The 144,179-nt window shown below is 38.3% G+C and overlaps 2 protein-coding genes and 1 long non-coding RNA gene across 3 annotated transcripts; all 3 read left to right on the top strand.

The window, feature by feature from the left end:
• Nucleotides 1–31,000: 31,000 nt before the first annotated feature.
• Nucleotides 31,001–35,921, top strand: LOC149817435 (patatin-like protein 7). The gene is made up of 3 exons (XM_089984736.1): nucleotides 31,001–32,760; nucleotides 33,585–33,871; nucleotides 35,570–35,921. The coding sequence occupies exons 1-3, from the start codon at nucleotides 31,594–31,596 to the stop codon at nucleotides 35,571–35,573; spliced, it is 1,458 nt and encodes a 485-aa protein (XP_089840862.1). The 5' UTR covers nucleotides 31,001–31,593; the 3' UTR covers nucleotides 35,574–35,921.
• A 43,840-nt stretch (nucleotides 35,922–79,761) lies between these two features.
• LOC149817433 (transcription factor Pur-alpha 1-like) lies at nucleotides 79,762–137,069 on the top strand. The gene is made up of 5 exons (XM_089984927.1): nucleotides 79,762–80,180; nucleotides 80,357–80,404; nucleotides 135,915–136,055; nucleotides 136,145–136,387; nucleotides 136,650–137,069. Exons 1-5 carry the CDS (start codon nucleotides 79,929–79,931, stop codon nucleotides 136,800–136,802), a joined length of 837 nt encoding a protein of 278 aa, XP_089841053.1. The 5' UTR covers nucleotides 79,762–79,928; the 3' UTR covers nucleotides 136,803–137,069.
• Nucleotides 80,411–87,326, top strand: LOC149817434 (uncharacterized). Its single transcript, XR_016427232.1, has 2 exons — nucleotides 80,411–81,759; nucleotides 87,261–87,326. It is a non-coding gene; the product is annotated as an uncharacterized LOC149817434 (long non-coding RNA).
• Nucleotides 137,070–144,179: the final 7,110 nt, after the last annotated feature.

The raw sequence follows: 144,179 nt of genomic DNA, 5'->3' as shown, positions 1-144,179 counted from the left end.
TCTTCTTGTTGTAAGTCTAGGAATTTATGCATCTTTTTGCTTCTCTCGTGCTTAGGGAAGTATGCCATATATAACACTTCCACAAACTATGCCTAGATTATAGGCACATTATGAAACTTGACTTCATACATAGTCTCCCACCATTTCTCTGCATGCTCCTTTAGTCAATATGTCCCAAAATTGACCTTGCGGTCATCTGGGACCTAGAGCACACAAAAGATATGCTCGATCTCTCATATCTAGTTCCCAGCAGCCACTGGATTCATCTTTCCCATGAATGTAGGTGGATTCATATCTATAAATTTCTTGTAGGTGACCCCTCCACCTACAAATTTCTTGCCCTGAGCCACTTGCTGCAGGTTATTCCCCATAGTCTACATCGCGGCCGCCTGTTATATCACAACTCCAGCTACGTCGTTCAGTGTGTCCATAATGTTGTTGCACCTAGCAGCCTACATCTATCCGAACAAATTTATTATAAGTACCTAGGTTTTATAGCCTATCAAGTGATGTTCCTATCAATTTTTTTCTAGGTTTTCAATTGCACACGAATTTTTAATCAAACAAGATCACAATATATATCTTAAACAATTATGCTAGAAGTTTGGAACATACTTACTTAGTGATGCTAGATTGCTAGATGGGCAATAAACCAAAATTTATCAAAACAAAGTTATAATGCCCTAAAATATTACCCTAAAATTACACTAAAAATCTCATATTTTTTCTTTTAAAAACTCATTATAAATCAATAATTAAATTTTTTGTAACACTAACTGTTTTCTAATCATAGAACAATCTTGTCCAATTCTATCTCTCTAATAAAAACTCAATTATAAATCATCCTGGAAGAATTAGATGCTGAGATTTTTAATAAGGGTGACATAATATGTCATCTTTTAGTTTAAAAAAATCTAAAATTTAATTTGATTCTAGTCGAGAGCTAAAAATCTTAAAACACATACTTTTTTGTTATTTGACAGAACGTGTTACATAAAATTAAAGATTCCAGACTGTTTTCTATGAAATTTTATTTTTAAGCCTTGATAAATCGACCTCTAAGATTTTAACTGTGTGTTCTTTTATATCTATACTAACACACCTTAATATCTCAATCACAAATGATAAGTATTCTAAGAGATAATTTTTACAAAATATTATGTCTCCAGAGACTCTCTGTCAGAACAAAATTTTTGTGTGGACTTACAGAAGGCATATCTCTCAATCTACAACTCATCTGAGTCTAAAATTTAATTGGTGATTACTTCCATATATATGAAACATCCTTACAAATTTTCAGAATTTATGAGTCTACGGTTTGAGAGAAACAAATTAATCATTTTGACTGGTCGAATCAAAATACAGAGAACAAAATAACAAGAATCAACTAAAAAATCAATGATATAAAAAATAAACATCAAGAAATCATCCAATGGTTTCTAAATCACTCAAGAACATATTAAATATATTTATACACATACATATTATATCGTTTAAATTGAAATCCAACACATAACATGAACATAACATCCAAAATCAAATATTTTTCAAGAGAAAACTGGTTTTCTCCATACTATGAATAAAAATTCTTTACAAAAGAAATCTTGGTTTTAAAATCTCCATACACAATATAATATCAGTTCTTACATGAATCTAGGTTGATATATGTATTGATATGCATCCAAGGATCATCCCACGACATGCTCATATATCCTAACATTATACACATGTACAAAGTTACGGTGTACCTACCTCAAAATTGTTGGACCTTATAAAAGACTCTTTTAATAATTTGTCTTCACTGTTCATGCATATATTTTGTATTTTATTCATACTATTCTATGCATGATCCATCAAAAAATTATATTAAAAACTCATTCTTATTAGTGTTTTGGAGAAACTACTTTAAATTTGAAAATAAAGGTAAAATCATATATTTCAAGCTCTTCCCTACATTTTTCACTGTTTTGATTAGTTTATGACTTTTTAATTGGTAGTTTAATTAGTTTAGAAATTGTTATTTAATATTCGAGTTGGTTTAGAAGTTTTTTTTATGAAACACATTTTTAGAAGAGAAGTTTTTAGAATTTTTGAAATCTAGTTGGACTTTTTAGAAATTTTAGTTTTGACCTAATATTTTCAATATAAATAGTATTTTTCCAGGCATAGGGAGTGCTTTTCTCTTGGATTCATGGAGCTCTATCTCCTTCCCTCTCTTCTCTTCTTCCCCCATTTTACTCTTGGTCGGTTCCTCCCTTGGTTCTTCTTCCCCTTCTTGTTTCATCTTGCTTCTAATCCTTGATTTCATCATCTTCTTCTTGTTTCCATCGTCAGAGCTATGTCCAGCCATAGGGAGTGTTTTTCTCTTGGATTTCATGGAGCTCTATCTCCTTCCCTCTCTTCTCTTCTTCCCCCATTTTACTCTTGGTCGGTTCCTCCCTTGGTTCTTCTTCCCCTTCTTGTTTCATCTTGCTTCTAATCCTTGATTTCATCGGCTTCTTCTTGTTTCCATCGTCGGAGCTATGTGCAGTCTGGAAGAAGACCACATTTTTCTTCTCAACCCCTCCATCGAAGGTAAATCGTGAGGTTTGCTTCTTCTCCCCAGTCTCTCAACAGATTACTATTTAGATTAGCCTTTATTTATTTCGTAGAATACATGCATTATATTGCATCATGGTATATAACATAGTTTAATCTCCATTCATGTGTTACATTTAGTTTCAATTATTTATTTTTATTCATTGCAAGAAAAAAATAATAAAATAAATAGCTTAATTTAGTTTAGCCGATTTTCTTAATTGTAGTATAGATTAATATTATTTTATTCAAATCGGTAGATGTAACATAGAGTATTTATGATATTCTAGTGATTGTTAATTTAGTTTATGTTAGATTTAGGTTAAGTTTAGATCATATTCTTTTGATTTTGGTATTCTTTTATTTAATTTTTTTTAGTCGGCTAGAGTTTTATAATCTTTTAAAATCGTTTTTAATTTTTGATAGTTAATGTCATTATTTCTTGATCAATTTACTGTTAAAGGGTTAGTTTAGGTTTAGATTAAATCACATTTTTTCTGTTTTTATTAGATTAAGTTAGCATAACTCTCAATTTTAATTAGTTGTATTTAGCCAAATTTTCTTTTTAGTGATAGTCAATCTTTCTTTTAGAATCATTCACATTAAATTATTTTTTTATTCATTCACATTTTGCTGTAGCTTAGAGTAGTTGTTGCTTAATTTAGTTAGTTTAGATCAAATTTAATTCATGTCATTTACTTTAGACTTGTTTGTCATGCATATTTAGTCAAAATAATAGCTGATTTTTGCTTTTAATTATTCTATTTGATTCTTGACTAAGTTAGATAGATTGCTTAGGTTAATTTTTATTTTTGTTTTATTAATTAATTCTGAAAATCCATACAGTATATGGTTATTGTTAGATTAGTTTAGTTTGTATTAGTTTTGTCATTTAGTTTTAGTCAAGTCTTAATTTTCGGCTAGTATAGTTTTCTTGTGTTCTTAGTTAATTTGTTATAAGTCAGTTCCTTTATTGTTAGTTAGTTAATTAGTTTGTTACATGCTAGTTTCAAATTAGTTACATGATTAGTTAGTTTGTTATAAATTCTTGTTTTTATGATTTTTGAGTAAACTAACATTGAATTTTTGTCTAGTTTTTCATTGTTTTGTTCTTGTTTAGTGTTTTTGTTTTGCAGAGAAGCGGTTGGATGCACAATAGGCCCTCAAAAATACATCCGAAGAGGCCTATGAGGTCTCCAAAAGGTTCTTTCAAAAGGCCCTTCGAGCTTCCAATCAATAAAGTCCAAGAACAATAAGCAAAAGAAGGAAACAATGAAGATCAAAGAGACTACAAGCTCAAACAACTGAAGACCCTTTTCTTTTAGATTATGTTGATTTAATTCATTAATTTGGAGTTTGTAATAAAACCATTTATTATTCTTTTTGAGCTCTCTGTAAGAGGATACACATTGTAATAATAGTTGTTTTTATTCATTTTTATTTTAAAGGCAATAAAGTTTATTCTTGAGTGGAATATAAAGTTTTTTCTCGTTCTCCCTGGATCTCACCCTAGTGTGAGCCGATTTTTATTATTTGGTGTCTGACTTTCACAAAATATTTTTATCAAAAATATCTCTTTAAAAATCTATTTCATAAAACTAACACCATTCACCAAACGACTTCCTTCAACACAATTGCACACTCAATGGAGATGCAGCCACCCTAGGCGTTCTTAGGGTTCTTCTCTTTCAAAGAGAGGCGTGAGAGAGAGAGAGAGAGAGAGAGAGAGAGAGAGAGAGAGAGAGAGAGAGAGAGAGAGAGAGAGAGAGAGACTATAACCATCAACAATGCAAAAAATAGGTTCAACCAACATTGAACCTGCTAGAAATACAAAAAAGGCCCAAGGCAAGCCTAGAAGCCCAGAAAAGAAAGCAAGATATAAATACAGATGATCGACGAGCGTCACCCTGGTTCAGGAGGTGTCGATGGGTGCTGATTGCACTGAAGCTCTGGAAGGCTGATGCGCAGAATGGCGTACACGTTTGCCAATATCAGTTTCACTAGTTTATTGAAAACCGTTGAAATATGCCAAAAAATGACGTTATTGCGGGTCATCCAAACGGCCCTCCAAGATGAGAGAAGCCAAGTTCGCCAAATAATCCGCCATTTGTTGCACTGATGTACTGGTTGAGGACCCCACAACAAGTCGTTGGCGAACGATTCCTGGCGTACACTAACCACGGGCTTATTCCAAGTGACCTTAAAAATGTTTTGAAATACAGTGCACTCTCAAAAAAGGTGAAACACAGTTTCTTCAGCCTCCTCGCACAACACACATTCACTCGAAAGCTGGAATTTGATGGTTTTGAGAAAGCTGTTAGTCTACACCCGATCATGAAGGGTGAGCCATGCCAGGAAACAAGATCTAGGAGTCGGTCCCTTGCCCAAATAAGGCTTGTCGAGAACTGATCCACCCCCGTAGGAAGGACAGAGAGGTAACATTCTTTTGAGCAAAAAGAGCCGTTAGGAGCAAAGGCACGTCCTAAGAACTAGGACTGCGAGTCAACAATGCCATTATTTGAAAAAACCGCAGACCAAACTTGGATCCATGAGCGACAAAGCTTTGACATTGCTTGTTGTTTCACGCGAGTGGCCCCAACCAATGATTCCACACCCCCGTATTTAGTAAAAAGAACGTTTGTGCATGGGGACTCATGTTGGTGTGCAAGCCGGCTCTACTTCACGATGAGAATCATACTCCTCAATCTGGGGTCCTTGATTCCCAACCCCCCCCATAAAGAGGAAGCCATAGGGTTTCCCACCCTATCAGGTGACACTTGTTGTTGGGACCACTTTCAGACCACATGAAGTTCGCCAAGACCCAAGATAACTTTTTACTAACCCCCATAGGCATCAGAAACATTGACATAACAAATTCTGGCATGGCGTTTAGGACGTACTTGATGAGAGTCGGTCTACTCGCGATGGAAAGGTAGGAAGCTTGCTAGGCCAAAATTTTATTCTGAACCCTTTGAAGAGTCGTGCGCCAGGCTGCTTCTGTGACCCTGCTTAGTTGAAGCGGCAGACCCAGATAAGAAAATGAGTTGTCTGTTACCGTGCATCCAAAAATCCGTTGGCCCATGGCTAACATCGACTGAGGAGCATTTACCAAGGACAAATAACACTTATCATAATTCATAGATAAACCTGACATCGACAAGAAAAAAAGGGATAAGCTTGAATCTTAACATTTGTTGGATTGAAGCCCTTCCAAAGATAATCATATCGTCGACGTAGGTCAGGATATGACACAGGAACTCTGGTATACCGAGTGGCTTAATTAGACCACACTCCACTGCCCTCTTAACCAAAGCTACAAGCCCCTCAGAAACTACGTTAAAGAGTAAAGGAGATAGGGGACAACCTTGCCAAAGACTACGATCAAGTTTGAACTGCTTGCCCCTTACCCCATTGATCTGAATTTGTGACTAGGTATTGGTAACCAACTTTTGCACCTAGCTAGAGAAACGTCTGCCGAAGACCAAATTCACTAACGTGTTGAAAAAGAACGACCAATGAATTAAGTCATAAGCTTTATGGAAGTCAAGCTTAAGAGTGAAGAAAGCCTCACCCGCTGATCTTGAGTGAATGCAACACTTCTTTAATGCGTGCACACATGAGAGAGAGAGAGAGAGAGAGAGAGAGAGAGAGAGAGAGAAGAAATGAGAAGATCCAAAAACATGTGAGAGGGTGAAAGAGTTCTCCCCTTAAATAACCTTCCTCTTCAGTTTCCCAAATTCAATAAGGAAACTCCTTTAGAAGTCTTAGCTAATTGGGACTTCTAATAATTTATCAATCCTAGCTAATTAGGACTTATAATGAAATAATAAAATAATTAAGAAAATCTTAGAAAAAAAAAGTAGGTGGAAACGTCCCACCTTGGAATTGACTGGCTCAGCTTGAGTCCTTGTTTTGGACTCCCATTCCAAGAAGGCCCATATCATATCAAATGGGTGTCCCACCCTATGGATCTTATTTTCAATATGAAAGGTCCAGATACAAAAAATTGAAATTATTCAAATCCAAATTGAAATTAAAAAAAAATTATAGCATGAATTTCATCTTTATTTTTTAAAAAATTATCGAAAATAATCAAGTGTTTCAGACATTGAGTATTTAACTCTAATCCTTCATATAAAACTTCTAGATGACCACTTCACTTTTTGTTGTGCTTAGAAAACATGCTTCGACTCTCTTCTCTCAAAGCTTTACCAAAATCATGCCTCTTTTTATGCATTCCCACGCTGATGGAGCCCACTCGTATGCTTGCCCTTCCAACATAATTGTAGGTGCCTGCAACCCAAGGCAAAGCCTGTGTGACAACATTTACCATTCACTTAATTCTCTGCTTTTCATAGGGAATGTACTTCAGTATCTGGTGTTCCAGCTTAATCCTCTGCCTCTGCTATGCACCGTGTAACCCAAGAGATAAACATGTAGCATACATCATCTCTGTTCTTACCATCCAATTGATTGATCCTATTATCCATTGCAAATTACAAGATAAAGGTACTACAATCTCCACCCAGAGAGGACGTTGAACTATTTCATTTACAACCGCATCAAAATCCATTCAAACAAGTTCCTGGCATAACTTCCCATTAATGATCTCCATAGGCCTATATAGGAAGCCATGCTTATTTTCAACAGTAAGACCAACCTTATCAACATATTCATTGTGCACACTTGCCATCTAAATCCTTATTTCTTCAACAAGAAAACCCTCAACGCATTCCAAGAAAACCAAAGCAAATCAGTTTCGACAAGCAGCAGCAGAATGTCCATACTATGCACACCAAATCCAGTTTCTACAATTTCATCTTATGCGTGCAATGACACTAAAAAGAAAAGAGGCCAAGGATCTCCCTCTACAATATCAATTCAAGGAACAAACTCTCTCACCATTCCCATGTTTGCTTCCCAACTAATAGAACAAACGGGAAAAGAGAACCCAAAAGAGCACATATAACAATCTCGTTATCTCTACCTAGCACAATCATACCCTAAAAAATAAGATCGATCAATAAATCAACCAAACCTTTCATTGAAAATAAGCAAGAAACAGAATAAAAACAAATCCCCTCCTTCGTCCTCTCCTGTCGTCGTCTTCGTCTCCAAAGACGAACACTCACAAAAACAGAATCAAAAGGAACCACACCATAAATCACTAAGAAAGCCCATTTTTGACATCCCAAATATGCTATATTGGCTAGCCACCCTTGAACATGCATCATTGTGAAAATATTTTTCATTTTTCTGCTTACATTTTAATGTCACAAGAGGGATGCAGAGAGATCGATTGAGAGAGAGGGACGGAGAGCTAGGGTTGCAGAGTGAGAGACAAAGGGAGAGAGATCGATTGAGAGAGTTAGATTCCCACAAAGCAACATCACCCCAATAGGTAAACAGGCTGACGCTGATCATGCTTCACAGGGCAGGCCAGAATATGGCTAATCGATGGACGTGGATCAGGCGACTCATCAGCCTCCTGGATGTGCGCCGAATTCTAAGGATATGTCCTTGGGGGCTCCTCTAGATAAAGCTAAATGTACCATGGTGTCTAAGGAAACCTCTAAGGACATACACATGAGGCAACTGATATTTTGTTGCCTATTTCCAAGGATCCGTGTGAACTAGATTGTGGTAACTTGTCCTCAGTTACCCAAGTCAAAACTGATTTGAAAGGTAAAAAAGCTTTTGGTGTCATTTTCTAAGGAAGTCCTCGAGGAAGGTATATAGAATTTACCTCCCTACAAGTCAGGTCATGAGAGTAAGGCCCTGTCCATCACTAATGTCTCAGGATGCACACGAGTCGGGTTCGAACAAGCTCAGCTCGTGTCGAGTATGAAGCCAAGTTTGACTCGATTCAATTTGTTAGGCTCGTTGTGAGCGCAGCGGACCAAACTATAATGCCCCAAACTTATATCATTTTTTTTTCTAAAAAGCCAACTAAAGTGATATCCAAACCATACACTAACCTGATTAAACTTGGGCAGGTTACAATTAAACCATAAACTCACCCATGATTAAAATAGAGATTTAATTAAATCCATTTACTTAAATAAAAAACATTCAATCATTTATCAAATAAGAATTTTAATCATAATAAAAATGCTTCAAATGTCCAAGAGCTGAAACAAGAGTTGATATTCAGGAATAAAGCTATGACGTCCATTTTGTCACCATCTCAAGTAGGGATGGCAGTGGATAGGGGGAAAGCGGGCCCCCGCCCCGTTTGGATCGGGGATGAAGGGTATGAAACGGGGATGGACTTACACTTTCCCCCGCCCCGCCCCATCCCGATTAAAAAAATTACTAACTTACTAACCCTAAATCGTGTGCAGCACCACCACCACGTTCGTCAGCCCTCAACCCTCTCTCTCTGTCCACCATCGACGACCATCATCGTCGGAGTTCGTCGAGGGATGGAGGAAGTGATGTCGGATGGTAGCAAGAAGGTGTTGCTTATGAGGATAGAGGACGATCGCGGTTGCGAGGAGTTGCCGACTTCCACCCTGTTCGTCGACGGTGGCAATGGTCACCAATCACCATGTTCTGAAACGGGCGCCACCATTCTAGAGACTCATTCTTGGGTGTTTCGATCGTGGCCCGACGATGCGAGCTCCAATGAAAATCACCCTGCCCTGACGACACCTCTCGGCAAATCCTACCCACCGGCACCCGGTAAAAGGGAAACTAAAAAAGGCTAATCTCTATTTTTTTAATATTAGAAACAAAAATACAGACGGGATGGGACGGGACGGGGATGGGGACGAGGCAGGGGCGGGGACGGGGCGGGGACGAAGATAATTTGTTTGAGACGGGGCGGGGTGGAGGTCCAAAGTCCCTCTGCCACGGGGATGGACCGGGGATGGAGGTTAGCTTTTTGAGATGGGGCGGGGGTGGAGACCTTGTCCCCCGCCCCGGTCCACTGCCATCCCTAATCTCAAGCATACCGCGTCACAACTCACTCATTACCTGAAAATGGTAAAGGTAAGGGATCAAACCGTGTCCTAATAGGTAACACTTTACTATATAAACAAAAAAAAAAGGAATTCTATGAATACAAAGCATGCAATTGACATATAAAACCAGCATATATCACTAATTCATATTACATTCGCATACACATAGGCATACCGATAAATATACAAACACTAACTTACTATTTAACATTATACTTTCATCCAAACTCGTCAATAATCAAGATCATACACAATTACATATAATTTTTTGGTTGTACACTGATTTACACATTCATAACTTTTATGTAAGCATGATATATATACATAGCATATGTTCACAATCAATGCATAAAAATATGCATTTAACAAAAAATACACTTTTGTTCCAAGATCTGCCATGCTGCACAAAGAGCATCACAAGCTTGTCAAAAATTTCAGGTGATACCTACATGTGTCTCCTAACATCTCTAAGTGACGGATTTGAAAAAATATATTATATTTTTATTGCAATAATTCTCGGATCAAAACTGGTTTTTTGTCAACATATACACACAGTGATTCAACACCCTTTCTGAAGGCTTCTCATTTGTTTAAATTTTTTTGTGATAGCCTTATCTTTTATCTTTCAATAGAATCTACTTTTGCTGCAGAACTCCATGGCCATGATTTTAAAAATATTCTGGACCGGACCCTGTCAGGGGACTGCACAAGTCTTATTTCTCTATAGTCAACAAAATTTCACCAACTTGAATGAAATTCTGGCACTCATAGGAAAGAGTTCAAAATTTTTAAATTTTTTTTTGGATTTTATTAGATTAGCTGAAAAATCCATATAACCAAATTACTAAAATTTTTATAGCAATGTCTACCAGATCTTGCTTTGCACACAAGTCACAATACCTGACACTTGTTGCAGTAGCCATATACATCATATTCGTGCCACCCCTGAGCCCTCCTTTATTTTTCTAGAGTCCTCTTAAGTGTCTAGAATCCTCATAATAAAGGATGTAGTTAGACTTTTCATGGGTTAGGCATTATAATTTTTTTATCGACTGTAGTTAGGTAGGAAATTTTCAAACATGTAGACAAATTTTCAAATTTCATACTCTACATGAAAACATATGCACAAACACATCTATCATGAATTTCTAAGCATGATGCATACCTAATCAATCAAATATGATGCTTAAATTTGGAAAAAAATCATTGCATGCATTTAGATCATAATTTAATGCATGATTTTGCCAAGATCTCAAACTACATTTTTCAATCACAAACATGGGATTTAATAAAACCAAGTTTTCATATCTATTAAACCCTCATGCACATCATGATTAGCATCATTCATATATCTAAATATGCACACAAAACAATAAATATAAATTTCCAAATCTGATTTGCATCTAACCATATAAAACTACATGATTTTCCAAAACCATTTTTGGTTAAAACCCAAAGCGAACATGATTTTCAAAGAAATCGTGTTTTTGAAAACTCATATGCATGACGTATATCAAATCTAGATGTTTAAAGCCACCCTCATGTTGGTTCTATGGTTGACCCAATCAAGGATAGCCATAGTATCCATGAATACATACTCTATGCACCCAAAATCCCTTTTTGAGTGGCAAGCTCAATTGAGTTGACTTGTATAGGTAATTTTACATATTATATATTTATATATACTTATATATATTATATACATAAAATGCTTATTATATATATTGTATATGGATTAAGCACATATTTATATGTTTTATACATATATTTTATATATTATCAAGCTTTAAAAATACTTAACACAATTTTTTTAGAAGATGAGCCATCTTGTGATTGACTCACAAAGAATAGAGGTGTAATCTTAACAAGCCAAGCCAAGCTTGACTCGTTTACCAGCCCTAGCAAACCACTCTATTGGGGGATTTTTTGGGTAGAGAACCTACCTCGTAACGATTTCTGGTTAATTTACAAGCTTCTTCTTCCAATTGTAGCAAGCTCTAATGGATGCTGGGAGGTTTGAACGAGATATGAAAGAAGAGAGAGGGAGAGAGGAGAAAGAGATTTGAGAAAGAGAGAGAATAGGGTGGGACACCCCCTTAGGCTCCTTCTCTTTTATGGGTCTTGGGTCCAAGTAAGGCAAGACTTTGTGCTTGCCTTAGCAGCCCAATTACCAAAGAAAAGAGGGTGGGTCGACCTCCCTTCTTGGCCCTTTCTTCTTTTCAAAAATCTCACTCAAAATCATTTTTTCAAACTTACTTATTAGTTTTTCAAAAGTGTTTTTTGTTTTCTTCTTTTTTTGTTTTCTGTTTTTTTCTCTTTTTCTTTCTTTCTTTAACTTTAAGGTAGGTAGGGATGTCCCATGTGGGTCCCCCTCTTTGTCTTAGTTACCAATTGAACCCAAATTTGACTCAAGGCTTCCATACCAAAGCGGATCGAATTTGGTAAGTTTTGATTTAGTTTTAGGAAACCAAATTTCAGCCAAAAGGTGTGGGCCCACCTAGAGGTATGTCCTACCATCTTGAGTTGACTTACCACATTAAATAAGTTATTTGATTTATTAAATTTTTATTATTTTCATAATTCCTAATTTGGATCTTAGATACATTTTAGGTTTTGGATTTCATACCTAATGCAAATCCAATTATTTCTAAAACTAATTTGGACCCAAACCCACATACCAAATCCAAATTTGAATGAAATTAAATCCAAACCCAAATTCATGCCAAATTCTATTTAAATTTTAATTTGTATGAAATTAACTCTGAGTTAAATTCAAAATTTAATTTAAATTTAGTTAAAATTCTAATTCACTTGGGATTTAATTTCAAATTAATATACACAATTAATTATAACTCACATAAAATCAATCTTTATTTATTTAAATAATTGCCAAAAAATTTAAGGGTATTACATAGCTGGCTCAAGCTCAATACGTCAAAAATCTCACTCTGTTAGCACAAACTATAAAATAGTTTATTCATAATGAGCACAAACTTATTAAAAATATCAAAATGAGAACATTTTTAGAATTAGAAAAAAAATTTACCCAAATTTTCACAAAACATACTATGAGCACAAACTGTAAAATAGTTCAACTACCAGAGTTCTACACAAATTTATATACTAGAACAAAATGGAGCAAAAGAAAAAGACTAGAACACACATTTATATACAACATTGATCACAATTATTACTAATAATTTTTTGATATACAACAAAACTAATTAAAAGTTCATATGGAGGGACACGAGAGAAAGAGATATGAACTTATATAAAAATCTGAGACAAAAAATGCAAACTCAACTTAATCTGACACTCAACCCCCCTAGAACAAATTCTAGGGTTTGATTCTACTAAAGTAACACAAAAAAAAGAGAGGAAACATAAAAATCAGTACAAAATCCCCCAAAATCAAACAAAACAAGAAAAAAATATTATCGATCATGCAACTATACATCTCATGGTGAATTTCTAAAAACAAAAACTGAAGTAAAAAAAAGAGAAAAAAAAATCAGTACAAAATCCCTTAAAAATAAAACAAAAAGAAGAAAATAAAGGTGAGAAAATCCATCACAATTAAATAAAAAATGAAAAAAAAAGAAGAAGAGAGGAGGAGGAAGAAGAGGAGAAGCAAGAAGAAGAAGAAGCAGACGATCGAGCTACTAATGGGGGCACAAGTGGTGGTGGTGGGACTGCCGCTAGGCACAGGCCGATGGCATTGGGAGTGCGGTGTTGGCCTATTGGGCAATAATGTGAGAAGATCAGAGCCGACGTAGGGGCATCGACCTCGGGGCAGGGTGAGGGGGAGTTGGAAACAAGAAAGCCAAACCTTAGTTCGAAAAGGGAGGGTAAAGGGGCGAGGCTGGTCCAAAATGACCCGATTTGAGTGGCCGAACCTTATCAAGCCTACCCAAGCTTATCAAACTAAGATATGCAAGTGTGAGGGAGGTGATGGTCTGGATCACCTAAGATGGCGTCAGTTAGACAAGCTGGATTCCAGCAGTGCATGTGAAAATGTGAGAAAAATATGAGAGAAAAAGCATGTCTATAACCTTGTTTGGACTAAGGGTTATGTTCCCAGAGCAGGCATCATGCTCGTGATGGCCATTGATGACAAATTATTATCTCAAAGTTGATTTTCGCATGGCAAGTCATTGTGTATTGTGTATGAACTAGGGAGAAACAAGTAGTCATTTTTTCCTGAACTGCAGGGTAGACCGTAAAGTGTGGAAATGGACCTTCTATTTAGTTGGTAGGCGGGTGAAAGACTGAAAGTGTCCCCGTCCGTGGGACATTCCCTATCTCATTGGTGCTCGATCAAATTCCATGACAAAGTCATCAATAGAGGGTGGCGAGTGGCTTTCCAATTTGTGATCAGGAAGATTTGGGAGGTAAGGAACCAAGTGATCTTAAATGAAGAGGTTATGGCAGATAAGTTTGTGGAGGAGGTTCTTAATGGCGTTCGTGAGCACCTGTTGCAAGTTTTTCAAGACTGACCACCCAACAAAAGGCAACTGGATCTATGTGAACCGTTGGAGGCCTCCTGATGGATACATTAAATTTTCAAATTTCAGCGTTATTAAAAGGAAATAGAGGATAGAGTTCACAGTGAGGGATCATAATGGGTTTTTTCTCCCGCTAGGATGGATAACAAGGTGATTTTGTATAGGGGAAAGAGAGTAGAAATGGTGGAGAACGCTACTTGGGGAGATGGACTGTCAAAAGCTGATAATTGAATCTTCCAGTAACGTAGGAGTCCCAGATTGTGATATGGTCTGAAAGGATAAACCTCGAACTGGTTTTCTTACTCTGATGATTTGTAATTCAGCTGATATTTTGTAATCGGTATGGGTCTGCCTAACCCTGGCATGATAATCCAAAAGAGAAAAAGGTGTCTGAATTAACTCTTTACGTTGAGAGGGTGTTGCGTCTTCTCCCCCGAACAGGCACTATAGCTACAGTACGTGTTGGGGTTGAGGGGCATATAACCTACATTGGGCAGACTCAGCTGGGTTGGCAGGAGGCCGGGTTTGAATAGGTTTTTTAGCCCCACACATGGCCCAAGTCTGAGTATGACCAAGCTATTGGTAACCCTGCCTGTCTGGGTGAAACAATGCACACCAGAAAAGGTCACGTTATAATAATGATTCAAGATGCTATACATGACATAAAGCCTGGCAAAAAGGAGGGCCCAGCAATCCGTGTTGTTTATTTGTCAATTTGCCATTCATGGGCTGATTAGGTCAGTCCCCCTGCAGGCTGCAGCTCATAAACATAATAATACAATATAACTTGGTAAGGCCAAAGGCCGCAGAATTTGTGCAATATGATGATGAAGACGACGACGGTTACAACTGGTGCTGGCGTTCATCAAGGGCATTGCCATTTGCCACTGGGTTAATTGCAACAAGTGATGAGGGCGAAGGGAACAGAATACACGGGAATAACGCAGGGTTGAGTTGCAGCGGATTGGGTTGGGTTTAGGTTTACAGTTTTGAAAAGAGCTAATCGTTGCCCTGTTTTGTTATCCTGACTTTGATCGTTGGCTGTCCAGCTGTCCCTATTCTGTTTAGGGGTTTATGATATTAATTACTTTATATTTGTTTTTTTAGGACCTACTTTGTATAGTTGTGTTTAGAGTTTGTTTTACTTTAAGTGTTGAGTCACTTGCAACTTTCTTCGGGTTACCCTTGTACTTCGGTTCAGGTTGATCAATACCCTTAATGGTTAGCCCATAGATTTGAACTATAAGATGTTCTTAAGCAAAATAGTGAATGAATGCAAATGCATTGAGTTTTCTTTGTACATTCTCGTTGTGATTACCTTCAAGTGATTGCAATTTCACACTCTCTCTTCTCTTTCGCTCTTTTGCACTCTCTATACTAAAAGTTTCTGCAGCTATAAGCGAGCGACCCGATAAGCTTGCGGCGGTAAAAAAAAGACGGTTGCGCTGCACTGGTGTGTTGAAGAAATAGGCCCATGACAAGTGGTATCAGAGCTCATTCTTGAGCTGAGAAAAGAACTCCGAAGTCGGTGTCGAGAGATGCGCTAATAGGCCGCGATTTGTGAGCAAGACATCGTGACGCCTCAATACAACTTGCGCAGCACCAAAGGTAATGCAATTGTCGAGACCGAGGAGATGGGTTCACCTCGGAGCTATGAGCAAATGGCCGAGATTGTCAATAGACTAGTGGCTGATGTGACTTCATATGATAAAGCGATTTCACGCGCATTTGAGTCATTCAGAAGACTGAACAACGATGTAATAAGCCTGCGAGAGCAGGTGAACTTGTTGATGAGGTAGGTTACGTTGCTAACTACGATAATAACCGCCCTACAAATTGAAGTAGGGGAGTTTCTGTTCAAGAACTGCACGTTGCAGCGAACAGTTACCCTAAATGGTGGAAGTGACGATAGGCCATCAAAGATAGATGTGCCGAAGCCAGCAAAGTTCAATGGTTCCAGAGATAGCAAGACCATTGAGAATTTTCTGTTTCAGATAAAAGACTATCTAGATATTCAAAATATACTCGTTGAGGACCTCAGGGTCAAGGATGCAATAACTCTACTCGATGGGAATGCTATAGCCTGGTGGAGAAGGAAACATAATGACATGGAAAGAGGGCATTGCATCATTAATACTTTTGAAGCCTTCAAAACTGAGCTACGAAACTACTTTATGTACAACGTCAAGCATATCGAATGGTGTCAGAATTGAAACACACTGGAGCCTTGATAGATTACATCAGAACGTTCTACAAGCTCATGTTGGAGGTGCCCAATATGCCAGATAAAGACAGACTCAACTGGTTTATTGTGGGACTACAACCATGGGCACAGTCCAAAGTAGAAAGGAGCAATTCGAGACTTTGGAAGATGCATATGTGACAGTCGAGCGCTTAGTGGATAGTCGGCGCAAGACCTTCACTCCATCGACCAAGGCCGAAAAGAAGCCAGACCATGGAGGTAAGAAAGATGATCGACACAACAACAAGGGTGAGGCATCGACCCAATACCATTTCGACAAGAAGCAGAATTTTAAGAAATACAACAATGACAACAAATGTCAGGTTATGATTTATTGGTTCTGTGGTGATAGGTATATCGCAAGGCAATGTCCAAAGCGACTCATGAAGGACGACAAACATGCCAATGTGGTGCAAGTAGAGAGTAGTGATACTGAGGTCGTGCAGCCCAGGATGGGGGCCATGCAGACTATAAATGCAGTAAGAAGCCATGCAGTAGAAAATATATCAGTCAACAAAGAACTCATGTACTTAAAAGTCATTACGAATGAGAAGTCTACTATGACAATGGTAGACTCCGAGGCCACACATAACTCACGGGAAGAGGCAGAGCAGTTGAGCTTAAAACTCGGGCCAAAGCAGATGACCATCAAAACAATGAACTCTGTGGCCAAGCTCATCCTTGGTGAAGCAAGGGATGTGGCTATCCAAATTAGGAGTTGGGCCGACAAAGCCAACTTCTCAATGGTGTGCCTGGATGATTTTAGGCATGGAGTTTCTTTGTAGCCAGAATGTAATGATACTGCCGAAGGTGAACTCATTGACAATTATGGGGTCAGACTCATTGCATACGATGCAATGCCTCACTCTTGGAGACAAGACTTCAATGTTATCTGCAATGCAACTGAAGAAGGGTGTCAAGTGGGGAGAGCAGACATTCTTAGTTGTTGTGCACACTGAAGAAGGGAAGGTTAAAGCAACAATGCCGTCGACCCTTGTCCCACTATCGGTAGAGTTTCAAGAAGTGATACCCCGGAACTGCCTAAGCGTCTGTCGCCAAGACGCGAGGTTGACCACAGGATTGAGTTGACCCCGGGAGAAAAGCCTCCAAGTATGGTTCCTTATCGCATGGGACCACCTGAATTGAAAAAGCTGCGTAGACAGCTGAACGAGATGTTAGAAGCACGCATTGTTTGTCCCTCAAAAGCACCCTTTGGCGCTCTTGTGCTCTTTCAGGTGAAACATGATGGCTCCAAATAGCTATGTGTTGATTACCGTGGGTTGAACAAAGTCATGGTGAAGAACAAATATTTGTTGCCACTGATAGCAGACTTTTTCAATCAGTTAGGCAGTGCCCGTATCTGAGCAGTGGTTAAAGTATGGTTCAAGACTCTACGTGCATCGACCATCGCACTGTAAATATGTTAAATTAGTAATTTTTCTTTTGATTATTGCTTTATTTACTTTCCATGTTGCACAAATATGTTTGTGGCCAGATGTCGTCTGATGGGAGACCTGACATCATATATGAGGCTTTGTATAACTTAGCTCGAGTGATTGCGAATCTAACACCTCATTGTACGAGATGTAAGATGGAACACATGGGGCGAATTCGTCCCCGTGAATTGAGTGTATGCACCTATTATGACCTGAGAGGAGACTTAGTAGTTGGGTGCCAGTTCAAATCCTTAATCTAAACCCATGAGGCTAGTTGCGTATTTCACTGATTTCTCCTCAGTATACACCAGCTTCACCTCCTCGTTCTATAGTACCTAAGCTGAGATGATTGATGAATCATAACGACTATCAAAACTATTATGCCAATCATATTTAAAATGATATTATGATAAGAGTCATCTGATGAGATTCTAAGTTAGTGATTCGTTTTGTTTTCCAACTATATGTTTGTAACCCTATCCTTGCTGAAGGGTATTTTTGGGATGTGACATTTCAGACAAAATGTTAGAGCCTTGTATGTGCCCGTTAAACCTTGGAATTTCCTGTTGAAAGATATTGTAGATCCCCAGTTATTCTTGGTGATGAGAACATGCATAAAAGTTTATGCGCTTAGCAAATTACTTATGAGTTGCCCCTGGTGGTAGTCGACACCTAGGAGGGTAGTGAACGAGGACAACATAATACCAAAACTTTATGGTATTATTTTTGAGAAAGCACTGTGAGAGTTCTTGTTCCCAGCCACAGACGGAGGAGATCGTGGTGTGCTAAGAAGGGTTGGCTCGGGTGGTGATTCTCGATGATGCTAATAATGTCGTTAGAGTGGTGATTCTCGGTGATGCCAACAATGCCATTAGAGTAGTGATTCTCTAACGATGCCATTAGGGTGGTGATTCTCTAATGAAGTTGTTGAAGTGGTGACTCTTCACCAATGTTGTTAGAGTGGTGATTCTCTGCCGATGTCATTAGGGTGATGATTCTCTAATGAAGCTGTTGAAGTAATGATTCTTCAACAATGCCGTCAGGGTGGTGATTCTCTAATGATGTTATTAGGGTGGTGATTCTCTAATGAAGAGACTGGAGTGGTGATTCTTCAGCAATGCCGTTAGAATGATAATTCTCTAACGATGTCATTAGGGTGGTGATTCTCTAATGAAGAGGCTGGAGTGATGATTCTTCAGCAATGCCATTAGAGTTCTGATTCTTTGACGATGCTATTAGGTTGATAATTCTCTAATAAAGTTGTTGAAGTGATGATTCTTCAACAATGCCATTAGGGTAGTGATTCTCTAATGAAGAGGCTGGAGTGGTGATTCTTCAGTAGTGTTGTTAGAGTGGTGATTCTCTGACGATGCCATTAGGGTGGTGATTCTCTAATGAAGTTGTTGAAGTTGTAAATCTTCAGCAATGCCGTTAGGGTGGTGATTCTCTAACGATATCATTAGAGTGATGATTCTCTAATGAAGTGGCTGAAGTGGTGATTCTTCAGCAATGTCGTTAGAATGATGATCTTCTAACGATGTCATTCGAGTGGTGGCTCTTTATTTATGATATCAGAGTGGTGATTCTCTGGACAGTGTATTAGAGTGTCAATTCTCTAACGATGGTCATCTAGAATGGTGATTTTCTGACGATAGCGACCTTGAGTAATGTCGCTTAGGGTCATTCGAAGAATATATTGAGATATTGCACCAATAAATTTTATGGTGGCACTGTTTGAATTGTGCATCGTGCATTCAAGAATTTTGAAAGATTGTCAGGGCATATCGCTAAGTTTTGTCCGAAGAAGTCTATTGGAGACTTAGTTTATGCTGATTAGACTCCATCAAAAGAGAAAGTGTGATAATAAACGAGAAACCTTTCAAGATCGTTGATCATTGAGATCAAGTTTTGCATATCGAGACCCTTCTGTTGGTCAACGTGTGTTGGCAACACCATGGCATCAAAGAATGCACATGGGAGCCTGAAGCGAGTATGAGGGAAAACTATCATGACATTAGTGTTGTTTGATGCTTGTGATTTCGTCGATGAAATCCTTTTTTTAGGAGAGTAGGATGTAAGACCCATGATTTTTCTGAGAAAAATCTAATACATGATGGGGATTTTTAGAAAAAAAAAATTGTATACCTATATATATATACATATATATATATATATATATCGAAAACCCTAGCTAGGGCTCACTGTGCGCAACCTGCATGGTTGGGACCTAGTTGGGCATGTTGGGGCCAGTTGGGTGGTAGCCTAGTGGCAAATTCATGAGCTTTTCAAAGAAAAATGAGCATTTTAGCGATAAAGGGTGGTAGCCCTATGGCATTTTTGAAAACATTCTCAAAAAAATTGAATCAAATGACATGAGTGGGCCTTGGGGGCGGTTGTGATGCATAATTTTGGATATGCCACCACCTAGAAGGGGCCTTCTAGCCGTTGATCTTTGCCATTTAATCCTAGCCGTTTATTGAAAAACCCTATCTATTGAAAAACCCTAGCATTTAAATATTTTTGAGGAGGAGAGAGAGGAAAAGGGCATTTTTTTGGGCTCTCTCTCTCTCTCATTCCCTCTCTTCCTCTCAATCAACCAATGGCCTCCATTAGAAACTGAGTTTCTGTCTTCCGTGGGCTCTGGTGTAGTGGAGGGTACCGAGGTTTTTGTGGGACTCTCCTCTACACCGTGAGCTTAGGAAGAGCTCCCTTCATCATTTTCCAACAAGAAGGTGAGAAAAATCCCTTCACAGTTCCATTCCTTCATGAAAAATTCGTGTGGTAGTATGAAGCCACATTTTCCCTTCTTGCATTTCTTTTTTTTTTTGAAATGGAAAGGGAAATGGCTAATCTTAGCCATTCTTCCTTTTGTGAATGAGTGTTTTTTAAATTGTTACAAAAAAAGAGATAAATGAGATGCTATGCATGCTAAAGGTTCACATATGAGCACACACAATTTCCTTTGGTTCAAACTCGTTGCAACGCAATAGCCATAGCCGGACTTCTCAAAAAGAAAGAAAGAAAGAATATGTGTGTGTATGCACCGTTTGAGGTTCACCGGGCAAGGGGTTTGGGTACCGAACCAACAGAAGTTTGGCCACCCCATGGACGTCGACCGTCGGCCTGCCCTCTTGTAGTGGCACCATTCTTGAAGGGAACGGTCTGCAACCTGGTGGTTGCACCCTCCCCTTTTTGTTTTGCTTCTTTTTCCTTTCCTCTCCCCATCTGCGTCTAATTCTCTTGAGTTGCAGATAGCAGGTGCTCCAAAAATCCTAGATGAACCAAGCTTCCTAAGTGGGCTAGACCCTGGTCTGCCTTGCCATGGTAGCCCACCAGGTCATCCATATTCATGCTCCTAGCGTGGGTCTGCCATAATGCCATGGTGGGTTGCACCCAGCAGTTGAGACTCCTCTTCGAGGGTCGGCTTCGGCCAAATTGCTGCTGGGATAGGACAGCCCAGACTGAACCCTTCCCACGCCGGCACCTCTCCTCTGTTTCCCCTTTGGTGCTCTGCAGCCGGACTTCCCACTTGGAACACCCTGCGATTGAGTGCTCTGCTGCTAGCCTAGAGTAGCCGGCTGCTACCCGTGAGTCGGACCAGGTCCAGTGCCCTCACTCGCCATCCTAAGTTTTTTCGTGATGGGCCAAAACCGGGGCAGCCTGTGCACGAATCGTGGCATCTGTTCGCACCTTTTCAGACAAGTCTGGCTCTAGCAGGTTCAAGCCCGATCAGGTTCAGACCAGACCCATCCCCGTCGCGTCTCTTTCTCATTTTTGATATTTTTTAGATTGGGTTTGCTATAGTAGACCGTGTGGTTCCTCGTCAGGCTTGCCCGTTCTTTTCAGACCCTGACAGTATGCGAGTTTCAGTGATTGCAACCACCCCCAGGGCAACTCATGTGTCACGGGAGTTAGGTGCGACCTGCATTTGATTGCCCTTCATGTTGCCAAAGGCAGTTGCCTTTCAGACAACATGTGGGTTGCTGCGAGACCTCGTAGCAACCACACTCGACAACCTTCTTTGCACCCCTTTGAAGTGCATTCTCTTGGCAGCGAGGGCTGTCGAGTTCGGTTCTTATTGCAGCAGGGCTGCAACCCCCATAACCCATGAAAATAGGTCCCCGTTGGGCTTGTTGTGCGAAATCCAGTTAAAGGCTCCCAAGTATGGGGTTGCTTGTCCTTGGCGGCCGCTTGCGTTTTGTGATATCGCTGCAAGCGTGGGCTCCTTGGCAGCAGGTTTGGCTGCAAAAAGCTCACGACAATGGACTTCCTTGGCAGCACCTTCTTGCTGCAGTTTTGCCGAGTCCTGTGATGCTTTTGGCAGCAACTCGCTTGCTGCCCAGTTTTTGCAGGAAGGCTGGGATGGCAGCACCTCGCCCACTGCCCTTTTATGTAGAAATGGCGCTCTATGGCAACGCAATGGTCGTTGCACTTGCCTGCACTTGCGATACTTGGTAGTACCCTGTTTAGAACTGGTACCCTTCAGTCCTTAGTTTTAGACACCTTTTCGTTGGTTGTTTGTGGCGAGGCTCTCATGTTGCCTTGTCGATTGTGCGCAGCTTACGGTTTTGGGCATGCTTGGTGGCAATGCATTGGTTGCAATGTCGATACTTCTTACATTACATGTTTGCACGTTTGGCAACTCGTATGCGTTGAGGAATATGCACATATTCACACTCTAGAAAATATATTGAAGCATGTTAAGTGAATTGCCACGTCTCACATGCACCCTCACACATCTTAACACTTGTACAAATTGTTTTATAAGAAACATATGTAAGGAAATATTTGTGCTAAATAACTTATGTAGCGAGATGTGTGATCATGTTGAATATTCTGAATGCTTGTAAGCAATCCTGGTTGGGTCCTTGCTCACCTTTGCATAATTTGTCACCAATACGACGTGTGATGCTTGCTACATGTTTGAGTTACGCAAATTATCCTTATAGCATGTGTGCAAAATTAATCGAAGCTTTGTTGATTGAATTAGAACTTCACATGCACCTCTAGCACACCTTGTCACGGGCACATAATGCATACGTAGAAAAGTACGTGACTTGCTCAATTAAGGTGGTCTGCATTTTTGGCATTTTGAGATTTTTGGGTGGTAGCGTAAGAGTTGCTATAATGAAACCGTGGTAGTGGACCCTTTTGGCAGCCCCTTGTTGGCTACATTTGCCCTATAGTTTGGCAGCATCCGGTGGGATATTGCTCTTGTTGCCTCTTGCTCAGCATATTTGCACTTAAAACAACTAGTTGCATATTTTCGCACTCTAAAAAAAATATATTGCAGCATGCTGAATATAATGCTACATGACACATGCACTTCTCGCACATCTTGACACGATTGTGAATGCCTTTTTGTGAGCGTGTATTGACATGCAAGTTTCGAAGTTGTAGGATGAATGAAAACAAGTCACTTGCACTGTGGCACACCATGAGTTTTGATTGAAGCATGCTTATAGTCAAGTGTCTTACTCTTATAATGAAATCATGAATGTGCGATATCATTGCTAGAATAAATATTCTAATGGAATCATGGATATTTTCACATCACAGAAATGTATGTTTGCACATTTGACACTTGATGCATCTCGAAATGAAGAGACATGGAGCACTACAGTAGGGTTAGGACATATGTTTGGAAACCTTGTTGGAACTCCATGGCGAGTTGTGTTGGGCAATAGACCCATTTTGTGAGTTGAGCTCACTTGTGCATAAATGTCATAAACTCCTAAATAATTAATGTTGATGTCGCCTTCACCGGCGAAGTGCTCCTTTTAGCTTGTTCGTGCTAGAGCACATGAATGAGTGGGCTAGACCTTTGTATGTGGTTCATGTTGCCTTGCGAGAAACACTAGGCCAGATGGGCCTAAGCACCTCAAAATGACAGAATGTATACTAACTGAAGCTTTAAAAAGATAAATTGCCCGATCTCCCATTCACAAAACGGTTTACCTTTGAGAGGGTGGATGGTACAACCCTGAGTGACCGATCAATTTTATGACACGTTTTAAGGAGCAAAGGCGTCCTTTGACCTCCAGTCACTCAGAGTTAGGGAGGTTGAGGTGCCTCAGCTACTGCAGTAGTGTAGATTACAATCTGTACCTATGCATGGTTTTCTCTCAGCCACGGGCTGCCCGTATGAAGTTTACTCAGTCTGTAAGTACCATCGGTTATCACATGAAAATGAAATAACAGACGTCGATGATATTTTTCACAAAATGCAAGGTTCCTTCGCATACTCGAAGGAGTAATCAAGACATAACAATTAAACTAACTTGTTGACTGCTGACCTACTACTTGTGTACTTGACTTAGATGGTCGTGTATGCCTGATTGTTCCTTACTTTTCTGTTGTTCGTACTCGTTTGTATTGTAGATCTTATCTACAGGCATCAGATTGATATTGTATTGTTATTGCCTTAGTTTTCTTTGAGTTGATTATGTTGCATATGATTCTTTGGTTGCACATGCTTATCATGCAATTAAACATTTCTAACTATTTTATCATGATTGGATGTACTACGTTGTCGTAGAAAGTAGACTACGTTGATATCTGCAACCATGTTGGCACAATGCTTGTGTTTCTTAGTTATATATTCTGCTCAGTTGCTCAATTACATGGGATGTATTTATAATGCACGATTGCTATATGTTGTTTAGTATTGCTTATGGTTATACTTGCTTCCATGTGATATTACTGAAATAGATAGATGTGCCTAATTATTCATCATACTAAACTGCATATATTTTTCATATGATAGTAGCTATGTGATTTCTCACCAACTCGCAAGAGTACTCACCCCATTTTATGGAGATACAGGTTATATTTGCTAGAGCTACGATGTTGACGGTTGCACTGCGGAGCCTTGGAACCTACACTTTGGACATATGCGTTCTTGGTAGTTTATTTTGAGGAAAACCTCCAGTATCACGAGAGACTCTTTGTAGAATGACCAGATGTATATCTTTTGTCTCATACTTGTAAATCATTAATGATTCCATGATTCTATATGATGATCTCCCTGTAACTCATCCAAGGTTCCAACTGTTTTTCTCTTTCTCCTTCCGTTTGCATAAAAGTTTTCAAAAAAAAAATTTTAAGTCTAAAATCTAAGGATTTTCTAAGTTGGGGTTTTGGGACGTTACCGCCCGAGTCTTTTCGAAGTTGGATTTGCGATCAGGTTACTGACAGGTGATGATTGCAGATGGTGATGAGCCAAAGACAACTTTTATCACTCGTTGTGATACCTATGAATTTCTAGTGATGTCATTCGGGTTGACGAATGCTTCAGCAACGTTCATGACATTGATGAATAAGATTTTCTACCCTTAGACAAGTTTGTGCTAGTCTATCTTGATGACATTGTGATCTACAACAACAGCATGAAGGATTATGTTGGGCACTTGCAAACCGTGATTCAGGTGCTGAAGGAGAATGACCTCTGTGTCAAGCGAGAGAAGTATCTCTTCGAAAATGAGGAAATCAACTTCATTGGCCACGTTGTGGGGCATGGTTTGCTACGCATGAACAAACATAAGATAAGAGTCATCTAGGAATGGTGTCCGCCAACCAAAGTAATAGAGTTGCGATCATTCCTTGGCTTGGAAAATTATTATCGGTGGTTCATCGAAAGCTACTACCTCATTACTGCGCCCCTCACGTATTTGCTTAAGAAGAATCGGGTATGACTCTTGACAGGAGCGTGCCAAGATGCCTTCGATGACTTGAAGAAAGCCTTGGTGAGGGAACATGTGTTGCGATTGTCGGACCACACAAGACCCTTTGAAGTCCATACAGATGCTTCAGACTTCACCATTGGCGCATGAAGGACATTTGATTGCTTACGAGAGTCAAAAGTTAAAGGATGCTGAGAGGTGCTACACTGTGCACAAACGTGAGATGACGGTCATTGTGTACTGCCTCAGGACCTGGCGGCACTACCTTCTAGGTGCTGAGTTCATTGTCAAGACAGACAATATCGCCACAAGCTATTTTCAGATATAGAAGAAACTGATGCCCAAGCAAGCTCGATGGCAAATATTTCTAGCCGAGTTCGACTTCACTTTAGAGTATAAGGTAGGGAAGACCAATGTTATTGCTGACACCTTGAGTCGCAAGGTGGAACTGGCAGTTGCATGTGTGGAGCCTTTCGAAGTTCACTTGGAGGGTGCGTTGCTGGACCGCATCCACGAAAGTATGCAACAAGACACAATGATGCAACACCTTGTCTCTTTTGCACAAGCAGAAAAGACTCGACAATTTTGGCTATGAGATGACCTCCTCGTGACAAAGGGAGGACACGTCTTCATGCTGCGGTGGGGAAGCCTCCATCGTGAACTGCGTAAGGAGTGCCATGATACATTATGGGCCGGTCATTCAGGCCAGGAGCAGACCTTAGCACTTCTTGAGCGTGACTACTATTGACCAGAGGGATGATGTGGAGGGGTATGTGCGAACATGCCTCATCTGCCAGCAAGACAAGGGGACCAATCAGAAGACTGTCGGCCTCCTTGAACCTCTACCTATTTCAGAACGTCCTTGGAAAAGCATTTTCATGGACTTCATTGTTAGTCTACAGAAGGTGAATGGTTTTAGCTCCATCTTGGTGGTGGTGGATCGTTTATCTAAATATGCCACCTTCATCTCAGCTTCGAAGGAGTACCCTGCAGAGCTATTCATCAGATGCTCGCTTTACGGGCAAATTCTGGTGTGAAGTGTTTTAGCTACTTGGATCTGATATACTATTTTCAACAAGTTTTCACCCACAGACAGAGCGCATCGATGAACTATTGGAGTAGTATCTCAAGCACTTTTTTAGTGCCAATCATAAAGATTGGGTGAAGCTCCTAGATGTGACCCAATTCTACTACAATATTCAGAAGAGTGAGTCTTCTGGCCATAGCCCGTTCGAGATAGCCACGGGGCAGCAACCGCTGACTCTATATACTCTAGCCGCACATGAGAAGTGAAGGTCATCCTTTGCCTATCAGTTTATTTGAGACTGACACGAGCAGACCGAGCTGACGAAGGTGCTTCTGCACAAGGCGACTAAGAGAATGAAGAAGTGGGCGGACAAACATCGTCGGCCTTCTGAGTTCTATGTTGGGGACCAAGTGTTGGTGAAACTTTATCCTGATCGCATAGGCATCTTCTGTGGACGACACTGGGGACTGATCAGGAAGTATGATGGACCATTCACCATCACTAAAAGAGTGGGTAAGCTGGACCTACCCCCGGACTTCAAGGTGCACCCGGTATTTTACGTGTGCAACCTAAAATTGTTTTATACAGACAAGGGGGATTCGAAATGTAGCGTGCCACCACATGCACCTATCTTGCAAGAACCTTCGTCATAAGGTCAACTACTTGGGCAAAGCGAAGAAATATTTTCTGCAGTGGGATGAGGCAACAAAACCAACGTGAGAGCCAACATTTTGGATGAAGAGCCACTACCCAGATGAAGTCATAACTTACCATGAAGCAGATGATGCCGAGGGCAGTGCATGATTTGAAGGGAGCATGTTCTCTTGTGACCTACTTTGTACAGTTGTGTCTAGAGTCTATTTTGCTTTAGTTGAGTCATGATGTAAGTGTTAAGTCACTTGTAACTTTTTTGGGGCCACCCTTGTACCTCAGTTTAGGTTGATCAATACCCTAAAGGGTTAGCTCGTAGAACTGAACTGTAAGATGCCCTCAGGCAAAACAGTGAATGAATGCAAATGCGTTGAGCTTTCTTTGTTTACCCTCGTTGTGATTACCTTCAAGTGATTGCAATTTCTCTCTCTTTTCTTTCGCTCTTTTGCACTCTCTATACTTAAAGCTTTCGCAACGATAAAAGAGCGACCAGATAAGCTTACAACGGTAAAAAAAGGATCGTCGCACTGCATTGGCTGAAGAAATAGGCTCGGGCGACACGATCAACTAAGTGTCGGACTCGATCAACGCACTGGGGCTGAGTCTGTCCACATTTTAGACTCAGTCAACTTTGACCGAGTCTATTTTTGTTCATTTATTAAAATTATTTTTTGATTCGATCAACTTTGATCGAGTCTATTTTTGTCCATTTATGATAAGTTTTGTTGTTATCACACTCAATAGAATTACTTTTTATGTTTGTATTGTTATCCATTTATGATAAGCTTCTGTATGTGTTATATTTTGCTAAGTTTGTATTGTTACTTCAATAGAATTATTTTTTTATTTTTGCTTTAAAATTTACAATCTTATTATTATATATATATATATATATATAGCCGTGTCCCTGTGTCCAAAATTTTTGAAATTGCTCCACACCTGTGTCGCACCCGTACCTGTACCCGTACCCGTACTTGTACCCGCACCCGCACCCATGTGACATAGCTTGGGACATGGCACAGAAGCCCATTAGATGTTTGGGAACACTAAAATAATGCAAATACTAACCACACAGCAAGGATGATGTTTGTGGTAGTAGATCCAATATATGTAGGAAATATGAGCTATTGTGAACTGTGATGGAAATAACAAAGAGGGTACAGACTAAACATCTAAGTTTTATGCAAATTTCCTCGATACTAATTAAATGGAATGCACTAACCCAATAACAAGCTATTAGATAAAAGAACCAAGTTTTGAGTATATAGACTTTCAACATATGTGAGGCCACCTGAAGCATCCTATTGAACATACCAGCCTCTGAAAGACGGCGAGCTTCTGCATTTGCCTGTTGCACGAACTCATCCTTCCTACCTTCAACATATGGTTGAAGCCGATCCTTCAATATTTGGGTAAGTTTTTCTTCTCTTTTTCTTTGTACCTCCTGCACAAGAGAGACTCAAGACCAATTTTGAATCCCAATAGGTCAGCTTCCAATTTCTCAAACCAAACATAAGATGCATATTCAATATGAGTATCAACGTTTTCCATGTAATAGCTAAATTTCTTCAATTGTAGATGTAGAAGCTTCCTTTTATTCTGATAAACCAAGTTCTCTAGTCTAGAAAGAAGTTAAGAGGAGCAGCCAGGTAAGAAGTGATAGGAGAAGCAACAGGCTCTACGGCAGCACACAATAGCTTCCATATGCGTTGCTATGATACTAGAGGTGCCGCCTATTAAGACTTTCTGAATGAATAATATCTGACTGACTAATAAACATACACCATGTAAGTTTGAGTCATGATTAGATGCAAAAAAGAGAAAAGGATAGAAAAGCCGCTAGCCTGGTGATGCTCTTTTCCTGGAGTATCAGAATTTGTCAATTTGATTGGAATATACAGTGTAAAAGTAGAGCATGTGGAGAACTCTGAATCTCTTCAAAATTAAGAAATCGACTTAAAGCTACAATGTAGAATGAAGAATTAGTTCAAAGAAACTGATATCCATCATGCATGTGTCCAGTCATGTCAACGTGGAACACAAGGACAAACAAGAGTATTCGTGTGATTTTTATCATCATGATTATTTTTCCCACATTCATGGTGTTTAGAAAAAGTCTGCAGTATGTTCCACAGAACTTGTAGCTAAGTTGATTATAACCTATGTCATACAGATGCTTCACTTAGCATGTGTGTCCTATGTCGACATGATATAACACTGGCGTAGACACTAAATATGCTATACACTTCCTGAATACAATCAAACTGTGTTAAACACAGTCAACACCATATCCCTAACATCACCTGTTTGTTTGTTTTTTGGTTCCTTTATTTTATAGTTACTTTGCTTATTTTTGTTCTGTATTTTCCTATTTGGATTTATTGTTCAATGTTTGTTAATCACAATGGCTCAGGATTGTCTTTCATGAATTTGCATTTATAAGATGATATTAATGCTTTGTTACTTTGTATAGTGCATTTTAAATATAAACAATGTATATATGCATGCACATATGTATGTTTTCATATATATATATATATATATATATATATATATATATATATATATATATATATATACTTGCATCCTAGTTCTACAAAACTAGCTTCTTGTAACAAGTTACAATTATATCTGCATCATGTCCTGTATACGTGTCTTTGTCTATGTGAAATAAATAATGGTATTTGATCTCAACATGGGGGTTAAATTTACACAACTATGTTAAGGTTGCAATGGATATTATGGATTTTTCCTAAGACGAAATGATTATCATAAATAACAAATAGGACCCACGCTAACGGAAGCAGATCAGGTCATGCTGAAAATGAGCGTTTTTGCTCATGCGAACATCGTGGCCGTCTGTTTGCATTTTGGATGAATGGTTTTGTTGACTTTTGAGCTTTTTAAAATGCAAATCGGATGGCCACGATGTCAGCATGAGAAAAAAACCATGATTTTCAGCATGACCTGATCTGCTTCCCACGCTAACACACCAATGACCCCAGGGGAAAAAAGGACCTACCCCTTTACTTTGAGAATGCGATACAGTAATTAAGAAGAGAAGAACGACCGAATCGGGGAATAATCACCATAATTAATGCACTCTTAATCTTCATTTTTTTCGTTTAACCGACCGTACAAGAGGGCAAGGAGATAGGGGACACGCGGTGGGAATTTATTTTTCCCTTTGGTGGTTTTCTTAACCGTTTCATCTGCTAATCCCAAATAATAAGAGAATTACCAAGATAAGATAGCAAGAGAGGGAAGGAGAAGAGATCCCTCCAAGTTTTTTGCGTGGGAATCGCAGGCGGGGATATACGGATGGAGCCCACGGACCCACGCACGCAGAGAGGACAGGGCAAAAGAAGGCGACAAAATTTTGCTCCCCCCGGCCCCACCGCACCAGACTTTACCCACTGCGCTCATCTAGGCGACACATTCGCTGTGGACCCAAAGAGGTTTGGGATGCGCACCGTCCGATGGCGTACCGGATTTTCACGATAAAAAACCGTCGGTGTCCATGGGGCTTGGGCCAATTAAACCATGGTCAGCAGTCCGTCCCCCAGTTACCAATAATGTCAAAAATTATATAACGTAAAATTAAAAGAAAAATCAAAGAACCGAGGGAGAGAGGGAAGGCGGGTTGAGGGTGAGATTGTTGTTTTGCCTCCCCCCCCCCCCCCCCCCTCCCAATCCCATCTTTTAATGCAAGTCAAGTCTGACTCTGAGCATGCATGCGCCAAGTTTACGAAGTCGCTGCCGTGAAAAGCAAAAAGAGAGAAAAAGAAGAAGAATGTTACAAAGAAAAAGAGGGGTTCCATCCTGAGATGCAGCTGAAGTTTGGTTGGTAAAAAACTAATATGAGTGAAAGAGGTGAATTTTCAAGCATTTGGGAGATCTAAATCGGAAGAAAGAGAGAGTGAGACGTTGAAGTGGAAGGAAGGGATAGATAGGGAACCGTTGAAGTCGCAGCACGACGCTCAGAGAGGTTAGCTGAACCGGTATTTGCAGAAGTTGGGCAGCGGGGGAGTTGGGCAGAGAGGCAGAACAACAACTACTTTTAAGTGTTGGGCGGGGTCTTCGGGTGCAGTCAGACGAGAGAGATCGTGGGGAGAGGCAAAAAACAATGCATGAAGATGTACGCGGTAAGGAAGGAGAAGAAGATCCGGCCTGAATTCGTGAAAGAAGGCGTGCCCCAATCCAAGAAGAATACGTAATAAAAAGACAATCGCGAGAGAGGGCCGGATATACGTATATCCCCGACACGGGACACTTTCCAAAATAACGGAGAAAAGAGCTCGCGCTCCGCTTCGAGAAATCTTTGGAGAACAATTTTTTCTCTCGAAAGGAAGGGGCCAGGGCCGGCGTTTGACGTTTGGAGAAAATTTGAGGAGGGATAGGGAAGGAAAGGAGGAAGTGCCCTAATATAATAGTTTGAAGGCAGTAAAATCTGTTGGAAAAAGCTCTCGTTGAGCCAAGAAGATCGAGGAGAGAGTGGTGGGCAAGAGATGAATTCCCTAATGGCGCCCAACATGGAGTTGCAGGAGCCGAGCATTGACGCGGACAAACTGAGCTACGAGATATTCTCGATCCTGGAGAGCAAGTTCCTCTTCGGCTACGACGACCAGAGGCTATGGATCCCTAACGAGGTGGCCGTCGGGACGACGAGCCCTGTGAAGGCTCCTGCGCCGGCCACTTGTGAAACCGGAAGCGGAACCATCAAGAACCAGAGGGGAAAGGTATGCATCCTCTCCATCGACGGGGGCGGGATGAGGGGGATAATCTCCGGCAAGGCACTAGCCTACCTGGAGCAGGCTCTCAAGAACAAGACGGGAGATCCCGATGCCAGGATCGCCGATTACTTCGATGTCGCGGCCGGTACAAGCATCGGGGGCTTATTCACGGCGATGCTCTTCACCAGGGGAGAGAACGATCGGCCACTCTTCCGGGCTGAGGATACATGGAAGTACCTGGCGGAGCAGGGGAAGAGGCTCTTTGGGGGAGGAGCTGGTCCGCCTCGAGGCTCCACTAGCGGCGGAGGGACTGGTTTGCTCAGGCGGTTATTGTTGCCAAGCGGGATGAGTGGATGCTGCTCCGCCTCCTCCTCCGCCCGCCAGACGGCCAAGGTGGATCGCTCCATGAAGGAGATGTTCACGCTGAACGGGAGGGCTCTGACGCTGAAGGACACGTTGAAGCCCGTCCTCATACCCTGCTACGACCTCTCTAGTTCCGCGCCCTTCCTCTTCTCCCGGGCCGACGCCTTGGAGACGGATAGCTTCGACTTCGAGATGTGGGAGGTGTGTAGGGCGACATCGGCGAACCCGGCGAGGCACTTGGAGCCCGTCCTGATGAGGTCGGTGGACGGGCAGACGAGGTGCGTGGCCGTCGACGGTGGGCTGGCCATGAACAACCCGACGGCCGCTGCCATCACCCACGTCCTCCACAACAAGCAGGAATTCCCCTTCGTCCGTGGGGTGGAAGACCTGCTGGTGCTGTCGCTTGGCAGCGGCCAGCTCGACGGCGCCTACGACTACGAGCACGTCAGGAAATGGACCTTGTTGGAATGGGTCAAGCCTCTGTCCAGGATCGTCGGCGATGGCACCGCCGATGTGGTCGACCATTCCATCTCCATGGCTTTCGGCCAGAGCACAAGCACCAACTACGTCCGCGTCCAGGTAGGTGGTACTGTTACCCCCCAATGGCTCCATTTTATATACCCCGCCCCAAATCCGTCTCCTCTTATACAAAAGACCCCTCATGCCCCCTGCTGCTGCTGCTGCTGCTGCTCTCTCTCTCTCTCTATCTGCTTTTTCGGTCCACAAGTTTTCATGAAGGGAGCTCCTGCTGCTGCTCCACCTCCTCATCTTTCATACGTTTGGGATGTATCTTCCCATCATGCTCTGTGATGAACTTTTTTGTAGAACAGGCTTGTCTGTCCGTGCTGTTTCCGATTCAATTTTGCTAGTTGTTGTCTGGCGACTCACCTCTTCATTGCTTATACAGGGCTGGATATTCTCTTGTTCTTTTTTTTTTTAATCCTTTGGTTTTCACTGGGATAGAATGGTTTGTGCTACCTGATTCTTCAGTTCATGAATCAGACCATGTTGTTTATTGTTGATTAGGGATTTTGGGAGCAGTTTCTCCCAATATTGTTGTCACATGGTCGTTTTATGCAAATGATTTTTTTTAAGAAACGCGGCCCGATGAACAAAATCTGTAAGATTGTGATTCATTTTGTAAATCTCTCTCTCTCTCTCTCTCTCTCTCTCTCTCTCTCTCTCTCTCCATTGAGGCCAGAGGGCTGGGAGATTGAGGAGGATTTGCATGTTTTAGTGATTCTCCTGGGAAAAACATGTTAAGAGAGTCGTGTGGGGGCTCTTGAGGAAGACTCTAGATTTGTTAGCTTTCACCATTTTTTTACGCCTTTCTTTCTGTATATTGATTACCGACGACGACGCTAGTTAAAAATTCTGAGGGATGCATGCTACTGGTGTCGCAGGCAAACGGTTTGGATATGGGTACATGTGCGGCCAACATGGACGACAATCCCAGGCCTAGCAACGTCAAGAAACTGATTGGAGTTGCGGAGGAGATGTTGAAGCAGAAGAACGTGGAGTCGATTCTTTTCGGTGGAAAGAGGATTGGAGAGCAGACTAACTACGAGAAGCTTGATTGGATTGCTGGGGAGCTCATCTTGGAGCATCAGCGGAGAAGATCCAGGATTGCCCCCACTGTTGCCTTCAAGCAAGCAGCACCGAGGGACTCCCCTTCCTTCCTCGTAGACAAGTAATGATTTTTGTTTTCCTCTTTTTTGTGTTCGTTTATTGCCTCCGCTGCGCATGTGGATCAGTTTAATGCTGTGCTGCTGTTTGCTCACCCCGCTGCCTTGTTTCGACCACCTGATCCATCATGGACCATCCCTCCCCCCTCTCTCTCTCTCTCTCCATGAACATGGTCCCTCCACTCCAATGGTCCCATTCCGAAATTACTGCGTGATTAAAATTATCGAAATACCCACGTCGGCCAGTTTTTTGACAACGCCTGCAATCAATAGCGTCTGACGGACCTCACATCCAGTGGTATCTTTTCTTTGATGCTGCTTATTCATTTTGCCATTGTTCTTTCGTATTTACCAAAATGCCAGGGAAAGGGTTTTACTTTTTAAAAATCATTTCCTTCCCTGATTTGGCTTGTGGTTGTAGGATGTTCCCTTCTGCTTTCAGAAACAGGAGATGCGATGAACTGTTAAAGGGCACGTTTGGAAGAGAGAAAAACTCATAGGAAAAGAAAGTTTTGCCTATGAGAGTTTTTTATACTAGAAGTTTTCCAAAAAAAAGTTTTTCTCTTGTTTGTGCAGCATGAGAAAACAGAGTGAGAAAATGTTGGTGGTGAGATGGGTTGTGGGGAGTTTAAGAGCCTACGATTTCAGGAAATGCCATTGCCAGCTATCAAAATCATCTCATAAAATTTGATCAGGGACAACCATTTTGTGAAAAAAAGATTACTAGAAGAAGATAAGATTTGTGGGTTGAGCTCGTCTAGCTGTCAAAATGGCCCTGGGCGTAGGTCTCTTGTAGAGGTTAGCCTTAGGGACAAGGTTCACCGACGTACTGAGACGGGGGACCCTATTCAGGGTATTCTGGTCAGTGGGAATGTTGTTTAGCATCTCGCCAATGCTGGCGATCGTTGCTTAATTAAAGTGGTCCGTGGTCCGGAAGAGAGATTTCTCCCAACTCCCAAGTCCCAACCCTATTGCGCGGTTGCCAAAGTAGGATGTGGTCAAGCCCCATCCAGCACTGAACCTTTTCTTCCTTCCGCATCTGTTGTTGCAACTGCCTGCTCTTTCCCCTTCTTTTTGATGCCCCTGATGCTAAGTTTAACAAAGTCTTGATGATCCCTTCCGCTTTTCTTCTTTGGAATTGGCTTCCTCATCCTCAGCACGTGGCACGATCTAGTGCTATCATTGTTTGATTATCCTTCCGGGTTATTTATTTTTTTGTGCACCATGGATTAAGAATTAGGACGACCTCCGAATAGGAAAGGTAAATTATACAACAAACCTCAACATTTCATTAATGAAACAGGAAGTCATTCGAGGTCCTTTGGTTTCTTCCTTTGAACTAGGAACGAGTACACCTTGGTCCTTTCGATGCACAGAAACAACAAACCTTCCTTTTCTTTTTTGGTGAGAAGCGGATAAGATAAAACCCGTTTTATATATGTAAAAACTACTAACAGGATGTGAGCACCCCAACAGCAGTTGTTTGGATATCTGGTAGGTGTGCTGGAGATTGATGGTAGGAGAGTCAAGGGAAAATCAACTGTTAAAGAGCGCGAGTTTGCGTGTGTTTTTGATGAACCAATGCCTCCCTCATGTTTCTTTGGTCAAAAAGTTATCCAGACACATGAAAGACAAGTCTCTGTTTCCCTTCTTTTTAACCGAGGGCCGCCTCTTATTCTTTGCGTCTGTATGTGACTGCGCAGGTAAAAGGGAAGGACGGGGAGGTGGAGACTTTAAGAGTGCAACTGCTGCTCTGATTTTGGGGCGGGTAGGATTGATCACCTTTTGTTTTGGTTTGGAGTTAAAGGGTGGGCGTGGTCGATATGAAAGCCACCCTCCAGATCTCTCAGGATTCTCAGCAGTCTCCGACCTCTTTCTTTTTTTCTTTTTTTTGAAAGGGGCAGACCCCACCAGTTATTATTCAATACCACTGGGGTTTGAACCTGCAACGTCCCACCACAAGTAGACGTGCACTGACAGCTCCTACCAACCACGGTGAGCCCCCGTTGGTCTCAGACCTCTTTCTTTGATCCTCTAGTGGAAGCGTGGTTTCAGTTCTACAAATGTCCAACAATCTAAGCTAAGCATATAGTGATGTGCGTGCGTGTGTCTCCCATTTTCCATCTCCCATCTGTAGTACAAAACCTGCGCGATGGCATGTGGACACTCTACGTGGGAGGTTCACCCCTACAGAAAAAAACAAGGCTATGTCCAGCACATCATGTCATTTTCTTCATGACACCATATATATATATATATATATATAGAGAGAGAGAGAGAGAGAGAGATTGAGAGAGGCGAGGGGAGTTGGTGAAGTTTGGAATTTAGTCAGTGGAACGCTTAGAAAGGAAGGGAGGCCCACTTTCTATTATTTTGGGAGAAGACCTTATTTTTTCCGGCGTGCCAGACATGATGACCTCCATCCTGTGTTTGTTTGACGGTGGTTTGGTGCATGCGTAGGTTGCCTTCCCGTGTTGTGAAACTAAAGAGATCGTGTTGTAATCTTGGTAGGGGAAGTTGCTCTCTCTATCCTGTTGTTACCCATTTGAATGTTATCCTGTTGTTACCCATTTGAATGTGTTGTCGTTAGATGAAAGAAAGCATGCACGGTTTCCTGGTGATGCTCGTGTTTGTTTGCTCTAAACGCCAACACTAAATCTTTTACAAAACTTTTGAGTATCCTAACGCTACACGTCAGCAATTTTTTGTTATCTATCCCAGCCTAATTTTGCATCTCCAGTCAGCCAGGTAGAGAATCGGGTAGTGGATCACCAAAGCAATAGTCCATGCGAAGACCGTAGGTATGGCAGGTCTTTGTGCTGGGTGCGGTTTCTTCGGGTTATGAATAAAAAAAAACAAAGATCATGACATTCCTCAAATAGTTGAATCAAAGTTCGAGTTGTATGTCTTGCTTATAATTATCTATCACTTGAGAATTGATTGAAGCAAAAATGGTTTAAACCATCCTTTTATGGCTGAGTTTGGTCATCTTCTATAGTTTGAGCCGAACAATCTAGTCCATTACTTTTGGTGCTTCTGTACATACTATCCATGCTCCCAAGTAGGTGTAACCAGGTCTGGTATATGTGACCTAAACCAATGCACCAACTCGATGGACTTGACCAGGAAAGGACCTCACGCTTCTGAATTTCCTCAAATGAGTCTGCTTTTCGGGAAACTCTGAAAGAGACATTTGCATTTTGGATTCAGATTCAGATGTGGCATGACCTGTTCCGAATCTTATGGTTTCAAGGATAGGAGAAGAGAGGTTTATGCTACTCTTCCCCACCAACCTTTTTTGTTGTTGCCTATAACTTCACCGCCCACCTTAACCCAAACCACCTAAATCCACTGTTACTTTGGGCCAAAATGTCTCCAATTGACAATATCTTTTCAAGTTTTTGAGATTGCAGAGGAAAAGAAATAAAAATTGATCGTACTGTGTGAGTAATTTCACCCAATTCTCTAAAAACCTTATAACTTTTGATATTCTCTTGATATCCAAAGTCACAAATATCTTATATTGTTAAGACCCTTTTACCCTTAGCAGTTGCAAATTTATGTATTTTTGCAATAAAATTGTATCGCATGTTGGTTATGTCCAACACCCACTTAAATATAGAATCATAGGTTTTTTGTATGTGAATTTAAACCTCACAAACTTGCATAAATTTATTTATGAAATTTTGATAAAACTGAAACCACCAAAATCACAAATATCCTACTCTTTCGCTTATAATAAAATATTTCATATAAATATATTTGCGAAACACCTCTCCCAAATATCTTACTATTTCGCATATACTTTCTAAAATCACATAAATTTATGTGTGAAACACTTACCGCTAATTTCGCAAATAGATTACTTTTTCATATATATTGCATTCTCTCATGTGAAGTTATTTGTGGATCTCTAAATATCACAAATATTGTACTTAAATATCTGTAAAACTATGACAAATATGTGATATTTCATATTTTTTGAATCATATATAAATTTATGGTCCCCAACCTATGACAAATATGTGGTCCTCAACATGCTTTTTTCGCATAATCTAGGGTTTCTTTTATCTTTTCTCCCCAACCAGTGGTCCCAAACCTGCTTCCCTTTCGACAACTAATTTCAACTCATTTGCATATATCATACTTGTTCGCATATATATTCTAAAATCTCGTGAAATATATTTGAGAAAAACTTATTGATCGACAAAAATCAGACAGTTTTGCAAAATTGTTTCTCCATGTATAGACAAGTCAATATAATTAACATATAACTAAATAGAGTTAGTTTTCACGAAATCATATAACTTGAAGTTTAACAATTACAAAGTTACATTCAATGCATGAGCTTCATTACAAAGTTTAACTTGATCCATTCAATTATAAAGTTTAACATGATTCATCCAATTACTAATGTAGGTTTAACTTTATCTATTACAAAGGTACATAATTGTCCACAACTCAGCTAGCTTGAGAGACTCTTCAAACACCTCTCTAATGGATGTCTCCGCCTTTTCATTGTCTTTTGCACTCTTGAAAGCCCTTTTCTTTGTGTGATTGTATGATTCCTTATATATGTGACATCTTACTGAAAATAACTTTTTATTAGCAAACAACTAACTATAGCGAACATCTCAAATTAGTGAACAACTAACATATAAATACATACTTGCATGAAGTTCAATCTCTAGTTTCTGTCCAAGTACTACATATACTGTATGACAAATATACCACAATTATACATGTAAAACTAGAAAATATGTATATGTATGAAATGAGTTAACAAACAAATGAAAAGTAATTACTTGTTCTCTTGTTGAGGAATATCATCCATCCTCTGCGTCGTCCAATCTTTGTAACAATCGAACCCAAATTACGCTAAAAAAAACCCTGCAATACATGTGCTCGAAAAGGAGAAAACAAATATACACAAAAATGGAGATAACAAACATACACAAAAAAATGAGTACATTATTGAGTAAGTTATATTATCATACTATTTTTTGAGATATTTATCTGTTAAATATGTGTTCAATATAAAATTGTACAGCCTAAAATCCTTTTCCTTTATGTTCATTTTTCAAAGAGCCTAGTGCTTGTTGCCCCAGTTGAAAGAAATTAAAAGTTGTAGTATAAATCTTGCGTAACATTGTTGTGCACGTGAAAATGTATTTGCAAGTATGCAAAGTTATGTAAAAATATACCTTGTTAGCATCAAAGAAATGATACGACAAATTGTTACTCTCTAAGCAGTTAGTCATTGCCCTTTAGTTGTGACTATTTGTTGTGAACAAACAAGGTTTATCAATTAGTTTTTATTAATCGATAGTAAAACAATATAAACATCACTTTTATAACTAAAAGAAATACAAGGTAAGGTAAATGATCTTTGGTAAGTTGTCTCTTTCCTTGTTGTGAGCCACTTGGAGTTTTTTTACGAATCTTGCTAGATGCTATATAGTAAATCCAGTGTGGTAACAAAAGAATAAAAAAAATTACGTGCAAATATAACAAAACAACAAATAAATTAATGTGCAAAACTAACACTTGTGTCATTTGTCAATAGAGTTTCTTTGCGAAACTCGTACTATTTTTGCTCTATGGTGTTCTTTTCTATAGCTTTTTCTTTCTCATTAACTTGTTCTTAACAACAAAATAAATTGTATATGATTAATATCAAATATACACACATGATTCGGGATATTGCTTATACCTCATGTATGACCGGTTGTTTCTTGCTATTCAAAACATGAGACCATTTGAATCCCTTTCATTTGTAATAACTTATACAATCATACATTTCAAACTACTTAGATATACACATAAAAAAATAATCAATTAAAAAATACTGGATATACACATAAAGAAGCAATTAATTAAAAAAATATTAGATATACACACAAAGAAGCAATTCATAAAACAACATTGGATATATATATATATATATTGTTATTTGTGCTGCTACTTGTTGTGGCCAACCTCACCACATAGACTGCACTTGTATAACACATCCCTATGTTATCCGTCTATTAATGGTTGGTATTTTTGCAGTGGTATTTTTAAAAGATATTTTTTAATAAAATATTTGGAAAATCGTCAACCAAAGATATAAAAACCGACTTTTCACAAATGTGGCGAGTACGGGTCGAATCCTTAGGGAACGGGAGAATATTCAAATTAGATCTAAAACTTTTAATTTATTAATATCATAAATATGTATAACTAAGTCAAACACTACAATTCTAATTAAGTTACAAATTACAAATAAAAATTAACTCCTACACAGGTTGCTAAAGGCTTCTACAGATTGCCAGGGGCATTTTTGTCTTTTCACCATAGTTGCATTTGCGCTCTCAATATGAATACACCTTTTGACTTCTAGTGAACTTATCAACCTAAACAAACAGAAAATAAAAAGTCAGTAAACAATTACGATAATTAATTCTAGAAATTACACACACTAATTCTAAAATTAATTACTAAATCTAAATTGTAATTAAGCTAAAAATAAAATAAAATGCAATATCTAATTAAACTAACTAATTAATTTAAATCTAACTAAGTTAACTACTGTAAATACACTAACTAATATGCAGAAAAATAAGAAAAACTATCGAAAACTAACTAATTAACAAAATAACTGTTTTACCCTCAATGTAGTGCAAAATTGAATTCTGATAGGTTTTTGAAAATAGACTGTTCGGAGAGACAAAAGAAGTTCGAATTTGCTGATTTTTCTTATGTTCTATTTCTGACAGATTCAAGAATATGTTAGATTTTACAGAGTTGAAAAACTCATCCAGAAGCTCTGGATATAAGCGTTTCAAATCTGATAAAATCTTGGAAATCACCTGTCCCGAAATTTGAAAACCCCAAAAACCTGTTTTTGGAAAATGCTTAAAAATCAGACCAAATCAACTCCAATTGAGCTGATTTTTGGCCTGCTAACAGTTAACACACTAATGAAGAGAATAGAATAAATTTTTTAGAAAAACTCAAAAAAATGCACATAAAATGATGAGTGCAAAATGTGGCAAAATCGAGTTTTAAAATTCAGTGCACTATTCACTTGTAATAATTCAATGCATGCATTGTTAGCTTTAAGCACATGCAAAAACAGTCATTATCAATCCTAAGAATAACTAAACAACAATAAATAAAATTAATTATGCTAAGAAAATGAAATCTAACATAACTACCTATGTTAATTGAAAGAACTACAAGTCAAAGCAACAAATAACTAAGACCCTAAATGAACTACAATAGTAACTTAATTTTAAGTACCTAACTTACAATAAGATACTAATCTTATCTCTGATTTAAACTAGTTTAACTTAAAGTTAAAACTAAATTAAACCTAACTAATGTAATTGCTTAATTAGGACACCAAGGGGAGCAATTTTGAAAATGAATCAAGTGTGAAGGCTCATGCCACCCTTAATGGACCCCACTAAGCATTACTTACTAAACACTAAAAATATAAAAAGACAAACAATTTGAACTAATAATTAATAAATTAATTACATTACTAAAAGTAAACTAAGAATTAAAGAAGGTAAACCACTACACCACATGATTTTTAACCTCTAAGGTAAGTCAATACAAACTAAATAAGTGCAATGCAAAGAGTGCAATGTGAACCATATTCAAAGTCAAGACTTGCTAAAATGATAATGCAATGAAAATGAAAATGCTAGAATAAATAAAAATGGCTAAATCTGCTTACCTAAATTAATGACATAGTAATTCAAAAATCCAAATTGTGTAAGACCCACTGTATTTTTGAAAAAAATTTATATGTAATGTGTTTCAGTGTTGGACAATTCTTGTTTTATCGCGAGAATTTCTCATAACTTGTGCTTATATCGCTATATGAGGTTCTGAATCGCGTAATTTTGCTTTACAAGGCGATTCAGAGCAAACTGTGACGAATCGAACCTCAATATTTCTAGATTAGATTCATTATATATTCGTTTAGACATCCTCTGAATTTAGAATCTAAACGATGAAAATATCTCGTTATCTTATGTCAATTGGCGAAAAGGGTATATCGATAAAGTATGAGTCGTAACGAGGTCCAAAATTGTCAGAATTGGAGATCTAAATACATAATATTAAAATTTAGGTCTTAATTCATGAAAAATAAGTTGGAAATAAAACATTTGGATTATTTAATACCTATCTATTTAAATAAGAAGCAAATAGGGTTTTAAATTAAGTAAATTGTAATTTGCACAAAACCTAAAAGAGGTTTTTCAAAAAGTCTTAAAAAGGGAGTTTGTTTTGGGCATATTGAGAAGTGGTTAGCATGGGACCCACCTTAGCCCATGCTAATTTTAATTAAAATAAATTGAAATTTCAAAAAAATGCATCTTATAATGTGTTTTTGAAAAGTTTGGAAAAAACCCAACTTGGGGGTTTAATTTGGCATTTCAAAAGGTGGTTGGCCTAGCTTGGACACCCCTTAGGGGGTAGCCCAAGCTGCCATTAATGCTATTTCAAACAAAAAAAAACAAGTGTTTAAATTTCAAAAAAATCGGATTTCCTTGTGAGGACTTGTCCTTGACAAGTCAAGACCAACTCCCCCTAAATCAAGGAGTGATTTAGGGAGAGTTGGTGGGGGTGGTTGGGGCCAGCCCTTGACCACCCTTGACCCCATAGGCCCTAGAGAAGGAGTAGGGAGGGGCGTGGAGATGGAGAACCCTCCATCCCCTCTCCATTGCTCAACACCCTCCATCATGTTTTTTCACTATAAAGTGGAAGAAAGAGAGGAGAGAGAAAGGAAAAAACGGTTTTTCCTTCTCTCATTCCTCCACTCTCTCCTTCTTCTTTCTTTCCCCCAACTCTTGTGTGTGTGTGACAAGGGTGCAGCCCCTCCTCCATCTGAGTAAGAAGGACTCCATCCTCCCTTTCTCAAAGTGAGTTAACCCCTCTCCCCCTTACAACTCATTTTTTTTTGAATGAGCATGGGAGGCATGCTAAGAGCTTGGAATCGGTTTGCACTTGTATTGTGCAAACCAATTCATAGTAGCCTCAAGCCACAGATGTGCTGAATGGAAACACTTAGTTTCTAATTCTTTCTCCTTTCGTTTGATCCATATATCATAATTCATGATTTTTTTGGTTTTTGCTCTTTTAAGTGGATGTTCTAATTAGAAATGACTCTTGTGAACTCTATTGTTTCGCTTCTCGTTTTACCGAGTTGTTAGAGACACTTTTGATTAAACAACCGTATCTCCCTGGATACATGTCGAATCAGAGTGTTCTTGGACTTTCTGGAAAGCTCAGACAGAGCTATACAACTTTGTAGTTGGAAATTTTGTTTGATTCGGCTTATAGAGCCATGAAAAATCACCATCATTTGCAGATAGCAAGTTTCGTGAGCAGTCCAAAAATGTCCCGGATAACGTCTTGTGTTTCCGCTGTATCTCCTGGACCCTTTGACAAAATTCTGACTTCTTGGATTCTGTGGAAAGCTAACAAGTAGCTCCACACATCTTATGTTTGGCATTTTTGCCGAAACAATGTGTAAACTACCAGAAAATGGCAGCCTTTCGGCTGCAGTCCAGAATATATATATATATATATAGTTGTTCAGCTCTTTTTGTCCCTAATGTCCTTTTTGTTTTTGTAGGACCGTGCTACCTGTCTCTTTTGCACCCATATGGGATAGACCCAACTAGGTGCTGTGATCATCGCAAAATTTTTCCTCTTGTATATTTCTCTCTTTTCCTTCTCTTTTCCTTTTCAACCTCTATTTCCTCCTTTTTGAAGGAAGGAAAATAAAAGGGCAGAAAGAAAGAAAGAAGAGAAAAGAAGAGAAAATGGGAGAAGATGAACTCTTTTGCGGGTCTCACTTGACCTTAATTTTGAAAATATTTTGAAATAACTCGCCTCCGTTTTTGAAATATTTGCGGGGAAACTGGGAGACGGGATTCGCTCGTCGGTACGAGGTTCGACCGTTCCTGGCGCCTTTACCAGAGGCAATCGAACCAAGGGTCGAATTCATGCCTTTTGCTTTGCTAAGAAATTATCTAAAAATCTATTCTAAGTTTAAATGCACAAAGAATCATGCTTTTGCAATGCAAAGATGTGTGCTCTCTTTTGAAAATGATTTTGAAATTTTCCAAGTGTTTCTGAGATGAAAATAGAGTGAAGAAATGGTTTTTAACTCAGAACTTAAGATTTAAAGTTCTAAGTTGTTGGAATAATCAGAGTTTTGGGAAAATAATCTAGACTTGGAAAGGGATGATTTTGAAGTTTGAGATAAAAGAAGAAGAAAGGAAACTTCAAAGTTATAAACGGACTTTGAATCAGAATAGAGATAAAATGGAATTGAATTCTATCTTTCGAAGTTTGAAATCAGAATGAAATGTGGGAAATCTAAATAGAATAGAATTGATTTGAAAGTTGGAATTCAAGATGGAATTTGAATCCAAAGTCTGGATTTTTAAATACAGTTCAAAATTGAATTTTGGATTTAGAACCCGAAAATAGGAAATGGATTTGAAATCTGAGATGAAAAAAATGGAATTGGATTTCAGAATTGGAATCAAGATGGAATTTGGATCTGAAATTTTGAATGAAATTGGATCCAAGATTCGGAATCCAAGATGGAATTTGGATCTGAAGTCTGAGATCCAAAATAAAGTTGGGTTCTAGATCCTAAATAGAATTCGGATCTGCAATTTGAGATCCAAGATGAAGTTGGATTTATGGACCATAGAATGGAATTGGATCTGAAGTCTGAGATCCAAAGTGAAACTGGGTTCTGGATCCTAGAATTGGAATTTGGATCTGTAATCTGAGATCCGATATAGAATGGGGATCTGGATCCTAGAATGGAATTAGATCTGAAGTCTGAGATCCAAAGGGGAATTGGATTCTGGATCCTAGAATTGGAATTTGGATCTGTAATCTGAGATCCAATATAGAATGGGGATCTGGATCCTAGAATGGATTTTGGATCTGAGGTCTGAGATCCATGGTGAAGTTGGATTCATACTTGGAAATCTGGATCCAAGTTGAGATTAACTTTGGATTTTGGACTTTTCAAAATTGATTTGAGGATGAATTTCAAAGTCAAATTGGACTTTGAACTTGATTTTGGAATTTATAAAATGAATCAAGTTGAATTTTTAAACTTTGAATTTGATTTCAAAGTTTGGATTTTAAGAAATGAGATAGAATTGATAAATTGAAATAGGAATTTGAGGAAGAGTTATTCACAATCACTTGGATTGTGAAAAAAAGAAATTTGAAAAGATGATGCAATTTTATCCTAAATGATGAATGAATTTAAGGAATTTGAAATTGGATTTTGAAAAGCTATTTCATTCTTTAAATGAATTAAGAATGAGGTTGAAGACATAATACATCCCTGACTATGGTCATTGAATGTATTATGTAATAACTACATTTAAATTCAAGTGAAGAGTGAAATACATTTTTGGTACTTTTATAGAATTTAAAATGAAATTAATTCTCAATATACCCTGACTATGGCCATTGGTATATATGTTGAATTAATTTTAAATTAAATTCTGATAAAAGAGGAAAATATTTACAGAAAATATGATTTTTGAAAAGGATCCAGTGTGGATACAGTGTTATTTTATAAAAGACAAAAATACTAAGTCTTGTTTACATCCCGACTATGGCCGTTGATGTAAATCATCAACTTAGGATTAACTTACCTCTTACGAAATGGTGCACGTGCCATTCATATTTCACCATTGTGAGAATTTGAGAAATAATAAAAAAAAATGTATGAAAACAAACAATTCATGATATTTACAATGCTCATTCATTCTATTCTAGTGCAGGAATGTAAATTCTCATCATAATCTGGCTATTACATCATCTAATTGGAATATACGTTAATCTCAAAAAAAAGAGGAAATAACACTCTTTATATACTTCCTGCAAAAATCAGAGTTAGTGCAAAACAAGGTTGCCGATATGAGGCGAAATCTAGATATTATGCTCGTGTCGAATAGGAAATGCATAAAGACATCCATCTACATATATACAGGGACACATTAACTGAGGATGAGGATGAACCGAGTAGTAAAGATGAGGATGTAGAGGCTATGAGAGTCACTACTCAACAATAAGCAAAGACGTAGTAAAATTCAGATGTAAGAAACAATTAAACTTAATTACGAGACTTAGATATAAAACTCAAATGTAGAACAGTAATTGTAACACACTACCTAACACACTCAGTTATTGCTAATCATACCCTAACTGTTAACATACTAACATAGTGTACTAATATATACTAACTGCTAATGTGTATACACTGCTAACAGATACAATACTAACACCCTTTGTTAACTTCCAGCAATATAGACTGTTAACTGCTAATGCTAACACCTATTCGCTGCTAATCATGATTTCCACTGATTGCCTTAACTACGCACCTACTGATAGCCTAACTGCAGACACTATAACACACTCTCTTGACACAGATAAAACTAGCACTCTATGTTACCACAAAACATTTTAACAAATGCTAACACACACACTATAACACAGACTTACTATTTAACATACTGCTAATACACCCACTTTTACTGTCGATGCTCACTATGCTTGCACTGTACACATTATGCCCTATCAGCATCATGCTGGAAATATAATTATTAATCGCATACATTTATAAAGATCGACACACAATACTAACAATATACACACTACGCAGATTGATGACCTTGTATAATGCTAACACACTCTGCTGATGCAGACTCATTAATACTAACACAGATTAACTGCTAATGTGCCTACTGACTGCCAAAGACTAAACACATTCTGTACTGATGTTCAATACTTAGCACTAAACCACTTAATACTCAGTTATGGCAATCAAATTCTTCTAACAAACTCAAAGGTAGCACAATAAAGCTCATGTGTAAGAAAACAATTCAAATGTAAAACACAAATATAACACATATTAAAATCTATTGCAAAACTTAGATGTAACAATATCAAATGACAATTGGTTATGAATGCGAAACGGGCCCTGCTGAAGAATCGATCATCAGACTTATTTCTGGAGGGCTATGAGAATTCAATGAAGACAGGATATTGAAATCGGGATGCTGACCAGAGATGTCCCTTGTAAATCTTGAAACCCTTGTAGAGACTTCTTTGTAATATAACCATCCAGTGGCCATTCTGAAATTTTGAACTACCTCATCGAGCAGTAGCATGTGGAGAACAAGTTGCTTGATTTGAAGCAACCATTGTCTCCAAAACCAAAAAAAAGGAATCTGTTTGCTTAGTCTTAAGGGAAACAAAACAAATCTAATATGTTATGACGAAGGGTAAACCATATATTACAGTGGCATATCATATACAAATAGGAAGGTTCATTCGATGATATCATATAAAAAAAACTACAATTGCCACTCCACCAGCAACAATTCAACAATGTTTACTGATCATTACTTACTGTCATTCCTCACCTAGTACCCTAGCTAAATGATTCATAGAAAGTCAATATGCTACAGTGGTTAAATCAAAAGAGAATGTAAGTAGAAAGGTAAGATTAAAGCAATGACAAATGGGATGGAGCAGATTTCCAAAAATGCAAAGAATAGACGAAATAAAGAAAATAACAATAATTAGAGCAAATACAGATAATGTGAGTTGAAATATGAAGAAGGATCAGGCATACCTTTTTGATTCAGGATGTTATCCCGAATCTTTAGCAGTAAGAATATCCAACCTGGTTATGACCTCTTCACCATCTTTGCTTGAAGCCCCTTTTCAGCATCTCAGACAAATCGCTAACAAATCTTTTCTTGGCTTTCATACAGATAACTCTATATGAGAAATGCTATCATGGATTCTTCAATCCTTCAGTTATTTTCTGGGGTGCAAATTCTGATGTGATTCTGTTATGTGCTAGTAGAGGTTTCTAAATATGACTTCCGAGCACTCTAAAACATGACCATTCGATTCATAGTGCGAACATCAAGGTCTCCCACAAAAAGCTCCAGTGACACCTTGCGTGGGCTATGAGGTCATCCATCAAAATCCTTGCATCCTGAACCCAAATTACTGATTTACCTCCTCTATTTCAGGAAAACTTATATTGCAATGACGAATCTTAATCTTTCTAACAGCAAGGAGGCTCTGGTAAAAGCTCTCTTCATTTTCAGGATTCCTTCCGAGCACTTGTATGGTTTTGATGAGTAAAGACAATGACTCTCAATATATCCAACTAATAGCAGAAACAAAATTCAGTGATCCAAGACTTACAAGATGCCCAAAAAAAAAATGAGAGTTAGTAACGCAAGTAATTCAGATGAACAGAAATGGTAGATTAAAATTTTGCTGAAATAAAACTGTATAACATTATAGGACGAACTACAAAGGCTTCTGAATATCGAAATTTGATATAAGGGGTCTACGCACATCGCAGAGTATGAACCTAAAATATAATAAAAGAAAGATGAATCCAAACCGAAGCATTACATTAGTGGAGGATGAGAGTGTGATAAAACAGATGCTAACATGATAACATCAAATTCATGATCTAATCAGATACACAAAAAAAAAAAAGAATGATGACATTGAGGGTTAACCTGTAAACACTGATACACTGAAACAAAATGACCTAGGTACTAAAGGAATTCGATCTGAGAATAATAAAATAAAAAATTAAAAAAAAATGTACAAGAGGAAACCATGTTCGTAAAAGTAGATCTGATGAAGCACCATTACATAGATAAAATCATGATATTAAGTCAAAGGTTCGGCCCCAAATAAAGGGACACATTGCAAATGTTACAACTTATGGTGAATGAAAGTAAAGTTAATATGTAAAACATGGCAATGATCTAAATGTGAAAACGAATAATATTGTGGTTTGCATAATCAGACATAAATAAAGTGCCAAGACGGTGCAACTGAACAGGGACAGGATATGTGAGGTTTTGACACACGAAAATAGGAATGATCAGATGCTGGAAGAATGAGACCCTGTATGGGGAAGATATAGATGAAAGCGAAGTTCCAAAACCAGAAGAATGTTACTAATGAAAAGATTATTAGAAATAGACTAAAGAAAATGTAACTCAGATTAGATACAAAAAATGGGTTAGCATCTTGCTCTTAGAGGAATGAATCAAGGTTTGGTTTGCTTTCAGCAAATCAAATCTGACTCTACTTTCAATTCGGAGCAATCAGCAGGTACACAGAAATTTGAAAATCAAGAGGACGGGGAATACAGGCTCATCATCAACAGGAAAACGTGAAATCAACATAAAATCTGAAATTAAAATTAGTGAAAGAGATCAAAACAAAATAAACTGTGGCCTACCGAGTAATATCAAACAAAATGATGAAATATGGAAGAAGATGAAGAGAGAATAAAATGTGTTGGAATGGTGTCTTTCCTGTTAATCTTGCACAGGATGGATTGACCCTGCATACATTGCAGGTCGATTCCCTCCTTTTGCTTTGTAATAAAAGAGAAGAAATAAAGAATAAAAATCAGAACAAGACAGATGCTGAAAACGAAGGGGAAGAAATGCTTTTCTGAAAAAGAAGAGAACAACTAGAGGGATGAGATCACTTACCTGTAGAGGAGGCGCCGTGGAGAGGGGTCGATGGCAGTCGTTTGCAGAAGAGGATACTAGAGAGAATGATTGGGAGGAAAATCGGGAAGAATATGATGGAATGGTGAAAACGAATCAGTTGGTGAACGCTTGTGAAGGCGATGAGTGGTGCTGGAGGTGATCAGCACTTCTGCAAATGCCTCTTGCTTACAGGGATTTTGAAGAAAGGGGAGCTTGGCTGGGGAATGTAGTCGGATATTTCAATTGCAGTGGACCCTTCTTCTTGATGAACTCCTGCAATGAGGTTGGTTTCCCTCTGTCGATGGGGAAGATCCAGAGAAGAGGTGAAAGAATGAAAAAAAAAGGGAAATCAGAATCAAGAGGGTGATCGTCAAGTGGAAGCATGCGGGGGTGAAGACGGATGGGAAGAAGGAGCCCTGCGTGCCTCCTTTTAAGGAAGGAGAGGAAGGTCCGTGAAGGTGGTCGGTTGGAGATGAGCGAAGGAGGAGGGTTGCGAAGATGGGTGGTTTTGAGGAGGAGGAATGGAAGAGTGCGATGGGTAATGGAGGCCGAAAGAGGTGAGAGTGAGGGGGGCGGCTTCTCTTCGCCCCTCCTTCACTTACGAAGGGTTTTAAAACCCTAAAAGGAGTTTTTGCGGAGGAGCCCCTCTAATTTTTGATATTTTGTAAAGAGGGGGCTCCTGAGGCTTTTAGCAAAATTAATTTTCAAAAAGACTCAAAATCATTTGCTTTTTATCGTAGTTTTTCCAATTTTTTGGGTTTCTTATGTTATTTTTCATTTTTTTTGTATTTTTAGAATAAAATCCTAAAGTTTTACGAGAAATCAAAGGTTAAAACTAATTTTTTTGTGTTTTTATAAAATATTTACAAAAGGGAATTTTTCTGAGAATTTAAAAGCTATTTTGAGAAAATTTCTTTAGAAATGGGTTTGGATCCGAATTTTGAAGAAATATGGGTTTAAAACACTGGATTCGGATCCAGAATTGAATTGGAATATATCAATATGGAATTTAATTCAGAAAATCTGAAGAATGGCTGAAATTTAGTTTTGAAATTGCTTTGATTTCCTCAGAAAACGGTGTCAGGGGCAAAAGGGTCATTTTGCAAATCTTTGAAAAATTTGGGGTGTTCACAGGTGCACACTGGTCCGAGCATGAGCTCGACCCAGTTCACCTAGCTGAAACCTTTGGCGCAGCCATTGGTCGCCGGGCGCTAGGCGCCCCACCTCTCTTGGGCGCACCCACCTAGTGGGGCGCAGGCTGAGGGTTGGACCTGGTCTGAGCCCTTCTCGGGTCATACCAAGGGTGTAGGCCCCTCCAACTAGTCCCCCACCTTTGTTTAACCCAGCAGGGTCTGGACCCATAGGGTCCAGTCCTTGACTCTTGTCGGGTGCCACCCAATTCGGGTGTTGGGCGCCCCATTTCCTTGGGCACACCCTTGTGCGAGTGCAGGCTTGATCTTGGCCCCTCCATGGGTCTGACCAGGGGCAGGGGTCTAGCACACACCTCGGTGTGCTACCCTGCCCAGTTTGGTCTAGCAAGGTCTGGACCCACAGGGTCCAGACCATGCTGGTTGGCTGGACCCATGCAACTGGGTCCTTGGGCTATCACAACCTCTTTTGGGAGCAGGCTAGGCCTGCTAACCTTGGTTCAAACCCATTGGGTTCAGACCCGGGGCTTTCCCGTGACCCAGATGGGTCTGGTCACTATGGGGCCAGACCCTGCTAAGTGGTCTTGGCCCAACCCATTTGGGCCTAACCCTGTCGAGCTCACCATGGGGCTCCCCTTTTGCTTAGCCGGGTGCTAGTGCACCCGGGTGAGCTGGGTTTTTGGCCACCGGGCCAGTGTTGTAGCCCAGCAACACTTGATCTGCACGTGAGGTGCAGACCAAGGTTGACTTGGGCCCAGTGGCTCAGTCAAGCACCAGCCCCCCTACGGGCCTTGACTTCCCTTCCGGCACCGGGTGCTAAGGCGCTCGGTAACTTTGCTGCCACTGCTGCGGGTCTGAATGGACTGCACTCATTCCATGGCCCATGGTTGGTTTCAAGTTGGTGGCCATGACCCCGTTGAGCTTCTCGTGGAAGCTCACCGGTGGCGACAACTGTTCCTTCGTTGCCGCCAATCTACAAAACAGAGAAATTAGTTAGTAAAGCAAGGAATTTCGCTTGGGAGCAACGAGACAGTTGCAACCTTGGGCATCAGATGCTTGTGCCCCACTGTCCCATCGTGGTAGCGAGGTGGTTAGGCTTGTGACATGTGTTAAGCTACACGCTTGCATGTATTTTTCCCGCTTTCGTCGGACACTTCTGGCAAATAGCATCGTTTGTGCCTCGTCTGTAGGGGCAAAGTGCGGCCACACACTTGGATATGCAAATGTAATTCCCATACGAATGGGATTAAGTTAGGTCTCGCTCTCAACATTCGTGAGTGTCAATTTTGTGAAGGTCCTTTGCAGAAGGCTTCGCTATGCGAGATTTGTCGTGATACGATGGTTGGGATACACATATTTGAGAAAATATGTATTCAAGGCTCTGGACACTCCTCATATGTACAATAGCTATCGTATATGCATTTTGAGCCTCGGGATGCTCAAAAATAGTGAATTGAGCCGTCTTAAATATATATTATCGTAATATCGCTCATTGCTCGATACTTGTGCAAATTTGAGATTTTGTAGCTTTTTTTGTTTCACACCTACACTCTGGCACATCTTGACACGTATGTCACTAGTTTTGGTTTGTCGAGTACTTCTTGTTTGGGCTCACATTCGTATATTGATGGATATACGACGCACCGAAGGCGTGCTTCACACTCGACGTAACATACACTTGAAAAAATAAAAACATCATGAGGGCATAGCATAGTTCGACTTGTTGAGGTTTGAGACTCGGTTGGAGTCTTTGGGCAATGGCCCCATGTTCGTGAGAGAGTGCTCATGTGTTGTGATATCCTAGGTATAAAATAAAAATGGTGTGTTATCGTCTTCACAGGCGATGTGCTCTTTGTGGCCGTGAGAGGCTGAGCACGTGGATGGGCAGGTTAAGTCATCGTTTGCGTACCCCACGGGGACCACGAGGCAAAACTATATCAAGAGGAGGTATGACTTGATGAATGAGCCTAAATAAGATAAACCTGTCGCACCCCATTCACAAAGATGGTTACCGAGGGAGAGGGTGAATGGTACAATCCTGAGTGACATGTCGTTACTATGACCCATTCTTTGAGGACCTGTAGCGTTTTTTGACCTCCAATCACTCGGAGTTAGTGAGGTCGAGGTTACCCTTTTCAGAGACCTCTGCTACTGCAGTAGTACGGATTGCAATTCTTTGCCCCTGGGAAAGGTTTCTCCTAGTTGCGCGCTGCCTGCAGGTGGTTTGACTCGGTCTGTAGCATCCCTGGTTATCACACTAGAATTTGAATAACAGACGCCGGGTGCATGTATCACAGAATGCGAGGTTCCTTCGCGTACTCAAAGGAGTAATCAGAAGAACATAAGCACTAACCAAAAGACTGACATACTGTAGTGAAAGTGCAGTAGGATCGAGGCAACGAGCACTAGAGGGGGGGGGTGAATAGTGCTTTTAAAAATGTCTGCGGAATATAAACGTATTTTGCAATTTGAAAAGCAATCACACAAAAGAACACAAGATTTTATCCTGGTTCGGTCTTTCCTGACCTACATCCAGTCCCTAAGCAAAACCCGCTTGAGATTTCCACTATCAACCTTGTGTAACTACAAGATCATACAGACCAAATCCGGTCCCACTTTCAGTAACACTCCTACTGAAAGCAAACAACTCCTTTAAACCAAGGAGTCCTTCCTTTTACAGAAAATAAGTAACAACTTACAATACAACCTATGAGCCTTTCTTTTGAATGCAAATAAGATGCAATTGGCTTTTGAGATTGTTGAAATACTCTACTCATGAATTTACTATCTCTCAAAGGAATTTGAGTGAAAAACTGAAGTGAAAATATCACATGAGTGAGAAAATGAATATGAGTGAAAAGCAAAGAGTAATTGATTCAAATTGATTGAATTGAAGTTGCTTTTGAGTGTAAAATGCACTCATATTTATAGTTGAAAGTTTTCATACATTGAGGGTATGAAAGGGTGTCAAAACAGTCCATTTTGAACGATCAAAATGTTTGAAAAACGAAAAGACACGCCTTTTTGAAGTTTCAGGAAAAACGACAAAATTAGTCGACTGGAACAATAGTTAGTCGACTAATAGTTAGTTATTAGTAGACTGACAGTTACCGTCGGTCGACTGATCTGTTAATCGAGCCGTTTGAAAATTTGAACTTTTGAAACTTAGTCGACTGATAATATCATCAGTAGACTGAAAAACCTTTTAGTCGACTGCTGCTAAAATCTTCTGAAAAACAAACTTTCTGTTCGGTCGACTCATAAAAGCATTAGTCAACTGCTGCTAATTTTTCAGAAAACACATGTTCTGTTCAGTCGACTGATAAAATCATTAGTCGACTGCTGCTAATTTTCCAGAAAACAGATATTTTGTCCAGTCGACTGATAAAAACTTCGGTCGACTAACTTGACAAAAATGACTTTTTAGAAAATATGGCGCGAAAGGATTAGTCGACTGGTGAGTCTATTGGTCGACTAATAAACACGAAAATTTAAGAAAAGAGTTTTCTAAAAAGATTTTCATGAGGGGTTCTTTTAGAAAAGTTTTTCTAAAGACTTTTTAGGTAAAATGCAACCTAAATATGCACTCTAAGTAAGGCTCTTACAAGAATCTAAGACTTTTAATGAATTTAACATTTGCACACTAGTCTTCAAAGATTCTTCATCGAATTCTTCAATGTCCTCATTGCCTTAGCTGAAATGTAGTTGATTTCACTTGCTTATCATCAAAACCTTGTACTTGAAGTATCATGTATGGCTTCATTGTCGTAACAATCTCTCCCTTTTTGATGATGACAAACTTAATCAAAGATGGAGCATTTTAGATGCATAGATGGAGATTTTACTCTCCCTATCAATATGCTGCAAAACATTAAAAGTTAGCACATTTAAAGCACATATATCACATATTGATTGGTTTGCATTTCCATTCATCATTACTTCATGCATTTAAAAACTTTTTCATAAATGCAATTTCAATGCTTTCTTTTTCTCTTAATTTCGCAATTCTAATGCAAGAATAAGGGCAGAAATGCTATCTTTTATCTTTTTTTCCCCCTTTGTCATAATAAAAAAGAATAAGGGCAGAAATAGCATAAGAAAAATGGAGATACAAGTTTAAAATATTACAACCCATAAAGTATCAAAGTTTAGTAAAGACAGATCATAAAAAACAGAAAAGTGAGTTGAGCAAGTCCTTAATTGCAGTCACATCTTTCTGAATCGAAGAAAGTTGTTGAGTCACATCTTCATGAAAAGTGTGTTGATGCAGCTCCAATGCTTCCAGTTGTTGCAAAACTTCATCATTGTCTTGACTTGTAGAAAATTTCTTTCTTTTTGCATGAGATGAAGGTGTCGCAGAAGGTGAAGGTTCAAAAATTGATGGTTCAGTTGGATCAGATGGTTCAGTTTGATCAACATTTAAAGGAGGCAGATATTTAATTTTTATTCTTTTAAAAATCGTTTGATCAAAGAACTCTTTTTGCTCAATATATTTTTCATTTGTTAAAGGAACTTTGAAATGTCTGAAAATACGAGTTAGAAGACAACCATAAGGAAGAAATGGTTTTTGTTTCCACAAATTTGTAAAATACACATTGGCCAAATTTACAGAAATATTTCCAAATAAAACATAAAGAGTCGTAGAAAGATCTGTGGAATAGTAATCAAAAGAACCAGTTTTAGGTAGAACATTGTGGGCAAGGATTCGTCCAGCAATGCGTTCCCGAGTTTGAAGATTAGTATTTTTGAAAGGAGGGCAGTGAGGTGCACCTGGAAGTAGAATTTGTTCAAAAATTCTCTCATCATTCAGTTCAACAGTGTTGAAAAGAGTGTTTGAAGATGAAATTTCTATGATTTCTCCAAGTAGTTTTGAATCAAACTCGATTTCAACATCACGAACAAGAGAGAACAGAACTCCAGTTTCATGATCAATATGTAAATTCATATAAAATAAGTGAATCAAAAAAGGATAAAGAAGGGTATCTGCACAGGCATCAAAAAGATGTGAAATTCTTGGAAATAATTCTCTAATTTTGTAACGAGAAAATAAGTGAAATAGGACATTTCGGCCTGGTAAAATAGGTAGTACAAAAATTGATCCAAAAGTATCATATAAAAGAGGATTTTGGAGTAATCTGAGTGAAAATCCATGTCTTGAAGAAGGTGTAGGAGGAGGAGAACCTAAACCTTTTGCAGATGCAGACTTTGAACAAGGCATGGTTAAAAAAACAAAACAGATTTACCAAAAAAAAATGTCGGTTTCCAAACGATGTCCGGCAGAAGGAAAATGTTGTCCAGTGTTGTAAAATAGAAACAAAGGAAGATACGGTGGCTGACAACGAGTGTGAAGGCTGCCACAAGGGGATTCCGGTAATGGCTGAAGATATATCGTCACGGCAAGAGGGTTTCAGCGTGTTTTGAAGATGCACCAATTACTGCAAGAGGATTCCGATGTTTCCCGGTCACGGCCAGAAGATTCCGGCGTCTCCCTGTCATGGCAAGAAAATCCCGGCGAGGATAGGATCGAACGGTACTCCGAGGGTTTTTCGGAAGAGAGAGAGGAAGGAGAAAGAGGGTTTTCATTTTAAGGGTTTCGTTTTTAAGAAAAACAAAAATATATGAAAATAAAATGAAACGATGCCTTTTTAAAAAAAAATGGGTGTTAAAAAAAATCCAAGGGGTATCGGGTCCCTTCAGTTAAAATTTAAAAAAAAAAATTAGTCAACTAAAACTTTATCGGTCGACTAAGAATGTGCGACTCATTCTAAACATCAGTCGACTAGAAATATATCGGTCGACTAATATGGTGCGATTCATTCTAAAATTTTAAAGCATCAGTCGACTAAAATTTTATCGGTCGACTAATATAGTGCTATTTTGAGATTTTGTTCAAAAATCAACATTTTTATAAATCCAAAAACAAGCAAATACCTAGTTCTCTCCTAATTCTCATAAAATCTTCATTGTTAAGAGGTTTAGTGAAGATATCGGCATGTTGTTCTTTAGTGGAAATAAAATTTAACGAAATTTCTCCTTTTAACACATAATCTCTTAAGAAATGATGTCTAACTTCAATATGCTTAGTTCTTGAGTGCTGAACAGGATTTTTAAAAAGATTTATAGCACTAGTGTTATCACAATAAATAGTTGTTGTGGAGTAATTTAAACCAAAATCTTTTAAGGTTTGTTTCATCCATAGTACTTGTGAACACGCTAAACTAGCTGCTATATATTCTGCTTCAGTTGTTGAGAGTGACACTGAATTTTGCTTTTTACTAAACCAAGAGACTAAGGAATTTTCTAAGAAATAACAAGTTCCACTAGTACTCTTGCGATGAGATTTACTTCCTGTAAAATCTGCATCACTATATGAAACTAAATCAAATGAAGTATCTTTTAAATAACGAAGAATTTGTTTTATTGCAGTTAAATGAGATTCCTTTGGATTAGCTTGAAATCTTGCACACATACAAACACTAAACATAATATCAGGTCGACTAGCAATTAAGTATAATAGAGATCCGATCATACCTCTGTAGAGCTTAGTATCTACACTTTTACCATTTTCATCTTTATCAAGAGAAGTAGTTGTACTCATAGGATTCCTTCTTGATTTCGATGAGTCCATCGAGAAGTTCTTTTGTATACTTAGCCTGATTCATGAGGATTTCTTCTTCAGTTTGCTTTATTTGAAGTCCAAGAAAGTAATTTAATTCGCCCATCAAACTCATTTCAAACTCTTCCTGCATAGCTTTAGCAAATTCTTTACAAAGAGAATCATCAGTAGAACCAAATATTATGTCATCAACATAAATTTGCACAATAAGAATATCTGAATTAAGATTTTTAATAAATAAAGTGGAGTCTACCCGACCAATGGAAAAACCAGATTGTTCTAAAAAATTTCATAGTCTTTCATACCACGCTCTTGGTGCTTGTTTAAGTCCGTACAAAGCTCTTTTTAATTTGTAGACTTTTTCTGGATATTTCTCATTTTCAAAGCCTGGAGGTTGCTCTACATAAACTTCTTCATTGATGTGTCCATTTAAGAATGCACACTTAACATCAATTTGATATAACTTGAAGTTCATGTAACTAGCAAAAGCAAACATCATTCGAATTGACTCCAATCGAGCCACTGGTGCATAGGTTTCATCAAAATCTATGTTTTCTTCTTGATTATAGCCTTGTGCTACTAGCCTTGCTTTGTTACGAATGACTTCACCATTTTCGTCCAACTTATTTCGGAAGACCCATCTTGTTCCAATTATCGGATGATCCTTTGGTCTATCAACTAGATCCCAAACATCATTCCTAGTAAATTGGTTAAGTTCTTCAGACATGGCCAAAAGCCAAAATTTATCACCACAAGGCTCATTGATATTCTTTGGTTCTCTTTTAGATATGAAAGCAACATTTGCAATATATTTTTCTAATTGCCTTCTAGTTTGAACACCACTTTTTATTTCTCCAATAACTTGTTCATGTGGATGATTAGGAACTTCTTTCCAAACAGGTTGAAGAGGAATATTTTCTTGAGAAGTATTCTCTATCAAGGGTTCTTCTTGAAGTATTACTTCTTCTCCTTCGCTTAGAGGTATAACCTGCTCACAATTCTCATCAAATGCAATATGTAAATATTTTTCGATGCAGGATGTTCTTATATTGAAAATACGATAAGCTTTACTTATAGAAGAGTATCCAAGAAATATTGATTCATCTCATTTTTAATCAAACTTATCAAGATTATCTTTGGTATTTAACAAGAAACATTTACTACCAAAAATTTTAAAATATGAGATCTTTGGTATACGATCATAATACAATTCAAAACATGTTTTATGTAAGATTGGTCGAATAAGAACACGGTTTAAAACATAACATGCTGTATTTATTGCTTCAGCCCAAAAGTATTTTGGTAAATTTTATCTTGAAGCATGGTTCTAGCACATTCTTGCAAAGTTCTATTCTTTCTTTCAACAACTCCATTTTGTGGAGCCGCTCTAGGAAAAGCAAAGTTGTGAGATATACCATGTAAATCACAAAACTTTATAAAAGATTCATTTTCAAATTCACCACCATGATCACTACGATTTTAATTATAGATGTAGATTTTTCATTTGTAATTCTTCTACAAAGTTTAGAAAATTCTGAAAAAGCATCATTTTTGCTTTTTAGAAAAATCACCCATGTAAATCGAGAATAATCATCTACTATAACAAAAGCATACTTGCTACCATTCAAACTTTGAATTCTAGATGGTCAAAATAGATCTAAATGTAAAAGTTCAAGAGGACGTTTTGTTGAAACTATATCTTTTGCTTTAAAAGAACTCTTGATTTGTTTACCCCTTTGGCAAGCATCACATAAGTGATCTTTCTTATATGGTATTCTAGGTAGGCCTCTTACAAGATCATTCTTGGATAACTTTGAAATAATTTTAAAGTTAACATGTTCAAGTCTCTTGTGCCATAACCATTGAATTTCATTTGAAACAATAAGACAATTTTCATTAAAAATGGGTAACTCATCTAGATATAGTTCATACACATTGTTCCTTCTTTTACCTTTAAAAATGATCTTTTTAGATTGAAAATCAGAAATTAAGCATAAATCATTTTAAAAAAAAACATGAAAGCCTTTATCACATAATTGACTAATAGATAATAAATTATGCATTAAACCATCTACTAAAAGAACATTTTCTATCAAGAAAAATTTTGGATTATCAATATTACCAATACCGATTACTTTTTCCTTGCTATTGTCACCAAAGGTGACGGTTCCTCCATCCTTACTTTAGAGGGTGGAAAATAACTCCGGCCTTTTAGTCATATGTTTGGAACAACCGCTGTCCAATATCCATTTGCTCCTTATTTTGTGTACCTACAACAAAATTAGAAGACAAAGCATTTGACCCCTTTCTATTTTCGGATCCATGAGAGTTAGTCTTAGGAACCCATATCCATTTGGATTTTGGTTTCCTTTGATAATAAATATTCTTTCTATAAAAAGATTTAGCATTTCTAGAATAATCATGTCTAGGCTTCTAAGCATTATAAGTTTCATGATTAGATGCATTTCTAGAAAATTTAGCTCTTTGAACAAATGGTTGAGAATATTATCTTTGATTTTTCACCACATAGTTTGGTCTATTTTGAGTATCAAAGAAGCTATATCTCAATCCGGTTTTATTAACCGTGCATCTTTGAGAACCAAGAAGTCTTTCTAGATTCTCTTTTTCATTTGTGAATTTGTTTATAATAGAAAGAAGATCATTTGATTTTTCTTTTAGACTAATTATTTCTTTTTGTAAGAGATTGGTTCTAATTCCAATTTCTTTTATCTCAAATGCTTGGCAAGAGTTTTCCTTCTTGAGATCTTCTATCTCTTGAAGTAACACTTTGTTTTGAGAGTCAAGAGTTAAATTTTTCAGTTTTAAACTTCTTGTTTTTAGAACTTAGACTTTTAAATTTAGCATATAAATCATTGAATGCTTCTAACAAATCATCATAGTCAAATTGACTTACCGAATCTTCTTGTGCTACAAAACACATGTTGCCGAATTCTTCAATTGATTCTTCATCGGAAGAGGAGTCACTATCATCCCAACATGCTTGAAATGCCTTTTTCTTCTTGAATTGGTCCTTGGGCTTGATTTTGAGAAGAGGACAATCTTTCTTGATATGTCCTGCCTTTTTGCAGTTAAAGCACTTGACTTCATTTGGATTGGAAGAATCCGCTTTCTTTGCCTTTCTTTGAAATCTTCCCTTTTTTATGAATCTTCTGAATTGCCTTGTAATGAGGGCAATATCTTCATCTTCATCTTCTTCTGAATTTTCTGAGTCAGAAGTAGCCTTAAAAGCAAGAGATTTCTTCTTAGGCTCTTCTTCTTGTCTGTCTTGAAGTTGGACCTCATATGCCATAAGGTTACCAACCAAATCTTCAAGAGTGAGAGTGTTAAGATCATTTGCTTCTTCAATAGTAGTGGTTTTTCTCTCCCATTCAGGAGTTAAACACCTTAGGATCTTTCTGACTAAATCCACTCATGAATATTCTTTCCCAAGGGATTTCAGAGTGTTAGTTATATCGGTCATTCTTGTTATCATGTCCGATATAGATTCATTTTGCTTCATTTTAAACAATTCAAATTTATGAACTAAAGAAGCAATTTTGGATTCCTTTACCTTTGACGTACCTTCGTGAGTCACGAGAAGAGTATGTCAGATTTCATTTGTTGTAGAGCATTGAAAAATGCAATTGAACTCTACCTTGTCAACGCCACAATATAATGCATTCATTGCCTTGGCATTAAGGGAAGCAATCTTCTTTTCTTCATCGGTCCATTGGCTGAAATCAGTTGATGGAGTTTGGTATTTTTCTTAAACAACTCTCCAAATATCGAGATCCATGGATTGCAAGAATATTATCATTCTCACTTTCCAGTATCCATAGTTTGTTTCGTCAAAGAGAGGAGGACGAACAGAGGAGCTTCCTTCTTTGTGCTGAGATGTTGTAGTTGTCATGCTAGATGATGATCAAATAAAAAAAAAATAGCAAACCTGCTCTGATACTAAATGAAAGTGCAGTAGGATCGAGGCAACGAGCACTAGAGGGGGGGTGAATAGTGCTTTTAAAAATGTCTGCGGAATATAAACGTATTTTACAATTTGAAAAACAATCACACAAAGAAACACAAGATTTTATCATGGTTCGGTCTTTTTCGACCTACATCCAATCCCCAAGCAAAACCCGCTTGAGATTTCCACTATCAACCTTGTGTAACTACAAGATCATACAGACCAAATCCGGTCCCACTTCCAGTAACACTCCTACTGAAAGCAAACAACTCCTTTAAACCAAGGAGTCCTTCCTTTTACAGAAAATAAGTAACAACTTACAATACAACCTATGAGACTTTCTTTTGAATGCAAATAAGATGCAATTGGCTTTTGAGGTTATTGAAATACTCTACTCACGAATTCACTATCTCTCAAAGGAATTTGAGTGAAAAACTAAAGTGAAAATATCACGTGAGTGAGAAAATGAATATGAGTGAAAAGCAAAGAGTAAATGATTCAAATTGATTGAATTGAAGTTGCTTTTGAGTGTAAAATGCACTCATATTTATAGTTGAAAGTTTTCATACGTTGAGGGTATGAAAGGGTGTCAAAACAGTCCATTTTGAACGATCAAAATGTTTGAAAAAGGAAAAGACACGCCTTTTTGAAGTTTCAAGAAAAACAGCAAAATTAGTCGACTGGAACAGTAGTTAGTCGACTAATAGTTAGTTATTAGTAGACTGATAGTTATCGTCGGTCGACTGATCTGTTAATCGAGCCGTTTGAAAATCTAAACTTTTGAAACTTAGTCGACTAGAGATAAAATTAGTCGACTGATAATATCATCAGTAGACTGAAAAACCTTTCAGTCGACTGCTGCTAAAATCTTCTGAAAAACAAACTTTCTGTCTGGTCGACTGATAAAAGCATTAGTCGACTGCTGCTAATTTTTCAGAAAACACATATTCTGTTCAGTCGACTGATAAAACCATTAGTCGACTACTGCTAATTTTCCAGAAAACAGACATTCTGTCCAGTCGACTGATAAAAACTTCGGTCAACTAACTTGACAAAAATGACTTTTTAAAAAATATGGCGCGAAAGGATTAGTCGATTGGTGAGTCTATTGGTCGACTAATAAACACGAAAATTTAAGAAAAGAGTTTTCTAAAAAGATTTTCATGAGGGGTTCTTTTAGAAAAGTTTTTCTAAAGACTTTTTAGGTAAAATGCAACCTAAATATGCACTCTAAGTAAAGCTCTTACAAGAATCTAAGACTTTTAATTAATTTAACATTTGCACACTAGTCTTCAAAGATTCTTCATCGAATTCTTCAATGTCTTCATTGCCTTAGTTGAAATGCAGTTGATTTCACTTGCTCATCATCAAAACCTTGTACTTGAAGTATCATGTATGGCTTCATTGTCGTAACATGTAGTTGTTCACTTGTTTTAGCACTGTTCGTACTTTTGTTTAGTTGTTGTACCTTGCTGCTTAGTTCTCGTTTTGTTGTTCTAGTTGTTGCACTTGTTACTTACTTCATTGTTGTATAGTCTTGTAGCACGTGCACCTACCTGACACACACTTATACTTTTATTTCAATGTTTCTAATTGTTCCATTATGCTAGTTATAGTCTGTTACTTCGCATAGTTGTATCATGTTGCTTACTGTATGCTTTTTCATAAAAATGATAATATATGAATGGTTTATCTCACCAACTTGCAAGAGTTCTGACCCCGTTTTATGGGGATACATGTGACGAGTAGACATAGCATGATGCGACGACGCACAACAGGAGACTTGAGACCCACACTCAGCAACAGATCTTGGCTTCTGGTTTTGGGGTTTGAGGGGTTTTTCCTCTCCTTTTTAAGAGACTGGTTCATTTTGTTGTACCCAGTCTCATTTTGTAATTTTATAAACATTATGGTAATGGTATGTACCTTGTTTTGACTCATAGTTTGCTTTACTTACTGTGGCTCGCTCAGACTTGTGGCTTTTGCTTTACCCATGTTTCCCTTCTGTACTTTCGCTGGATGTTCTCAAACTGTATATCTTTCAAAAAAAAATTTGCTAAAAAACTAAAGGTTTTACAAGGTCGGGGTTTCGGGCGTCACAAAGATTGGTATCAGAGCAGAGCTGTTGTGTTAAGTATGGTCCAAGACTTCTATGTGCCTCGTCCATCGCACTTTAAGTATAATTAAGTAGTTAATTTTGTTGCTTATGGTTGATTAGTTCTGCTTGTGCTATTATATACATAACTTGTTAGATGCATGTTGATCCAAGAAATAAGCGAATGCTTGGAGCTCTAATCGACTTGATCCGAGGCGTAGAGACCCTCGACCAAGTTGTTCAACAGATTATGTGGAGTGCACAGATACTTGCACATACGACACCTTCATGTGAGAGATGTGAGCAGTATCATGCCGGACAGATTTGTCCTCGTGCTTTGAGCGTTTGCCCCTACTGTGGTCTCAGGGGGCATATCGAGATCGAATGTCAGCATAAGTTGGGCGATGAACTCGCGATGGGTAATGTTGAGACAGTAGAGAATGAGGCTTCTGAGATCGGTCAGGCACAATCAGCAGTTGACCTAGTGGGAGATGCACATGCTACACCAGGTTCTCCCGAGTACACGTCAGCTTCCTACTCACGTTCGAGTTCTCCTGACTACATACCAGCTTCACCTCTGTTGTCTCAGGTTGTGAGTCCTCCTGAGTACACACCTTCTTCTCCTCCTCATCTAATGCAGAGACGATGCAGAAATTGGAACACCTACCGCAACTACTACACTCGTAGGCAGCGATGATCATGTGTGTTCGAATGTGAACATTTTGTGGTTGAAACACTGAGTCGGTGTCCATTTTGTTAGACCTGCTTTTGTTCTGTGTTACAAAGGAATATGTGTTGTAACCGTGTTATAGAAGGGTAATTTTTGGCTTGTACGGAATATATGTATGCTTCTTTTATTTCATGCAATGGAATCTTGTTTTGGGGACTCATTCTTTTGCTTATACGAGTTTTTCTTCTGTCTAAGACAGCCTGGTGAGAGCATTGCAACGATATCATGGACACCCTCAACAACCTGGCAGAGGTTGTTGGTAGGTAGGTTGAGGCCATGCGTGCTATGGGTGAGAATCTGCAAGCCTCTCAAGGACGAGAGACCCCTATTCCTACTCCTTCTCCAGTTCAAGCGATGACAGCAGTGTCCTATAAGCAGTTCATGAGTATGAACCCTCTGTCCTTCGACAAGAAGTCTATACTGGAGGCAGCCGAAGACTGGATACGAGAGATTGAGCGGATCTTTCGAGTGTTGCAGGTCAGTGACGACAAAAAGGTAGATTTTGGCACATATCGACTTCAGAATGATACCAAGAGGTGGTGGGCGACCACCTTAGACATCAAGTTTAAGGGCAGTGCAGTTACATGGGATCAGTTTATGAAAGTTTTCTATGCAACCTACTTTCCGACACACGAGCGCAGTCGAAAGATGTAGGAGTTCCTCAACCTTCAACAGGGGAACTCTACCTTGGCTGACTACGTTATGAAGTTTAGAAGCCTGGAGGGCTTTTGTCTCCATGTTTATGTGACAGAGAAGGAACAAGCAATGAAGTTTGCTCATGGTCTGAAACATGCGTTGCGTACAAGGATGTTTACTCGTGCCCCTTTAACTCTTGAAGAAGCCTTGGAGACGGCTACACTTTTAGAACAGGATTGGACAGAGTCACAAAAAATCCAATATTCTAGAGGAAACCAGCAACAAGGCCAAAAGAGTTGGCCTAAGAAGCGATCGTTTCAGCAGAATTCTAGTGGGAAGAAATCCACTCCACCAGCTAAGAAGAACCGTCATTAGAATAATAATTGTCAGCAGCAACACCGTCAGCCCCAACAGTATCAGCAGCAGAGACAGACAGCGGCAACGCCAGGTTGCCCAAAGTGTCATACTGAGCACCCTGACAAACCGTGTCCTCGTGATATCGGGAGATGTATTTATTGTGGCAAGATAGGCCATTATATCAGAGATTGTCAGAAGGAGCAATCTGGCGATTTGAAGAGGAACACGCTTGGAACATCACAACAGACCTACCAGCGACCTCCTCAGCAGCAGCAATCGTACCCACATCAGCAATCCTCTCAGCAGAAGATGGGTAACCAGAAGACAGTGGCAGGACGAGCCTATGCAGCCACTGTGGAGCAAGTGATCAAAGGAGAGTTGGTCCAATGTACTATTCCAGTCGCTGGACATGCAACTTTTACTTTGTTTGACTGTGGTGCTTCACATTCATTTATTGCTACTAGATCTACTAGATTTGCTAGATCTTTGCATATGTCTGCTATATTGTTGAATTACCTGTTAGAGGTTCGTACTCTGGTGATCAGTCTCTATGTACTTCGTACATTCTAAGCATTGAGGTGTCAATGGCAAGTAAAAACTTGCTAGCTGATGTGATCCTTCTAGATATGAAAGAGTTTGATGTCATTCTAGGTATGAATTGGTTATTCGAGTATCACACTCAAGTCTTGTGCAGAGAAGAAACAGTAGTTTTGTACACTCCTGGTCGTTCGATTTGGAGATCACCCTTGCTCGACCCATTCGAGACAGTCACTTGATTTCGTCTTTTAAAGTTTAGAAGTACTTGCAGAATGGGGGTACTGCATTCTTGGTCAGTATCGCCCCAGTTGAACCAGTGTTAACCCCTATCGAGGATCTTGACGTAGTCCAGGAGTTCCCCAATGTATTTTCTGAGGAGCTGCTTGGATTACCCCCGAAGCGTGAGATCGATTTTTGTATTGAGTTGTCACCTGGAACGACTCCGATCTCGAAGGCACCTTATCGTATGGCTCCAGCAGAACTCGAAGAACAAAAGCGTAAGATGGAAGAGTTGATGGAGTAAGGATTTATCAGAACCAGTGCATTGTCGTGGGGTGCACTTGTTTTGTTCGTGAAGAAGAAAGACGGAACCATGGGGTTGTGCATTGACTATAGAATGCTCAACCAAACGACGATTAAGAACAAGTATCAGTTGCCTAGAATCGAAGATCTCTTTGACTAGTTGCAGAGAGCAAAGATATTCTCGAAGATCGACCTCAGATCGGGTTATCATCAACTTCGAATCAAAGAGGAAGATGTCTCGAAGACAGCTTTTCGAACTAGATACGGGTTGTATGAGTTCGTGGTGATGTCTTTTGGGCTCACGAATGCACTGACAACATTCATGGATTTGATGAATCGTATCTTTCGTCCATTCATGGATACATTCGTGATTGTATTCATTGATGACATCTTGATCTACTCAGAGACTCCTGAGCAGCACCGAGAGCATCTGCATATCGTCTTAGGAGTACTTCGGGAGCACAGATTGTTCGCCAAGTTCTCTAAATATGAGTTTTGGCTTCAGTGAGTCATGTTTTTGGGTCACGTGATATCCAGTGATGGAGTGTCAGTTGATCCTACGAAAGTCAAAGCAGTGTTGGATTGAAAGCAACCTCAGTCTGTAATCGACATCCGTAGCCTTCTCGGGTTAGCTGGTTATTACCGGTGTTACATTCAGGATTTCTCCAGAATTGCACTTCTATTGATTAAGTTTTTGCGTAAAAGAGTCAAGTTTGAGTGAACTGACTCTTGCGAAGAGAGTTTTCAGATCCTAAAAATGAAGCTGACTACCTCTTCGATGTTAGCTCTACCTTCTGGCAGAGGTGGTTTTGTGGTATACACTGACACTTTAGGTACAAGATTGGGATACGTGCTAATGCAGCCCGGTCGAGTTATTGTGTATGCTTCGCGACAGCTGAAGATTCATGAAAGAAATTATCCAACTCATGACTTGGAGTTAGCAGCTGTAGTGTTCGCCTTGAAGTCATGAAGATATTATCTGTACAGAGATACATTCGAGGTCTTTTCTGACCATAAGAGTCTCAAGTATTTATTTTCTTAAAAGGAATTGAATATGAGACAATGTTGTTGGCTCAAGTTTATCAAAGATTATGAGTTTATGTTGTCTTACCACCCTAGTAAGGTGAACGTCATGGCAGATGCGCTTAGTCGCAAATCGAGCGGTGTTCTAGCTAGTCTTATGTGGAGCCAGAAGTTGATCGAAGATTTCGTGGCCTGAAAGTCATTCTCTATTGGAGATGGATCGATCAGATTGTCTGGTTTGACCATTTGATCAGAATTTTTGTCTAAGGTTATTGAGGCACAGAAGCAAAACACTCATTATAAGAAGTTTGTAGATCGAGATCGTGAAGATGACTCAGTCTTTTGTATTAATGACAAAGGTTGTATCTGTATGAAGGATCGACTTTGGGTGTCAGATGACCCTGAGTTGAGGAAAAAGATTTTTGATGAGGCACATCTGTCAAAGTACACCGTTCATCCTGGTGGTACTAAGATGTTCAAGGATCTTCAACGAAAGTATTGGTGGAACGGGATAAAGCATAAAGTTGTAGCGTATGTATTGAGGTGTTTGACTTGTCAGCAAATCAAGATCGAGCACCAACGACCTGGAGGTTCCATGTAGAGGATTGAGATTCCTCAGTGGAAATGGGAAGATATGACGATGAATTTCGTGGTAGGTCTACCGCGAACCAGAAGAAAGCACAATGTGATATGGGTAATTGTGGACAGACTCACCAAGTCTGCTCATTTCTTACCTATCCGGATTAGTCAGCCACTTGAGAGCTTAGCCGACTTATACATCTGAGAGATCGTAAGGTTACATGGTGTACCTACGTCTATCATTTCGGATTGTGATCCCAGATTCATGTCATGACTATGGGGATAGTTGCAGTCATCTTTGGGAACAAAGTTGAAGTTCAGTACAACTTTTCACCCTCAGACTGATGGTCAGTCAGAAAGAACGATTCAGACGTTAGAAGATATGTTGCGAACCTGTATGCTCGATTGGAAGGGTGAATGGGATTCGCACTTGTGTTTGATCGAGTTTGTCTACAACAACAGTTATCACGCTAGTATCGAGATGGCTCCGTACGAAGCCTCGTATGGGAGACCTTGCCGATCACCGTCATATTGGGACGATATCAGCAATAGATCCAGTGAATCACCGATTGTTCTTCAGCACTACACTCAGCAAGTGCAGAAGATTCAAGAGCGTCTGAAGGCAACTCAAGATAGACAAAAGAGTTACGCCGATAAGAGGCGGCGAGAACTTCATTTCGATGTGAACGACATGGCTTTTGTGAAAGTGTCACCGATGAAGGGCATCTTTCATTTCGGAAAGAAAGGAAAGTTGAGTCCTAGATACGTTGGGTCGTTCAAGATTCTTGAGAGAATCGGTGGAGCAGCCTATCGGATTGAGCTACCGCAGGAGTATGCTCAAATTTATAATGTTTTTCACGTGTCGATGTTGAGGAAGTACATTCCTGACCCATCACACGTCATCTGATACGAAGATGTAGAAGTGCGAAAAGACTTGACTGTAGCCAAGAAGCCTGTCGAGATAGTTGATCGTCGAGATCAAGTTCTGCGTACTAAGACCATTCCGTTGGTTAAGGTACGGTGGCAACACCATGGCATCAAAGAATGCACATGGGAGCCAGAGGCCAGTATGAGAGAGAAATACCATGATCTTTTTGCGGCTTAGTGTTCGTGATTTCGTATACGAAATCCCTTTTTAGGAGGGAAGGATGTAAGACCCACTGTATTTCTGAGAAAATTTTATATGTAATATATTTCAATATTGGACAATTCTTGTTTTATCGCGAGAATTTCTCGTAACTTGTGCTTATATAGTTATATGAGGTTCTGAATCGCGTAAATTTGCTTTACAAGGTGATTCAAGACAAACTGTGATGAATCAAACCTCGATATTTCTAGATTAGATTCATTATATATTCGCTTAGACACCCTTCGAATTTGGAACCTAAACGAGGGAAATATTTCATTATCTTATGTCAAGTGGCGAAAAAGGGTATATCGATAAAGTACGAGTCGTAACGAGGTCCAAATTTGTCAGAATTGGAGATCTAAATACATAATATTAAAATTTAGGTCTTAATTCATGAAAAATAAGTTGGAAATAAAACATTTGGATTATTTAAAACCTATCTATTTAAATAAGAAGCAAACAGGGTTTTAAATTAAGTAAATTGTAATTTGCACAAAACCTAAAAGTAGTTTTTCAAAAAGTCTTAAAAAGGTAGTTTGTTTTGGGCATATTGAGAAGTGGTTAGCATGGGAACAACCTCAACCCATGCTAATTTTAATTAAAATAAATTAAAATTTCAAAAAAATGCATCTTATAATGTATTTTTGAAAAGTTTGGAAAAAACCCAACTTGGGGGTTTGATTTGGCATTTCAAAAGGTGGTTGGCCTAGCTTGGGCGCCCCTTAGGGGGTAGCCCAAGCTGCCATTAATGCTATTTCAAAAAGGAAAAAAACAAGTGTTTAAATTTCAAAAAAATCGGGTTTCCTTGGGAGGACCTGTCCTTGATAAGTCAAGACCAACTCCCCCTAAATCAAGGAGTGATTTAGGGAGAGTTGGTGGGGGTGGTTGGGGCCAACCCTTGCCACCCTTGGCCCCATAGGCCCTAGAGAGTGAGAACCCACCATCTCCTCTCCATTGCTCCCCACCCTCCATCATGTTTTTCCACTATAAAGTGGAAGAAAGAGAGGAGAGAGAAAGAAAAAAACAGTTTTCCTTCTCTCATTCTTCTCTCTTTCCCCCAACTCTTGTGTGTGTGTGACAAGAGTGCAGCCCCTCCTTCAGCTGAGTAAGAAGGACTCCATCCTCCCCTTCTCAAAGTGAGTTAACCCTTGTTATCATCGCAAAATATTACTTTTGTAAGTTAAACTGACCTTTAAAAAAGATTTTGAAAATAACTCATCTCCATTTTTAAAATGTGGGAAAATTCTATAGAATAGGACTCGCCTGTCGATACGAGGTTCAACCGTTTCTGACGCCTTTACCAGGGGTAATTGAACCAAGGATTAATCTAGTGTTTTGCTTTGCTCAACTTGTCTAAACCGATGTTCTACTTCCTAAATGCTCAAAGAATCGGGCATGTGCTATGAATTTATTGAAAATGCAGTTTGAGAACATGATGTTTGCTTTGAATATTTGAAATACTTGGAAAATTTCTTGAAAAATATAACACTTTGAAAATCGTGAATCATGATTGGGAGAGAGTTTCTGAAGAAAATGAAAATCGATTTCTGAAGGAATACAAGTGTTTTGTGAAAATTGATTTCTGAGGAATTTCAAATAACTTTGGGAAAAACTTGATTTCTCTGAATTCAGACTTTGAAATTGAAGATATTATGACTTGAAAAATCATGATTTGAAGTTGAAAAATACTTGAAATACCATTTGAAAGCTCAAAGTTTTGAGAAAATCAATTTCTAAATGAGGCTTAGAAAATTTTGAGAAAATCAATTTCTCTGAATTGGAATTGGAATTTGCAAATTGAATGAAATGAATGAATATGGATTTGAAAGACATTGTTTTCAAGAACTAAGAAAATCTTTTTGTATTTTTGAGAAATGCAGTGCATTTTGAAGTTAGCCTAAGAGTGTAGGCTGAATGTGGCTAATACGAAGATCACAAATCTGGGTTTCATTCATATTCTGACTATGGCCATGAATACGAATTCCATCGAGTTTGTCAACTCTCTAAGAGCTTGTGCACGTGCCATTCGTGTCAATCATAGTGGATTTGAAATAAATATACATGAATGATACATCAGATATTGAAATTTGCAGAATTAAACTATATGCAATGCAGTCCTATCCTAAGCAGAAAATGTAAATTCTTATTCCAAATATTACATTTGATATTACATTTGAATTGAATAAAAGAAAAATAAAATGAAAAGCTAAGTCCTCCACTTGAATAATCCTGCAAAACTAGAAAATATGTTAGCTCAGAAATGTAGGTTTATCTGGATTTATACAAAAATATTGGGAAATTATCTAATATTATCCAAATATAAACTCAATTCATACTTCCCTGATATAAACATAAATGATGAAATTGGATTAGCAATATGAAAATGAGTTTTGAAAATTTGAAATTGGGGTTCAAATGACCAAAATGCCCTGATAGCAAGACTATGGCCTTGAAATCAGGGTCTTTTCAGAAAGATATTTTGTAAAATGTAATTTTTAAAATTTAAATGAAAATAAATCAAACATAAGATAATATGATATGATTAAAAATAAGAAAATCTAAGTTAGGGATTTTGAAATTGAGATTAAATAACCAAATTGCCCCTGATAGCAAGACTATGGTCTTGAAATAAGGATTTTCAGAAAATATTTTGGCAAAAACTTGGGATTTAGGGTTTAGATAACATCAAATAGCAGCTAAATCGAACATGAGGTGTCCTAGCATGATTCTAAACATGAACAAACCTAAAAAACATGGACTCATGCACAAAAATCCAGAAATATCATGAAAATCATGATTTTGGCAGTGTTTCGGGATCCTACGGGCACCCTGTTTTGCAATTTAACTCATTCAAGCATCAAATGAGATCCAAAATTAAAACAATTTGGTACTTGCACTTATTATCACCCTAAAATTATATTGAAATCAGAAAAAGATATTTTTGACACTATTCCAATTTGAAAATTGCATTAAAACTCTAAAATATGCTATTTTCACTCGCGGGCACGTGCCTGTCATGGTGTCTGCCTCGAATAAGGAGTCAATTCATCATGGAAATTCTTAAAATTTTTCAAAGACATAATAGACAAAAATTAAGATTTTCCTTTTTACAGATCTGAGAAATCATCTTCGGTGAGGGAGATATCGTTCCGGCTATCTGGACTTAAATTTAACAAACATGAAATATATCAAAACAGATACTTTCAGTTGGAAATACATGAAAAAATAACAAAACATATCAGAAAATATGATATTTTAGCAGTGAATAGCAGACAAATAAATAGACAGTTTCTTTTTTTACAGATCCTTGATTGGATCTACGGTTAAGGATCTATGATCACCACGATTTGAATTAGGGTTTTAATAAATCATAACGAGTAAAACATGAGTCTGACTATCTGTCAAAAGAAAAATATTAAGTAGTGACAAAAAATTACAGTAAATACTAGTCATTAACACGAAACTATTGCACTTTACGGATCGCAAATCGGACTTCAGATGAGAGAAATAACGCAATTGCAAGTTATCTATAAAGTTCAATAGCGATTTTAACGATTGGAAATTATGATTCGATCTTTTATTTTTCTGACAGAGTTCCCGAATCCTAAAACCTCAGATTTTTTTACAGAGACTCAATGACATATTTGTGGACCACATATAAAATTTTTAGAAATTTTTAATAAAGATTTAAACATGGAATAACATGATTTCTACAATTCTAGAATCAAAACACATGGAAATTTAAGAAACACTAAAGAAAACATGATTTAATAGTGGAAAACAATAAAAAATACCTAAACAGCAAAACAAAATTTATTTTATTGCTAAAACATATGCAATAAACATTAATATGACCCAAAAATAAAAAAACACAGGGAATCCATGGCTGAAATTACTTTTACCTTTGAAAACATAGATTTAATCCATTTAACAGATAAATCTCATGTTTCGTTGGTTAAGAACATGAAGAACAATAGTATAAACGATTCTAATGGATTAGAATCTCGAAAAACAACCATGAATAAGGTTAGATCATCTTCTTGGATCAGATTTGATGTTCTTGATTGAGAATCATGGGTGAAATCCATGAACAAAGGGTGCCCATGGTGAAATCCATGTTTAAGACATGGAAAAACATTAACAAGTGCATAAAAAATTTATGAAAAGTCTTACCTTGGGGCTGCAACTGCAATGAAGGAAGGAGGAGGTGCTGGAGAGATGAGAGAAGCTCCAAGATTCACCAAAGGGAAGAATAGGGGTCGACCCCTTATAGCCACTATTTATAAGAAAATTTAGGTTTTTAGTTAAAGAGTTTAGAAAATTCCAAACTCTTTACTAATTGGCTTTCTTAAGGGGGGGGGGGCGATTTTCATGTGAGATTACCTAACTACCCTTAACTAGCCTAATTAGCCTCTAATTAAGCTCCTAACTAGACTAAAAGACTCCCAAATGTGGCGCCACTTAGCGTTTTTCCACATTGGTTTTTTAAAACCTAAAACTTTTAAAAATGGTATTTCAGAACCAAAGTTAAGATGGATTTTCAAAATCATTTTTGACCCTTCTAAATCTCTAATCTAACTAGGACACTGACTAACCCTAGTCTAACCCTGACTTCCTCAAATGTGGCGCCACCCCGAGTGGGCCCCACTTGAGTTTTAAAAAACGATTTTAAAACTTGAAAAACAAAGGTTTTCAAAATAAGGTTAAAACTGAAATTGAAATTGAATGTTTTTAAACAAAATAGAGTTCTGACTGAATCAGAACTCTTTCAGATGTGGTGCCAACTGAATGGGCCCCGCACCAGGGTTTTAAAAAATTTGAACTAAAGACTGAAAATGGCTTTAAAAAGGGTTTAAAATCAACAGATGAAATTCAAAGGTTTGAAAATGGAGTTCTAAGCAAACTAAAACTCTAGACCAGAGTTCTGAACCAATTAGGACTCTGAGGTTTTAGATTTTAAAAGCCAAATGATGAAGTTTTTGAAAGATTTCATTAGAACTAATGAAAATAAATTAGAAAATCAGTCAAGGTTAGAGTCTTAACTCAACTAAAACTTTGAAAGAGAGTTCTAAATCAACCGGGATTCTAAAAAATGACCTAATTTTTGAAAAACAAATGGAGAAAGTAAAAACGAAAGTAAAAACGAAAGTAAAAACAAACTTTAAAATAAACTTCTAACTGGATTAGGACTCTGGGATAGAGTCCTGATGAGACTAAAACTCTAGATTTTTTTTTGTATTTTCTGAAAAACAGATAAAAGAATTTATGAAAACAATGAAAATAGTGACAAACAGTGAAATCAAAGCAGAGTTCTGATCTAACTGGGACTTTGAAGACAGAGTCCTAATTGAACTAGGACTCTCAGAATTTTAGATTTTTTGAGAAAACAAATGAAGGGATTTTGAAAACAGGTGAGAATAAGATAAAATTGAAGTCCGGTTCAGAGTCCTGATCCGACTAGGACTCTGAGGAAGAGTCCTAATTCGACTAGAACTCTAAGAATTTTAGGTTTCCTAAAAAGCAAATGAAGAGATTTTAAAAGAACTTTTGAAAACCAATGAAAATGGAGTGAGAAAATAAACTTTGGATAGAGTCCTGATTCGATCAGGACTCTGGGATAAAATCCCAGAATTTTGAAATTCCATAATAATGGTATAATAATTTTGAAATTTGGAAAGATAAATAAAGAGATTTTGGAAGGATTCTCTCTAAATTGAAATCAGAGTTAGAGTCCTGATTCAACTGGGACTCTTTGAATAGAGTCATGGTTTGATTAAAACTCTGAGTTTTTGACTCATTTCGAAATATTTGATTAAAAGTAGATGAAATAGCCACGAAAGATAGAGTCCTAATCCGACTGAAACTCTAAAGAAAAGTCCTAATCCAACTAGGACTCTGGGATTTTGGCCAAAAATGGAGGAAATGGACAAGGGATATGACTACAATTGGTTTTAAACCAAAATGGAGTTTTGAAAAAGTTTAAAAAGATGAAAAGGCAGAGTCCTGATCCAACTAGGACTCTAAATTTTTTTTAAAAAAAATGATAAATAAAGGAATCCAGAAGCGACACCACCTAAATGAGTCTCATCTGAGAATTGGAATTGAGTTTAAAATGAATCCATATTATTTTTCTGAAGAAAATAAGATCTTGGGGGTTAATAAATGGAAAATATCGATGCAAAAACCCAGGTTTATGAAATTTTATGTTGAAAGAAAAGTTTTAAAACTCGAATCTGGATTTAATATTTTGAAAACAGGAATTCTGGATCTCGATAATGAGATTCAATGACATGCAATGCAATGAAATGACATGACATGTCAAATGCATGCAGTGATATGCAGTGACACATGAAATATAAACACTAGATGAGGGTGGAAATTTAGGGTGTTTACAGATGCCCATCTTTGCTATTAAGACGGTTGGAAGCCTAGCTTAGTAGCAAAGAAAAACACACCAAATTTGGACTATAAAACTGCCTCAGTTAGAAGAATCTGACCGGGTATGAAAGAATTGGCTCCGATGGTAATGATAAATATGGAATAGAGAATAAAAAATAAGATTCACATCATCGTAATGAGGCTCAAGCTTAGCCCTTAACCTGGATGGGACAAAAAAAATACCTCATGGAAGATCGAGGTTCAGGCTTGACCCTTAACCTGAAAGGGGACGATACCTCATGGAAAAATGCAGCTCAGACTTAACCTTTAACCTTAAAGGGGACGATACCTTGTGGAAAAATGAGGCTCAGGCTTAACCCTTAACCTGAAAGAGGACAATACCTCATGAAAAAATGAGGTTTAGGCTTGACCCTTAACCTAAAAGGGGATGATAAACGGAATCCTCAAATAAAAAACCATGATGGGACCTTCAAATTTTGCACAATAAATTCAAAAGGGGTTTGCAAAAGGAAGAAAGGGGGTTCCCTAAAGCTTGAAAAGAGATTCATCTTGGGCATCTCATTGCTAAGACTAGATGACTTTTAAAATAGATGACCTTTTGCAGAAACGATTCAGATTTAACCCTTATCCTGAATGGGGACTGTCTATGGTGGGACAGTAGGGTACACAGAGAAGTGTGTGAATCTGAGAGCCCAGGCAATCAGATCAAAACAAGAAGGGAAGGATCTTGGACAACTTTGTTATCCGATCCTAAAAAAAGGGATAAAAACAACACCTGGATACATCAAAATAGATATCAAGCTCTCACTTCATGTCAAAATAACTTGAAAATATTGCCAATAAGATAAAAATTATAGTTAATTCAAGAATGATTGAAAATAAGCACATATATATGAAAAATATTCTCTCTTTTTGCCTAAAGTATTACCTCTATCTGAACTTAATTTCATAGAATCAAGATTCGAATTCAAACTACTTGTAATTGACTTTCTTCAAGGAGGCTATCAATTTCCTTGATATTAACGAAAAAGAAAGAATTCTCATTGTGAAATCAATTGGTGAAAGGATATTGATAAAAGAATTTCACAAAATTAAAGAAGATTCTTGGTAGATTCAATAGTTTCATATCTTGGGATTCTTTCATCATGATGGTCTTTCTGCACTTTTTTTTGACAGAATTGGAGCTCTCTTGGGTTTCTGGGGAGTTTATTACATCATTATTCATTTTGGAGATGTCCTAGCTTTTCTTTTTTTTGGAAGGGTACGTCACAAACTCCTTCAACTTGGAGATGTCTTGATTCTTCTCTGTCTCAGGGATTATATTGACAGTATTGGCTCATTGGTTGGTGGTCTCTTGATGACAGCAGAAATTAAATATCTTTTAGGGTTTGTCGGGAGGTTCATCGCATTCGCCTTCAACTTGGCAGTGATCTGAACTTTCTCTAGAAGGATTCGTCACAATCTCCTTCATCTCAGAGATGATTCAAATCTTCTTTAGCCTCGAAGGTCTAACTCATCCACCAACCTTCAACTTGACGATGATTGAGAGATCCCTTTTGCAGATATTTAGTTATAGCTTAAATGATTGAGGAGATATGGATTGGGTGAACTCTTTTTTTATCGCTAAGAATATTTCCACTGCCTCATTTTTACAAGAATGGTCTTTAAAGATGTGACAGAGTTGCGATCAATATCAATCACTTACGGCTTTGCGACAACATTAAATTTTCTTTGTTGGCCATATCAAGGATTTATTCTTCATCCCTTTGGTTGGCCAATAGAAAGAATTTGGATTTTGAATCCTTCTTCGCAAAAGCTTCATTCTTTTTGGAAGTAATACTGAAAGTAATCTGAGGTAATTCTTTTGTGCAATAAGAGATTTTTGAGATTAACAACTATTTTTCATGACAAATTGACAAAATATTCTTGGAATCCTTGGTGAAAGAAATCGCTTGAGGTCTAAATGACACATCCGTGGCTAGATTTTCCTCTCCTTTCCCTAAAGGAGAGACTCATGCTTGACCCTTACCTGAACGGGTAACAAAAAGATACCCCTCTCTTCCCTAAAGAGGAGGTGTTTGCAAAACAAACTTTCAAAGAGAAATAAAGTTTTCGTCAAAACTCCCTATTTATAGACTTCTTTTATGGAAAGGGGGCCGCTAACAAAGGTTGGAAAGGATATCATAGAGGAGCGAGTCCATCACACTCTTCCTGGAAAAAGGGTTCTCGATGACGAGGTGACCTAACAAAAGATATTTAGGGTTACAAGGAGAACGAGCTTCCGTCTTAACTCTCTCTGGAAAAAGGGTTTCTTGTATGACAATAAAGATTGTTCTGCAAACTGTTCATGAAGCACAAGTCCCTTCAAACTCCCCCTAGAAAAGGGGTTCAACGAACGAACAACAAAGACATGCGAAAAGAACGAGCTTCCTCGAACTCTCCTTGAAAAAAGGGTCCCTCACAAGAGAAATGATTGATAATTGATTTTGAGCTAGTTGGCAGATGAATTCAACACAAAGGTCGAATCTCAAAAGACCATAATTGTCAGATGTAACCTGAAGGTTGGAAATATATGATTGACTTCGATAAAATCTGTTAACCCAAAGGTTTTTCTTGCTAACAATTGATGACCGGAGGTCTGACTAACAAAATAGATGACCCTAAGGTATGTTTGATAGACTGGAGTGACCCAAGGGTCTGACAAAGATTGTTTGGTTTGCTGAGAGAATCAAAGAAATTCTCTCTTTCTCTTCTCTTCTCCTCTCTCCCTCAAGCATCCCTCCTCCTCTTTGGCTCCTCTCTTGGTGGCTGAAGTGAAGAAGAAGGAAGCCTCTCCAGTTCAAGGTAGGCGTTCTTTCTCCTCTTTTCTAATTTTTCTTTTTCTTATTTTTTAAATTTATCAAAATCGCCCCCTCCCTTTTTCTTGTCTTCTTTCATGCAGTTTCTTTCCAATATCATGAAAATAATTATGTAGATTTAGTTTAATTCCATGTTAATTTTAATTTCTATGTTTTGATCAATTCAAGTTGCTATTTACTTTGTGCATTTTTATTCTAGCTATTTAGAATTGGGATTTGATCTTCAATAGATCAAATTTCACATTCTATGGGAAAAATCAATTTTAATTTATGCTCCAATGCTTTTAACTTCATTTTAGATGCTTTCATTTCTGTTTTTATATCATATATGATCTAGAATAATAGATCTCATGTTTGATCATTGGATCAAATCATTTATGAGATTTTATTCCATTCAATTATGTTGAGATGATATTTTCAATTATGGTCTATTTTTGCTTTCATCATTTTGTATATAATTAGATATTATTTTGATTTGATTTTTTTTCATTATCATATATATGCTTTCGGGATCTTCACAAAAAAACAGATTATTCTGAGTTGGTTTGATCCCTAAAAAAATTTGGGATTCAGACCCTGCTATTTAGCTTCGTTTGAATTTGGCCTGAAATTAGACCAATTTGTTAGAGTGATTTCTCCTTAACCAGAGATGATCTTTCAAATCGGTAAAAAGGGATGTCTTCAGCATTGTGTCTAGTTTGTTCACATCAAATTTCATCAATTTTAATGGTGTTTTTATGCCCGATTTTGGTTAAAAATTTAAACCCTATTATACTGTATCACTTTTAGGGTCTGATTTTTAACCCATTTTGTTAGAGTCATATTTCCCTAATGGGAGTTCATTTTTGAAATATGTAAAAAATCTTCATCTGTATGTCTAGTTCATCTCAGTAAAATTTTATTCATTTCTATGAAGTATTTTTATTTCTTTTGTATTTTAAGTCAAAATCTTGTCTACTTGCAATTTCAGGCATTATTACGACTTAAAACCAACTTGTTGAATTCATATCTCTTTAATGAAAGATCATTTTTTAGATTTGTAAAAAGAAGTTTTTTTCTTAGAATGTCTAGTTTATGCACACTAATTTTCATAAATTTTTATTAATTTTTATACTGTCATTCGAACAAAAAACCAGAAACCTGTTGATTTTCCTTTCACAGACTTTTACAAATTTTTGGTCAACTTGATCAGATTGAGTCTCCTCAATGAAAGATCATTTTCTAGATCTGTAAATTGAAGAATCTTCAATGAATGTCTAGTTTATCTTCATGATTTTGTAATAAGTTTTAAGAAGTTTTCATTTCTGATTCTGATAAAAAATCAAAACACTGTCATTTTGCTTATTTAAGCATTTTTTAAATTTCATTTCAACTTGTTTAGATGTGTCTTCTTTAATAAAAACTCATTTTTGAAATTTGTAAAAAGGGTGAGCGAGATTCTATTATGCACGAGACGCACCGGCCAGGAGCTTAGTAGATCAGGTGATCTCTGATTTGACATCTTCACCGTCATCTCAAAGGATGCCAAATCACTTTCCTAAAAGTCGTTTGGCAGATCACCTGATATGCTCTTGAGTCAAGGGGAGGCAGTGCACGCACAAGGCTCGACGCTCCGGTTTGAGATTTACTCTTACCAGGTGGTAGCGGTACGCCACCCGTGTGCGTGAAAACTCAAGCACGAACAAAAATCAAACCAAACCAAACCAAGAAGCAGGCAGAGGCACAGGGGCCACAGTAGAGGAGGGTGCAAATAGGGAAACACATTACAAGCGCCGCAGGCCGCGGTTGGCATACGAGGGACATGGGAAGCAGGTGAAGCACAAATCCTCCAAATTCCCGATCCCTCTCTCTCTCTCTCTTCGATCGGTCGGATCGGTTAATGGAGGGTTCGGGTGGGAACGATGTGGAGCTGTTGTCTAAGACCCTTCAGGTGGAGCACAAGCTATTCTACTTCGATCTCAAGGAGAACCCTCGGGGTCGCTACCTTAAAATCTCCGAGAAGACCTCCGCCACCAGGTCTACCATCATCGTCCCCGTCAACGGCATCGTCTACTTTCTAGATCTCTTCAATTACTACGTTAATACCGATGACCAGGACACCTTCAGCAAGGAATTGCAACTGGAAACAAAGGTCATCAACCCCCCTTCTCTCTCTTTCTCACTCTCTCTCCAAAGGATCTTCTTCCTTCCTTATTTAGAACCTTCGTCCTTCTTCCTCCTCTTCCAGTTTAATAATTTTTGGGTGGAAGGTGTCAACTTGGATTTGCTAAGGAGATATGGTGCTGACTTTTCATTGATTTCTTTTAGGTATTCTACTTTGACACGGGGGAGAATAAAAGAGGTCGTTTCCTAAAGGTAAATTACATCTTATTCGGGCACTTTCCCTCTCTCCGTTCATTTGATTTTTCTGTTTTTGGACATGTTCGGTAGTCCTTGGTGGTCGTATTCCCTTGAATCTCCAGGGGTTTTCTATTCATATTGTTGGCAGTTGGCACCGATCCGCAAGTTGTCCCTTGCTATTTAGTTTGTTCTCGATGTGGATATTGAATATGGGCTATCTTGTGCTCAGATTAGTGATTTTATCTCCTACATTTTTATTTTAAGTGCAACTCTGTGTGATTTCATATGACACATGATTTTGGCAAAGTTAACTGTGGCTGTCTTAAGCTAGTTCTAAGAAAAAAAAAAGCAGGCGCTTGAAAAACTATGGAAACGATCGGACTACTATTCATTTAAGGAATCATTTGAGCTCTGAAAAATCCGAATCTTGAAGATAATCTTTTGAATTGTTATCATCAGGTGATGTTTGGGTGCATCCATTCATCCGAAAAAGTGGGATCAGTTGGGATACTGCATCGTGGATGCAGTGGCAATAACTGTCAGAGTATATATGTTGGCTATTTATGTATTTATGTTTTTTGCTTGCACCCCTCCCTCTGTAATTTCATCATGCGTTTATTTGTTCTTTATTATCTGCTCAGATTAAAAGGCTAAAAAAGGTAAAAGAATCATTTTGAGATTATGGGGATTTCAGTATGTGCTATTTTGAAATATTTTTTCATGTTTCGGCTGTTTACTATAGTCTGGGGTGCTCTTGTCACATTGTGTCCCAACTTGCTAGTTTGGCATCAAAGTTTTTTACAAGGTTTTTAGAACACCTCAAAAAGCAGACCAGATTGCAGGTGTGTAGTCTTTTCTGCATCATATATGATATTTGATGTATCACATATTTGACTTTGGAAAGGCAAAATGACACATTCTTCTGGTCTTACCCTCAAGTTGAAGATGGTACTTGGAGCTTGTGATGCTTGTGTGTGTTTCAGTACAAAATGAAGGTAGAAGGATGTCTGGGGACAGATCCTGTTAGGTATTCTGTTCCATATATTGTAGTATGTTAGAGAGGATTTTACTGCAAAAGGTTGTAGAAGATATAGATTGATTATTTGAAAGTCTCTGATTGTGCAATATGGACTGATCTGCTAAGTGTGTATGTGTATTCTAGAGGAAGTCCTGCATGCCACTAGATATGGTTTTTGTTTCTATTGGTCTAGGGAACAAGCAGCCAGGTCTCAAAGAACACATCTTAAACTGTCTCCATATATGTTAGAAAGTTTTAGAAGCCACAATTTTGGGTTGAGAATTGAGATAATGGTGCATAATCTGGAGAACATTTTGCCATTGATGAGCGTCTCATTGGAAGAGGAATGAGTGTGAAAGTATCTCCAACAAGATACTAATATCAAGACCTTAATATTCTTGATATTGAACCCACCACGAAAGCACAATAAGAACACTTTAGAACACTTGTGCACAAAAAGCACAACCCACAAATAACTCACAAATGCACAAAGGCATAAAATAATGGAATCAATTTATTGAGAACTTGGGCTTTGACTCAAAAGCCATGGAGAAATACAAAGGGGAGAACCCCTATTTATAACATCACTAAAGGGGGCCTTGGAGGGGCTCCACCCATAGTCGTTGGAGCCCCTCCAACGGTCACAAATGTGACCGTTGGAGAGGGCCCAACGACTATGTTGGTGGGCCCCCCAAGGTACCTTTTAGGTACACATCCAAAAAGAAATAAAAAGAACAAAAAGAAAAATAAAAATAAAAGAAAAATAATTACAGTCACATCCGAAAAGTGAATGTGCGCAAAAATAGGGAAAAGACTAAACTACCCTTATGATAAAATAAATAGAAATATATATTTTATATATATATTTGAGTAGATACATATACATATATATTAATATATGTATATGTATTACCATATATATATAAAATATATATATTACATTATATGATTAATGTACATAATTTAACACCCCCCCTCAAACTTAGGGCAGGATGACCGAGAGTTTGCTAAGAAGGAAGTTGAAGCGCGGAGCACACAAGGCTTTAGTGAAGAAGTCTGCCAACTGATACTCGGACGTGACATATGGAAGGTCAATGATTCCTTGGAGATACGCCTCCCGAACATAGTGACAGTCCATCTCGATATGTTTAGTCCGCTCATGAAAAGTGTGATTTTTAGCAATATAAATCGCACTTTTGTTGTCACAGCAAAGCTTGGTAGGCCCTTCAATTTTGATTCCCATATCTTCCAGCAACTGATGAATCCAAACAATTTCCATGGTAGTAGTTGCCATGGCACGATATTCAGCTTCAGTTGATGATAGAGATACCTTTTGCTGCTTCTTGCACCTCCATGAGATCAATGAGTCTCCTAAGAAAACACAAAAACCAGTGGTGGAGTGACGGTTATTTGGGTCACCTCCCCAATCAGAGTCAGTATAAGCAATTAATTTTAACTCAGAACAGGAAGACAAAAAAACTCCCTTATTAATAGTGTGCTTTAGGTATCTCACGACACGCAAGATACATCAACGAGCCTACTAGTTGCCTGTAGGGAATAGGATCAGAGAGAGGAACACCATCATCAATCTTCATTTTTGCTCTTACTATAGCAGGAGTTTCACAAACTTTATTATCTGTAATACCTGACCTGTCAATAATCTCAGATGCAAGCTTAGTTTGAGACAAAAAGTACCCTCTATGAGAGTATGCAACCTCAATACCCAGAAAATAAGTTAAGAAACCCAAATCAGATATTTCAAACTTATCCTTTAATATGGACTTTATGCTTTTAATCCCTTTAGAATCACTCCCAGTAATAAGCATGTCATCCACATATAGCAACAGAATAACAATCCCTGCATTAGACTTTCTAACAAACAAAGCAGTATCAGTAAAGCATGATGAAAAACCATTATCTAACATCACAGAGTTAAACCTATCATACCAAGCTTTGGGAGCTTGTTTTAAACCATACAGTGCTTTCCGAAGACGAAACACTTTTCCTTTAGGATAAGGAACATCCATATATACTTCTTCGTTTAGATCTCCGTTTAAAAACGCATTCTTAACATCCATCTGATAGATGTTCCATTTGTTTATTGAAGCAACAGTTATAAGACATCGGACGGTGACCATCCGAGCAACGGGGGCAAAAGTCTCCTCATAATCAATCCCATATTTTTGACCATACCCTTTTGCAACTAAGCGGGCCTTATATCTCTCAAGAGACCCATCACACTTAGTTTTGACTTTAAACACCCATCTACACCCTATTGCTTTCTTATCTTTAGGAAGGTCTTGAAACTCCCAGGTTTTTGCTTTCTTTAGGGCTTCAAGTTCATTGTTCATAGCAACTATCCATTCTGGGTATTTACGTGCTTCCTCAAAATCCCTAGGTTCTATGTACGAGTGAATGGCGCTTAGACAGGCTCTATATTTTGGTGAAAAAGACTCATATGAGATGAACCTAGAAGGGGGTTTTCTTGATCTTTCGGTCCTACGAAGATTTCCTTCACTTGAAGGGGTAGACTCACTATCATATCTTTCGAGGGCACTTCTAAAAGTACTCCTATCTCTATGAGAGTAGGTTATAGGATCTCTATGTGGTTCTTCATTAATGGGTTGATCAGTATGAGTTTCAACATTTAGATTTGTTTCATCATCGCTAGTATCATCATCTTCAGTTAATAAATCAAACAGAAAAGAATAATCTATATTCTCATCATTAGTTTCAAGTTTTTCGAAACCACTAACATTTTCCAAGAAGCTTACATTTCTGGAAACATAAAGTTTATCACTCTTAACATCATAACAGCGAAAACCTTTATGAGTTTCAGAGTAACCAAGAAAGGCACAAGGAATGGCCTTAGGGGAGAGTTTGTCATTTTTATCAGTAAGGACAAAACATTTACATCCAAAAACCCTTAACCTGCTATAATCAGGTTCTTTTTCGTATAATTTTTCAAACGGGGAAATCTTGTTCAAGTTTTTAGATGGAAGTCTATTTATGAGATAGATAGAGGTAAGAGTGGCCTCCGCCTAGAGTTTTTTCGGTATATTTTGAGAAATGAGCAAAGTTCGTGTGGTTTCAATAATATGCCTATGTTTCCGTTCAGCCAACCCATTTTGTTGGGGGGTTTTGGGACAAGATTTTTGATGAAGAATTCCATAGTTTTCAAGATAGCTTTTAAATTCATTGGAAAGGTATTCGCCACCCGAATCGGTTCTAAAAATTTTCAAATTTCCATTAAATTGATTTAAAACCATCATATGAAATGTTTTGAAAGTTGAAAAAACTTCATATTTATGTTTAAGAAAATATATCCAACTAAACCTAGTGAAATCATCCACAAAGATAACATAGTACGAAAAACCTCCCTTGGATATCACCGGAGCTGGACCCCATACATCGGAGTGAACGATTTCAAAAGGTTTTGTTGTAAACATGGATCTTTGAGGAAAAGGAAGACTTCTCATTTTTCCAAGAATACATTCATTACAAACAAAATTTTCATTACAAAGATGCTTAACAAAAGGCAAATAAGAGATTTTAACAATGTTGGATGACCCAATCTCTTATGCCATACATGAATATCTTTGTTTTGAGCAACATTACAAAATTGATTCTTGGGAATTTTAAGAAAATCAACATAGTAGAGGTCTCCTCTCCTAGAGCCTTCCCCAATCAATTTCCCGGACTGGCGATCCTGTATCCAACATTTATTAGAAAAGAACTTTATATCGCAACCATAGTCCGAGAGTTGAGAAACGGAAAGTAAATTTAAGTTTAGTTTTGGAATAAAACGAATTTTTGGGATAAAAAAATCTTGTTTTTCAAAATTACCCATTCCTTTAATTTCAAGAGGGGTTCCATCCGCGGTTGAGACAAAAGATGGAAGGCGATTTTCAGAATAATTAGAAAGAAAACAATGACTTGGAGTCATATGAAACGAAGCACCAGAATCAAGTAGCCAAGATGTCTTACCAAGAGAGGAAGAAGATGACATGGCGGCTCCAGAAGTGCCTCCTTTGAGAAGAGGTTGAAGAGCATCCATAATTTGATGAAGCGAAAGAGGTTCATTCGATGTTGAAGGCCGTTCCTCCGATTGGGATGCTAAAGCCGCGGCGAGGAATTTCTTCCATTTAGGACAATTGGGTTTGATATGTCCCGGTTCTTTACAAAAATGGCAAGTTAATTTGCTATAATCTCTCTTGCCATATCGATCATTTTGCCCTTGATTTTTGAAATGGGGCGGTTTGTAGGTCTTCAAATTATTACCGGGTCTTGACACGGCATTGACCACTTCATAGTCATTTTGAGAAGGTGTAGCAAGAATGCTTGAGTTATTTTTACTAATCCCCATACGTGTTTCCTCACCACTTAGCTTGGTGATGACATCTTCAATAGATGGGGAGGTAAAAGCCGATAGAAGGGAGGACCAAATTTGCTCAAATTCGGGTCTAAGACCATTTAAGAAGTTGAAGAAACGATCTTCCTCAAGTTGTTTGTGCCTTAACTCAATAGCTTCTCCACTCCATTTTGGTTCGAGCATGGCAAGCTCGTCCCAAATAGATGATAATTCGGCAAAATATTCCCGAATAGATAAATCATTTTGTTGAAGAGTCAAGGCTTTCTTTTGGAGGTAGTATTTGTGAGACAAGTCTCTTGACGTATACATTTTTTCAAGGTATAACCAAGCTTCGGAGGCCCTTTTAAATTTGATGATGTTGGCATTGATCTTGGTTTCAACGGACGAAAAAATCCAAGACAATATTTTGAAGTTCTTCATTTCCCACTCATCATGCCTTTTGGAATATTCTTCTAAGGCCTTTTGTCTATCTTCTCCTTCAAGAATTTTGATTTTCCCTTTCTCTATAATAAAAAGCTTGGGTTCGGGTTCCGATATGGATCCTTAAACATAACCCCAAAGACCTTTCCCTTTGACGTGGGCTTCCATGTTGCCGGCCCAAACATGGTAGTTTGAACCACTGTTTAAAACCAAGGGAGAAGTGGGAGTCTTTTTCACCCATTATGGAGAAGAGAAGATGAAAAATAAAGCGTACCTTAACGGATTTTCAACCTTTTCTTGACAAAAGTTGCTTCTAAAATATTGCCCGGAGCAAATGCTTTACTCAAAAACTTCACTAGCTTGAGAGCACGATTTTCGAGGTGCTTCACAAGAGGCGAGATACACGATCTTCTTTCTTCCAACGAGGCTCTGATACCATGTGAAAGTATCTCCAACAAGATACTAATATCAAGACCTTAATATTCTTGATATTGAACCCACCACGAAAGCACAATAAGAACACTTTAGAACACTTGTGCACAAAAAGCACAACCCACAAATAACTCACAAAGGCATAAAATAATGGAATCAATTTATTGAGAACTTGGGCTTTGACTCAAAAGCCATGGAGAAATACAAAGGGGAGAACCCCTATTTATAACATCACTAAAGGGGGCCTTGGAGGGGCTCCACCCATAGTCGTTGGAGCCCCTCCAACGGTCACAAATGTGACCGTTGGAGAGGGCCCAACGACTATGTTGGTGGGCCCCCCAAGGTACCTTTTAGGTACACATCCAAAAAGAAATAAAAAGAACAAAAAGAAAAATAAAAATAAAAATAAAAATAAAAGAAAAATAATTACAGTCACATCCGAAAAGTGAATGTGCGCAAAAATAGGGAAAAGACTAAACTGCCCTTATGATAAAATAAATAGAAATATATATTTTATATATATATTTGAGTAGATACATATACATATATATTAATATATGTATATGTATTACCATATATATATAAAATATATATATTACATTATATGATTAATGTACATAATTTAACAGGCTAAGGCAGACCTCTTTAAAGGTTTGGAGGAACTCTATGCCACCAAACTAATCGGAAAAAAGAAAGGTGTAAATTGGAGGCTGATGCAAATCCTTATCCAGATCATGGTGGAATAAAGAACCAGTATATTACCTTAAATAGGAGCATGCTGAAAATATCTGCTATTGTCATGCCGTGGGACCTAAAGAGGAGGATGAATAATGGCTCTTGTCTGTTAGCTGACGGAGCCATGCATGAATTGAACAAATACATACTGGATGCTGCTAAAATTTCTTGAAGCAAAATTCAAGCCATGGGTTGCAAGAGGTACCTCCCCTATAATTTGTTTGAACATAGCACTGGACTTGAAACCACTTTTTACAAGAATAAATTGGTTATATGCTATGTAGAAAATTTGCAATTTGCTGTGGCTCATGGCCTATGTAACATGGGTACTTCAACCAGAACACTGTACTGGTGGTGTTGTACCCATGTCATACGCCTGCTGGTACTGGGTACTTCTAGATACAGTTTGATTGGGGTTTGAACTTAAACCAGATCCTGGGGATCCATTTTATTTAACTTAAAATCAAATCAATATGTATTCTACGCTTGACATCAAAAGTGTTCTGTTAACTACACATTCTTGATCATTACTTGTTAGTTAACTATATTTTTGACATGCTTTTAAATTTTTAATTCATAATCGGCAGCCTATAACTTCATATCTATAGCATTTTGTAAAATGTGGCAAAGTGTTCTTTTATGCATGTGTTTGACAGTTTCTGTATGCTTTATAGCATAGTTACCAGGAAGTGAAATGGATACGAGATGCAATGCGTGAAGCGGAAATGGGGAAGCGAGTGCTAAAAAGTAGTGTGAAGTGTGAAGCAAAATTCATTTTGGAAGCTTGCGAGAAGTGAAAAAGGAAAGGTGAAGGAAACAAGGGAGAAACAAGTGGGAAGAGAGGGGGAAGCGAGAAGAATAACTATTAACATGAAAAACACAAAAACACAAAAAACAAGGGGGAAGTGAAAAAAATAAATATTAACATGAAAACACCAAAAACAAGGGGGAAACGAAAGGGAAGCGAGTGGGAAGCGTGTTTCCAACAAATGGGAAGCATGCTTCCTGTAAATGGGAAGTGAGTTTCAGGAAAGCGTGGCACTTCCCGCTTCGGAAGCGCTCTCCCACCCCCCCACCCCTATTATATATCTTAGTTACCAAAAACACCCCTATAGGCGGGGGGGGAGCGCTTTTGAAGCGGGAAGTGCCACGCTTTCCTGAAACTCACTTCCCATTTACAGGAAGCATGCTTCCTATTTGTTGGAAACACGCTTCCCACTCGCTTCTCAAATTGCTTCCCTTTTTGTTTCCCCCTTGTTTTTTGTATTTTTCATGTTAATATTTATTTTTTTCACTTCTCCCATGCTTCCTCCTTGTTTTTTGTGTTTTTCATGTTAATAGGGTTTCGGGGAAGCGTGGCGCTTCCTGCTTCCGAAGCACTCTTCCCGCTCTATAGGGGGTGCTTCTGGTAACTATGCTATATATATGCACTATGATTGGGAGTAGATACAAACTAGTTATGGACCAATTTGAATCATTGATTGGAAAAAGAATTGAAATACACCAGTCTTTAGCAGCGGGCAAACTGCTAAAGGCTGTTTTTCTTTTTTCATGTTTTTTGTGTCTGCACCCAGTTTGTACATACTCTCTCTCTCTCTCTATATATATATATGTCTGTGTGAAAATTTATTTTAGTTTTGAACCTCGATCTCATACAATATATGTCACAAGGTATAGATGCAAGTGTGGGTTGTAGGGTATGACAATAGAAGTGTACAGGGTGCAACTATATATATATATATATGTATATATATATATAACACCACACATAGACAGGAATGGAGAAACAAGACTTCCTAAAACCGCCCCCCTATGTCACCTGGGTACAGGTATGGGTGGGGTACAACACTGCAAATTTTAAAAATATGGGTATGGGGACACGGCTATATATATATATATAAAATCACATAAATATAAAATAAATTCAAAATAAACTGAATATAATCTAAATATATATGCTATATCTAAAATATATATTATATACTGAAAATATGAAGTTATAAACTGAAAATATAATTATAAATTATAAATTGAATACAAACTTGTATGTACAGAGGGTAAAATGGCGTGTCCGGGTGTCGACGCCTGTCAACATGGGGATACGCATATTGACACAGGTACAGAGGGCAAAACAGAGTGTCTGGGCACCATAGCCGACCCCATCTAGTTGGGATATGGCTTGATGATGATGATACATAACACCACACAGAGAATGAATGAAAAAGACCTTTTATGCACCTTAAAAATGGATGAAAATAATCCCACATAACAGGTAAGATCAGTTGTGGACTGCTCAGATCCGGAATCAGCATGATCCATACCTATGAAGTACCAGTATGAGTACTCTTGTCGGACCATGTGGGCATGGGTACTGCATACTTTTGAAAGTACACATGTTGCATAGCATATGGTGGTACACACTTATTTTCATGGATCTAGCCACTAAATATTGGATCTAACCATATAGATTTGTTTAGCATGATTATTTACTATGTTAATAGTTTAATCATCAACATGTCATAATATTCTATTCAAAATGGTGAAAAATCAATGGCTCATAATTCATGAAGATGAGGATGTTTAAAAAGCAACCCAAAAACATCATGTTGAAACTAACTTTAACACATAAAAATAGTAAATAGAGCATGCTAAACATGATCCAAAGGTTAGTTTTTGCTTTTGCAGGTTAGATCTATCTAGATCAAGAGTATAACATGGCAAATTATGGTGGTTTGATACCACATTAGAAGCTCTCTCTCTCTCTACATACATACATATATATATGTTTGTATATATATATATATATTTACCCACTTTATAGAAATTTCTATCATACTCTTTCTACCTTTGTCATACCCCATGCCTAGATCTGTACCAATCTGACATAGCTCATGGCTTTGATAGGATTGTGTGCTGAGGCTTTTGGGACGTGCATTTGCAAGAACATTTAAATATATCACAAGTTCCATCTATCCACGTGTCTATGCAAGGATCTGAACAAGTTATGTTGAGGCTAATCTCTGAGGATCCTTAACCACTTCATAACAAACAGATCAGGTTGGTATCCCTCTTAGGTGTACAAGAAAATGAGAGAGGGCTTAACTGAATGTTTGAATACCAGAACTCTTAGCTCTCTCTTAAACCAGAGTGCATCACATCATAAAACATGAAGTAGTTGATTGCATTCTGTATTTGGATTGTCAAGCTTGATCTTGAAAAGCACGTGGCTTCTTGGACGGGGCCTCTGAATGTTCACATTGGAAGAGATATGTTTGGGAATTTATTGATGTTTTGAATATAGTACTGCCTATTGATGCCTCAATCTCCATTGCCATGAACCAAGCACAAGATAGGCCCTTCATAATGCAGTAATCTTTGGATCACGGAATCTAGTTTGTTACTCTTATTTCTTGTTGACATGGATCCCTACCCTTCATTGTTTAGAAAGGTTGAGCTAAGATACCTTGATGGGGATGCTATTCTTCAGTTTAGTTATTCCCTTTTCTATCTAAAGAATGTTTTGGTTTTTGAAAAGGAACCATCTATTCTAGCTGCAGACAGACACACGGGATACGACATGATAGGTAGTATGCGACAAGTTTTACAAAGCTTCGCCATGGGGACATGGCTATGTGTGTGTGTGTTTAAAGTTCACTGTCTAAGGTAATGAAAGCTTGAATATCATCTTAAATAGTGCAAATTCTTGAACAGCAGTTCTAGTTAATGAATATGGAATAATGAAGCCAAGTTGAAAATTGAAACAATACATATCCGTTGACATTTTGAAAAGAAAAATAGTAACTACAATTGAAGGAATAAAGTTGGATATAGACACAAATGAAGTTAGGCACATGGCGTTTACCATGTCAATCTCAAGTTGGACTGTCCATGAAATCTCATGGCATGTCTAGTTTCCCCATCAGGTCATGTTGCGTTGATAGGTGGCCTAGTCATGTGACAAAGCTTCTATTAGCTTTTTGAGATTGGTGCACAGTGTGTATGCTCCAATTTCCAACCAAACACAAGAATGTGTGATAATGATCTTTGTTTGTTCACTATCGAGGACTTGTTGGTTGATGAGAGGGCAAGGTTGTTCTCAGTGCATTTCACACGCTTTCACAAAGGACTCCTATAGAGGTGCATTATACAGTTGTAGAGGCTGAAGTATCAATTTCCCAAGAAGAATGTTATCAAGGCATTCCTTGGTTCCCATGCATCAACTGCAGCAATTGTATTCCAAAAGCAGTTTGCTGATTTCTGAATATATATAATGTTGCTATTTAGAAAATTAATTTGAAGCTAATAGTGTTTCAATCTATGTCACATGGGTGCGGGTGCGGCAAAAAAAAAATTATATATATATATATATATATATATATATATATATATATATATATATAAAATTTATGCAGGGGAGGGGTCGAGCTGATGAGTTGTGGAGCCTGATTCAGAGTTTTTGCCCTTGCAGAAGGGGGGGGGGGCAGGGGCTCCCCCCGGCGCGGGTCTTGCTGCACGTTCAGCGGGCGGGGGTCTCTAGGGGGCAGCGCCCCCAGAAGAATTTTTTTTTAATATAAAAATTGGACACAAATGAACCTAGGTGCGGTCAATGCACCCAGGGTCAGGTTGACAGCATCGGGTGCCGCACCTGCATGCACACCCGCGTCGCGTCGACGAGGGTGCGACACCCAGTTTGCCGAGTCCCTGTGACATAGGTTTCAATTTATGTTCTTGTCTATTATCTAAATGTTGAGAAGGGCATTAAAGGTTCATATTGAGCATGAGAATATGGGACGGAAAGATGGGAGAAGTATCAACACATAATGGTTTTGCTTTAGTAAGGTGTATACTGTGCAGGAATGCAATATATTGTGTCATCTTTGTGTGTGTTACCCCTCCATATACATTTTATAATTTATATGGGTATTTGTACTTTTCAACTTTCTGTTGTCAAGTCAAAGTTAGGAATCTATTTTAATCCCTTTTCAGATTGTTAGTGAGAGGGGTCATTATCATGTCTTGTTGTAACCTCTTCTTTGCATGGTGTCCTTTCTCACCCTCTTTGGTGTATCTTCTTCCTCTTTGCTTGATATATACATGGATTCATATTAAATGGATATATATTTGCTACAGTCGACTGTATGTACAATCAAGTTGGAAATCATAGGTGTGAGTTGTATCCACTCAATCTCACTTCATTGATGTGTTCAACATGATTCTTTTGCTAGTGGTTGCACCTTGGAACATGTTCTTGTGACATAAAAATATGATTTTTTTTTCACGAAATTTTGGCACATTGTGGGTCATTGATTTTTGAAGCCTTAGAAAGACCTGCTTACACATTGCAAACACATGATCCAGAGCCTATTTTCTACTGAACATACCATGTAGATCACATCTGTATGGTTAGGTCCAAAAAAATTCGAAAAAATGTGAAGTGGCATTTTCTGCCAGAGTATATATTTGTATATACAGTCAACTATAGCAAATATATAAATATCTAGTGAGATAAAAAAATACCTTTAGTGCGATAGGTAATGAACAAGAATATGGAGGAAAAAATACAACAACAACAACAACAACAACAACTACAACTACGCCTTCATCCCAAAACCATTGGGGTCAGCGATATGAACAAAAAAAGAAATTCATTTGGGGTCTTCCACATGAATCCTTTTCCTCCAATCATTTCTATCCAATGCCATGTCCTCGGTGAGGTTCAAAGCATTCATATCTTTTCCTATCATCTCCATCCAAGTCTTCCTAGGCCTACCCCGACCTCTTTTAACTAATATATTTTCCCATTTCTCCAACCTTCTAACTGGAGCATCATTAGGCCTTCGCCGAATATGTCCAAACCACCGTAAACGATTCTCTCGCATCTTATTTTCAATGGGTGCAACACCTACCTTCTTACGTATCTCCTCGTTCCGAATCTTATCTTTTATTGTATTTCCACACATCCATCTAAGCATCCGCATCTCAGCTACACTCATTTTTTGAATATGATGTCTCTTGGCTGCCCAACATAATATGGAGGAAAAAATAATTTAGGAATTTCTTTTTGAGTCCATTGGGAATTGCCCAACTTGAATTATGAGGACAAATGCTATTTTTTTCCTTAGGAAGAATGAAAAAAGATGACTCCAATCATAATTTAATTGATGATTTCACGGATCTGTTTGTTGTCGATTTATATCCATAAATGTACAAGATTGAAGTTCCCTTGCGACTTACATTGTACAGTTGCGTTTAGAGTCTGTTTTGCTTTTGTTGAGTCTGATGTAAGCTGCCCAGTTCAGGTGAATCAATACCCCGAAGGGGCAGCCCGTATACTTGAACTGTAATGGCCTGCGGGTAAAATTGTGAATGAAGTAAATGCGTTGAGTTTTCTTTTATTCACTCTCGTTGTGATTGCTTCTTGTCATTGCAATTTCTCTCCCTCTATTCTCTCTTGCTCTCTTACACTCTGATTACAAGCTTCCGCGATCGGCAAGCGAGCTGACAAGTAGGTTTGCGACGGTGAGGAAGGACCGTCGCGCTGCACTGGCCCATTGAAGGAAATAGGCCCGTGACAAGTGGTATCAGAGCCCGTTCTCGTGCTGGGGAATGAACTCCGGAGTCGGTGTCGACAGACTGCGATTTGTAAGCAAGACATCGTGGCGCCTTATCAAAACTTGCGCAATACCAAAGGCAAGGCAATTGCCGAAGCTGAGGAGATGGGTTCACCTCCGGGCCAAGAAGAGTTGGCTGCAACTGTTAACAAGCTGGTGGAAGATGTGACTTCGCACGAGGAAGCGATTTCACGTGCATGTGAATCATTCATTGAACTGAATGATGTGGTGGCGAGCCTGCAAGAGTAGGTAAACTTACTAATGGGGCAGGTCACTTCGTTGACGACTACAGTGGCTGACTTGCAGACTGAAGTAGGGGAGCTTTAGTTGAAGAACCGTACGTTGCAGCAGACAGTGACCCTAAATGGCGGAAATGGTGAGAGGCCATCAAGGATTGATGTGCCAAGACCCGCGAAATTCAATGGTTCTCGTGATAGCAAGGCCATTGAGAATTTTTTGTTCCAAGTAGAAGACTACTTGGATATCCAAAATGTGATCATTGAGGATCTGAGGATTAAGGCCGTAACAACCTTACTTGATGGAGATGCCATCGCTTGGTGGAGGCAGAAGCGCAACGACATGGAGATGGGTCAATGCGTAATAGACACTTTTGACAACTTCAAAATGGAGTTACGCAACTATTTCATGCCAAGAAACGCCCAGAGGCAGACGTACCGAATGGTTCGTGAGCTCAAACACTCTGGTTCGTTGCAAGACTATGTCAAAACATTCCAGAAGCTTATGTTGGAGATACCTAACATGTCAGAAGATAACATGCTCAACTGGTTCATTGTGTGACTTCAACCATAGGCATAGTCTGAAGTGGAAAGGAGCAACCCTCGTATTTTGGAAGATGCATATGTGGCGGCCGAGCACTTAGTTGACATTCAACGCAAGCCTTTCACTCCATCCACCAAAGTTGGGAAGAAGCCTGACCACGAAGGATGGGCGGCGCGATGATAAAGGTGAGGCGTCAACACGCCATCAATCCGAAAAGAAACAGAACTACACAAAGCACAACAATAGCAACAAGGGTGCGGTTGTGACATGCTGGTTCTGTGGCGATAGGCACATCGCCAGGCAGTGCCCAAAGCGCCTCGTGAAGGACAATGGGCAAGCCAACGCTGTACAGGAAGAATGCAGCGATACTGAATGTAGTGGCACTAAGACGATGCAACCAAGGATGGGGGCTATGCGATCAATTAACGCAGCTAGAAGTTACGCGGCTAAGAACATGCAGGTCAGTAAGAAACTTATGTACTTGGAAGTCATTCTGAATGAAAAGTCTATTTCAGCAATGATAGACTCAAAGGCCACACACAACTTTGTCTCGCGGGAAGAGGCAGAGCGGTTGGACTTGAAGCCTCTGCCAAAGCAGAGGACCATCAAAACGGTAAACTCTAAGGCCAAGCCCATTCTTGGTGAAGCAAGAGACGTGACTATTCAAGTGGGGAGTTGGGTCGACAAAGCCAACTTCTCTGTGGTGCCCCTGGACGATTTCAAGGTGATTTTGGGTATGGAGTTTCTGCGAAGCCAGAATGTTATGATGCTGCCAAAGTTTAACACGTTGACGATCATGGGGTCAGACCTGTCCCACACAATGCAGTGCCTTGCGCAGAAAGGCAAGACTTCAATGCTATCGGCAATGCAACTGAAGAAGGGTGTCAAGTATGGGGAGCAGACATTATTAGTTACAGTGCGCGCAAAAGAAGAGAAGGTAAAAGCAGTATTGCCGCCGACCCTAGCCCCACTATTAGAGGAATTTCAGGGGGTGATGCCTCCGGAATTGCCAAAGCGTCTTCCGCCAAGACGTGAGGTCGACCATAAGATTGAGTTGACCTCGGGAGCGAAGCTTTATGCAATGGTTCCATACCATATGGGGCCAGTTGAGCTGAAGGAGCTGCGCAGGTAGCTAGATGAGATGTTGGATGCAGGCATTGTTCGTCCATCGAAAGTCCTATTTGGTGTTCCGGTCCTTTTTTAGATGAAACATGACGGCTCCAAGCGGTTATGTGTGGATTATCGTACTTTGAACAAAGTCACGGTGAAAAACAAGTACCCATTGCTATTGATAGCGGAGTTGTTTGATCAGATAGGCAGTGGCTGTATCTTTTCCAAGTTAGATCTGCGATCGAGTTACTGGCAGGTGAGGATTGCTGAAGGTGATGAGTCGAAGACAACTTGTGTCACTCGCTATGGTGCTTACGAATTCTTAGTAATGCCATTCAGGTTGACAAATGCTCCAGCCACGTTCACGACTTTAATGAACCAGATCTTCTACCCTTAGACAAGTTCATGGTAGTCTACCTGGATGATATCGTGATCTACAACAACAACATGGAGGAACATGTCGGGCACTTGCGAACCGTGTTTCAGGTGCTGAAGGAGAATGACCTTTGTGTTAAACGAAAAAAGTGTCTCTTCAGGCAAGAGGAGATCAATTTCCTTGGCCACGTTGTGGGGCGTGGTGCACTGCGTATGGATGGGCAAAAGATAAAGGCCATCCATGAATGAGTTCCGCCAAGTAAAGTGCCAGAATTGCGGTCATTCCTTGGTTTGACAAACTACTATTGACGTTTCATCAAAGGCTATTCCCTCATTGTTGCGCCCCTCGCCGATCTGTTAAAGAAAAATCGGGCATGACTCTGGACAGGAGCGTGCCAAGATGCCTTTGATGGCTTGAAGAAAGCCTTAGTGAGGGAGCCAGTGCTGCGACTGCCTGATCATTCGAGACCCTTTGAAGTCTACACGGATGCCTCAGGCTTTGCCATTGGCGGAGTTATTATGCAAGATGGCCATCCGATCACAAGCTGAAAGATGCAAAGAGGTGTTACACAGTGCATGAACGTCTGATGACTGCCATTGTGTACTGCCTCAGGACCTGACAGCACTACCTCTTGGGTGCTGAGTTCGTCGTCAAGATGGACAATGTGACCACGAGCTATTTTCAGACACATAAGAAGTTGACGCCTAAACAAGTTCGATAGAAGATGTTTTGGCTGAGTTTGACTTTGCCTTGGAGTACAAGGTTGGAAAGACCAATGTTGTGGCGGATGCCCTGAGCCGTAGGGCTGAACTGGTAGCTGCGCGCGCGGAACCTTTTGAAGTGCATTTGGAGGGCGCATTGCTGAGCTGCATCCGCGAAGGTACGCAGCAGGATCAGACTACAAAACACCTTATTTCTCTAGCGCAGTTAGGGAAGACTCGGCGATTTTGGCTACAGGATGACCCCCTTGTGATAAAAGGGGGATGCATCTTCGTGTTGCGGTGGGGAAGCCTCCGTCGAGAACTACTTAAGGAGTGCCATGATACACTATGGGCCGACCATCCTGGTCAGGAGCGGACTTTAGCACTCCTTGAGCGTGGCTACTATTGGCCGCAGATGAGAGACGAGGTTGAGGGATATGTGCGGACATGCCTCATCTGCCAGCAAGATAAGGGGACAAACTAGAAGGCTGCCGGTCTCCTTGAGCCTCTACTAATTCCAGAACGTCATTGGGATATCATCTCCATAGACTTTATTGTTAGTCTGCTAAAGGTAGATGGCCTCAGTTCTATTTTGGTTGTGGTGGATCATTTCTCAAAGTATGCCACCTTCATCCCAGCTTCCAAGGAGTGCTCTGCAGAGAAGACTGCAAAGTTCGTAAGCATGTGGTGAAGTACTAGGGCATACCAAAGAGCATTGTGAGTGATCGCGATGCTCGTTTCACGGGCAAGTTCTGGCGTGAAGTATTTCAGCTACTTAGCTCTGATTTGCTGTTTTCAACAAGCTTCCATCCACAGACAGATGGGCAGACAAAGTGCATCAGCGAGATACTTGAGCAATACCTTAGGCACTTTGTTAGTGTCAATCAGAAAAATTGGGTGAAGCTCCTTGATGTGACACAATTTTGTTACAATCTGCAAAAGAGCAAGTCTTCAGGTCACAACCCGTTTGAGATAGCCACGGGGCAGCAGCCACTGACCCCGCACACTCTTGCCGTATAAGAAAAGGGAAGGCCATCCTTCGCCTATCAGCTTGTCCGCGATTGACACGAGCAGAATGAGTTGGCGAAGGCATTCTTACACAAGGCGGCAAAGAGAATGAAGAAGTGGGCGGACAAGCATCGTCGGCCCGCGGAGTTCCAAGTTGGGGACCAAGTGTTGGTGAAGCTATATCCTGGTCGTACAGGCATCTTCCGCGAGCGGCACCGCGGACTGCTCAGAAAGTATGAAGGACCCTTCACCATCACAAAGAAGGTGGGCAAGCTGGAGTTGCCCTGAGACTTCAAGGTGCACCCGGTGTTTCACATGTGCAACCTCAAGCAGTTCCATCTGGATGATGGAGACCCGGAACACAGTGTACCACAACGCGCTCCCATCATGCAGAGGGCCCTGACAGCACAACGGGCCGAAAAGTACCTCAGTCAGATCCTTCGCCACAAGGTCAACTACTTGGGAGAGGCGAAGAAATACTTCGTACAGTGGGAGGAACCAACGGAACCAACCTGGGAGCCTGCGTTCTGAATGAACAGCCGCTATCCGACTGAAGTCAGAGCTTACCACGAAACAGATGGCGCCGAGGACAGCGCATGATTTGAAGGGGGGAGCATGTTCCCTTGCGACTTACATTATACAGTTGCGCTTAGAGTCTGTTTTGCTTTTGTTGAGTCTGATGTAAACTGCTCAGTTCAGGTGAATCAATACCCCGAAGGGGCAACCCGTATACTTGAACTGTAATAGCCTGTGGGCAAAATTGTGAACAAAGTAAATGCATTGAGCTTTCTTTTGTTCACCCTCGTTGTGATAACTTCTTGTGATTGCAATTTCTCTCCCTCTATTCTCTCTTGCTCTCTTGCACTCTGATTACAAGCTTCCACGATCGGCAAGCGAGCTGACAAGTAGGCTTGCGGCGGTGAGGAGGAACCGTCGCGCCGTGCTGGCCCATTGAAGGAAATAGGCCCGTGACCGAAGTGATATTGTGCAAAATTATAAAACACCAACTCCTATCTTCTTTTATGCTTTCTCCCAAGCGCTCAAATCACTTGCCACTTCTAGCATTCACCATTATGACTTAATTTGACTTTTTCCTATGAAGCCACACCATGAAGTAGTTGTTTTCAATGAAGATTCAGTGATTAGTAACGGACCCTGGTAGTTCAGTTTCTTGGCTTACTTACATAAAAAAGGGCAAGAATAAGGAATCGACAAATTTTCTTTGGATTATTTCTTTTGCATGTGATGAAGATGGAGATCTATATGTGATAAGGTTCAAATAGCTCTGGATAAATCTTTTGTGGATTAGTCTTTTGTAGTTTAGGAACAATTCTCATTCCCCACTAGCTCTGATTGTCTTGTTTTTTGTTCTCTTGTACATGTGGTTTCTCTTGTAACTTGTTATTTGAATTGGCTTTAATCTTGTCTGGGCACTCTTTTTTCTTCATTTTCATTAATAAGGTTTGCTTCAAGACTTGGGGAAAAAAATTCTTTTATGAACTAGACCATGGTCAGAATTTCCTTTTCTATGGCAAGGGATGTTTGCGGGGATGATTTATAAAAGAAAAACTATGTGGGCATGTTATTCTTAAATTGGTTTGACTCACCTTACTTAAAAACTCTAGCTCTGGGATTCATCTTATAGGAATGCTTGTAATGAAATGGTGGTCTTCAACAAATGCACAAATAACTCACAAACAAGTGTCTATTGGAGACACTACAAGCATGACCCTTGAAAGGGTATAAAAGGAAGAACACTTGAAAAATAAATAATACTTTATTCATGAACAAAATGCTTAAGAAGCATAGTTATTTACATTGAAGGGGTTCACCCCTATATATACAAAAAAGTGGAAGAGAGGAGAGCTCATTTTGAGCTCTCCAAAAGAGACATTGGATTCCAACGTCTTTATTATTATAGCTGTTGGACTGTAGTCCAACAGCATTTATTATAGCTGTTGGACTACAGTCCAACAACTATTTGCACAGTCAAGTTCCAACAGGAACTTGACTGGATCAAATATCTAGTTTCTATTGAACTAGATGCTAAAAAAGAAAATAAAGAAAAATAAAAAAAGAAAATAAAAAAAGAAAATATAATAATATTAAATAATATATATATATATATATATATATATATATATATATATATATATATATATATATATTACAGATTACATTTTAACACTCCCCCTCAAACTTACGGTACAATGAGCGAAAGTTTGTCTAAGAGGAAGTGAAATCTGGGAGCAGCGAGAGGCTTGGTGAAGAAGTCTGTTAATTGATATTCTGATGTAACATATGGCAGATCAATGGTTCCATGTAAGTATTCCTCTCTGACATAGTGACAGTCCATTTCAATGTGTTTAGTGCGCTCATGGAATGTCTGGTTGCTTGCAATGTAGATCGCACTTTTGTTGTCACAGCACATCTTTGAAGCTTGCGTTTCTTTAGCTCCCATATCCGCTAGCAATCGTCTGAGCCAAACAACCTCCATAGTGGTGGTTGCCATGGCTCTGTATTCAGCTTCGGTGGAGGAAAGAGAGACTTTCTGCTGCTTCTTGCACCTCCACGAAATTAAGGTTTCACCTAGGAACATACAAAAACCAGTAGTTGAGTGTCTATTATTGGGATCACCTCCCCAGTCCGCATCAGTATATGCAATTAAATTTAATGAAGATGAAGCAGACAAGAAGAGTCCTCGTGAAAGACAGGATTTTAAGTATCTAATAATACGCAAAATCGCTCCCATGTGCACGGAGGTGGGAGCATGCTGAAACTGACTGACTGTATGAACCGCATGAGTTATATCTGGCCTAGTAATGGAAAGATAAGAAAGAGCTCCAACAAGCTGTCTATAAGGAGTAGGATCATCAAGAAGTTCTCCATCATCAATTTTCATTTTAACATTGACAACTTCTGGAGTATCTACTTTCTTATCATCTGTAATTCCAGACCTGGAAACGATATCAAGAGCAAATTTAGATTGAGATATCAAATACCCTCGAGGGGAATAAGCAACTTCAATGCCTAAAAAATATCTTAATAAACCTAAGTCAGTCATTTCAAAGTGAGTTTTAAGAAGAAATTTGATATTTGCAACTCCCTGTTTGTCGCTTCCGGTGATGATCATATCGTCCACATAGAGAAGAAGAATAATGATGCCTGCATCAGATTTCTTAACAAACAAAGCAATGTCAGTTAAACAAGGTTGAAAACCAATATCAAGCATAACATGACTAAATCGGTCATACCAGGCTTTTGGAGCCTGTTTAAGACCATAAAGAGCTTTTTCTAGACGAAGAGCTTTACCCTTAGGGATACTAATACCAGGTGGGGCTTCCATGTATACTTCTTCAACGAGATTCCCATTCAGGAAAGCATTTTTGACATCTAATTGAAAGATAGGCCATGTTCTAATGGAGGCCAAGGCTATTAAAGTTCTAAAGCAAATGTTTCTTCATAATCGATGCCATACTCTTGGGCATATCCTTTTGCTACTAAACGGGCCTTATATCTTTCTAGGGTCCCATCACTTTTGGTTTTGACTTTGTATACCCACCTACAACCTATAGGTTTCTTACCCGGAGGAATATCTTGTATCGTCCAAGTATTGGCCTTTTCTAGTGCATCCAATTCTATTTTCATGGCTTCTATCCATTCTATATGATTTTTTGCTTGAGAATAGGATGATGGTTCAACATATGATTGTATTAATGTAATGGCGGCCCTATACGTGGGTGAAAAAGATTCATAAGACACAAATTTTTCTCGAGGTTTAGAGATTCTAGACGTTCTTCTAGGTGCGACTTCAGAGTATTTTTGTAATGCACATGGAAGATTTTGCTCTATACGTCTTGAATATTGTAGACTAACATCCCTATGGATTTGCTCTTCATTATCATCATTTTCAACAGCAATAGGACTTTGATCATTGTCAAGGTCACATCCAACATCACATTCATTGGATTTTGAAATTGGATCAATTAAAAACGAGTATTCAGTGACATCCTTGGATTTTTCAAATTCAAAGAAGCTTTCTTTTTCCAAAAAAGATACATTTCTTGACACATATAATTTGTCATTTTGAAAATCGAAACACCTGTAGCCTTTTTGATTATCAACATATCCTAAAAAGGCACATGGGATTGCACGAGGAGAGAGTTTGTCATTTCTGTTGGTGAAAACAAAACATTTGCATCCAAAGACTCTTAATCTAGAATAATCTGGAGTTAAGTTAACAAGCTTTTCTATTGGAGTTGTATTCTTTAATGAGGAAGATGGCATCCTATTAATGAGGTAGGTGGCAGTTAGGACCGCTTCAGCCCAAAAACTTTTTGGAACTTGATTTGCAATTAGCAATGTCCTAGTAGTTTCCATAATGTGCCGATGTTTGCGTTCGGCTAGGCCATTCTGTTGTGGAGTGTGTGGACATGATCTTTGATGTGTAATACCATGTAAATTGAGATAGTCTTTGAATTCGTTGGACATAAATTCTCCCCCTGAATCAGTGCGAAAAATAGAAATATCATTTTGAAACTTATTTTTAACCATTTTATGAAATATTTGGAAGTTAGCAAAGACATCAGATTTATGTTTAAGAAAATAAATCCAAGTATGTCTAGAAAAGTCATCAACAAAAATGACATAATATGTATAACCACCTTTGGAAATAACTGGTGCGGGGCCCCAAACATCTGAATGTATTAACTCAAGTGGTCGTGAGGAAACAAAAGTTCTACTAAGAAATGATAACCTTTTCATTTTGCCAAGAATGCAGTCTTTACAAGAAAAATTTTCAGAATTACAAAATTTTTCCAAACTTGGAAAATATTGAATTTTAGACATATGAGGATGGCCAAGCCTTTTGTGCCATAAATCCAATTCTAATTTCTGAATATTATAACAAAATGCATTCTTGGGTAATTCCAAAAAGTCCATGTAATAAAGTCCTCGTTCTCTATGGCCTTCCCCAATCAGCTTCCCTGACTGGCGATCCTGTACCCAACAACCATGAGAAGAGAAGGAGATATTACATCCATAATCAGATATTTGTGAGACAGATAAGAGATTCAAATTAAGTTTAGGGATATATCTAACTTCTGGGATAAAAAATCTTTTGGATTTTTGAAGATTTTCAAAACATCCTATTCCTTTTACTTCGAGAGATGTGCCATCGGCTGTAAAAACCTTTGACACACTTGAGTTATTTTTAAGACATTCGGATAGACTATTAACATTTGGGGTCATATGAAAAGAAGCACCAGAATCTAAAAGCCAAGGAAAGTTACCTGGACCGGAGAAAGATGCAACTGCCGCTCCAGTTGAGGCTTCGGTTGAGGAGGATACCCCTTTGAGAAGAGGTTGAAGGATTTCCATCAGTTGAGCCATAGACACAGGTGCATCTTGATCTTTTGACTCAGATTCAACAGATGCAACTCTTTTTTCTTCTCTTCTTTTTAACTTTGGACATTGAGGCCTATAGTGCCCCGGTTCATGACAATGATGACAAATAACTTTTCTTTTATCAAAGTCGCCGTTTTGCCTTCCAAAATGAGGCGGCTTGTAAGTACGAGTATGATTCCCCGGTCTAGATACAGCCTATGTCACACGGACTCGGCTAAGGAGGTGCCGCACCCGAGTCGACACGCCCCGACACGGGTGCAGACTCGGGTGCGGCTTCGGACTCGGCCTGGACTCGGTCAATGCCGAGTCGGACTCGGTCAACGAGTCCAGGCCGAGTCCGTCTACATTTTGGACTCGGTCAACTTTGACCGAGTCCAAAAATGTCCCTAAAAAATCAAAATTTTATATTTTTTATTTAAAAAAATATATATAAAAAGAGGCACAGACTGTGACTGTGCTGCAGTCACAGACTGTGACTGTGCACAGTCACAGGCTGTACAGTGTGCACAGTCACAGTGCTGTGGACTGTGCCTGTGCACAGTCACACTGTGGCATTTTAAAAATAAAATAAAATAAATACATTTTGTGCATCCATGCGACTATTGAAGAAATCCAATACCTAAAGAAAAGAATGTTTCAGTTAATAAAAAGGCTTCCATCTCCATGATATTTTAAACTAGAAATTATTTAACACACTTAGTAAATTTTGAGAAGAATCACAAAAATCTCACATTACAGGAAAAGTCAATACCGTATAAATGTTTTCAACAAGCTCAATAAAATTATAAATATATATATATATATATATATATATATATATATATATATATATATATATATTTTTTTTTTTTTGCCGAGTCCCCGTGTCCAAAAATTTTAAAATTGTGCCACACCCGTGTCGCACCCGCACCCGCACCCGCACCCGCACCCATGTGACATAGGATACAGCTAAAACGGAGTCATCATCAACTTTTGGAGTACTTTTTCTAAGTCTATTTTCCTCCATAGTGAGCTCTTCTATAGTATCAACAATAGAAGGAATTTTTCCACGATGTAAAAGGGCCGATTTGGTGGATTCAAACTCCGGCCTTAGACCATTCACAAATTGATAGAAATGTTCCATATCAAGTTGCTTTTGGCGAAGCTCGATGTCTTCGGCACAATGCCATTTGGGCTCAAGAAGAGCCAACTCTTCCCAAAGTTCGGACAACTCATTATAATATTCTTGAATAGTTTTATCTTTTTGAGTCATTGTCCGAACTTTATCTTGTAAATTGCATACATGTGCAATATCTTTAAGGGAATACATGTTTTTAAGGTATTCCCAAGCCTTATCGGCATGCTCAAACTTAGCTAGACTAGAGCATTTTTTAATGTCTATGCTATTGATGAGCCATGACATAATTTTTGCATGCCCTATCCTCCATTCTTTCCATTTCTTTTCATAAGTGGCTAATACCTTACTCTTCTCTTCTTCCGTTAGAGGAACCTCTTTATCACCCTCTTTCTTGGTAAGAGATAATTTAGGTTCCAAATCAGAACCATCCACTATACCCCATAAACCTTTTTCCCAAATGTGGTGCTTCATAATCGAAGCCCACATTACATAGTTAGTATCATTTAGCTTCATAGGAATGATGGTGATCTTATCATTGTCATACATCTTTTACAAGGGTAAGAGAGAAATAAATAGGAGGAGAGATAGAGAAAAATAAAAAGAAAAGAAAAAGAGTAGACAAAAGAATAAGAGAGGATACAAAACCAAATTTTTTTTGTAGCACAAGTTCGCCTTTCTTCAAACAAATCTTCTTAAGCCAAGAACAAGGTGATGAAACACTTTTTGTAAATGTGGCACGAAAATCGAGGCGGAAGCACTTCAAGATCTAAGGATTTCGTAGCTCTGATACCATGTAATGAAATGGTGGTCTTCAACAAATGCACAAATAACTCACAAACAAGTGTCTATTGGAGACACTACAAGCATGACCCTTGAAAGGGTATAAAAGGAAGAACACTTGAAAAATAAATAATACTTTATTCATGAACAAAATGCTTAAGAAGCATAGTTATTTACATTGAAGGGGTTAACCCCTATATATACAAAAAAGTGGGAGAGAGGAGAGCTCATTTTGAGCTCTCCAAAAGAGACGTTGGATTCCAACGTCTCTTAATATAGATGTTGGACTGTAGTCCAACAACATTTATTATAGCTGTTGGACTACAGTCCAACAGCTATTTGCACAGTCAAGTTCCAACAGGAACTTGACTGGATCAAATATCTAGTTTCTATTGAACTAGATGCTAAAAAAGAAAATAAAGAAAAATAAAAAAAGAAAATAATAAAAGAAAATATAATAATATTAAATAATATATATATATATATATATATATATATATATATATTACAGATTACATTTTAACAATGCTAATGTTATACTTTCTTGATGTAATGATACTCATGCCCATGACAAAATGTTGAATGTAGCGGAAATTGAAATTTGCCAAAAATTGGCGAAATGCAAGACCAATTGACTTGTCATTTTGTTGGTTCCTCCCACCTAAGGGTGTGAGGAGGTATGACTTATCTACTCCTGTTCTTCATGCCTGGGGTTTACTAGCTCAAAAGATGGCCTGCCAGTCCTTAAAACATTTAGTTTGCCTCCTATTAGTGCTGATTGTATTGGGAGATCAGGATGGTTCTTTCTGGCTTCCTCAATAAAATGAGCATGATACAGAAGATGTGTGTCCATCCCAATGTTCTCATTATAGGGAAGTTTCTCTAAACTCGAGTACTGGCTTTTTTTCCTTTTCTCGATCGAACTGAGTACTGACTTACCTCATGGCTTAACTATAGCACGTTGCTTTCAAGTATAAGGTATTGTTTGTATGACACCCAAAACCCGATTTAAAACCAGCTTTTGTGCACTTAAACCAGCTTTTAGCGTCATTTGGACGATGCCAAAACCTTGCCAAGTGAAAAAACACCCCCTCCCCACGTTTTCAACTAGGTTTATTAGGGTTGGGGGGTTCTCTAAACTCCAAACCTTCAGAACGTCCCCCCTGACCCCACCTCCCTACCTACCCAACCTGAGTTTGGCCACCGGTTGGGAAGTGGCCAGATTGGTAATGCCTGGCCAGGGCGTTACCGTCCGAAAATGACCGGAACATATCTATTTTTTTTTTAAAACAATGGTTATCCGGCCATTTCCTGCCACTTTTTTTTTTTTAATTTTCAACATTCCGGCCATTTTCCAGCCAACCACCGACCCAGAAATTGTTGGGATCTTTCACGTATCCAACCTGAAGCCATTCCATGAAGATGAGGAGGATCCACGGTGGACCATACCACAACGTGCTCCCATTCCACAACACACACCTTCAGCAGCCAGCACAACGAGCAGAGATTCTCAACCACTCCAACAACTACATTGGTGAATTAAAGAAGTATTTGGTGCAGTGGAAAGAACTATCGGATAGTAAAGCAACGTGGGGGAAGTCATTTAACATGTGCGGCCCTTGCCAGGCGACCCCATCTGGCCGATGGCTGGCCGGAAAATTGCCAGCCTGATTTTTTTTTACTTTTTAATGCCCAAAATCTAGTTTGGTCATCCAAACAGGTTAAAAACTTGGTTTTCTCATAACCAGGTTTTGCCCCCGTCATCCAAACAAGGCCTAGATGAATGCAGCTTTGCAAAATATTATTGTTTATTCTTTGTATTTGCCCCTTTAGTGGGTGTTTGTGTGAGCCCATTTTGTGGCTTGTATATGATCTTTTGGTGCTTTGGTGGAACTCTTTGAGTGTTCACCTTGTTATTTTGGTGAATATCTTCAGAGGATCTTGTTTTCTTTCATGGTATCAGAGTTTGGAGATCAAGCCATTTTTTTTGTGCATTGGGAAGCATGCCACTCAAGTTTTTGAAGAGATAAAATCTCTTTTTGCAAAATTCATTTAAGTGCTTGTGAGATTGTTGTGCCCTCTTGGTGGTGGAGTGTGTGTTCGTGTTCTTCATTGGAGGTGTTCTCTTGGTGGTGGAGTGCTCATGATTCTTTTGATTATCTCTTCTCTTTTTTTTCCCTCTTCTTTATCTTCTATTCTTTCTCTTAGCTCTTGTAAACAAACTTTATAACATGGGTTTCAATCATGAAGCATTTCATTTGGGGGAAAGGGTTGTGGGGATTAGTGGATGGGTCGGATTTGGAACCCAAACTAACTATTACTAAGATAGAAGGATAAAAAAAGTACCTTTTACGGATGCAAAAAAGACCAAGGCTATGACCACGTATGAGAAAAAATGGAAAGAATAGAGAATGAGGCATGCCAAGATCATGTCATGGCTAATTAGTAGTACTGATATCAAGAAGTGCTCGAGTTTAGATAAGTTTGAACATGCAAATAAAGCATGAAACTATCTTAAGAGAATACAACAACAACAACAACTACGCCTTCATCCCAAAACAATTGGGGTCGATGATATGAACCAAAAAAGAAAATCATTCTGGGTCTTCCACATGAATCCTTCTCCTCCAATCATTTCTATCCAATGCCATGTCCTCGGTGAGGTTCAAAGCATTCATATCCTTTCCTATCATCTCCATCCATGTCTTCCTAGGCCTACCCCGACCTCTTTTAACTAATATATTTTCCCATTTCTCCATCCTTCTAACTGGAGCATCATTAGGCCTTCGTCGAATATGTCCAAACCACCGTAAACGATTCTCTCATCTTATTTTCAATGGGTGCAACGCCTACCTTCTTACGTATCTCCTCATTCCGAATCTTATCTTTTATTGTATTTCCACACATCTATCTAAGCATCCGCATCTCAGCTACACTCATTTTTTGAATATGATGTCTCTTGGCAGCCCAACATTCCGTACCATATAGTAAAGCAGGCCTAATAGTCATCCTATAAAACTTTCCCTTCAACCGCAATGGCATTCTACGATCGTACAACACTCAAGTTGCACTTTTCCATTTCTTCCACCCAACCTTTATCCTGTGATTTACATCTCCATCAATTTCTCCATACTTTTGAATAATAGATCCCAAATATTTGAAACAATCCACCGGTATTTCTTGGTCACCAAGCTTCACTACACTCCCATCACTACTTCGTTGCTTACTAAACCGACATTCTATATATTCTGTCTTACTCTTACTCAACTTAAAACCTCTTGCTTCCAATGTCTGTCTCCATAATTCTAACTTAGAATGAACCCCAGCTCTAGACTCATCAATCAAAACAATATCATCAGCAAACAACATACACCACGACACATTTTCTTGAATTGATCTCGTAAGCTCATCCATCACTATAGCAAATAGGAAAGGGCTTAAAGCAGATCCTTGTTGTAACCCAACCGTTATAGGAAAATTGGTTGTCACCCCTCCACAAGTGCGGACATTGGTTACTACTCCTTCATTCATATCTTTAATTATACTAATGTACTTGAGAGAAACACCTTTATTCATCATTGTCCACCAGAGAACGTCCCTAGGTACTCTATCGTATGCCTTCTCCAAATCAATAAAAACCATATGTAAATCTTTGTTCCTCTCTCAATTTCTCTCAATAAGTTGTCTAAGAAGATGTATAGCTTTCATAGTTGATCTTCCAGGCATAAAACCAAATTGATTCTCCGATATCATGACAACCTTCCTCAACCTGGACTCAATCACCCTCTCCCAAAGTTTCATAGTATGACTCATGAGTTTTATACCCCGATAGTTTGTGCAATCATGTATATCACCCTTATTCTTATATAGAGGCACCAAAGTACTCTTCCTCCACTCATTAGACATCTTATTTGTCCGCCAAATCTTGTTAAAAAGATTTGTCAACCATTCTAAACCTTTCTCTCCCAAGCATTTTCAAGCCTCGATAGGTATACCATCTGGCATTGGATAGAAATGAATGGAGGAAAAGGATTCATGTGGAAGACCCAAAATGATTTTCTTTGTTGGTTCATATCGCCGACCCCAATTGTTTTGGGATGAAGGCGTAGTTGTTGTTGTTGTTGTTGTTGATAGGTATACCATCTGGGCCAACTGCCCTTCTTGATTTCATTTTCTTCAAAGCCTCTGCAATTTCTTTCTTTTGAATCTTGCGCATGAAGTCACAATTCATCTCATGAAAATGAATGGATAAGTCTTTAAGATCCTGAGCATGACTTCCATTAAATAGCTTATCAAAATAATTTTTCCATCTCTCCTTAATCTCCTCATCTTTGACTAAAACCCTTGCCTATTTGACACCACACCCGGGCGCCAGTGTGACGCGTCGCTTCCGGGCGACGACCTAGCAACCCTTGCCCATTTATCACTGCCTTTGGGCCTATAGAGTACAGTGCGTCGCTCAGTAGGGAACGCCCCAACGAAATTCTCATATTGGTTCATATTCATAGGTATGACTAAGTTTTTATGCTGGCTGTCACTGGCCTACCGCAACCCTCCTCCTTTATCCGAGCTTGGGACCGACAATGTATAACTAAACAGTTATACATAGGCAGAGTATTCTATTAAAGATATTGCCCATATTTTCAACTTGCCAGACAAAGTACAACTATGACTCAAGGAGAAAAAAATATTAAAGAATACTTTAGTGAGTTGTCCGACCTTTGGAATGAGTTGACTCTTCTTGAGCCACAATGACATTGTCCCGAAGACATTGAACTCTGTCAAAGACATTGATGCGGAGCATTTCTATCAATTCATCAATGGTCTTAGACTCGAGTTTGAGTCTACTAAATTGACTCTTCTTTATAGAAGAAAAGTCATCTCTGTTGAAGATACTATTAAAGAGCCAAGTATGGAAGAAAATAGACTAAAAAAGAAGACATCTAAAGATGATGATGATTCGGTCCTAGCCTGTAATGAAATATGCGGAAGAATCCAAGAATGCTAAAGCATTTACTATGTCCCACACGGACAAATGCAACAAGCATAAGAGAGGAAATCCACTAAGGGATATACGAAAGGCCTTATAAAAAGGCTACACACATGAAAAATAATATCACTATTATTGAAGAGGAGCTCTCAAGAGCAATACGACATACAAGGGGGGTTCCCCCTATTTATAAGAAAAGGAGACCAAAGGGGCTCCCAATAGAGTCGTTGGGAGCCCCCAACGGTCACAATTGTGACCGTTGGGGGCCCCAACGACTCCATTGTGGGGCCCCTTTTCTGTATCCAAAAAGCATTTTAAAAAATAAAAAAACAAAAATAAAAAATAGCAAAATGAAAGAAATAAAACAAGTACCCCTATTGGGTACTTGTGAAATGACCATAATACCCCTATCGGGTATTATGGTGAATATACATCTATATTTATATATATATAGATGTATATAATTACATATGTTTTAACACCCCCCCTCAAACTTTACGGGGGAATGACCGAAAGTTTGCCAAGGAGGAACAAGAAGCGAGGAGCAGGCAGGGCTTTGGTGAAGAAATCTGCAAGTTGATATTCTGAAGTGACATATGGCAGTGTAACTGTCCTACGAAGATATTCATCACGTACATAATGACAGTCCATTTCAATATGTTTAGTCCTCTTATGGAAAGTGTGGTTGCTGGCAATGTAGATGGCACTTTTGTTGTCGCAACAAAGCTTCGAAGCCCCGGTAATTTCGACTCCCATATCTTGAAGAAGACTTCGAAGCCACACCAGCTCCATTGTAGTAGTTGCCATAGCCCTGTATTCTGCTTCAGTAGATGACAATGAGACTTTCTGCTGTTTCTTGCACCTCCAAGCAATTAGCGAATCTCCTAGGAACACACAAAAGCCAGTAGTTGAGATTCGATCATTTGGGTTTCCTCCCCAGTCAGCATCAGTATAAGCTAGTAAATCTAAGGAAGAAATTGATGATAGGAATAGCCCTTTAGTCAAAGTATTTTTAATATATCGAATGATCCGGAGCACAGCACTCATATGCACAGATGTAGGAGCATGCTGAAATTGGCTTGCAGAGTGCACAACATGAGCAATATCCGGCCTGGTGATAGTCAGATAGGTGAGGGAGCCTATGAGTTGCCTATAGGGCGTAGGATCATCCAGCAGAACTCCATCCTCCAGTCGTAGTTTAGCATTGATAACCTCGGGAGTCTCCACCTTTTTATCATCTGAAATCCCAGATTTGGAACATATGTCTGCAGCAAGCTTCATCTGTGACAATATATACCCTCGAGGAGAGTATGCAACTTCTATACCAAGAAAGTACATGAGAAAACCCAGATCAGACATATCAAAATTATGTTTTAACATATTTTTAACTTTAAGAATACCACTTTCATCATTGCCAGTGATGATCATATCATCAACATAAAGCAGAAGGATGATGATACTATTACCTGCACGTTTAACAAAAAGAGCAGTGTCAGTATAACATGAGCGAAATCCCAATTGTAACATGATAGCACTAAATCTATCATACCAAGCCTTAGGGGCTTGTTTAAGACCATATAAAGCCTTTAATAACCGAAGGGTTTGACCTTGGTTAACACTGATTCCCGGCGGAGGGTCCATATATACTTCTTCATTCAATTGACTATTAAGAAAGACATTTTTAACATCTAATTGAAATATAGGCCATTTCTTAGATGATGCTACCGCAATTAAAGTTCTAACGCTTGTTATGCGAGCCACGGGAGCAAAAGTCTCTTCATAATCGATGCCATATTCTTGTGAGTATCCCTTAGCAACTAATCTAGCTTTATAACGCTTTAGGGAACCATCACTTTTTGTTTTGACTTTGTAGACCCATCGACATCCTATAGCTTTCTTATTTGGAGGAAGGTGAACTATTTCCCAAGTTTTAGCTTTATTTAAAGCATCTAGTTCAACTTTCATTGCTTCAACCCAATGAGGTATACTTTTTGCTTGATTATAATGGGAGGGTTCATAGTAAGAATGCAAGGCTATTAGACAAGCTTTATATTTAGGTGAGAGAGTTTCATATGAGACAAACCTATTAGGTGGAATTGATTCTCTAGAAGAACGCCTAAGGGAGGTCTCTTCTAGGGATTCATTAAGCCGCAAGAATTTTTCTAAAGCACTAATAGGTTGGGCTTCCTCACGCCGAGTGTATACTTGGAGATTGTCACCATTAGTTGGTGATACATCATTATCATGAGAATCATGAGTATTTTCTAAAACTTCCGGATGACTCAAAGAGTCATCATTTGAATCTTCTAAAAGATCATTGATAAACATATAATCAATTTCATTTGATTTTTCCAATATGTCAAATCCATTTTCATCTTCTAAAAAGGTTACATCTTTGGAGACAAATAACTTATTGTTTTTATGATCAAAGCATCTATAGCCTTTTTGATTTTCACCATATCCTAAAAATACACATTCTATTGCTTTAGGTGACAATTTATCTCTTTTATGTAAAAGAACAAAGCATTTACACTCAAAAATCCGAAGACGATTGTAGTCGGGTGTCATATTAAAAAGTTTTTCATAAGGAGAGATATTGTTCAATTTTGAAGATGGCATCCTATTGATTAAATAGGTGGAGGTTAACACGGCTTCGGCCCAAAAATTTTTAGGAATATTTTTAGAAATGAGTAAGGATCTAGTGGTTTCCAAAATATGCCTATGTTTTCTTTCCGCTAGACCGTTTTGTTGAGGAGTTCTTGGGCAAGATTTTTGATGACAAATGCCATGTTGTTTTAGATATGATTGAAAATCATTTGATAAGTACTCTCCACCCGAATCAGATCTAAGAATGGATATTTGACTTTGAAATTGATTTTTAACTTTTGCATGGAATTCTTTAAAGAAGTTAAAAACTTTCGATTTAAAGTTAAGAAAATAAATCCATACATATCTAGTATAATCATCAATAAAAGTAACATAATATGAATAAGCACCTTTAGATAGAACCAGAGATGGCTCCCAAACATCGGAATGCACCAATTCAAAAGGTTTTGTTGTCACAAAGGATCTAATAGGAAAAGGAGTAGACTTCATTTTGCAAAAAATGCAATCTTTGCAATTGATATCTTTTTCTTTACAAAACTTGTGTCCAAAAGGAAAAAGATACATTTTAGAGTAACTTGGATGTCCAAGCTTTTTATGCCAAGTTTCAATATTTTTGTCTTGGACATAAGTACAAAATGAGGTATTTGGAAGCATTAAATTATCTATAAAATAAAGGTCTCCCTTCCTATGGCCTTGCCCAATCCGCTTCCCGGACCGGAGATCCTGCACAAAGCACCCTTTGGATGAGAAAGATATTTCACATCCATGGTCGGCTATTTGAGAAACGGAAAAGAGGTTAAGATTTAATTTTGAAACTATTCTAACTTTTGGAACAAGGAAATTTTGAACATTTTTAGAATCAAGAGTTCCAACACCATTTATTTTGAGAAAAGTTCCATCGGCCGTAGAGACACAAGACATTTTTGAATTGGTGTGCACATTGGTTAATGCATTTTCATGAGGGGTCATGTGAAAAGAAGCTCCGGAATCTAAAATCCAAGAGTACGTACCGGGAGGTGATGATGAGGCAATTGCGGCACCGGAGGTAGAAGAAGTAGCCTTTAGAATTTGTTGGAGAGCCAAGGAAATTTGTCCAAGAGTATCTTTGAGATCCCCGTTCTTGCCGTCATCTTCTTTGGTGGATGATTCTTCAACGGAAGCCACCTTTGGCTTGAATGCTCCATTTAGCTTTGGGCAAACGGGTTTAATATGTCCCGGCTCATAACAATGATGACATATAATCATTTTTCTTCCACCACTCCCTTGCTTACCAAAATGAGGTGGTTTGTATGTTTTGACATGATTGCCGGGTTTAGATACGGCAAGAACTTCATCAATGCTTTTACCCATATTATGCCTAGTCTCTTCTTGAGTAATCTCGGCAATAGCCTCTTCTAAGGGAGGAAACGTGGATCTATGGAGAAGTGAGGATCTAACTTGTTCAAATTCGGGACGAAACCCAAATAAAAATTGAAACAATCTATCTTGTTCCATTTGTTTTTGTCTTAGTACCACATCCTCCATAGACACCCATTTAGGCTCTAAAAGAGCCAATTCATCCCACAAAGGATTTAGAGCACTATAATAGTCTTGTATGCTCATGTCACCTTGTTTTGTGGTTCTCACTTTTTCTTGCAAAAAATAAGCTCTTGCAAGATCCTTTTGGGTAAACATACCCTTCATAAAAAACCAAGCTTCATTTGCCCTGCGGAATTTTGCAATATTTGCACATACCTTAAGTTCAACATTATTCATAAACTATGCTAGGATTTTTGCATGGTTACTCTCCCAATCTTCCATTTGATGATGATAATCTTCAATAGCCTTGAGACGAGCATCGCCTTCAAGTGCTTTCTCTTGATCTTCTTCCATCTTTGTGAGCTTAAGTTGGGGTTCCGGAATGGTCCCCATTACATAACCCCAAAGCTTCTTCCCTTTGAGATTATTCTCCATTGCGGATGCCCACATCATGTAATTTTTCCCATTGAGCTTGAATGATAGATCGATCTTGACTTCCATTGCTACAAAATGGAGGTGAGAGAGAAAAGAAAAAAAAAAGTAGAGAGATACACGATTTTACCTTAGAAGATCGTATGGCTCTGATACCATGTAATGAAATATGCGGAAGAATCCAAGAATGCTAAAGCATTCACTATGTCCCACACGGACAAATGCAACAAGCATAAGAGAGAAAATCCACTAAGGGATATACGAAAGGCCTTATAAAAAGGCTACACACATGAAAAATAATATCACTATTATTGAAGAGGAGCTCTCAAGAGCAATACGACATACAAGGGGGGTTCCCCCTATTTATAAGAAAAGGAGACCAAAGGGGCTCCCAATAGAGTCGTTGGGAGCCCCCAACGACTCCATTGTGGGGCCCCTTTTCGGTATCCAAAAAGCATTTAAAAAAATAAAAAAACAAAAATAAAAAACAGCAAAATGAAAGAAATAAAACAAGTACCCCTATTGGGTACTTGTGAAATGACCATAATACCCCTATCGGGTATTATGGTGAATATACATCTATATTTATATATATATAGATGTATATAATTACATATGTTTTAACATAGCCGCGTCTAGGCCGGGAAACCATGTACATGCTTACAAACCACCATATTATGGGAGACCAAACAATGATAACTATAGAAAGCAAGACAATGAGTTTGAAAAGAAAAAAATTATTTGCTATTATTGTCGTGAATCGGGGCATGTCAAGACATATTGCGCTAAACAAAAAAGACCCTATGAAAACAAGGGACCCTATGAGAAGAAGGTAGCCTCCGTTGCTAAGTGTCAAGTGAGCTCAACGCTACACAAGAATCAACCATTGGGAGCATGTCTTTGAATCAACTTGTAGAAGCTCTTCAACAATACTCAAAAGAGCTTCATCAACCGGAACCACAGTCTCTTCTATTGGCATCTCTGATCCTGGTAAATCTCTTTGGCTTTTTTACTCGGGTGTCTCATTTCATATGACACCAAATGGTGATATTTTATTCGAGTGTCGTAACTCATGTAGGTCAAACATATTTACTGCTGATGGAATATACCTTGAGATAAAGGGAATAGAAAATTTTGAAAATATTAAAAAAAAAATTATTCCAAAAATTAGATATATTTTCAAGTTAAATTTAAATCTCTTATCTGTTTCTCAATTATCTGATAATGGGTATAATGTTTTCTTCTCTTCTTTTGGTTGTCGAGTGCCGGATCACCAGTTAGGGAAGCTGATTGGGGAAGGCCATAAAGAATTAGGCTTATACTACATTGATTTTTTGGAAATACCCAAGAATACTTTTTATTATAATGTTTAGAAACCGGACTTGGATCTATGGCATAAAAGACTTTGCTATCCTAATGTATTCAAAATCCAACACTTTCCAAATATGGAAAAGTTTTATAATCTTGAAACTTTTACATGTGAAGATTGTATTCTTGGCAAAATGAAATGATTGTCATTTCAAGAAAGAACTTTTGTTTCTACACGACCACTTGAGTTAGTACATTCGGATGTTTTGGGCCTAACACCTGTTATATCTAAGGATGAGTTTGCATATTATGCAATCTTTGTTGATGATTTCACTAGGTACACGTTGATTTATTTCCTTAAACACAAATATGAAGTTTTTTATACTTTCAAATATTTCATAATTTGGTCAAAAATAAATTTCAAAAAGATGTTTCTATCTTTCGCACTGATTCAAGGGGGAGAATTTTTATCAAAAGAATTTAAAAACTATCTAGAATCTAATGGTATTACACATAAAAAATCATGTCCCTACACTCCACAACGAAACGACTTGCTGCAAGAAAACATAGGCATATCATAAAAACCACAATAACTTTGCTTATTTCAAACAAAGTACCTAAAGAATTTTGGGTTGAAGCAACATCAACTGTATTTTATCTTATTAACAGATGCCATCTGTCTCTTTGAAAAATATATCACCAGTTGAAAAACTTTTTAAACTTACCCCTGATTATTCTAGATTAAGAGTTTTTTGGTGCAAATGTTTTGTTTTCACTGATAAAAATGATATGCTTTCTCATCGTGCTATTCCTTGTGTTTTTTTTGGGATATACAAATAACCAAAAAGGGTATAAATGCTTTGACTTTAAAAATAAAAAATTATATGTTTCAAGAAATGTCTTTCTTAGAAAAAGTTTTTTTTTTTAATTTGAAAATTCTGAGGGAGTAACTGAGTATTCTTTTTTGTTGGATCTAATTTCAAAGTTTGATGATTATGATGCTGATTTTGATAAGGAAATAAAAAATGATATAGTGAGTGAAGAAGAATCTCATGATATTGAGATAAGTAAAGAATAATCTCGAGATCAAAACTTTATCCAATATTCTAGGCGTAGTAATTTTGAACATCCATGTGCCCTTGAAAAATATACTAATAATGAAGATCATACAAAGATAAAAATTAGGTCATCCAGATTATCAAAGCCCTTTGAAAAATTCATGTCCTATGAGTCTTTTTCACCTAAGTATCAAGCTTACATTGCGTTGATACATTCTTATATAAAACCCTCAAATTATTTTGAAGCAAGGAAATATCCTGAATGGGTAGAGGCCTTGAGAGTAAAATTAGATGCTTTAGAAAAGGCAAATACCTGGACTGTCCAAGATACACTCCTAGAAAAGAAACCCATATGTTGTCGATGGGTATACAAGATAAAAACCAAGAGTGATCGAACTCTTGAAAGGTACAAAGCTAGATTAATTGCCAAGAGATATTCTCAGGAGTATGAAATAGACTATGAGAAAACCTTTGCCCCAGTTACTAGGATGGCCATAGTTAGAACCATAGTAGCCCTTGCTTCTATGAAGAAATGACTTATATATCAAATGAATGTTAAAAATGTGTTTCTCAACGAAAAATTCGTTGACTAAGTTTATATGGAAGCACCACCTGGTATAGTTATTTATAAGGAAAAGTCCCTTCATTTAGACAAGGCCTTGTGTGGCCTTAAATAAGCGCCAATAGCTTTGTATAACAGGTTCAGTCAAGTTATACTTGATGTTGGATTTCACTCTTGTTTAACTGACATAACTTTGTTTGTTAAGACTTCTGATGTAGGTGTCATTATTCTTCTCCTGTATGTGGAAGACATGATCATCACTGGAGATGACAAATACGAAGTTGAAAACATTAAAAGACTTCTCAAAACACATTTTAAAATGACTGATTTGGGATTTATAATATATTTTCTTGATATAGAAATTGCTTATTCCTTTAGAGGTTATTTATTGACTCAATCTAAATTTGCTTTATATATTGTTGCAGGTAAGGTATTTCAGATGATAAGAAGGTTGACACTCTTGAGGTTATAAATGTTAAAATAAAGATTGATGATGGGGAATCATTTGAAAATCCAACACCATACAAACAACTTATCAAGACTCTATCATATCTCTCAATTACCAGACCTGACATTACGCATGCAATTCACACACTGAGCCAGTTTCAGCATGCTTCCAACAACAGTTTTGCGTATTATTAGCTATATCAAAACTTTTATTTTTTGAGGACTTTTCTTATCTGCTTCTTCCTCCTTAGATTTAATTGCTTGAATGTGATCTAAATAACCGACACTCAACCACTGTTTTTGTATGTTTTTAGGTGACTCGTTGATTTCATGGAGGTGTAAGAAGCAACATAAAGTTTTTCTCTCTTTAACTGAAACAAAATACCGAGGCATAGCTACATCAACGTTCAGAGTAAAGGACCATCACGACTGTGCTGTGACAACAAAAGTTCTATTTACATTGACAACAACCAGACCTTCCACGAATGAACCATACACATTGAAATGAACTGTCACTATGCTCGAGATGAATTCCTACACGACACTATTAATTCCTTACGGTACTTCAGAATATCAATTGATAAATTTCTTCACCAAACCTCTCGTTGTTCTTAGATTCTCCTTTCTCTTGGATAAACTTTCGGTTATCCAACCGTAAGGGAGTGTTAAACATAAGTATATATATATAGTCATATGTAATATAACTAGATAGTAACTAGGATTAGTTTTTTTAGTTTTTTGTCTTTTGGTTTTGAACTAGTCAACATAGGGAGTCGTTGGGACCCCAAAGACTCTCTATAAGCCTCTTCCTCTTTGTGTATAAATATGGAGCAAAGCCCCACCACAATGTATACTTTCTTTCATAGTGTTGATTAATAAAATATTATTTTTTATTCCTTGTCTTTGCCCCTTTAGTTGGTGTTTGTGTATGAGCCCATTTTTGTGGTTTGTGTATGCTCTTTAGGTGCTTTGGTGGAACTCTTTGAGTGTCCACCTTGTTATTTTGGTGAATATCTTTGGAGGATCTTGTTTTCTTTCAGCTGGTAGGGGCGAAGACACAGAGGAGGAAGAGATGACCAAAGGGGTCGAGACGGGCAAAGCTCGCCCATCAGCCTCCTTTGGGTCAGGCACCAGTGGGCACTGCCCACATTTTCTGCAGGCCAGGGTGGGCAGTGCCCATCCTGACCCATACCCCCAAGGGGGATTTTTGTGGGTCAGGGTGGGCAAGTGCCCACCCTCTCCATAACGTGCCTCCGCCCCTGCCTATTACATACATGTAAAAAGATTAAAATGCCCCTACATGGGTGTGAACACCCCAAATTTTTAAAATTTTTATAAATATTTCCTTTTTGCCCCTGACCCCCATTTTCTGAGTAAATTGAGTCAATTTTCAATCAAAATTCCAGTTATTTCTCTGATTCATTGGAATCAGAATCCATTTTCTATATCTGACTCAATTTTGGATCTGGATCCAGTGTTAAAACCCAAATCTGAGTCTCGTCATCCAATTTTCAAATTGAAATCACAAAAATACCAAAAATAATTTTTGAAAGGCTCAAACAGTCCATCCGGTATCCATTTGGATCCACTGTCCTGTATTTCTCAATTCGAGGTCCAAAACTCGAAAATTGCCTCAAAACCTCGGATCCAAAACCCGTTTTCTGAAAAAAAATTCAAAAGATTAATCCCGAATTCTCAGAAAACCCTTCTTTTGTAAATATTTTTAAAATTTTGCAAAATTAGTTTGAAACCCTTTAGTTTTCAAAGTTTTATATCAAAAACACCAAAAAATGGAAAAATACAAGGAAAAAGAAAAAAAAATTAGAAAAACATAAAAAATTCCAAAAAAATAGCCTTTTCCCTTTTTTTGAAAGTACTTTTCTGCTAAAACCTCTTCTTGAAAAATCCTTTGTAGAGAACCACTCTTTTGAAAAAATTGAAAACAAAGAGGGACCCATTGGAAATTTTTTCCAACGGTCTCGGCTTATAAAAACCGACCTTCAGAGGGTCGAATTCCCACCGCGTTTCACCCCACCATCCCATCTTCTTCTCGATTCTCCTCTTCTCCTGCTCTCCTCTCAATCTCCCCTCTCTCTGGTTCTCATCTGCATCGGCTGAAGGAGACCGACCGACCATTCCAGCAGCCTGAGGTAGGTGGCTCATCTTCTACCATTTTCTTTTATATCGTTTGTCCCCCTTTTGTTTTACTGCATTCTCTCTTGAGTTTCCATAAGTTTTTTTTTTCTTTTTCTTTTACTTCGATTTTCGGTAGGGATTTTGCCTTATCGCATTCCCCTGTCTTAATTTTGTTTTCTTCATTTTTCTTTTCATTATAAGGCATCAAGGGTGGGATCGACCTGCATATAGCAGGATCAACCCGCCTGTGGCTACAGCAATGGAATCTCTGATTCCAACAATTGTGTTGTTTCTTGTAAAAATTTCCTTAGTTCAAGTGATTTGAATAATAGTTAGTTTAGCATGTCCCTGTATTTAGATCCTACTTCCCTTTTCTTATTTCAAGTTTCGATTTCGTGTTTTACTCTGATTTTCTGTTCGCGCATGATTTCTGGTTTTGGACACTATCCGATGGCATTCTCATATTTCATTGTCTGATTACTCGGCACCACTGGGATCGTTTGGAGGAAATCATCCTCGTAGACCAACCTCTTCTCCAGCATGCGGTATTGGATGTGGATGCTCTGCACCCTACAAATCCATTAGCCTCCTACATAGTCTTCATCATATCTCAGGTTCATATTTCACAGTGTGCGCATATCCCCTGGGTCGAATTTTGATGTTCAGTAGTGATTCAGCCTCTTGTGTTTATGGCGTCTTATAGTTTTATTTCAGCAAGGTTTAACCTATCGTATCTGTTTATCCTATCACTTGCATCATCGATTCTCATATTCCTGCGTCTTGCAGGTCTGGCATCATTTCCTTACCTTACTTTCATCTATTTTCATAGCGTGTTTATATCACATTTCATATGATTTTTATGGCATCCATCGATTACTCTGCATCCTGATCATTCATTCATCAACATTTCATTCACTGTTTGCTTTATTTCCTTTTAGCCTCTTAGCTGAGCATAAGCATCGTTACTCTGAATCCTGGGCATTTGTGCATAATTTTTGTTGCAATGTCAAGTTTATGCATCGGATCAGTCTGGTACAGAGGTGTTTGTACGCAAGTTTCACCGATGTTCCAAAACAAAATCTATTACTCTAATTCATTGCATCAGGCACGCTAAAGCATCACTACACTGTGAGCATCGGCAGTTCATACTAAGGTTAGTTGGTTTGGGGAGCTGTATTGGATGTTGGCAGGATGAGCATCAAAGGTGCTAGAATTTGGATTATGATGATGGTCTATGGGATGGATTCTTTTTTTTTTTTTTAAGAACTCTGGTGGGGTGAAGAGCAAGAATATCATCTGATAAGAGTGTTTAACACACCTGAGTAATTCAAGCAACACTTATGAGAGGTTGTTGGAGAAATTTGAAACTGAGAAAACGGTTAATTCTCCTGCGATGATAGTTGCAGACCCATGTTGATGTTCCCACATGTGGATAATTCCGTAGCAAAAGTGGCACCACCTCTTATTGTAAATCTAACAACTCAGTGAGCTTGCAAAGGCAGAATGTAACTTTGTTGATAATATCGCAAATTTCCTCTTCAATCGGAAGGAATCGATCCAGCAACACCCAGGAGAAGTGTTTTCTTTCCCCTCAATTTGAGCTAATTACAAAAACAATGGCTGAAGAGAAAGATAATTGTGATCGCAGGATCCATTTACTAAAGGTTAACTATGATGAACTAATTGAGGTATGCTATTTTATGCATCAAATACTTATTTTATTTCAAATTTGCATCAATTTGAAAATTTGTTTCATTGTAGTATTTGTGTAGCTTTATATCCTATTATGGCGTCCATTCTGTTGGGGTTTTTGCCATGCAATCCAATGTTTCTTGGGTAATCAGAAACTGGTACAAGACCTTCATGGTTGATACGTACTGCCTCATATTTAGGCTTACCATTTTTTTTTTTATTGTCCTGTAAGCTTGAGCTTGATAGAATCCAGTCCTGGTGTAGCCTCGCCCTATGTCCATCCCTGACGGTGTCGTTTCTTTTTTTTTGTCAGATTGATTTACCAGTGTAAGAAGTCCACAGTTTCTGATTGTGACCCAACAGTGTAACATTTAATGAAGCATATATTTGGATTCACTACAGTAGCACCTTTGTGCTTCTAACCATTTCCCGGCACCAGCAACTCCACCTATGCTTTCATACTCACCTACAACAACTTTCCCAGTACATCTCCTCCCCTCACACCACAGCTTGTATTCCATCTGCTGTAGGGGCTATGCAACAACCCATTTCCTGCACTTTCCAGCACTTCCCCTGTGCACAGTCCAAACATCACGTATCCACCTCACATTATCATCTTTCCTTATCACTAGACTTGTATATTTAGCATCTGCTACTCCAACTACATTTCCTGCAACACTTTTCCACACACCCAGCACTCTACCACAAGGTTGTTAAATGCGATGAGGGGAAGCGAGGCGTAAGCTTCGAGGCGTTGAAACGTAAGCTTCATGATCAAAATAATAAAATATATAATATTAATAAAATAATAAAATAAGGAGTGAAAATCAGTTATGCATACAATTACAAAATGAGTATACATAATAGTTGTAACACTGAGAGAGAGATAGAGAGGTTGTGATTTACTGTTTCAAGTTGTCACAGATTTGAAAGTGTGTAATGAGCAATCAGCCTCTATCATGCATATGTAGTGCCACTGAAAAGCAGGTGATGCCCGAAAATATAAACCCAAAAGTAATGTCCAAAATACAATGCATTTTCTCTCTTAGTCCTGTATCAGGGGTTCAATCAAACCTTACACATAGAGATCACTGTCCATAATCTTTGGCCATTTGGAAGGAGTTAAGTCATTAGGGTTAAATGTCATTGAAAAATGCACAATGTAAAGTTTGTTACATAACATATTCCATCATGTCCACATCTATCATGTTCTCAATTTCAGCATTAAAGCAAGCCCTATAATGACCAAAGCTTTCATCAACAGAAAATGGCTACGAGTTTCTATAAAAAACAAATTAGATAAAAGACCATGTAATAGCAAATTAGACAAAAGATCATGTGATAGAAACAGGCAACATGAAAGCACAACTTACTTTTCTCCACAAATTTGTTTACTTGACGACTAAAAGAAGAAAGAGGAATAGGTTCCAATGTTGTTACCAAATACATATCATTGAACTCATTATTTGTATAAGTCCCATCATTTATAATACTGCATTAATTCCAAAAAAAACCAAGTAAGCACACTAAAAGAAAAGCATCTAAAGGGGCATGTGAACTCGTAATTACTACAGTTAGCAAACACAAATTCCAAAAATCTAAAGTAATTCATTTACACATGTTGCAGGCCAAACTACAACCCAGCTTAGGGATCACAAGCAAAGATATGCCAGCTACCTTTCAGCAGTTCAAGAAAATTTTAGTATCTCCATCCTCTGATCATGTACATACAGGACCAACCACCAATTCATATAAGTAAAGTGTCCCTGTTTGAGAGTATCTCCATCCTCTGAAAATGCTATCACATCAGAAGCCAAACCAAATCAGGTAACTTTATGTAAACATTCATTTCCATCCATATGGAGTATATAGGACAATATAAGCATAGACCATAGCATCTTAAATTCTACTCAATAACAATGTTTTTTTGGCTAATAGAGGAGTCAAAACTTTTATAGCCAATCAGTTCATCATCTTACTGAAGCCAAGTGTTGGCAGACCCTGAACCCCCACATTTGGCAACAACATTGCAAAGTAAAAGGTTCCATATTTACCTAGATTACGCAAAGGATTCATCTTGACATTTAAAGCACAATACTCATCAAGAAAAAAATATATATATGAACAATGAGGTGGCATTATGGTGAAAATATTAGTGATGGTGAATTAATCCAATGGAATAACCTAGAGAAATCTGGCTACAAACCAAATATGATATGTGAAAGATTAACAATTAACAATTAACAAATAACTAACTAATAAAAGTATATTCCGGTTCCCAAGCTTGCCAAGGACAATTTCCACATAGGCCAAAAAAATATGGTCAAATACTGATTTTACTTTGAGAATTTGTCAAGATCTCATCTACAACCAAAACTCATTAGAAAATTATCATTAAGATACGAGAAACAAAATTTGTATAAAAGTAAAGGCCATGATTGTCATGTAACCTATCCATTTTCAAGATTAAAGCACCATCCTCAAGATTAAGTTAGACTCATAGTGCAAGATAAAACAAGTTATATCTACAATCATGAAAACATATTGAATACATGTGGGGCCATCTCCAAATTGACTTGTTCTAGAAATACCTTCTATGCACAAAATTTTTCAACAAAATTGTCATAAGCCTTAAACAATATCAAATATTTTCAACAAAATTGTCTTCACTAGGACTAGATAGCTCATCTTCATTTGAATCATCCATATATGGGATAGTTTCTTCTTCATCTTCAGTTTCTTCATTATTCGCTCTCTCATTTTCTGAATCTTCTATTTGTTTTCTTTTACCTTCATTCCAAAATATTAACAAAATTAATATTTAAAATTAAAAAAGTATAAGATTTATAAAATACAAGACATACCTTTATTAGCATGCATCTTGTTTGAAGATGGATCTTTTTTATGTTTCTTAGTAAAGCTTGGTGAAGTATCAAAAGGAGTAACATCTATATCATTCAAATTAAAAGCTGGATCTAACCAAGAATCTTCTAATGCATCTTGTGGCAAAACTGGATCTTCTTTTTCTATAATTCACTCATCATCAGAATCAATATTTTCAAGACACAAAGGATCCTCAACTGTCTTCCTTCTTATATCTCTTTCTTTCAACTTCATATTGTACATAATAAACACCAAAGCATTGAGTTTTTCTTGCTCAAGGCGATTTCGCCTTTTTGTATATACCTATAATTTAAAAATTTATATAATTACAAATCTGCAATATATTATGCAACAATGAACAATCAATAATATGAAAATATCTTTATTTACCAAAGAAAAAGTGCTCCAATTACGCTCACATCCTGATGCACTACATGTGAGATTCAACACTCGCATTGCAAAGTTTTTCAATTCTTTTGTTTCATCACCAAATGTATTCCACCAATCAGCTGAGAAAATAAAATAAAAAAGAATGTCAGTAAGAAAAAAATTAGATCAATTAGAATTGAAATTAAGACAATAAAAAAAAAATACATACCTGGATTTTTTCTCTTTCTTGTGCCAATTGCCTCTGGTCTACCAAACAAACCAATTCCATTTTCATATGTATCAAGCTGAATCAAAATCTCACAATGTTCTTCTATATTGGGCACTATCTTTTCTAAACAGTCCATAAACCCGATTTTAATTTTTTTATCTTTTACACAATCATCATCATAATGAAAGTGTGGGTTTAGAAAATACCCTGCAGAATGTAAGCAGTGATGCATTTGATTATCCCACCTCTTGTCAATAATATCCCAAATTTCTATATAGCTGCTCTTATCATTGCCTACATTTTGAGCTATTTCTTCCTTTGCCTTTCTCATATCATTAAACAAAAATCCCATAACTGGTTTATCATCTGAATCAACCCTTCTCAATACTTTCACCAAAGGTAATGTGACTTTGATGATATAAACAATTGCTTTTCAAAAATTTCTATCTTCAGTGACAATGTGTGTTACTTCTTTACCTTTTGGATTTTTGATATAATACTCACTATCTTGAAATTTTGGAGATAAGAACATATTCTTTAATGCCTTTTTGTTTACACCAATACTTTGAAGAGTAAGATAAGAAGTTGCAAAACGAGTAATAGCTAGTCGTAAGAGCTCTTTACCATTTGTATATATTCTCATCAAATTTAAAAGCCATGCATGTCCATATATAAATGTAGTTACAATCTTTGCTTTTTTCAATACTCGTTTATGCAAATGTATCTTGCCAATGTATTCAAGTATCGAATCTATACAATGCGTTGCATAAGGTGTCCAAAAAATATGTTGAAAAGCTTCAATATCTTTTAACTTCAAACCTGCAACCTTGTAATTTGCTGCATTATCTGTAACTACTTGTACTACATTTTGTTCTCCGACTTCTTTAATAACTTCACTAAATAATTTTACCAAATTATCAATTGTCTTTCTTATTCCACTAATATCACAAGACTTCAAAAAGACTGTACTTGAAGGATTGTTCACAAGAAAATTAATCAAATTTCTACTTTTACCATCTGTCCAACCATCTGCCATTATAGTACAACCAGTTCTTGCCCATGTCTTTTTGTAGTCCTCCAACATAATTTGAGTTTTATCCACTTCATCTTTTAAAATCCAAGTTCTCATCTCATGATAACTTGGTGGTTTAAATCCTCGACCATAATTAGCAATAGCTTCACACATGGATTCAAAATATCGACTATTGCACAAATTAAATGATAACACATTTGCAAAAAAGAATCGCCCAATAGCATAACATACTTCCTTCATTTCTTTTCTTTTAAATGCATTATTTATCGTTGTCTGACGAGCTTTTGAACTCACAAATTGATCCATAGGGCCTCTTGTTTGTGAACTTCCAACTCTACTAGTAGTTGGAGAAGAAAGTTCACCAGTCATCATTCATTGAGTAAAGCTTTCATTCATACCACTTTGTAATATATTTTTTTCTTGTTGTTTTGCTTCTTCCTTCTTTTGCAAGTATTTTGCAAAAAATTGTGTCACCTCATTTGGTGCACAATCACATGGTTTAACACCCTTGTGAGTTCCAGCTAGATGCTATTTTATTCTTGCTACACCACCTTTATAAACTACTTTACAATACTTACGTACCAAATTTCTTCTTTTTTCCTTATCATTCAAATCTTCTTCAAAACAATGCTTTCAAGCTGGATCTGTCCTTGTCATTTTTTTTGAAGATAAACAACCACCTGCACAAAATTGATTTTTTTTTTAAAACAATACAATCCATAATCAAGAAATGCAAGGCTTGGGAACTATAATTGTCCAAAACCAAACCATGAAAATGGATAGATACTAAGATTATTAATCTTCTGGAAGGACAGAGAAGTTTCAAGATACAGTAGAAGCCACAATGGTACTTGGACAAAAATCAGAACATGCCGTCAAGAACTGATTATAACGGGATAAGCTTGGATTTCCTCTGGAAGGACAGAGAAGTTTCAAGACTTTGTCAACAGAGACAATAGACAATCTGTTGCTGGCGAAGGACATCATCATGAATGACTTGGCTGCAAGTGAAAAGTTTTAACAGTGAGGCAGGCTACCATGACTGTAACATGCAGAAGACAATTTGGCTAACATGTTAAATATTACAAATTGAATATTGGAGTTCAAAGAAAGCAGGAACTTTCCCTGTAAAATTATTGTGTTCGGTAAATTTATCGAAAAAAGGTCCAATGTATCATTCACTAGTAAATATTGAATATGCAATAAGCAAAAAATGCACAAGTAGATCTACTAAATCAAAGGAGAAAGCAGTTGGCATCATTAAGCAGTACAACAGTTAACTGAGAGTTTATATTGAAGTGCTGAGTTATCAATTTGATTTCCTTTGAAGAACATCTGCAGGTTAAAAAAATTTACAGCCAAAGAGAAGTTTACACGGAAGATTGCCAAGCTATCAAATTGACTTCCTTTGAAGAACATCTGCAGGTTAACAAAATTTACATACTTAAACAAGCATCAAAAGCTAGACATGATCATTTATAAATGTAGTGAGAAGTCAAGCAAATTATTTGGACTTTTAAAGTAGTTCACTACTCATTTTCAGCAAGTCAGGGCTATCATGGAGATATCACATTTGTGGCATGTGTTGATCATACTATGTTTGACCAATAGTTGACTCTTATTACTGTGATCGACCAGCTACTTTGAACTTTCTAGATAAAAGACCTGCTTCTGTTACAACTTACAACAGAACAGATCATAGCGAAGACAAGCTTGTCTAAAATCTTTATCTCATGAAGCAAAATTACACCTGCACAAGTAGACAAGTGTGTCACTAAAGTTGACGCTTTCTCTCTTAGCCAAGTGAATATCAATGTAAAGCAGATGCTTTTCATTATACCCTAAAACCGGGCCCAACATTGTCTTTGCAATTGCTGCTCTCCGAACAACTCATTTGGTAGCTGGTGTAACATCCAGTAACCTCAACTTTCACCACTTCAATTTTTTTTTATGTGCCATCTAAACAGTGATCAATCGCTAGACCTACGTGTTCTGACAAAATTTTATTTTGCAGTCTCACAATAGCAGAATGCTACAAGAAATGGATGAACTGCAACCTTGAAGCATGGCATAAATTCAAAATGTAACATCGTAGCATGGCATAATCCAAGATAGTCATAATAATACATGTCAGCATCTTCGGATGACTTTCCATTATTTGATTGTCGGTTTAAGCATACAACAACAACAACAACAACAACTACGCCTTCATCCCAAAACAATTGGGGTCAGCGATATGAACCAAAAAAGAAATTCATTTTGGGTCTTCCACATGAATCCTTTTCCTCCAATCATTTCTATCCAACGCCATGTCCTCGGTGAGGTTCAAAGCATTCATATCCTTTCCTATCATCTTCATCCAAGTCTTCCTAGGCCTACCCCGACCTCTTTTAACTAATATATTTTCCCATTTCTCCAACCTTCTAACTGGAGCATCATTAGGCCTTCGCCGAATATGTCCAAACCACCGTAAACGATTCTCTCGCATCTTATTTTCAATGGGTGCAACACCTACCTTCTTACGTATCTCTTCGTTCCGAATCTTATCTTTTATTGTATTTCCACACATCCATCTAAGCATCCGCATCTCAGCTACACTCATTTTTTGAATATGATTGTCGGTTTAAGCATAAAACAAAAAATACACGAAGTCTCAAAAAAGCAGAAATAATAAAGCTATTTACCAGCAGAGGTTATAAGACAAAAAACTAAAGCTATTCACTAGCAAAATTACAACATATAAATCATCTCTTATAAATAAAAAGAACAACCGAAAAACAGAAAAGAGAAATCCAGATTATCAATCATCTAAGATTCTATACACCCATTAAAATGGGAAAGATTCTTGAAGCTTATTATCCTTGAAAACCAAAAGATAATTCAAAATAACAGAACTATTGCTGAGAAAATATCACATAGGTCTCTCTCCTTTCATCAAACATTACTTGAAAGAATTAGAAATATCAGAAACACAAGAACAGAAAACTCAAGAACTCGATCACCATCTAACGAAAACTGACCCACCTTGACAAAACAGAGAAATCTTTAACACCCAATCAGAGAGAGAGGAGGCGTGGTAGGGGGACGCCGGCCTCCCGACGAACATAGAAGAAAGGGGGGAGAAGGAGAAGAAGTAGACAAAGGTAGAGAGGGTGCGTACCTTAGAGGCCATCGGCGATGGCGGCGGCGGTGTTGATCGGAACACGAGGGAGGAGGCGGCGTCGGCTCCCCTGAGAGGCGTTAGACGCAAGGTCGTCAGCGCTGGGAGCGAGAGACGAGGAGAGGAGATGAGGAGGGAGGTGCAGGCTGAGAAAGCCCTCTCTCTCCTCTGCGATTTTTAAAGAGGGTTGGGGGAGGCACAAAAAGGGAAATGGAGGGATGCAGCGCACAGGGGGGGGATGAAGGTTTAAAAGAAACCCTCCCCCCGTTCGTGTTTTATATTTTCGTGGGCTGTACATGATGCGTACGCCTTATAATTGAAGCGGGCCTCGAAGCGAGGCGCACGCTTCACTCATGTGAAGCGTGCGCTTCGAGTCTGCAAACGCTTCACTAGAGCGCCTCGGTACTTTGAACTTGCGCTTCGCCTCTGAGGCATACGCTTCAGGTATTGAGGCGTTCGCCTCTCATAACACTGCTCTACTATATCCACCTTCACTCACAACAATATCACCTACAACAGCGATACTATGTCCACTTGCTCGCTGTACAACAATATTCACCCTGTTGCCACACTCATTCCACCTATCACCTGCATCTGTTTTATCCCCTGTAGCACCATCTCCACGCCACAACACATGCCTTCCTGCACTTCACTAAAAGTACAATACCCCTCCAGTATCACTAATATGCAGTCACTCTCACACCTACTATCTCCATTCACATCTTCCTGATAAATAAGGCATCTATTTTAAACATAGTTTCTGCAATGTTAACAATGCTTACAGAGGTTCCATTAAGCTCAAGAATCCCAGCATTTTAGGGCTGGATATGTGAATATGAATAGATGTGGATTTTGAACTTTTCTTTTAATCATGCTATAGTATCTTCTGTCTTGTTGAATCTATATTCTTGATTAATCTCATCTTTCTATATGTAAACAATGTGAACCTACACCTTACTACATCTTCAATTTCACCTTCAGCCCCAGCATAATATTGGCATTAGCTTTAATACCTGCTGCAGCCTCACTTGCAACTGCATTTTCTTTCCCTACACTCACACAACCACCCTTGCAACCTTAAGCATTCACTTACTATCACCACACTCCATTGTCTCATATCACCATGCTGCATTTGTTGTATCCAACCCTATCTTTTCACTACCTTCCCTACATTCCATCCATTGTCCATTATCTGTCAGCCCTTCCATCTACCATTGCTACCTTCTTCAGCCCACATTTACACAGCATACACCCACGCTGTCACCTCCCAGCTGCTATATTTTCCTATGCGTACCCTCACTTACAACAACCCATTAACCTGCTATACATCCTCCATCATCTGCTTATCACATCTCACAATCACCTGGCACGTTGGGATATCTACAACCTCTTCATCCACCAACTGCACTATCCTCCAGCATATCTACTGCATCTGCATCCTATAGACATTTTTCCTTTGTATCATGTCAGTACATGTGAATTTGGCATTAGGCCTAAGCATGGCCTTTAGGCATATATATTGTATTTTCTCCAAGAATACATGCATCTCTTTGTTAAATATATACATCCCATTTAGGCTAATCCATAGGCATCTTTTTATTAGTATGAGTAAGGTCATATATTTTCCATTTGCTTTCATATTTGGCATCTTGTTGGTGTGCTAACTCTGTTTTGCAGGAATACATGGAAAACATTATTTTTCTTTCTTAGTTCAGGGATTTTTTTTTATAGCTAGATATTAATGAGAATTTTACATTTTTAGCTTAGAATAGAATGTATGAGCATGCATTTTTATAAAATTATGTGTTTCATATCATTTTGCTCTTTTCTTTCAAAAAATTCACGAATGGCACATGCACCATTTTAATAAAAGGTAACTGATCCTAAGCAAATGACCCACATTGATGGCCATAGTCAAAATGTGGACAATGCTTAGGATTTTTATCTTTTATGAAATAACATTAGATCCACACTGGATCTCTTTTAAAAAATCATCATATTTTTCTAAATATTTTTTTCCCTTATCAGAGTTTTACTTAAAATTAACTCAAAATATATATCAATGGCCATAGTCAGAATATATTGAGAGTTAATTTCATTTCAAACTCTATAAAGGCACCAAAATGTGTTTTATTCTTCATTTGAATTTAAATATAGATTATCTTATAATATATTTTATGACCATAGTCACAGATGTATTATATTTTTAATCTTATTTCAATCCATTTAAAGAATGAAATATGCTTTTCAGAACCCAATTTCAAATTTTTCTAACTCATTCATCATTTAGGATAGAATTACATCATATTTTCAAAATTCTTTTCATATTATTTCAAAATTCAAGTGATTTTGAGATAATTCTTCAAATATATTCTTCATTTCCCAAATCAATCTTCAAACCTTATTTATAAATTCAAATTCATCTTTCTATTCTCAATTCTATCTCATTTGCAAATTCAAAATTCAATTTCAAAGTCCAATTTGACTTTGAAATTTCGAATTCACTTCTATATTCCAAATTCAATTTTCAATTCAAATCCAATTTCAAAGTTCAATTCAGCTTTGAAAATTCAAATTCATTTTCATTTTCAGGCTTCGATTTTAAATTCAATTCAATATCCCAAATCGTGTTTCAAAGTTCAATTTAAACTTTGAAATTTCCAGATTCATCTCCTGATTTCAAAATTCAAGTTTAAAATCAAGTTTATTCTTTATTTTTTTAAAATCTCCAAAGTTCTATCTAAAGATTGAGTTTTGATTCTCAATTCAATTCATTTATCCAAAATCAAGGTTTTGAGATTGATTATGAATCTCAAAATTTGATTTTCCCTAAATTCAAGTCCACTTTCAAATTCAATCAGGATTTCTCAAATCCAAATCCATCTTCAAGTTCTATCTGGATTTTTTGAATCCAAATCCGAATTCTATCTGGATTCCCAAAATCCAGATCCATCTTCTAATTCCATATTGGATTCCAGATTTCAAATCCAGTTCCATTTAAGAGTCCAAATTTCGGATTCAATTCCATCTTGGAGCCCAGACTTCGGATCCAATTCCATCTAGGATTTCAGATTTCAGATCAGATTTCATCTAGGATTCTAGATTTCAAATCCAGTTCCATTTCCATTTCCATTTCCATTTCCAATTCTAAACCCAATTCCACTTCCAAATCTCACATCGATTTTCAAAATCCGGATTCCCATTCCAACTCTATTTTCAAAATTCATTTTTCCTCAAGTCTAAATTCAACTTCCAAATTCAGTTCCTGTTTCAGGTTCTGAATTTAAACTCAAGATCAAAGATCCCTTTTCAAAATCGATTTTTGAGAATCAAATTCAAATTCAAAGTTCATCTTAACTTGAAAATCTCATTCTTACTTCAAATTCTACCTCAGTTCTAAATTCTCCCTTTTCTCTCTATTTCTTCAAGTCCAAGAGCTATTTTCAAATCTTTGATTATTCCAAGACTTAGGATTTCAAAACTTCAAGTCTCTTCAAGTTCTAAAGTTAGATTCAAAATTTTCAACTTTCAAAAGACCATTTCTTTACCATATTCTCAAAATTATTTCAAAATCACTTGGAAAATCCCCAAATTTCTAAATTATTCTTCTCAAAAGAGCATACATCTTTGCATTTGCACAAGCATGATTCTTTGTGCATTCTAGATTTAGAATAAATTCTTAGACAATATTTAGGCAAAGCAAAAGGCATAAGTTCGATCCTTGGTTCGATTACCCCTGGTAAAGGCGCCATGAACGGTCGAACCTCGTATCGACGAGCGAATCCCGTCTCTCCATTTTCCCGCAAATTTTAAAAAATGGAGGCGAGTAATTTCAAAACATTTTCAAAATTTAGGTCAAGTGAGACCTTTGCAAAAGAGTTTATCTCTCTTCTTTCTTTTCTTTTCTGTCTTCTTTTCTATCTTTTATTTTCCCCTTCAAAAGGGGAAATAGAGGTTAGAAAGAGAAAGAGAGGGAAAAGAGGGAATGAGCAAAATTTTTTTGCAATGATCACAATGGGCAAAACCTATTACAATGAAAAACAATCAATTATATATAATATATACATATATACACTCATATATGTATATATATACATATATAAGTAAATATATGTATGTATATACCAGAGTTACCGAAAGTGCCTAGGTAAAAGGGGAAGCGCGCTTCGGAAGCGCAAAGCGGCGCGCTTCCCCATTTTTTCCATTTTTTTTGCTTCCCCCTCGCTTCCGATTCGCTTTCTAGGTCACTTCCGGTTTGCTTCCTAGGTCGCTACCGAGACGGTTCGGAATTTTCTTCTAAGTGGTCCCACGCTTCCCCGCTTCCTAAATTTTTGAAAGTGCCTCGCTTCCCGCTCCCGCTTCCCGTATCGCTTCCCGCTCCCACTTCCTCGACTGGTAACTCTGGTATATACATATACATATGTATCTATCTATATAACAACAATGACTATCTATTGATGTAGAGGCAACCTAGTTGGTATATCACTGATATGAATAGATGATATAGGTAATAACATTTAGTCAGATGCAGCATCTGATCTTCTATAAAATAATTAATTTTTTGTGCTCTCTTTTGCTCTCCCATACACATACCTCTTTATTTTTAATATCATGATATCCATGATCATCATGTTTATTGTCAACCTATCTTTTGTGAACATCATCTTCATTCTCTTTTTCTCAAATTTCTTCTTAATCATCACCTTATTATCAGTCTTCATCATCATCTTCTTTGTCATCATCATATTCATCTCCTTGTGCCTTTTTGGATACATGGTGACTGCCAATAGATTTATTTAGATTTGTCATACATTTTTTCTTTTGAAATTATTTAAAAATTTCTTATCCTTTACCATTTTTTAACTCTCTTATTCTACCAGCAAGTTTTCCAATATACATGAGATTTGTCTTTTGATTAATCTAGTACATGTTTTGCAACTTGCTTAATGTAACTTATCTTTTGCCTCAGAAATTGATTTGAATCTTCCACACAATCCCACCTTCCTCATTTTAGTAGTGTTTGTTTTGATTTTTTGCAATGACCTTTAAGGCCCCTACCACTTTATTCTTGAGTTTCTATTGATTTTTCTTCTTGTCATATGAATCTTTCTACTTACATATAAAACTTGTAATATATATTGTGTAGTAATACACTCTTTGTATGACCTTACAATTTGTACACGTCTGTTGATTGTCTTTGCCTTAATCGAAACAAAACTCTGTGTTGAATTTGATCACTCTTATGTATTATAATGTGTTCATCTTTCTTTTAGGAGTATGTATAAAATATATATTGCCATAACGAGGTTGTAGGCATGCCAAGAACCATTTCAGATATTTCATTCTCATATTCAAATCCATATACTCTTACTCTCAAATTCATTTTTTATTACCTTTTCGCGTGTTCATTAATTCTCCACATATAAATATGGTTTCACTATTTGAAATTTGTCAATTGCATTTTTTAAATGCCAGACACCATTCAAGCCTCTTCTCCCCCCCCCCCCCCCCAGGTATGGGACTGGCATTAGTGGGACAAAACCCTATTAATGGTGACGTGTGCTTCTATATGAAATGCGAAACTATCTTTTCAGAGTTATCCAGGAGTAGAATTTGGATTGGCACTGGTTGTTGGTCAACTTGTTAAAATTCACTAAGTTGTGGGGTGCATGTGAGTTTTTGTTCTTTCCTTTTATTTGATCTTGTCCTTAATGGACAACGTTAGCTTGAATTTTAAAATTACAATGTATAATGCTGGATCTCTGCACATACTTCTCTTAGATGAAGTTTAATTTGTCTGTGGTAATTGCTATGCAAGCCTCTTTTATCCAGTCGACCAGTCTAAACCTCATAGTCCATAGCATTGGGCTTCAGTGATTGTTATTTTGGACCTTTTAAGGATCATTTCGTAACCTTGCTCTTGGAGTAGGTGCTCTGTTTTTTCTCTTTTATTGTCCTTTTTCTTTTCTTTTTCTAAACAGTTTAACTGGGGGGAATAGCACCCCAATCGCTATTTCATTCAACCTTGAGAGGATTCGCTAAAAGCTGATGCAAAACATGTGCTGACAATCGATTAATTGGTTTCATTAATATTAGCACTCCGTTGGACATCATTCACGAGAAAATGACACTAGTATGTGTTTTCTGCTAGTAACTACAGTGTAGCGTCATAGGTTATCATTAAATAAATATTAGTTGCAGGTTGCTGATGGAGTTGAAACGTGAATGATTGCAGGTTTCTGAAGCATCTGTGAGCAGAAACCGTAGCACGATAATTGTTCCTGCTGGAAGCGCTCGTGATGAAGGCTGGGCAGCATTCAGGAACATCTTGGCAGAAATATACGATGCTTCTAGACTTTTCATTCTACCAAATCAGGTGCTTTATTGATGTTTTCCCTTTTTCTGGCCGTTTATCTTTTCTCCATATTTTTCCTGTTCCTAACTGGGTATTTTTCATTGAAACAGCAAACATGTGAATCATCAGAAAGACTTACAGGGCTTTCAGATGATGTGGGTGCGGGGTTCATACCGGGCCACAGTACTCAGGCAACTTCTGCATCGGAACTGAATGTTGATAGGTCAGTTGAATTGCTGCCACCAGATGAAATGGGAAGCATGGGACTCTCTAAGGTGATTAGAGCTGACCAAAAGCGTTTCTTCTTTGACCTTGGTAGCAACAACCGTGGCCATTTCCTGAGGATATCTGAGGTACCTCATCTTCTATCATCTCAAGAAGAACAAATTAAAAAAAAAACGAAAAAAAAGAATGCCGATCTCTTTCATCCCTAGAGCCATACCCTTGACTCTTTTTTGAAGAAAAGCCATTTAACTGTTGAATGTGGGTCTTTGGACGCCCAGATACAGTTACACTAATAATCTAAAGCCACCACTTACATCCATTTCCTTTGGCTTCTCTCAGTTGCACATGCTGTTTTCCTATATATCTCATGCACAAATCTTCCTTCGACAGGTGGCAGGAGCGGATCGATCTTCAATCATTCTTCCTTTATCTGGACTCAAACAATTCCATGACATTGTCGGTCATTTTGTTGAGATCACCAAGGATCGGATTGAATCATTGACGGGTGCAAACATTCGGACTGTGGAGCCTGCTCAGAGATGAATCGGGAGACACTGTTTCTCCTAGTTTGCTTGGAAAAATTAAATTTGTTCTGTCGGTGAGGGTGCGATTTGTGCAGGGTGGGCGCTTTCTTTTCTTTTATGGGGCAGAAAACAGTGCTATTTCTCACCAGAGAATTCAGAGTTGTTTGCCAAGTATAACCAGCCGTGTGTAGAAATAAATGGGAAACGGACTTTTATATATAGTCTTGTAATGCTTGCCAATTGGTGGTATGAAGAGTTTGATCCTTTTCTTGTGATGGTCTTTCAATCGATTTTGGTTTCACTTCGTCTGCGTAGTCTGTTTTTTCCATGCATTACACGGGGAAACCACAGCCCGGGGTACAGAGACTTGGTCACCATCCTTGGGGGCGTAAACGCCGTGGCTAGGATCCTCACCCCCCAAGGCCTATGCTGGGCTTCCGCTAATGCAATGGGGGTACGAATAACACTTGATTCAGAACCGTAGTTTAGAAACTTGAGGGCTTCACCCCTACTTACGTGCTGGGCCTAATGGTAAAGGACCGACTCTTCCAAGTCCACGGTCTTTGATTTGCAATTTGTGCTTTGATATGTCATAAAACTTGAGAAGGTATGGCAAATTTACAATGCCCCCATCTATAAATTTTTTTTTTTGCAATGCACCTGTCTTGGATCGAGCCTTCGGAATGGGCTATGTGTACGGAGTTCTACCGAGTGGAAAATGCATTGAGTGTAGGAATATATTGCATGCGTTGGCTTGATTGGTGGTGTGCAGTGATAGCATGATATGCGATAGGCAACGATATCATCATTGTTGCGATAGTATGTGACGGCATAGACGTGGAACATTGTTTGGTTAAGCAGTGTCAATGGATCAAAGGATGTTGTCTTTGAGAATTTGGTTAAAGACCTATCGACTTGGATGAGTTTTTCATGCATAGGGTGCGTATGGGTTAGGGCTAATTCTCTCAAGGATTACCTTAGGTGGTTTCAATCGAGTATGATAACTCTAGGCTAGGCAAGTGAATGCTTAGGCATCGGTGAGTAATCTGGGTAGTGTTGTTTGCTATGACGTAACAACTATCAACTGGCCGAAAGGTCAGACGATCTTGGGATTAATGTTTCCCCATTCGTTATAGGAGGTCGGGTTGTAGCCTTAAAGGTACGATGCTGCCGTTTGAATTGGTTGGTTGGTTGTTCCGTTGGGTGTGAGCATCACCCCTTCCTTGGAACTTGGAAAATGACCCCTTTAGTTATTCATCGAGCACGATGACGATGCGTTAAGGAATTATGTGTAGAGTCAATGGTATGAACTAGATAAAATACGCATTTGAAGATGCGCTTGATCAGCTTTCGCTAGGCAGTTATGCACTGAGTGATGTGTAGGGCCAATGAAATGATTCAGCACATAGAAAAGTGTTGGTGTGCAGTCTTTGGCCGTTAGGCTGGCCAAACTGGGCAGTCGGGTGTCACAGTTTTGCAAAAAATTTTATGCTCGTAACAAATTAATATCAAAGCAGAAAGATTCACGAAGACCTTGTTGTTCGATGAGTGCGACATTGAAGAAGGCAATGCTCATTTGTTCAAATTGAAAACCAATAAGATATAGTTTGTCCTGTTTACGAGAATTTGTGTAGCTGAAGTGTGGTTGACTGAGCGCAGAAACAAGTTGTTGGCAGGGTGGTATGGGTTATCTTGTCGATGGTAAGCAGAAGTGTACGATTGTTGTTCAGTCGGCTAAGGAAATATGGATAAGCCAAAGATTCCTACTAGTTGTGCGTTAGGATCGCAGGTAGAGCATAACGTTTGTCTTGTGCATACAAACAATACACGTTGGATTCGGCTGAATGGATTTGCACATTTGAGTATGAGATATTCAATCCAACTTCTATGCTCTTTTTAGAGATTATGGGTTAACGGAGTGCCCATCTTGAGCAGAATGCTCATCGTTTTGGTCCCTTAAGTTTGACAGTTCCTTTGTGGATTGTGTGTGCAAAAAAAGCCATTGTTTGTTACTCGTCAGTTTGGTTCGTACAAGAACATGTTTGCTGGCTTTGGATGAGAGTTGCAGCGTGCTGGCTCTGGATATGAGTTACAACGTTGGGTTGTGAGTTGTCCCTTGTATGAACGAGTGACCAGGAAGATGCTTTGAAGGACTTCTTTGGGGTGATACGAAAGTAGACATCTCCCACTTGAGAACTAGTATAGACCATTAAAAAACTGCAAGTTGGTGCTTTAAGGGAGTTAATGTCCCCGTGACACGCATTGGTGGTCGCTCTTCTTTGTGAGGACTACGAAGGGCATAAAACTTCTCTTGCTGGGGTCAGAAGGTGCCCCAACCATGAGCATGAAGATGACAAGTTTGTTGTGTAGGTAAGGATGACTCGCTTATGTATGGGACTACGCTGGTGTTATGATCTCAATAGAGGTCGTTCCCAAGGATCTATGTCGATACGCCTCTTAAGCCTTTCCATAAACAGTTAACCTCTGTTAAAGCAGGAACTGCCTTTTGTTCAGCTGGAGAAGGGAATTTGACAAACATGAGCTTTGATAAACTCAACCAGAAAGTTTGAAGCACTTCGCACACTCTAGAAATGAGATCCGAATAATCAATCGGCTCATCGTTGCGTTGTTTCGCTGCAGTTCATCCTTGATATGTTCTTGTATTTCTGCAACTTGAATAACCATGAACATAATGCCAATTCCATAGTTTGATCTGCATAGGGATGTATCAAGTAAAGAAATAGAGAGGTGAGAGACAAAGTGAAGTCTTTAGAATAGGCCTACGCCTAATCTAAAACCTATCCTCTCTATGAGAGGCCTTCTCTCAACGAGAGCCAAGAGTTTTATTCCACAAACTCTGAAACTTACAAGTTCTCTCAAAAGGAATGACTCACAAGATTTCTTCAAAAGATCCAGCTTACAAAGCTTTTAGTCCTATTTATAGACTCGACCTGTGAAGACAAGTGAAATGCACCAATTAGAGTCAACTGCTGACATGGTTGGTCAAACTTCACTCCTACTATCCTCCAATTCGAACGTGCCACCTCCGCAAAGCCACCTCACATGTGTTGACTCAGTCCACGTGCATTTTGCCCCCTGATGCGCATTGCGGCCGTCTCTACAGTCTCGTGCGCTTGCCCGCTCACGTATTGCACCCTTGCACACCTCTGCTGGCGCATCATGTGCCGTGGTACTCCTGCCTACGTGCTTGCTCTCACGCACTGCACCTATACGCTCAACACGCATCTGCGTGCATCCCTTATGCGCTACGTGCGTTATGTGCCACGCGCATATGCGCTTCCGCCCATGTGCCCTACATGCTACTATTCATGTGACGTGTGACTGTGCACCACTACTCGCATTTCGCACACTACGGTATGCCTTAGTTGTGTGCCATGCTTAATCGATGGCTATAGGCTATGGATCCGTAGTGTGGTCTGTAACAAACCACCACGCTCCGCATGGTCTTGCCCTCAAGACTTCTTCAACACCTGTGGGTTATGATCCCTTTACCTCCATGCTTTATTTCTGACTGCGCAATGAGCTGATTTATTGGATGCTAATACTTCTAAAGCTTCTACCCTACTAGTAGCCAAAATGCATCCTTGTCAAATCTTCACCCTCCTGGATCAAACAAAAACTTATCCCATTCCTGTATTAGGGCCCACTTCTTCCTTAAACCATTCCATCTAGAACTAATAAACCTTCTTTCAGTCTTTGCTTTCGTGAGGTTGTTGACTGACTTCTAGCCTGCTCAATCTTTGTTATCTTTCCCTTACCTTCTTCATTCTTTTTAGCTAAACTAGCATAGAATTTTGTTGTAGAGTTTCTTTTTCCATCTAACTCGCATTTATTCTTTTTCAACCATGTGTTTAGGCTCAATTCTACTCATGCATCTTGCCTGCTGTGCATTATTTTTCTCTCTTGCTTTACTGCACCCATAAGCGTATCATTGTTGTGTACCACAATGTTTTTCACCAACCAAAATGCATTATCTCTTGATGTACAGAATGTGTCAAGCACATGCTGTGTTGGGTCTTTCATAACCATAATGATATTTAAGTCTCGGGTGTCATACATTTCGGCATATGGTCTTTCTTGCATAGCTTGTGCCTTGCGTTTCTTTGTATTGTTCAGTAGCATTGCATTGGCTGACTTTTGCCGCTTTGTATACATCAAGCATGTTGTCACTTTCCTCACATGGTTCAAGTGCAGCCATGGTGCGGACGGATGCAGAAGGCTCCAAGTGTTCCAATATTCGCTCCTCTACACGAAGTGTCACCCTCAAGTCAACAAACCTTTCTGTTAAAAACTGCTGCAAGGATGCTATTTGTGACTCAAGGTTAGACATTTGGCCATATAAATTCTCTGTTGTTGTTATGCGAGCTCACTGCAGTTGCAAAACTCGTATTGCACACATAGTCGCATGCTCTGGTTGCGGTACATGCGTGATGCACATGATAATTTGCACTGTCATAAAATCTTGCCTGATGGCTGCGATTTGACGCATTGTACTTGTAACGCCCCAAACCCCAACCAAGGAAAAACCTTAGAATTTTTAGAGTTAATTTTTTTTGAAAAGGTTTTAAATAAGCAACGAAAAACAAGAGGAAACAATGGTTACAAGTTCGAACGAGTTACAGATAATAACAATTACCAAAAGTCACTATATAAAAGTCCTTTACAAAATGAGACTATGAATACATTATAAATACAAAGTCTCTCAAAAAGTCGGAGAAAGTCTCCTCAAAACCAAAAGCCAAGACCACGAGTCCAAGTGTGGATCCCAAGCCTCCTGTTGTGCAGCCATCGCATCACAGCTAGTCTAGTCATCACCTGCATCCCCATAAAATGGGGTCAGTACTCTTGCGACTTGGTGAGATAATATCACAATAATCCATTATAAAAAATACAAGCATTCATATTATGATGTGCGATAATTAACATGGTTGAACAGGACAATAGCACAAGTAGATCTAACATGATTGAACAGTTAGAAACATTTGCAATAATAGACAAGTGTATCTAAGTAAAGAACAGTAAGCAGGATATAAGTCGAGCAATGAGTATCACATTAAATACTTAACATGCCTCTGACAGTGAAATTAAACAATTAAGCAAGTAAAGAAATTAAACAACTACGCTAAGAAACTACAACATAAACATCAACTCATGAGGCAGTAGTTAGCAAGTTAGTTTAATTGTTCTATCTTGATTACTTCTTCGGGTACACGAAGGAACCTCGCATTCTGTGAAAAATATTGCCAGCGTTTATTATTCTATGTTATGTGATAAGCAAGGTACCTACAAACCGAGTAAACCTCATGCAGGCGGCCTGTGGTTGAGAGAAAACCTCACATAGGCGACGGATTGTAATCCACACTACTGCAGTAGCTGAGGCACCTCAATAGGTCACCTCAACTTCCCTAACTTTGAGTGACTGAAGGCCAAAGGATGGCTTTGCTCCTTAAAATGTGCCGTAAAATCGATCGGTCACTCAAGGCTGTACCATCCACTCTCTCCAAGGTGAACCATTTTGTGAATGGGTAATTGGGTAGTTTATCCTTTTAAGGCTTTAGTTAGTAAATATTTCCTCATTTTGAGGTACTTAGGCCCATCTGGCTTTGTGTTTCCCGCAGAGCAACACGAACAACACACAAAGGTCTAGTCCGCTTATTCACGTGCTCAAGCCTCACACGGCCTCAAAGAGCACTTCGCTCATGAAGGCAACATCACACATTCATTAATTAGGAGTTTATGACACAACTAGTACAAGTGAGCTCTACTCACGAAATGGTCATATCGCCCAACACAACTCGTCGTGGAGTTTCAAAGTGCACACAGAGATACACAAGTGTCATAACCCTACTTGTGATGTTCATGTCCCCTTGTCATTCGGGATGAGTCAAGTGTCAAACATGCATCCATGTGATGTGATATGTGCAAGAATCCATTCAAGACATTTATACAAGTAGTAATGTTACACATTCATAGCTCAACTTCGTTTACCAAGCACTTGACTATAAGCATGATTCAATCAATCCATTAAGTCAGTGACATAATATGCGAGTGACAAGTGCTCATTCGTACTATAACATTGATAATTCATGTCACATCATATTCATTTGTATATTTGAAATCGTGTCAAGATGTGTGACAAGTGCACATGACATGGCATAATTCATTAAGCATAGTGATGTCACACTCGAATATGCTACCATTAACAGTTTTATGCATTTCAATTAAGATGTTCTAGCTTCCAAATTTAGATTATATGCAAAGAGCTTGACAAGTAAAGTGTTGTCTGGACTATCCCCAACTTGCCGCCATAGCGGCAGCCGAAGGGCATGCTCAACTATGGGAACCACGTGCCAAAAGCATAGGGGAAAAACACAACAACATTATGCTGTCGCGCATGCACATCTACGCGATGAAGCGGCAATATCCTCCCAGCATGATGGTAAAGTGGCAGCAAGCACATGCAGCCAACCAACAAAAATTTCTGCATGTACTTGGCAGCAACTACGTGCTGCTACCGTGCACAATGGCTGAAAACACTGCGCCCGTGCAAGCTGTCCAGGCCCATGCGGCTGGAACACTCAACAGCTGAACTCGGCAACTACAAGTTGTCGCAATGGGGCTGACACACAAACTGGTTAGCTTGCTGACCAGCTAGTCCGGGCTCACCCGATCAGCCCATAAACAAGGCAAAAACTGAAGTAGGGTCTATGCAGTTTGCATTCTTATTTATTTATTATTATTATTATTTTGAAACCATCGATTGCAGCCCACTCCCACTAGCAGGCCTGAAAATTGATCATGTCCCCTTGGTGTAGGGCTGTCCTAGGGACAACATGATGGTGCACCCAACTCGGCCCAGCCGAGTGATGCACCTGCCATGTGGCAGCCGCCCAAACCGAATCAACATGGCACCCTGGTTTGAACCGAATGGATTTAGACTAGGGTTGGGCTGGTATAATTGGACTGACCAAATCTGAACCACATGGTTTAGACTCTGGTCTGAGTCTCCCAGCTGAGACTCAAGGTCTAAGAACAAAAAGATAAGGCACCTGAAATGCATGTCTTTTTTTTTTGAAGAAAGCTGAACGATATATGCTGATTCATATCTGTATGATCTTTTTTTTGCAGGTAACTTCGTAGCTGAGCAGACCCCAGAGTGCTGAGCTGCTAGGGGTCCTAGCTGGGCTGCACTCAACTCAGACCAACCGAGTGGGTGCACCCTCTAAGCGGCAGCTGCCCGACGGTCGGGTGAGGTGCGGTTGAGCAAAACCAACACTCAGGTCTGATTCGAATGGACCAGACCATGGATTTGTTGGTCTGGGCACTAGGTCCAGGTCTGAACCATGTAGTTCATACCCTAGTTAGGGTCTTCTAA

The sequence above is a fragment of the Nuphar pumila genome, chromosome 13, assembly GCF_984573655.1.
Source record: "Nuphar pumila chromosome 13, dmNupPumi1.hap1.1, whole genome shotgun sequence".
Taxonomy (NCBI): Eukaryota; Viridiplantae; Streptophyta; class Magnoliopsida; order Nymphaeales; family Nymphaeaceae; genus Nuphar; species Nuphar pumila.
This window is presented reverse-complemented; position numbering and strand designations above follow the sequence as displayed.

Coding starts and splice junctions, on each gene's coding strand:
- LOC149817435 (XM_089984736.1), top strand. CDS start 31,594: ATGAATTCCCTAATGGCGCCCAACATGGAGTTGCAGGAGCCGAGCATT. Junction 32,761..33,584: donor CCAACTACGTCCGCGTCCAG/GTAGGTGGTACT, acceptor CTGGTGTCGCAG/GCAAACGGTTTGGATATGGG.
- LOC149817433 (XM_089984927.1), top strand. CDS start 79,929: ATGGAGGGTTCGGGTGGGAACGATGTGGAGCTGTTGTCTAAGACCCTT. Junction 80,405..135,914: donor AAAGAGGTCGTTTCCTAAAG/GTAAATTACATC, acceptor GAATGATTGCAG/GTTTCTGAAGCATCTGTGAG. Junction 136,056..136,144: donor TTTTCATTCTACCAAATCAG/GTGCTTTATTGA, acceptor TCATTGAAACAG/CAAACATGTGAATCATCAGA.